This window comes from Pseudophryne corroboree, chromosome 3 (genome assembly GCF_028390025.1).
Source record: "Pseudophryne corroboree isolate aPseCor3 chromosome 3, aPseCor3.hap2, whole genome shotgun sequence".
In the NCBI taxonomy this organism is placed as follows: domain Eukaryota; kingdom Metazoa; phylum Chordata; class Amphibia; order Anura; family Myobatrachidae; genus Pseudophryne; species Pseudophryne corroboree.
In genome coordinates this window covers 166,420,398-166,564,576 of record NC_086446.1, presented here as the reverse complement: position 1 = coordinate 166,564,576, position 144,179 = coordinate 166,420,398, and the positions used below count along the sequence as shown (strand labels likewise).

Here is a 144,179-nt window from a genome sequence, read left to right as displayed (position 1 = left end):
CGGCAGCCGGCCGCCACCCCCTCGGGAGCTGAGGTGGCGAGTGAGTCAATGTCCCCTCTTGCAAGTGGGGGGACAGTGTGAAGCAGGCGGCCTTAGGGTAAGGAGCGCGGTCTCACTGGTACTGCGGTGCGGCGCTGGGAGGGGCGCCCTGGGCCAGCGCCGAACCCTACACTGTCCACTGCAAGTCTGTCGGGGTCTGCGGGTCCAGACTAGCGCAACTCCTCCGGCCAGTATAATCTATCAGTAAGCGGGAAGACAGCGCCATTGAGGGGGCGGAGCGTTCAGCGCCATTTTCTCCTGCCTGCACTTACTCCAAGTGGAACCAGGTCCCTCCAGAGCAATCTCCAGCTGTCTGTACGGTACCAAGGGGGTTGTAGAAGGGGGGGGGGGGGGGGCTGTGTACAGGCTGTGTCACCTACAGTTGTGCTCATAAGTTTACATACCCTAGCAGAATATGTGATTTTCTGGCCATTTGTCAGAGAATATGAATGATAACTCACAAACTTTTCTTTCACTCATGGTTAGTGGTTGGGTGAAGCCATTTATTGTCAAACAACTGTGTTTACTCTTTTTAAATCATAATGACAACAAAAACTACCCAAATGACCCTGATCAAAAGTTTACATACACCAGTTCTTAATACCGTGTATTGCCCCCTTTAACATCAATGACAGCTTGAAGTCTTTTGAGGTAGTTGTGGATCAGGCTTTTTTTTTTTCTCAGATGGTAAAGCTGCCCATTCTTCTTGGCAAAAAGCCTGCAGTTCCTGTAAATTCTTGGGCTGTCTTGCATGAACTGCACGTTTGAGATCTCCCCAGAGTGGCTCAATGATATTGAGGTCAGGAGATGGCCACTCCAGAACCTTCACTTTATTCTGCTGTAGCCAATGACAGGTCGACTTGGCCTTGTGTTTTGGATCATTGTCATGTTGGAACGTCCAAGTACGTCCCATGCGCAGCTTCCGGGCTGATGAGTGCAAATTTTCCTCCAGTATTTTCTGATAACATGCTGCATTCATCTTGCCATCAATTTTGACCAAGTTTCCAGTGCCTTTGTAGCTCACACATACTCAAAACATCAGCGATCTACCTCCTTGTTTCATAGTAGGAATGGTGTACCTTTCATCATAGGCCTTGTTGACTCCTCTCCAAATGTAACGTTTATGGTTGTGGCCAAAAAGTTAAATTTTGGTCTCATCACTCCAAATGACTTTGTTCCAGAAGTTTTGAGGCTTGTCTCTGTGCTGTTTGAAGTATTGTAAGCGGGATGCTTTGTGGCATTTGCAGCCCATTTTTCTTCAAATGCCTCCTTATTGTGCATCTTGAAACAACCACACCACCTTTTTTCAGAGAGTCCTATATTTCAGCTGAAGTTATTTGTGGATTTTTCTTTGCATCCCGAACAATTTTCCTGGCAGTTGTGGCTGAAATTTTTGTTGGTCTACCTGACCGTGATTTGATTTCCACAGAATCCCTCATTTTCCACTTCTTAATTAGAGTTTGAACACTGCTGATTTGCATTCTCAATTGCTTGGATATCTTTTTATATCCCTTTCCTGTTTTATACAGTTCAATTACCTTTTCCCGAAGATCCTTTGACAATTCTTTTGCTTTCCCCATGACTCAGAATCCAGACACGTCAGTGCAGCACTGGATGAAAGATGTAAGGGTCTTTCAGGAGTCCAGAAACTCACTGACCTTTTATACACACACACTGAATACAAGCAAACAGATCACAGGTGAGGGCTGGTTACCTTTAGTAGCCATTCAAACCCGTTTGTGTCAACTTGTGTGCATGTTATCAGGCCAAAATCTCCAGGGTATGTAAACTTTTGATCAGGGTCATTTGGGTAGTTTCTGTTGTCATTATGATTTAAAAAGAGTAAACACAGTTGTTTGACAATAAATGGCATCACCCAACCACTAACCATGAGTGAAAGAAAAGTTTGTGAGTTATCATTCATATTCTCTGACAAATGGCCAGAAAATCACAAAATCTGCTAGGGTATGTAAACTTATGAGCACAACTGTATTAAGGGATACAGCCAGCGCTGGAAAGGGACTCCCTATATCTTTGATAGCGCTGTGTGTGGGTTGACTCCAATCTCTGTGTCTCTCTGCCATTCCTGGGGGGAAACGCTGTCTTCATAATACCCTGTGTTTGTGGGGTGTTTGAGTGTGTGTGCAACATGTCTAGGGACACTGTTTCATATGCTGCAGAGGATTTGTCTTCCCAGGAAGACTCCATTCCATGTAATCAGGATTGCACTGTTTTAGCACAGATCCCAGCTAGAGAGCCAGAATGGTTAATCTCTCTGAGGGGGGCTATTTCTCAGATTTCTGATAGAGTTGCTAGGACTGAGCATGCCACTCAAGTCCTTCAGTCATCTATGGTTGTATGGTCTGATACTGCCTCCTCGGGGTCCCCTGCGGTACATTCTCACAAACGTGCACTTGCAATTATGCAGGATGACACAGACACCGACTCTGACGCTGCAGATGGTGATGTGTCAAGGGGGACAGCTTCACTGGCCAAGGGGGTGCAGTTGATGATTGAGGCTGTTAGGGATGTTTTACACATTTCGGACACAGCTCCGGAACAGGTGGAGGAGGCCTTCTTCACAGATCATAAGACACCCCCCCCCCCCCCCCCCCCCTCACTTTCCCGGCATCCAAAGAATTGAATGCTATCTTTGAAAGGCATGGGAAACTCCGGAAGAGAAATTCCAGATTCCCAAGAGGGTCTTGGTGGCTTTTCCCTTCCCAGAGCAAGATAGGAAGAGATGGGAGTCCCCTCCGATAGTCGACGCCTCTGTCTCCAGGCTGTCCAACTCCAAACAGGTGGTATTACCGGTCCCGGGATCTACCGCATTAAAGTACCCGGCAGATAGCAAGGTGGATGCTACGCTGAAATCCATTTACACGGCTTCAGGGGCTATATTGTGGCCTACTATAGCCTGTGCTTGGATTGCTAAAGCTATTGCCCGGTGGTCAATCACTCTGCAGGAGGAATCGACTACGCTGGACAAAGGTGACGTTGATTTATTTTTACGTAATATTCAGGATTCTGCAGGGTTCCTGGTGGATTCCATGAAGGACCTGGATTCCATGGCTGTGGGGATCTCCTCCATGTCTGTCTCAGCTCGCAGGGGTCTCTGGCTGCGCAACTGGTCTGCGGATGCGGAATCCAGGTAGTGTGTTGAAGGCCTACCATACAAAGGTCAGGCTCTCTTTGGGGAGGCGCTGGATGCGTGGATTGCCACGGCTACCGCGGGTTTGTCTCCTTTTCTACCCTCATCTTCACCGGCTACAAAGAAGCCCTTTTCATCTACCACGTCACAGTCCTTTCGGCCCACGAGGCCTAGAAAGAATAAGCCTTCGAACACCTTCTTCAGAGGTGGTCGTGCCAAAGGAAAGAAACCCGCTCCCGCAGGTTTCCAGACCCAGAAGCCTGCTTCTGATACCCCTAAGTCCTCCGCATGACGGTGGACAGCTAGGCCTGGAGGAAGGTCAGGTGGGGGCAAGACTCCGGCAGTTCAGCCACGTCTGGGTGTCGTCGGGTCTGGACCCCTGGGTTTTGGATATAGTGTCCAGAGGGTATAGACTGGAGTTTCAAGATCCCCCGCCTCACCGTTTCTTCAAGTCAGGCTTGTCAGCGCTGCTGGCAGAAAGGACAATTCTTCTGGAGGCCATCAGAAAATTGGTGGTGTCAGAGGTCATTGTTCCGGTCCCACTTCAGCAGCGGAACAAGGGTTATTATTCGATCCTTTTTGTGGTACCGAAACCGGATGGTTCAGTACGGCCTATTCTAAACTTAAAATCTTTGAACCCTTATCTCAAGGAGTTTAAATTCAAGATGGAATCTCTGAGCGCTGTCATCTCAGGACTGTCGGAGGGGGAGTTCTTGGTGTCCCTGGACATCAAGGATGCTTACCTCCACATTCCCATTTGGGCGCCGCATCAAGCATATCTCAGGTTTGCGCTGATGGACGATCACTATCAGTTCCAAGCGCTGCCGTTTGGCCTCTCCACAGCACCGAGGATCTTCACCAAGGTAATGGCGGAGTTGATGGTTCTCCTCCGCAAACGGGGTGAACATAATTCCATATCTGGACGATCTCCTGATCAAGGCATCTTCCAGGGAGAGGTTGTTGCATTCCATCGCGCTCACGACATGGCTTCTCAGGAGGCATGGTTGGATCCTAAACCTTCTAAAGTCTCATCTGGAGCCGACAAGGCGGCTGTCTTTCCTGGGAATGATCCTCAACACGGAAGTGCAGAGGGTATTTCTCCCGGTGGAGAAAGCGTTGGTGATTCAAGCAATGGTCCGGGAGGTCCTAAAGCCTACCCGGGTATCGGTTCATCAATGCATACGCTTTCTGTGGATGATGGTTGCTGCCTACGAGGCTCTGCAGTACGGCAGGTTTCATGCTCGACCCTTTCAGCTGAACCTATTGGACCAGTGGTCGGGCTCTCACCTACACATGCAGAAAAGGATACGCCTGTCTCCGAAAGCCAGGATTTCGCTCCTCTGGTGGCTGCATCTTCCGCACCTTCTGGAAGGGAGAAGGTTCGGAATTCAAGACTGTATCCTTTTAACCACAGATGCAAGTCTAAGAGGTTGGAGAGCAGTTGCTCTGGGGGAAAACTTTCAGGGACGATGGTCGGATCAAGAGTCACTTCTCCCAATAAACATCCTGGAACTCAGGGCCGTTTACAACACCCTTCTGCAAGCAGCACACCTTCTACAGGATCGGGCTGTTCAGGTGCAGTCGGACAATGGTGGTCATTCCGAGTTAGCTCGTTGCCGTTTTTCGCAACGCAGCGATTAGGTGGAAAATGCGCATGCGCATGGTACGCAGCGCGCATGCGCTAAGTAATTTAACACAAAACTTTGGAGATTTGTACAAGCTCGAGCGACGTTTTTTCAACGCTCGAGTGATCGTAGTGTGATTGACAGGAAGTGGGTGTTTCTGGGCGGCAACTTGGCGTTATCAGGGAGTGTGCTAAAAAACGCAGGCGTGCCAGGTAAAACGCAGGAGTGGCTGGAGAAACGGGGGAGTGGCTGGCCAAACGCAGGGTGTGATGTCAAACCAGGAACTAAACGGACTGAGGTGATCGCAGTCTAGGAGTAGGTCTGGAGCTACTCAGAAACTGCAAGGAATTATTTAGTAGCAGTTCTGCTAATCTTTCATTCGCTATTCTGCTAAGCTAAGATACACTCCCAGAGGGCGGTGTCCTAGCGTTTGCAATGCTGCTAAAAGCAGCTAGCGAGCGATCAACTCGGAATGAGGGCCAATTTGACCACGGTGGCCTACATAAACCGACAAGGTGGAACGAAGAGCAGGGCTGCCATGTCAGAGGTGTCAAAAATCCTCATCTGGGCAGAAAGGCACGCGGTGGCGATGTCGGCAATCTTCATTCCGGGCGTAGACAACTGGGAAGCAGACTTCCTCAGCAGACACGATCTCCAGCCAGGGGAATGGGGCCTCCATCTGGAGGTGTTCGAGGAGGTAACCGGTTGGTGGGGGGCTCCCCACATAGACATGATGGCCTCACGCCTCAACAAGAAGCTACGGAGGTACTGTTCCAGGTGAGGAGACCCACAGGCAGTGGTGGTGGACGCACTGGTAACACCGTGGGTGTTCAAGTCAGTGTATGTGTTCCCTCCACTTCCTCTGATACCAAAGGTATCAGCTCGTAAGAAGAACAAAGGTTCTGGCAATCCTCATTGCTCCGGACTGGCCAAGGAGGGCTTGGTACGCGGATCTGCTGGATCTTCTGCTGGAAGATCCACGGCCTTTACCTCTTCGGGAGGATCTGCTTCTGCAGGGGCCATTCGCTTATCAAGACTTACCGCGGCTACGTTTGATGGCATGGCGGTTGACCACCAGATCTTAGCTCGGAAATGTATCCCAAGTAAGGTCATTCCTACCCTGATACAGGCCAGGAAGGGGGTAATGTCTAAACATTACCATCGCATTTGGAAGAAATATGTTTCTTGGTGTGAGGCCAAGAAGTTTCCGGCGGTGGAGTTTCAACTTGGACGTTTTCTCCTTTTCCTGCAAGCAGGGGTAGATATGGGACTGAGACTGGGCTCCATCAAGGTCCAGATCTCTGCTTTGTCCATCTTCTTCCAGAAACAATTGGCTGTTCTTCCTGAGGTTCAGACCTTTTTGAAAGGGGTTCTGCACATTCAGCCTCCCTTTGTGGCACCTCCATGGGATCTTGATGTGGTGTTGCAGTTCCTGCAGTCTGCTTGGTTTGAGCCTCTACAGGAGGCTGATCTCAAGTTTCTCACGTGGAAGGCGGTCACCTTGTTGGCCTTGGCTTCTACGCGACGCGTGTCGGAATTGGGGGCTTTATCTTGTAAAAGCCCCTATCTGATCTTCCATGAAGACAGGGTGGAGCTTAGGACTCGTCCACAGTTCCTACCTAAGGTTTTGTCTGCTTTCCACATCAACCAACCTATTGTGTGCCAGTGGCTACTGACTCCTCAGTTACTTCAAAGGCCTTGGACGTAGTGAGGACTTTGAAGATTTACGTGAAGAGGACGGCTCGTCATAGGAAAAGTGATTCTCTGTTTGTCCTCTATGATCCAAAGAAAATTGGATGTCCTGCTTCTAAGCAGTCGATTTCCCGCTGGATTAGGTTCACTATCCAGCATGCTTATTCCACGGCAGGATTGCCGTGTCCGAAATCTGTAAAGGCCCACTCTACTTGTAAAGTGGGCTCTTCCTGGGCGGCTGCCCAGGGTGTCTTGGCGGTACAACTCTGCCGAGCAGCTACTTGGTCTGGGTCGAACACGTTTGCCAAGTTTTACAAGTTCGATACTTTGGCCTCTGATGACCTCAAGTTTGGTCAAGCAGTGTTGCAGGAGCCTCCGCGCTCACCCTCCCGTACTGGGAGCTTTGGTACATCCCCATGGTACTAATATGGACCCCAGCATCCTCTAGGACATAAGAGAAAATAGGATTTCGGTTACCTACTGGTAAATCCTTTTCTTGTAGTCCGTAGAGGATGCACTTCGTTTTCCTGCATTGGTTTTATGGTTCAGTGTTACCTGGTTCCTAGGTAAGTTCTGCGTTATTTACTGTTTCAGCTGTTGCTGAAGTTGTTCCGGCATGTTAGCCGGATTTGCCTGTTGTGTGAGCTGGTATGAATCTCGCCACTATCTGTGTAATTCCTTCTCTCGTAGTATGTCGTCTCCTCGGGCACAGTTTCTAGACTGAGTCTGGTAGGAGGGGCATGGAGGGAGGAGCAGCCTACACTATTAAACTCTTAAAGTGCCAATGACTCCTGGTGGACCCGTCTATACCCCATGGTACTAATATGGACCCCCAGCATCCTCTACGGACTACGTGAAAAGGATTTACCGGTAGGTAACCAAAATCCTATTTCTCTGACGTCCTAGTGGATGCTGGGAACTCCGTAAGGACCATGGGGAATAGACGGGCTCCGCAGGAGACTGGGCACTCTAAAAGAAAGATTAGGTACTATCTGGTGTGCACTGGCTCCTCCCACCATGACCCTCCTCCAGACCTCAGTTAGATTTCTGTGCCCGGCTGAGCTGGATGCACACTAGGGGCTCTCCTGAGCTCCTAGAAAGAAAGTTTATTTTAGGTTTTTTATTTTACAGTGAGACCTGCTGGCAACAGGCTCACTGCATCGAGGGACTAAGGGGAGAAGAAGCGAACCTACCTGCTTGCAGCTAGCTTGGGCTTCTTAGGCTACTGGACACCATTAGCTCCAGAGGGATCGACCGCATGGAACTGGCCTTGGTGTTCGTTCCCGGAGCCGCGCCGCCGTCCCCCTTACAGAGCCAGAAGCAAGAAGAGGTCCGGAAAATCGGCGGCAGAAGACTTCGGTCTTCACCAAGGTAGCGCACAGCACTGCAGCTGTGCGCCATTGCTCCTCATACACACTTCACACTCCGGTCACTGAGGGTGCAGGGCGCTGGGGGGGGCGCCCTGAGGGCAATATAAGACACCTTGGCTGGCAAATCTACATCATATATAGTCCTAGAGGCTATATAGATGTAAAATTACCCCTGCCAGTATTCCAGAAAAAGCGGGAGAAAGTCAGTTGAAAAAGGGGCGGGGCTTCTCCCTCAGCACACTGGCGCCATTTTCTCTTCACAGTGCAGCTGGAAGACAGCTCCCCAGGCTCTCCCCTGTAGTTTTCAGGCTCAAAGGGTTAAAAAGAGAGGGGGGGCACAAAATTTAGGCGCAATATTGTATATACAAGCAGCTATTGGGAAAAATTCACTCAATATAGTGTTAATCCCAAAATTATATAGCGCTCTGGTGTGTGCTGGCATACTCTCTCTCTGTCTCCCCAAAGGGCTGTGTGGGGTCCTGTCCTCAGTCAGAGCATTCCCTGTGTGTGTGTGCGTTGTGTCGGTACGGCTGTGTCGACACGTTTGATGAGGAGGCTTATGTGATGGCAGAGCAGATGCCGATAAATGTGATGTCGCCCCCTGTGGGGCCGACACCAGAGTGGATGGATAGGTGGAAGGTATAAACCGACAGTGTCAACTCCTTACATAAAAGGCTGGATGACGTAACAGCTATGGGACAGCCGGCTTCATAGCCCGCGCCTGCCCAGGCGTCTCAAAGGCCATCAGGGGCTCAAAAACGCCCGCTCCCTCAGATGGCAGACACAGATGTCGACACGGAGTCTGACTCCAGTGTCGACGAGGTTAAGACATATACACAATCCATTAGGAACATCCGTTACATGATCCCGGCAATAAAAAATGTGTTACACATTTCTGACATTAACCCAAGTACCACTAAAAAAGGGTTTTATGTTTGGGGAGAAAAAGCAGGCAGTGTTTTGTTCCCCCATCAAATGAGTGAATGAAGTGTGAAAAAGCGTGGGTTCCCCCGATAAGAAACTGGTAATTTCTAAAAAGTTACTGATGGCGTACCCTTTCCCGCCAGAGGATAAGTTACGCTGGGAGATATCCCCTAGGGTGGATAAGGCGCTCACACGTTTGTCAAAAAAGGTGGCACTGCCGTCTTAGGATACGGCCACTTTGAAGGTACCTGCTGATAAAAAGCAGGAGGCTATCCTGAAGTCTGTATTTACACACTCAGGTACTAGACTGAGACCTGCAGATAGTGCTGCTGCAGCGTGGTCTGTAACCCTGTCAAACAGGGATACTATTTTGCGAACATAAGACGTCGTCTTATATATGAGGGATGCACAGAGGGATATTTTGCCGGCTGGCATCCAGAATTAATGCAATGTCCATTCTGTCAGGAGGGTATTAGAGACCCGACACTGGACAGGTGATGCTGACTTTAAAAGGCACATAGAGCCTTATAATGGTGAGGAATTGTTTGGGGATGGTCTCTGGGACCTCGTATCCACAGCAACAGCTGGGAAGAAATTTTTTTACCTCAGGTTTCCTCACAGCCTACGAAAGCACTGTATTATCAGGTACAGTCCTTTCGGCTTCAGAAAAGCAAGCGGGTCAAAGGCGCTTCCTTTCTGCACAGAGACGAGGGAAGAGGGAAAAAGCTGCACCAGTCAGCCAGTTCCCAGAATCAAAATTCTTCCCCCGCTTCCTCTGAGTCCACCGCATGAAGCGGGGGCTCCACAGGCGTAGCCAGGTACGGTGGGGGGCCGCCTCAAAAATTTCAGCGATCAGTGGGCTCGCTCACAGGTGGATCCCTGGATCCTTCAAGTAGTTTCTCAGGGGTACAAGCTGGAATTCGAGGCGTCTCCCCCCCGCCATTTCCTCAAATCTGCCTTGCCGACAACTCCCTCAGGCAGGGAGGCTGTGCTAGAGGCAATTCACAAGCTGTATTCCCAGCAGGTGATAGTCAAGGTGCCCCTACTTCAACAAGGACGGGGTTACTATTCCACACTGTTTGTGGTACCGAAACCGGACGGTTCGGTGAGACCCATATTAAATTTGAAATCCTTGAACACATACATAAAAAAAATTCAAGTTCAAGATGGAATCGCTCAGGGCGGTTATTGCAAGCCTGGACGAGGGGGATTACATGGTATCCCTGGACATCAAGGATGCTTACCTACATGTCCCCATTTACCATCCTCACCAGGAGTACCTCAGATTTGTGGTACAGGATTGCCATTACCAATTCCAAACACTGCCGTTTGGACTGTCCACGGCACCGAGGGTCTTTACCAAGGTAATGGCAGAAATGATGATACTCCTTCGAAAAAAGGGAGTTTTAATTATCCCGTACTTGGACGATCTCCTTATAAAGGCGAGGTCCAAGGAGCAGTTGTTGGTCGGAGTAGCACTATCTCGGGAAGTGCTACAACAGCACGGATGGATTCTATACATTCCAAAGTCACAGCTGGTTCCTACCACACGCCTACTGTTCCTGGGGATGGTTCTGGACACAGAACAGAAAAAAGTGTTTCTCCCGCAGGAGAAAGCCAAGGAGCTGTCATCTCTAGTCAGAGACCTCCTGAAACCAAAACAGGTATCGGTGCATCACTGCACACGAGTCCTGGGAAAAATAGTAGCTTCTTACGAAGCAAAATTCCATTCGGCAGGTTCCATGCAAGAACCTTTCAGTGGGACCTCTTGGACAAGTGGTCGGGATCGCATCTTCAGATGCATCGGCTGATAACCCTGTCTCCAAGGACCAGGGTATCTCTACTGTGGTGGCTGCAGAGTGCTCATCTTCAAGAGGGCCGCAGATTCGGCATACAGGACTGGGTCTTGGTAACCACGGATGCCAGCCTTCGAGGCTGGGGGGCATTCACACAGGGAAGAAATTTCCAAGGACTTTGGTCAAGTCAGGAGTCGTCCCTACACATAAATATTCTGGAACTGAGGGCCATTTACAATGCCCTAAGTCTGGCAAGGCCTCTGCTTCAAAACCAGCCGGTACTGATCCAATCAGACAACATCACGGCAGTCGCCCATGTAAACCGACAGGGCGGCACAAGAAGCAGGATGGCGATGGCAGAAGCCACAAGGATTCTCCGATGGGCGGAAAATCACGTCTTAGCACTGTCAGCAGTGTTCATTCCGGGAGTGGACAACTGGGAAGCAGACTTCCTCAGCAGACACGACCTACACCCGGGAGAGTGGGGACTTCATCCAGAAGTCTTCCAACTGTTGGTAAACCGTTGGGAAAGGCCACAGGTGGACATGATGGCGTCCCGCCTAAACAAAAAACTAGATATTGCGCCAGGTCAAGGGACCCTCAGGCAATAGCTGTGGACGCTCTAGTGACACCGTGGGTGTACCAGTCGGTTTATGTATTCCCTCCTCTGCCTCTCATACCAAAGGTACTGAGAATAATAAGAAAACGAGGAGTAAGAACGATACTCGTGGTTCCGGATGGGCCAAGAAGAGCTTGGTACCCAGAACTTCAAGAAATTATATCAGAGGACCCATGGCCTCTACCGCTCAGACAGGATCTGCTACAGCAGGGGCCCTGTCTGTTCCAAGACTTACCGTGGCTGCGTTTGACGGCATGGCGGTTGAATTCCGGATCCTAAAGGAAAAGGGCATTCCAGAAGAAGTCATTCCTACGCTGATAAAAGCCAGGAAAGAAGTAACCGCAAACCATTATCACCGTATTTGGCGAAAATATGTTGCGTGGTGTGAGGCCAGGAAGGCCCCAACAGAGGAATTTCAGCTGGGTCGTTTTCTGCACTTCCTACAGTCAGGGGTGACTATGGGCCTAAAATTGGGTTCCATTAAGGTCCAGATTTCGGCTCTGTCGATTTTCTTCCAGAAAGAACTGGCTTCACTGCCTGGAGTTCAGACATTTGTAAAGGGAGTGCTACATATTCAGCCCCCTTTTGTGCCTCCTGTGGCACCTTGGGATCTCAACGTGGTGTTGAGTTTCTTAAAATCACATTGGTTTGAGCCACTTAAAACTGTGGATTTGAAATATCTCACGTGGAAAGTGGTCATGTTATTGGCCTTGGCTTCGGCCAGGCGTGTGTCAGAATTGGCGGCTTTGTCATGTAAAAGCCCTTATCTGATTTTCCATATGGATAGGGCAGAATTGAGGACCCGTCCCCAGTTTCTCCCTAAGGTGGTATCAGCTTTTCACTTGAACCAACCTATTGTAGTGCCTGCGGCTACTAGGGACTTGGAAGATTCCAAGTTACTGGACGTAGTCAGGGCCTTAAAAATTTATATTTCCAGGACGGCTGGAGTCAGGAAAACTGACTCGCTTTTTATCCTGTAGGCACCCAACAAAATAGGTGCTCCTGCTTCTAAGCAGACTATTGCTCGCTGAATTTGTAGCCCAATTCAGCTGGAGCATTCTGCGGCTGGATTGCCGCATCCTAAATCAGTAAAAGCCCATTCCACGAGGAAAGTGGGCTCATCTTGGGCGGCTGCCCGAGGAGTCTCGGCTTTACAATTTTGCCGAGCTGCAACTTGGTCAGGGGCAAACACGTTTGCTAAATTCTACAAAATTGATACCCTGGCTGAGGAGGACCTTGAGTTCTCTCATTCGGTGCTGCAGAGTCATCCGCACTCTCCCGCCCGTTTGGGAGCTTTGGTATAATCCCCATGGTCCTTACGGAGTTCCCAGCATCCACTAGGATGTCAGAGAAAATAAGATTTTACTCACCGGTAAATCTATTTCTCGTAGTCCGTAGTGGATGCTGGGCGCCCATCCCAAGTGCGGATTGTCTGCAATACTTGTATGTAGTTATTGCCTAACTAAGGGTTATTGTTGAGCCATCTGTTGAGAGGCTCAGTAATATTTCATACTGTTAACTGGGTGTAGTATCACGAGTTATACGGTGTGATTGGTGTGGCTGGTATGAGTCTTACCCGGGATTCAAAATCCTTCCTTATTGTGTCAGCTCTTCCGGGCACAGTATCCTAACTGAGGTCTGGAGGAGGGTCATGGTGGGAGGAGCCAGAGCACACCAGATAGTACCTAATCTTTCTTTTACAGTGCCCAGTCTCCTGCGGAGCCCGTCTATTCCCCATGGTCCTTACGGAGTTCCCAGCATCCACTACGGACTACGAGAAATAGATTTACCGGTGAGTAAAATCTTATTTTTTCACTAAACATACAAATCAGATGGCTTTGTAAAGTGAGGGTTCTTTTGGGTCTTTAAAATAGTATGATTCTAAACCATGCATAGGAAATAATGGTAATCACCTGAAATTAGTAAAATAAATAATCATAACCAAGTTGCAGTTATCATAAGTACGGGATAATTGTGACACCCTGCTTGCGCAAGAGCACCATCATTTCCTCCATTACCTTGGTGAAAATCCTCGGGGCCATGGAAAGCCCAAACGGCAACAGCTGAAATTGGTAATGAAAATCCTGTACCGCAAATCTCAGGTACGCCTGATGAGGTGGATATATGGGAATATGAAGGTATGCATCCTTTATGTCCAGGGATACCATAAAATCCCCCCCTTCCAGGCTGGCGATGACCGCTCTGAGCGATTCCATTTTGAACTTGAACCGTTTTAAGTATAGGTTCAGGGATTTTAAAATCAATATGGGTCTGACCGAACCGTCCGGTTTCGGAACTACAAACAGGGTGGTGTAGTATCCCTTCCCTCTCTGAAGTAGGGGAACTTCGACCACCACTTGTTGAAGACACAATTTGTGAATAGCATTTAACACTATCTCCCTTTCTAGGGGAGAAGTCGGTAGAGCCGATTTGAAAAACCGGCGAGGAGGCACCTCTTCGAATTCCAGCTTGTATCCCTGAGAAACAATTTCTATTGCCCAGGGATCCACCTGTGAGTGAACCCAGATGTGGCTGAAAAGTCGAAGACGTGCCCCCACTGGGCTGGACTCCCTCAGCGGAGCCCCAGCGTCATGCGGTGGATTTTGCAGAGGCCGGGGAGGATTTCTGTTCCTGTGAACTAGCTGTGCTCTACAGCTTTTTACCTCTGCCCTTACCTCTGGCAAGAAAGGACGATCCACGCACTCTTTTGCTTTTATTTGAACGAAAGGACTGCATTTGATAATGTGGCGCTTTCTTAGGTTGTGAGGGAACATAAGGCAAAAAATTAGATTTACCTGCCGTAGCTGTGGAGACCAGGTCCGAGAGACCTTCCCCAAACAATTCCTCACCCTTGTAAGGTAAAACCTCCATATGTCTTTTTGAGTCGGCATCACCTGTCCACTGCCGGGTCCAGAGGACTCGTCTAGCAGAGATTGACATAGCATTTATTCTGGAACCCAGTAAACTAATGTCTCTTGGAGCATCCCTCATATATAAGACAGCATCCTTTATATGGCCTAGGGTCAATAAAATTGTATCCTTATCTAGGGTCTCAATCTCCGCCGATAAGGAATCTGTCCATGCTGCTACCGCGCTACAAACCCAGGCCGACGCAATTGCCGGTCTGAGTAATGTACCAGAATGTGTGTAAATGGATTTCAAGGTAATCTCCTGCTTGCGGTCAGCAGGATCCTTGAGGGTAGCCGTATCTTGTGATGGCAGCGCTATCTTTTTTGACAAGCGTGTCAACGCTTTGTCCACCTTAGGGGAGGATTCCCACCGTATCCTGTCCATTGGCGGGAAAGGATACGCCATAAGAATCCTTTTGGGAATCTGCAGTTTGGGCACCATTACACACATGCTACGCTGACTCTGGGACTGGTGGGCAATGCCTCCTCTGTAATACCGCCTGCTTCATCAGTGCTGTGCATTTACAGGACACTTAAGTATTCTACATGTCATCTAGACAGTGTTACATACCTCCCAACTTTTGGGTGTAAGCAGGCGGGACTCTTGCGCGGCAAAGCCGCGTGCCGACCCGAAAAGGGGCATGGCCTCACTTGTGATGGGCGTGGCCTCGCCAAATGGCCCTTTTTTGCCTTTTGGGGGCGTTCCCAGTGCTCCCCGAGCAGCTGGGCAGCCCCCGCTCCCCTCCTAGCTCTGAATACATGCCGTGCGCGTGTGCACAGCATGTATTCAGTGATCACCGGCTGCTTTGCAGAGCAGAGCAGCGGGTGATCAATGCCTCCCCCCAACTGCCCCCCCACCCGCGGGACACTGCTGCCCGCTGGTGGGACAGCGGGACAGGGTCCGAATATCGGGACTGTCCCGCTGAAAGCGGGACAGTTGGGAGGTATGGTGTTAGTTAAGAACAAGTGCATACATTCAGTCTTAGTTAAGAACAAGTGCATACATACAGGGTTATATGGTACAAGTACCCTGTGATATACATCCAGTCTTTACTGTGCATTGTTCTATCTATCTATCTATCTATCTATCTATCTATCTATCTATCTATCTATCTATCTATCTATCTATCTATCTATCTATCTATCTCTACATAGCTTTACTCAGTGGTATAGTTACTTATTATTGCTGGTCCAGTGCAGTTTTATTGTTGGTAATAATCTCTACATTGTATATGTGACTGAGTGTGTGCCAATGGCTGCTGTGTGGTTTCTATTTAGTTTATCTCACACATATGGCTATCCCTATATTCTGTACCCTGAGGGGGCTCCGTGCATCAGGGTTATTAGATAATATAGGTATTTCACAGGATATACGTATTTTGTATTTTTCTCTGTGTTTTTCAGTCACATTTTACCTCAGAAATCCTCTGTTTGTGCTTTGCCTTGCAGTCACAGCATAGGGTTACGCTTACATATCATGTCTGCTACACAGGTTGGTAAATCCATGGCTGATCCTGCACCATGCAGTGTTGATGCCACGGATTTCTCGGAGGAAAACGTAGCAACTGAGGGTTCAGGTACTGGGGGTTCTATACCCCATGGTCAGTCTGCAGCAACGGGGGCAAATCAAGACCCACCTTAGGCTGTTTTCTCTAATTTACTGACTACGCTAGTAATTAGACTTGCGCCCCCTGTGGGCAGGGCCGGTGCAAGGTTTCTCGGCACCCTAGGCAAAATTTCTGCCTATACCCCCCCCCCCCCCCCAGTCCTCCCGACCCTCCCCTTCCCCTGTTGCTTGGACAGTGGAGTGATCACGTTATCTAGAGGCTGTGTTAACAGTATGTTGATCCTCCTCAAGCAGCCAAATAACAGCAATAGAAAACCTGACAAATATTATATTAAATGCACACAAGTTAAAAAGCATCCAGCCCCACATCCATATATAGTATAATACCACAGTCTGTAGTTTTATACAGTATTATAGATAGGCATCAGGGTTGTAACTAGAACTTTGTGGCAGTGACGTGCGGTGAGGTCATTGGCTATATATATATATATATATATATATATATGTGTGTTCATTCTAGCACCCTGCACCTTTCAAATACTGTGCAGTTCCTCTTTCCTGCCTGGGGTGTCGCTCTCTGCTGTGGTGCTTCTCCGCACACTCTGATCTGTTACTCAGTGCTGTGATACAGACCTGTGTGTGCTGAGAAACACCAGAGCAGAGAGTGACACCCCAGGCAGGAAAGGGGAACTGCATGGATTTTGAAAGGTGCAGGGTGCTAGAATGAATACTATATATATATATATATACACACACATACATATACAGTGGTCGAAGTAGACATTTTGAAGTGGGGGTATGGAAAAGTGAAGGTTGCAATTATGCGCGCGCCTCCGGGAGAGGGGGTGTGGCCACTCAAATGGGGGCGTGTCCTTCAGTGTATTAGGACCCCTTATACTATCTAGAAATTCTTATACTATCTAGAAATTCACATTACAGCACACGGAATGAGCCGAAATTCACACTACAGCACATGGTATGAGCCAAAATTCACACTACAGCACATGGTATGAGCCAAAATTCATATTTTACCACACAGTATGAGCCGAAATTCACATTACAGCACACCGTATGAGCCGAAATTCATATTACAGCACACCGTATGAGCCGAAATTCACATTACAGCACACCGTATGATCCGAAATTCATATTTTACCACACAGTATGAGCCGAAATTCACATTACAGCACACGGTATGAGCCGAAATTCACATTACAGCACACGGTATGAGCCGAAATTCACATTATAGCACACGGTATGAGCCGAAATTCACATTACAGCACACGGTATGAGCCGAAATTCACATTACAGCACACAGTATGAGCCAAAATTCATATTTTACTACACAGTATGAGCCGAAATTCACATTACAGCACACGGTATGAGCCGAAATTCACGTTACAGAACACGCTATGACCCAAAATTTCAGATTTTACCACACTGTATGAGCCGAAATTCACATTATAGCACACGGTATGACCCGAAATTCACATTACAGCATACTATATGAGCCAAAATTCTGATTTTACCATATGGTATGAGACGAAATTCACATTATAGCAAACGGTATGACCCACAATTCAGGGACAGGGAGAGAGAGTGACAGCAAGGACTTAGAGAGTGACAGCAGGGACTGAGAGCGTGACAGCAGGGACATAGGGTAACATTACCTGATATGTGCAGCGGAGGTGCGGAAGGGACTGTGGTTGTTGGTGGCGTATGAGCCCATGGTCTGCGGGGGATGCAGCGGTACTAAGCTGTCCTTCTTCGCTGCGGCGTTGATGTCCCTCTGACCACCGCCAGTTGTGGTCTGCGGTGGTCAGCTTTCAATGGCGGTGCAGCGTGCAGAAGTGAGCGCTGGTCAGCGGTGGGAGGCGGGCAGCTGTGATATAAATATATAATTTTTTTACATTTATTTTATTTATTTTTCCCTGTCCCTGCGTCCAAGTGATCTGGGGGTGTGCTGCAGTCCAAGTGATCTTGCCCAGATCACTTGGACTGCAGCTCACCCCCAGATCACTTGGACTGCAGCTCACCCCCAGATCACAAGGCGGGGAGCTGCAGTCCAAGTGATCTGGGGGTGAGCTGCCCAGACACTTGCCACCAAGCACAACTCCCCCACCCCTCGCCTTAGTGGTCCTGGTTCCTCAGTCCCGGAGGAAGCAGATGCTGCCGGAGATGCTGAGGGCACGGAAATAGAGGTAACAGCGCTGCCTGTTGTCTCCGGAGCTGCCGCTGCTGTAGGCAACTCCAACATCGGGAGGTGCGGGGCGGCAGGGAGGGAGGGGATAGGGAGACGTGGAGTGGGAGGGAGGGGATAGGGAGACGCAGGGCGGCAGGGAGGGAGGGGATAGGGAGACGTGGGGTGGGAGGGAGGGGATAGGGAGACGCGGGGTGGAAGGGAGGGGATAGGGAGATGCGGGGTGGGAGGGAGGAGATAGGGAGGCGCGGGGCGGCAGGGAGGGAGGGAGGGGATAGCGAGACGTGGGGCGGCAGGGAGGGGATAGTGAGACGCGGGGTGCGAGGGAGGGGATAGGGAGACGCGGGGCGGCAGGGAGTGAGGGGATAGGGAGGCGCGGGGCAGCAGGGAGGGAGGCGCGGGGAGGGAGGGGATAGCAAGACGCGGGGCGGCAGTGAGGGGACAGTGAGACGCGGGTGGGAGGGAGAGGATAGGGAGACGCGGGGCGGCAGGGAGTGAGGGGATAGGGAGACGTGGGGTGGAAGGGAGGGGATAGGGAGATGCGGCGTGGGAGGGAGGAGATAGGGAGGCGCGGGGCGGCAGGGAGGGAGGGGATAGCGAGACGCGGGGCGGCAGTGAGGGGATAGTGAGACGCGGGTGGGAGGGAGAGGATAGGGAGACGCGGGGCGGCAGGGAGGGAGGGGATAGGGAGACGTGGGGTGGGAGGGAGGGGATAGGGAGACGCTGGGTGGAAGGGAGGGGATAGGGAGATGCGGGGTGGGAGGGAGGAGATAGGGAGGCGGGGGGCGGCAGGGAGGGAGGGGATAGCGAGACGCGGGGCGGCAGTGAGGGGATAGTGAGACGCGGGGTGGGAGGGAGGGGATAGCGAGACGCGGGGCGGCAGTGAGGGGATAGTGAGACGCGGGTGGGAGGGAGAGGATAGGGAGACGCGGGGCGGCAGGGAGGGAGGGGATAGGGAGACGTGGGGTGGGAGGGAGGGGATAGGGAGACGCGGGGTGGAAGGGAGGGGATAGGGAGATGCGGGGTGGGAGGGAGGAGATAGGGAGGCGCGGGGCGGCAGGGAGGGAGGGGATAGCGAGACGCGGGGCGGCAGTTAGGGGATAGTGAGACGCTGGGTGGGAGAGAGAGGATAGGGAGACGCGGGGCGGCAGGGAGGGGATAGTGAGACGCGGGGTGGGAGGGAGGGGATAGGGAGACGTGGGGTGGGAGGGAGGGGATAGCGAGACGCGGGGCGGCAGTGAGGGGATAGTGAGACGCGGGTGGGAGGGAGAGGATAGGGAGACGCGGGGCGGCAGGGAGGGAGGGGATAGGGAGACATGGGGTGGGAGGGAGGGGATAGGGAGACGTAGGGTGGGAGGGAGGGGATAGCGAGACGCGGGGCGGCAGTGAGGGGATAGTGAGACGCAGGTGGGAGGGAGAGGATAGGGAGACGCGGGGCGGCAGGGAGGGAGGGGATAGGGAGACGTGGGGTGGGAGGGAGGGGATAGGGAGACGCGGGGTGGAAGGGAGGGGATAGGGAGATGCGGGGTGGGAGGGAGGAGATAGGGAGGCGCGGGGCGGCAGGGAGGGAGGGGATAGCGAGACGCGGGGCGGCAGTGAGGGGATAGTGAGACGCGGGGTGGGAGGGAGGGGATAGGGAGACGTGGGGTGGGAGGGAGGGGATAGCGAGACGCGGGGCGGCAGTTAAGGGATAGTGAGACGCGGGTGGGAGGGAGAGGATAGGGAGACGCGGGGCGGCAGGGAGGGAGGGGATAGGGAGACGTGGGGTGGGAGGGAGGGGATAGGGAGACGCGGGGTGGAAGGGAGGGGATAGGGAGATGCGGGGTGGGAGGGAGGAGATAGGGAGGCGCGGGGCGGCAGGGAGGGAGGGGATAGCGAGACGCGGGGCGGCAGTGAGGGGATAGTGAGACGCTGGGTGGGAGAGAGAGGATAGGGAGACGCGGGGCGGCAGGGAGGGGATAGGGAGGCGCGGGGCGGCGGGGAGGGAGGGGATAGAGAGACTTCTCTTGTCTTTCAGATGTTCCAATTAAATATATTTTACACAAAAAAAAAATATATTTTGATAAGTAAGCCCAGACCAGGGGCGGCCGCGGCGAGGGTCTAGCCTGCCACAGCCGTCAGTCACCTCACCTACGCCAGTGTGATTTCCCTGCGGCTGCTCCATGTCTCTAACAGAAATAGACGGAGCCGCGCGTATGAGAGAGCAGGTCAGGAGATGGGCGCCACACAAGCGCTGACGTTCGTGCTGACGGCGCCTAGCAGGATGCGTGTTAGGCTGTCAGTGTGGGCGGCGCCCGTCTCCTGACCTGCTCTCTCATACGCGCGGCTCCGTCTATTTCTGTTAGAGACATGGAGCAGCCGCAGGCCCGCAGGGAAAGCAATACACTGGGCCGGTGAGGTGACTGACGGCTGTGGCAGGCTAGACCCTCGCCGCGGCCGCCCCTGGTCTGGGCTTACTTATCAAAATATATTTTTTTTTTTGTAAAATATATTTAATTGGAGCCTGCCGCCCTCCAGTGGCCAGCGCCCATAGGCAGCTGCCTAAAGCTGCCTAATGGTAGCGCCGGCCCTGCCTGTGGGACCTGCTGTGCCATTACAGTCACATATTGTCCGTACAGTTAATCCGCCATGGGCAGATACTCTGTTCTCTCGGTTACAGCAATTACATCAATCACTAAGCAAAATCCTGACTCTCGCTCGCCTAAGACCAAGGGGTCATCTAAATGTGCCATTACTTCCTCACAATCCACACATGTTTTGGATACCTCATCCGATGTAGATGGCTATTTCACTGATCCTTCAGACTCTGATGCAGATGCTTCTGATGGGGAATTTCTGACACAGGTGGATGTTCCTGACCGCTTGGAGGCTATCAGGCTGATAGTTCAAATCATGATGATGAAGAGCTTCCAGCTACCTCTGCGAAACCAGATAAGTTTAAACGTCAGAAGGTTACTAAGTTGGTTTTACCTCATTCTGACCACTTGGTTGATATTAGTCAAGAATCCTGGGAAAACCGGGTAAGAAGTTTTCCTTGTCTATGATGATGCTAGCTCGTTATCCCCTCGCTGTAGAGTTAAGTAACAATTGGGAAACACCGCTGCATGTGGACTCATAAGTAGCAAGTCTGGTGGTCTTATCTGCTCTGCCTGTCACTACTGTCACCTCCCTGAGGGGACCGACGGATAAGCGGTCCGCCGGATCCTCTGGTTGCGGTCCTGGTCTGTAGATCTGGACTCTAGAAAGGCCTTGGAGGTGATCCCTTTTGAGGGAAACATACTTTTGGGGAAGAGCTCAACAAGATCATTGCTAACTTAGCATCTGCTAAGACTGCATGTCTGCCTGGTACTACTTCTTCGGCTCCGAAGGCTAAGAGTACTTCCTTTCGACCTCCAGGTTAGGCAAAGGGTCAGGTGTACCCGATACAGACTCGCACTTCCAAATCCACTAAGCCCAAACCTAAACGTGCCTGGGCTGCCCATCAGCCTGCTTCCAAAACAGAGTTGAAGACAACTTCAGACGCCTGGGTACAGGAAGCCGTCACTCACGTATACGCCATATCCTTCAAGAAACGTCCCCCTCATCACTTTTACCTGAGAGACATCCCTTCAGATCAGGTAAAGGCAAAGATTCTTCGTTCTGTGATTTAGTCCCTCCTGGACACAGGAGTGGTAGTGCCGGTGCCTCTGGCTCAGAGAGGCAGGAGGTACTATTCAACGCTGTACCTAGTCCCGAAACCGAATGCTTCCTCTCAGCCCATTTTCAACCTCAAGTCTTTGAACAACTTTGTAAGGGTCTCCAAGTTTTGTATGGAAACCCTTCGCTCAATTGTCCTGGCTTTGGGGCCAGGGGACTATATGGTATCCCTGGACATAAAGGATGCTTACCTACATATACCTATTGCTGTGTCGCATCAGCTATACCTGCGGATTGCTATTGGCAACCTCCATTATCAATTCCGGGCCTTACCCATTGGACTGACTACGGCCCCGCGAATCTTCACCAAGGTAATGGCGGTGATGATGGCCCTGGTCCGCCGTCAGGGTATCAGGGTCCTACGGTATCTGGACGTCTTGCTGATCCTGGCGAATTCCCCAGAAGTTCTCTGCAAGCCCACGGGTGGCTTATCAACTGGAAGAAGTCATCCCTGGTCCCTGCTCAGACCATGGTGCATCTGGGAGCGTTGTTGGACACACACACAACCAACGGTTGTTCTTGTCTCAGGAGAAAGTCTTGAAACTTCAGGTCAGGATGCGATGCTTCCTCTCTCGCCCGCAAGTGTCGATACACTCAGCGATGCAAGTACTAGGCCTCTGTGAATTTCCAATTATTTTACATAAACATTTCAAATGCCAGCGTTATTATATACTGCAGGCGCAAGGCGCATCTTAATACCATATACGATAAAAGTGCACTGAACGTCGCAGCCCTATGTCCATTAAGAGAAAGCAAGCAGTCCCACACATGGTATACTGAAGTCCAAGGCTCAGAGATATATACAAAACAGAATAACCTCCAAGCGCTAAATTATCAAATATTGCACTTAACATAATTGTTCAACCTTATATTTAAAGTAGTGATTTATTTAAAATTATACTATATATATATATATATATATATATATATATATATATATATATGCACAAAAATTCATTTATTGCATAAAATACACAAGTTTCATAAATAATTTGTTTAAAAGGGAAAATAATTCATAGATTTGAAATATAAGAAAAAAGTGAGTCCTAATACCGGTATACTACATGTAAACAAGACAACATATAACATATATTTATAGGTGAAACGCCTTGGCGAATTATTCACCTAAAAAAGGCAGCAGCTTTTTTGATGACAAGTGATTTTATCCCTTATATGATGTAAATTATCGTCATTAGGTCTTGAAGTGTCTTTTTAGAAATTGAACAATAAGGTTGAACAATTATTTTAAGTGCAATATTTGATAATGTAGCGCTTGGAGGTTATTCTGTTTTGTTTATTGCATTGTCATTGGGAAACGTGGATTCCCTTCTTTATACCCCCCTAGCAGCTTGGATATCAGATAGCGTTAAGCGCAGTCCTTTGTTTTGTTTGCTCAGAGATATATATCTATATATTTGATATTAAAAGGGTATGCATACAAAATAACATATGTACAGTAAAGCATTAAGTATAACATGTATAAATATGGTTACAGAGTTACAGTTATAAAAGAAGCAGTTGCAGTTACATAAGAATCAGTTACAGCCAATATACATACGTCACCCCATGCTCAGTGAACAGTTGTCTCCATTTTAGAATCTGCACCAACAGAGCTTCCTGGGTGAAGGGAAATACCTATATACTGTGTATTGGGGGAGGTACATGTCTAGGGCTGAGTCTTCTGCTATTGATCCAGGGGAGGGAGGTCTCTCATGCATGATGTGTTATTGGTCAGTTCATATGCAAGCAACGTCCAGTTTCAAGATGCAGTTATAGGGGTTAGCCACTGGTTTTCTGCACACATGCTTTAATTGTTCTAATAAGAGTGACTTTAGATTTCATACATTTAATCATAACTAATCGTTGCAATGTGCTACAATTTACCCATAGCTATCAAATTAATCCACACATTCTCCTGATAATTTTGACACTAAGCATGATATGATTAACTTGTTCCATTCCAATAATACATCTATATCTGATGTTACACTCTATTATATAAATACATTATAATGTCTGCTGCGTGTCATGTTTTGTCTATGTGTAATTTATGTGTTGTATGAAATATGTGTTGAATATATCTTTGTGGCTTGTCTGTGTGAACGCGTATGCTACCGTATATCCTGTGCACGCTGCGTGTATGAACACGAACAGAGACCTCTCTGTTTGGAGTTAATATGTTTTGTGTATGTTTTATTGTTGACTTCGACTGTCCACCCTCTGACAGTAAACAATAACTCATAACTGTCACACTAAACATAATTACAAAAAATATTTCAAACAATATTTGGTGACCTAGACACACGTATGTATTAATTTCGTAAATCAGACATTGACTGTAGTTGTGGAAGACAGGGAGGAGAACGGGATATCCTCTATATGCGCTCGGCAGTCATGGGACCACTGGTTGGGTGTAGGACGACATTTAACCTATAGAGTATGCTGGGACAGTGCTATAGCCTATGATGTCTGATCTGAACGAACGTTGCATACATACATGTACCTACGTCTTTGTACACTGATGTTTGGATTCGATAGCGGTTTTGTTGGGTAAAGGGAGAAAGCACAAACAAATCGTGAAAGAGACATAGACATTATGGTAAGAACTTACCGTTGATAACGTGATTTCTCTTATGTCCACAGGTATCCACAGGATAACATTGGGATATGCTGGAGCGACAGCGGAAATGGCACCAAACGGTCATGAGCTTTCTGGCCTCCCAGGATGCATCGGGGCTTCACCATATAATCCCGCCCACTGACTCAGTCAAATCAGTTCTTTCCACAGCGATTAGGCAGGAGCATCAGGTAGAAACCTATTTAGGCGATAAGAACACACATGCACGCCCTTCCATACAAGAGGTAAGAGGTTTAGTGATTGTCAAGATCCTCAAATCAGATGCGTCAGGGTGGGACCCCTGTGGATACCTGTGGACATAAGAGAAATCACGTTATCATGGTAAGTTCTTACCATAACGTCTATTTCTCCGGCTGGGTCCACAGGTTATCCACAGGATAACATTGGGATTCCCAAAGCCAGTTTTAGTGGTGGGGACGCTCCTGATTACACAGGAGGCCCGAAGTCTGCATCATGAGAGGCAAAAGTATCCAAGGCATAATGTCTGATGAATGTTTTTATGGAAGACCATGTGGCTGCCTTACAAATCTGTTCTGCTGAAGCACCCTGTTGTGCTGCCCATGAAGGACCTACCTTACGTGTAGAGTGAGCAGAGACATTAGCCGGAGTATGGAGATCTGCATGAGAATAAGCTTCTGATATTACCATTCGGAGCCATCTTGCCAGCGTCTGTCTACTAGCAGGCCATCCTCTTCTATGAAATCCGTAAAGGATGAAGAGAGAGTTTTTCTGATGGCACTAGTACGATCTATGTAGATTTTTAATGCTTGGACTACGTCCAGCGATGCTTCTCCCGCAGAAAGTCCCGATACCTGAAAAGCTGGGTCTACAATCTCTTCGTTAAGGTGAAACTTTGAAACCACCTTCGGAAGATAACCAGATCTAGTTTTATCTGGAAAAAAACTTAGGAAAGGAGACTTACACGACAGCGTTCCTAAATCTGATACTCTTCTAGCTGAGGCCATTGCCAGTAGAAAGAGTACTTTAGCCATTAACCATTTAAGATCTGCTCTCTTAAGTGGTTCAAACGGGGGTCCCTAAAGAAATCTAAGAACTAGGTTCAAATCCCAGGGAGCTGCAGGTGGAACAAATGGAGGTTGAATGTGTACAACTCCCTGAAAGAAAGTACGCACATCCTGTAAATCAGCAATCTTTCGCTGAAACCATACAGTTAACGCTGATACTTGAACTCTCAAGGAAGCTACTTTCAAACCTTTATCCAATCCTGCTTGAAGGAAATCCAAAATCCTGGATACTTTAAAAGATCTTGGATTCAAACTTTTTTCACTACACCAAAGACAGACGATCCAGATGGCTGTAACAAGGACCCTGCATTAGCAGATCTGGACGTTGAGGGAGCAGTATCGGTGCTTCCACGGGCATTCTCAGTAGATCTGTGTACCAATGCCTTCTGGGCCAAGCTGGAGCTATTAGAATTATTGCTCCCTTTGCTTGCTTTATTTTTCTCACTACTCTGGGTAGCAGAGATATTGGAGGGAACAGATATGCCAGATGAAATTTCCATTTTACTGACAGTGCGTCTACAAGGACCGCTCCGGGATCTTTTGTTCTTGATCCGTACCTCGGAACTTTGTTGTTTAGACGAGATGCTATGAGATCTATCTCCGGTAGACCCCATCTGTTCACTATTGTCTGAAACACTTCTGAGTGTAATGCCCATTCGGTTTCCTGAATGGTGTGTCGACTGAAAAAATCTGCTTCCCAGTTCAGTACACCTGGGACAAATACTGCTGACAATGCTGGAAGATGGAGCTCTGCCCATCGTAGTATGGGAGTTACTTCCTCCATCAATCTTTTGCTGTGAGTTCCTCCCTGATGATTGAGGTACGCTACTGCTGTTGCATTGTCTGAGCGAATCTGGACCGGTCTTCCTTGCAGACTCTCCTTTGCCTGAACTAGTGCCATATAAATGGCAGGCGACTTTCCCTTATGGACCATTTTCCCCGGAACCAAAGGCTTTTGAGTACCGCTCCCCAGCCTTGAAGACTGGCATCTGTTGTCGGGACTTGCCATTCTTTTATCCAAAAGGGTCTCCCCTTGTTCAAATGGTCTGTCTGTAGCCACCACGCTAGAGACCTGTTTACATTTACTGGAAACTTTATCATCTGCTTTTTTATTGTCTGATGATTTCCGTTCCATTTGGTCAGAATAAGGTGCTGTAATGGTCTGGAGTGGAATTGCGCATATTCTACCATGTTGAAGGTTGATACCATCAGACCCAACAGTCACATTGCTGCATGGACTGACATTGTCTGAGTGTGCAACGCTTCCTGAGTCATGACCTGTACTTTGACTATCTTTTTCTCTGGTAAGAAAACTTTCTGTAGACCTGAATCCAATATGGCTCCCAAATGAACCATCCGCTGTGACGGATTCAGAGACGACTTTTCCCAATTTATGAGCCACCCATTTCTCTGTAAACAAACTACTGTCTGTTGAAGATGGCTCAAAAGTAACTCCTGCGAATGTGCTAGGATTAACAGGTCGTCGAGGTATGGAAATATTCTTATCCCCTGCTTGCGGAGATGAGCTGCCATAACCACCATAATTTTGGTAAACACCCTGGGTGCTGTTGCTAGCCCGAAGGGCAAGGCTTGGAACTGAAAATGTTCCTGGAGGATGGCAAACCTGAGGTAACACTGATGCAACTGTGCTATAGGCACATGTAGGTAAGCATCCTGTATATCCAGAGATACCATGTAATCTCCCGGTTCCATAGCCAACATTATGGAGCGTAATGTCTCCATATGGAACCTTGGAATCCAAATGTATTTGTTTAACATTTTGACATTGAGAATTGGTCGAAATGACCCATTTGGCTTCTGAATCAAAAATAAGTTGGAGTAAAACCCCTGTCCCCTTTGTGATGGAGGTACTGGGACAATCACACCTGACTGCAGTAATTTTTGGACTGATTCTTGCAGGGCATTGGCCTTCGACTCTATACAAGATGGGCTGGTGCAAAAAAATCTTTGAGGAGGTTGCCTCCTGAATGGGAACCCATACCTGTGAGATACCACCTTCTGCACCCAAGCATCTGTTGTCGACTGTTGCCATATGTGTGCAAAATGAAGGAGTCGGCCCCCAACCCTGGAGTCCTCCAGGCAGAGGACCATCTCTTCAGGCTGATGGTTTCTGTTCAGGCTTGGAAGCTGGCTTTCTACTAGCCCATTGCTTCTTACCCCTGGCTGATCTATTGAACTGGGGTTGCTTAGCCTCCTCTTTAGCTTTCGCTGTGCCTTGCCATCGAAATGGCCGAAACTTTGAACCCTAAGTCTTAGGGTTATAACTAGCCGGAAATCTGACCTTCTTCGATCCAGCTTCCGATTCTAGAATATCAGATAATTGTTTTCCAAACAATATATTACCCATGAAAGGTAATGCTTCCAATTCTTTCTTGGATTCAGCATCTGCTTTCAAGGTACGTAGCCAAACTGCTCTACGAGCAGCTACTGTCAAGGCTGATGCTTTAGAAGCAATGGTACCCATATCAATTGCTGCTTCTTCCAAATATTGGGCAGCTTGTCTTAAACGGCTCAAATTATACTCTTGCTCCCTATTAGGAGGAGAGAGGCCATTCTCTAGTTCCTCTAACCATTCGCATGCCTTTGCTATCCAGGCCGAAGCCATAGCAGGTCTTACCACTGCTCCTGAGAGAGAAAATATATTTTTCAAGAAACTATCTACCCTTCTGTCTGTGACATCATTTAGTGAGGTAGATGACAGTGGTAAAGCAGATTTATGCACAAGTCGCAGTACATGTGCATCTACTTTCAGAGGAACTTCTCTTTTCGAACAATCCGCAGCTGGAAATGGATAATAAGAATCCCACTTTTTCGGGATCTTATACTTCTTACTGGGCGTCGCCTAGGATTCATCCATCATTTGCAGAGCCGGCCTTAGGCATAGGCAAACTAGGCAAATGCCTATGGCATTTGGTATGCTTAGGGGCACCAGCAGCTTCTGCTGATTAAAAAGATATGCGGCATGCCTATATTCTGTGTGTAATCCTGGAAATCACTATAATGTAGCATTTCGTATACAGATACAGCCGCAGTCGCACACAGAATATAGGTATGCTGCATATCATTTTAATCAGCAGAAACTGCTTATGCATCATAGCCACATAGTAATGCAAATAAGATGCATTTTCATAAACAAAAGGTGCCCGATGTTAGCAGAGCTGCCAGCTGACTCATGCCAGGCTTCTCTTGCAGAACTAGTGGCGGTGCTAGGGGGCACCAGCCAAAATTTTGCCTAAGGCATCATATTGGTTAGGGCCGGCTCTGATCATTTCCGTCAGATCCTCTGACGCTGGGAATTCAGTCTTAACTGTCTTTGTTCGTTTAAACACAGGTGCTTTAGATTTTGACACTGTTTTGGTTGACTCCTCCAAAGAGAGAACAGCCTTCATAGCATCAATAAGTTCAGCTACATCCTCTGAACTAAAACTCTGCAACTGATCATCATACGGAGTATTTGAATATACTGTATCATCATCTGTTGTATCATCTTGTGTAGTCTGCCACATAGACGCATCTGTCTTAGTCTTACCTGTCTCTTGGTTACTTGTAGGAGCTACTGGAACCAAACCGTAAGAAGGGAGCTGCATGTATGGGTTAATAGTGTAACCTATCCCGAAACGCGTCAGGCTGCTCCTCCTTGATCTAAGGGACTTTGTGGATTTTCATAGTGGCCACCCACTGGACGAACCTGGATAAATCTGGTCCAAGAAACAGAGGTTAGAGAGACTCCATTAAATGCGTTGCAATCCTGTGCCACTTCGGTGTTACATCGGATGAAGAGGGTCTTCGCTAAATAGGATTCTTCCCTTCACAATTACCTCAGGACCGGTAAATATTATTAATGTTTGGGACTCTTGCCACTGGTTTGTGACCACGAAAAACGTTTTATACTGGACTTTAATCCACAGAACTGCATAAAAAGTCCCTGATATATGATCTAAAAAGGAAGACGATATCATAAAGTTGCACGGTATTATCAAAGCTTGTTGCTGGTTGTATGAATAACAATGTTTTTAACAGGTTGTATACAGTAAAAGTTTGAAAGTCAGCTACATTCTTTATTTTTTTATTATTGATCTTAATAAATAGTATTTTTAGATTACCTTGATACAGTATCGTTTATACAAATCACTATTGTAAGCGCTGTAACCTCGTTGTTTTTGTGCTGCCGGAGTTAACCTGTCCGCTATTGAAGACAAAGTCTTTGCGAACATACTCCATGGTGGTTCTGCTGGTTGTTGAACCAATTCCTGTTTTTTACTTTGCTGAAAAGCAAAACAGTTCGCACACAACCCCTCATAAGTGACCAACTGGCCTATACCGATTAACCCTGTTTTACAAGATAAACATGTTAGAGATGTAGGAGTGCCTGATAAATTCTCCTCGTCACTTTGCCACTCACAGACATTGGTAATATTCTGTTAATGACTACACAATTTGTGACTGAAAATCACCTATATATATATATATATATATATATATATATATATATATATATAAGTGAGATCAATCTGACCACAACCGTGCACTTGAATTGAGGTTCAGAACAGGACTGATGACATAAAAAAGTCAGCACACATACTAGCAGTCAGTCACATGTTAAAGCATTAAACATTGTCATATGAGAATACAACCACCATAACAACTTACAAGTAAGTAGGAAAATTGTATTTCTGTTTTTAACTGTTTTTTTTTCAAACATAACATGCAGAAACAACAGTAATATACAGGTCTCATATGCAATATGTATTAAAATTAACAATTCCAAATTAACAGTTCATACTAACAAGTAGAGAGAATTTTTAGTACTGTATACCCTTCCTCCATAGAGCGGGATACAGGGAGACTCACCACACTTCCATATCCAACAACAACGCTCTCAAGACTCTGAGTGGATTCAGACGCTACTGGTGTACACTGCCATTCTGATAACTGATGCAAGACACGGACGCTCACTAACGGACACGGACGCTCAGTGAAATGCCACGTGTATGCAGACGCTAAGGCCTGCGACTCGGTCCGGCACTCTCTAGTGTACACAACCGCGGCATCTAAGCTGCGACCGAGTACCCTCGTGGTAGCGTCTGAGACGGAAGTGAGGTCATTCAGTTCATGGACGGGAGATGCGCGGAAACTCATCATGAACTTGGGGGAGGGGCGGCCAGGAGAGCGTCTAATTCCCCCCGTTGACTTACACTTTAAGGATCGCGGCCTCACCCTAGTCCTGGCGCCTATGATCCCTAGAGCGTAGCGCTGTCGCACCTGAGAGTGTTCGGCGCATCAATACACTGTTTGTAGTCTCCACCAATACAGTGTAGCTGTGTCCGGACCCCCCTAGTAAGAGGAAATCCATAGACTTACCTTCCCCCCATGCTTTGGCCACAGCCTGGTTACGTCTGCTGGACCTGCTAGAACATCCGGCACAGATGCCCATCGAGACAGCACTGTACCGTGAAGGTAAGCGTTGTTGCGACCCGGTGGGAGCGACTCTTTCTAGTATTCGTTTAAGACGCTGTTAAGAAAAGTCGCTCAAAGAAACATAGTAAAACTATAAAAATAACATAATAAAAGTTTCAGGCTGCTTTATTAACAGCAGCCCTGTGACCATGGTCCGGCTCCTGCCGCACCAAACAAAAAACTGATTTGACTGAGTCAGTTGACGGGATTATATGGTGAAGCCCCGATGCATCCTGGGAGGCCAGAAAGCTTGTGACCGTTTGGTGCCATTTCCGCTGTCGCTCCGGCATATCCCAATGTTATCTTGTGGATAACATGTGGACCCAGCCAGAGAAATATAAAATTTTCATGGTATATATTCCTATCACTCCCTGAACATTATTTCCATTCCTGGATCGTATGCTAGGTCTGTTTCATCCTTGAACAAGGGTTATTATTTCAGGTAGTGTCCTTCCTAGATAACATAAACCTTCGGAGTTTGGGGAGAGCAACTCATAAACTTTTCTTCCACATATATTAATGAGCTCTTTATCTGCTATGTGTGAATAGGCCATTGTCTGATTGTTCCTGATTACCTCCCAATTTCCTGGTTTCCTGAAATTGGTGAGATTTAAACATACCAGGGATTTATCTATGGTACTGGTGGAATTTAAGATTAGGGGGTCTAGTTATATTATATTCCTTGTCCACCGGTCCCCCCCCCCTTCTTTCCGTGTCATTCAAGTACCTCAGGTAACTCTACCTGCATTATTTTGTCTTAGAGGTACCTGTGAGCACATCCAACATTCCGTTTGGTTTAAGACCTTACCCACTAGTGAGTGGTAATCACTCAAGGGATGTCTGTCAAATGCTGCCTTATTGCTAGACTGACATCTCTGGATGCACTCATCTTCAATTATAGGGTCACAGTAACTACAAAATACAGTATTCATCAGACAATAGCCTATCACGTTACCTTCGAACTCCATAACTACTAGACCTTTGATTTTCTCTGGCTTTAAACAAAGTGATAGGCTGATCCTGGGATCCTATAAAGACATCACTCCTTTCTCCAGAACCAGTTCCAGTCCCACACTCAACTCCTCATGAAACCTCACGAAAATAGAATGTCCTGAAAAAAATGTTTGTCAACGGGAAAAAGAAAGAACAAAACAAATCTTGCTTATAGAAAATCCATTACTATGACTGGTCTTTTTGTAATCCTTTAGTATGCTCAGGTAGTGTTCAACAGTGCCGCCTCTCAGTTTTCACGGAACAGATCCTTGAGTGATATTTCTGCGATTTCACTCCCTTTACGAGTTCCTTCCGGACTACCGACTTTCCTGTGATGGGACTCGTGGACTCAAGTCTCTCTCTCGGCTACTTTCACTGGAATCGTGCTGTCAACAAAACTTGGTACGGTCCTTCCCACCTGTCTATTAGGCAACCTGAGCGTAAGAATAATCACACAGTCTCTTGGATTACAATCAAGACATTTAGTAGTTGGCATATCAGGAATCAACAGTTTCAAGTTCTTTTGTTAAGTTCTCAAATGCTGGCTCATCTCGATAAAGTGCTGTACTGTCACCTCATTGGTGTATTTCTGATCATGGTGTGGATCAATCATGACATGAGGTTGTCTTCCAAAAAAAAAAAAATGTTCCAAAGAGGGTGATTCGTTAAGTGGGGATCTGGGAGTGGTTCCGATGCTACATAACACTAGTGGCAGTGTGTCAGGAATCTGCATTTTCCATTGCATCACTGCTGTGGAACTACAGGTCCCAGCAGTTCCAGTTCTGTTCCAGTCTACAGTCTCCTGCAGCCCACAGCTCACCGTGCTCCACCTAACCAGTTCAGTTCTGTTCCAGTTCTGGTTTTCAGTCCTCTGCAGCCTGGAATGCTGCAGCCAACTCACAGCTGATCTGGACACCTAATCCAGCTAGTATCTCTGCCTGCAGTTTGTGTCCAATCACTGCTGGGCAGGAGGTATAACTTCCAGTTTGTGGCTCTCTCACATCGCCTTGGACAACACGTCACATCCCGTGAACAGACCGCTCCTGTTTGCAATCCTCTGTCTACAGAGATTTCCTTGTGTATTAGACCTGTGGAACAACAGGTCCCAGCTGTTCCAGTTCCCAGTTGTTCCTGTGTTCCCGTGGAACTACAAGTTCCAGCAACCACTCCAGCTCTCCTACTGCATCCAGTGGTTCCCTGTGTTCCAGTCTCCAGATCCCCTGTGTTCCTGGTTATCCTCCTGCATCTCTGTGGAACTACAAGTTCCAGCAACCACTCCAGCTCTCCTGCTGCATCCAGTGGTTCCCTGTGTTCCAGTCTCCAGATCCCCTGTGTTCCTGGTTATCCTCCTGCATCTCCGTGGAACTACAAGCATCAGCAATTCCTGCATTCATTTACAGGCTTCACACCAATCTCCAACACAGTGTGCTTCAGCCTCAGCTGTAGAGACTCCATCTCCAGGTGCAGCTCATCACCTCACCTGTGAATCAGCTTGCAAGCTGCCTGTGCTTTCCAATAGCACTGTGAACCCTGCATCAAGTCTTCTGCATCTGCTACCAGGTTTGCTACCATTATCATCACCTCTGCTGGCTCCACGTGTTTATCATCTCTGGTTCCCATACCAGCATATTGCCATAGACTCTCACTGTATTGCCATAGACTCTCACTGCATTGCCATAGACTCTCACTGTTTTGCCATAGACTCTCAGCTTCCACGCTGCATCATACCCATTGCATTTATTATTGTTTATTTCTCCAAGTATTCCTGCTGCCATATTGTTTTATCTTTCTGCTTAATAAACAACATTGCGCACATGCGCAGGAATCCAATCCAGTATCCTCACTTCTTCCATCCTACCTCCACTGACCCACTAGCGCCCCCTCCGGGGACACAAACCAGACCGAACCTGACAGTTTGTCCAAGGCCCATGGACTCGGATGGTGGTCAGAATGTGGGGTCAGGGGCCTTACAAAATCTGGTCTCCCGTTTGGATGGTCAAGAGGCTGCGCAGCAGCAGATGATCCTGTTTCTACAGGGAATGTCTATCCGTTTGGATACCTTGCAGCCATCCCTTCCAAGTTCTGTTGTTTCTCCAGTTCCTGTTCAAGTCACTCCTGCTCCAGTCATTTCAACTTTCCCTGCACATTCCGTTCCTGTGGATGGATATTGCTCAAGTCAGTCCTATGGCAGTCCCTTCACAGCTAACTCTCCTGAGAGAGCGACTTCCTCCTTTGAAAGCTTCAAGACTCCTTTGTTGTCTGCTGTGAACTCTGAACCAATAAGCACTCTTTATCATCTATTGGAACAACTTCAAAGTCTTCTAACAAAAATCATTCCAATGATGCCAGAAATCCTGGGTGGTGCTTTAAACGCAGTGAAGAGTACTGCTCAATGTATTGAGACTAGTGCGACCTCCGTGTCAAGCTTCCTACAAACTCAAGTCTCTCCTCCTATGCAGAGAGAGGGCAGATTCCAGAGCTACTCGCGCTCCAAACTCACGGAAGCTGAACGCCGCCATCGCAAGCAGCTTCATCTCTGCTTTTACTGTGGGAGTTCTAGTCATCTTATTAAGGACTGTTCCTTCCGCAACTCAAAAGTTGGTGACAGGTCTCAACATCACAGAGTTTTCACCTGCAAACCTTCCAACGTATCCTCTACAGTTTCAAGTTCCTTTACCCCGGACAGGAGTGTCCAAAAAGTATACGATTGGGGTCCTGTGACAAATAGACCCAATCCCAAGTTCAGAAATCAACAGAGACTATCTACGTTACCCATAACTAAAATAGTGTCTGTGCCTACAGCCCGAGAAGGGGCGTCTGTGCCTACAGCCCGAGAAGGGGCGTCTGTGCCTACAGCCCGAGAAGGGGCGTCTGTGCCTACAGCCCGAGAAGGGGCGTCTGTGCCTACAGCCCGAGAAGGGGCGTCTGTGCCTACAGCCCGAGAAGGGGCGTCCGTGCCTACAGCCCGAGAAGGGGCGTCCGTGCCTACAGCCCGAGAAGGGGCATCCATGTCTACAGCCCGAGAAGGGGCATCCGTGTCTACAGCCCCAGGTGGGGCATCTGATGTTGTGACCCCAGTAGGGGTATCTGATGTTCAGGTTCCAGAAGTGGCATCCGGGCATGCAACTCAAAGAAGTGTGTCTGATCTATTAACCCCAGGAGGGGTCTTTAGAGTTTCAGCCTCAAGTGAGGAATCCAGGGCCAAGATCCCAGGAGGAATTCTTAAAGTCACAGATACAGACATGAACTTTTGTTTGCCAACTTCAGAGAGTGCTACCAGCTCAGTACCACTCCAAAAGGGATCATCAGAACATCCGGATTCTGTCTATACAGAGTCAAGTGTCAATGGACCTAGCCCGGTTCCAGCCGTCGGTCCAAAGTCTCCACTGGTTCCAGCCAGCCTGAGTGGCTCCAATGATGGGCTACCTCCTTCGGTTCCAGCCGATTCCAGAATCCTCGGATCAAATCCGGTCCTATCCGTCAGTCCGAGGACTCCACCGGTTCCTGCCGATTCAAGCTCTTCCGGACCCAATCCGGTCCCATCCGTCTGTCCGGATCAGCCTCCTCTGGTTCCAGCCAGCCCGAGTAGCTCTGTTTCCAATGCTGAGCTACCTCCTTCGGTTCCAGCCGATTCCAGCATCCTCGGATCAAATCCGGTCCTATCCGTCAGTCCGAGGACTCCTTCGGTTCCAGCCGATTCCAGTCTCTTTGTATCAAATCCGGTCCTATCCGTCAGTCCGAAGACTCCTGCGGTTCCAGCCGGTTCAAGCTTATCTGGACCCAATCCGGTCCCATCCGTCTGTCCAGATCAGCCTCTTACAGCTCAAGTCAATTCAAGTAGTCCTGGACAAATCCCTGTTCCATCCGTTTGTCCAAAGTTGTCGTCGGTTCCTGCCGATTCCAGTTCCTCTGAACCCGGTGTGGTTCTCTCCAGTGTTTCAAGTAAGCAACTCCTGTCGCTATGTCCAGAGTCTACAGTTCTTGCAGATATTGCAGTTGCCTCAACCCAGATGGAGGCTCTACGCATCTCACCCCAAGATGAAGCTTCTAGCATTCTGTCAACCTCAGCAAAGAATTCCCGTCAGTCAATCCAGGAGATGACGTCCTCTCTCCACCCTCGAGCATTTCAAGTTGATTCTATTCCTGCTTCTGAATGCTTATTCCAGTCCTCTACTCTCAAGTGTCCGACATGGTCTTCCGAGACTTCAACTGACATTCAGCCTTCCAAGTGTCCACCAGATACAAAAGCTCCAGTCTACTTTGATGGTGACTATGCTCAGTTTCGTGCAGTGGCGAGCCAATACCTCGCTTTTACTGAGTCGGAACCTTCAGTGACTATTTCTCCAGCCAATGCAATCAGATACTTCCTCCTGTTCTTCAAAGGTAGAGCACTGGACTGGGCGAATCCTCTCATTGAATCTAAAGATCCGCTACTGAGTGATCTTCCCGCTTTCTGCGAAGCCGTAAAACAGGAGTTTGCTCCAAAGTTTATGCATTCAGAGTCATCTGGGCATTCTGGCCAATTTGTCTACAGTTTGTCTACTGCAAAATCCTCTCCAACATCTCTGTCTGTGCAAGATCAGGATACATTAGACCAAGCTATTAAAGATTTCCAAGCTGTAAAGTCAAGACAAGGTTCTCAGACTTCAGATTTGAAAGTTGCATATACTCCCGTGTCTCCATCCTACAGCAACACTTCTGAAAGTATTGACTCTCCGGATTCAACATCTGATCAGTCTTCCAGTTTTCAGTTTTTCGACTCAACTCCTTCCAAACATGAACAGGTTCTGTTGAATCAATGTATCAGAGATTTCAAGAATTACAGGAATTGGAGAGCTCCAGAACCAGTTCAAAGTCTACCATCTGTTGACGTAAGTGTTGGCTATGCTGCCGTTACCCCTAGTCCTGGTGTCTCATATAGCTTCAAATTCACTGGTCCACAGATTGTCTCAGATTCTGTTGTTCCTAAACAAAAGGCTCCCATGACCACACTAGACCTGGACTCTGAAAGTAAGTTTGTTGATAAAGACTCAAGTTACATTATGGGAGGTTCTATCCTTCCTAGCTATGCCTTTTCCCAGGAAGTAAATTCTGTCTTAAATGACCCTGAATGGTCTACTTGTTCTGACGAGGAAAATCTGTCTTCTGAAGATGAAAGTTGGGAAGACTTTTGAGGACCTCTGCTTTTGTGTTTTCCTAAGTTCTTTTTCAAGGTTCCTCCAAGTTCCAGCGTGGGTGTTCGGTGCCCACCCATAAAAGGGGGGGTACTGTCAGGAATCTGCATTTTCCATTGCATCACTGCTGTGGAACTACAGGTCCCAGCAGTTCCAGTTCTGTTCCAGTCTACAGTCTCCTGCAGCCCACAGCTCACCGTGCTCCACCTAACCAGTTCAGTTCTGTTCCAGTTCTGGTTTTCAGTCCTCTGCAGCCTGGAATGCTGCAGCCAACTCACAGCTGATCTGGACACCTAATCCAGCTAGTATCTCTGCCTGCAGTTTGTGTCCAATCACTGCTGGGCAGGAGGTATAACTTCCAGTTTGTGGCTCTCTCACATCGCCTTGGACAACACGTCACATCCCGTGAACAGACCGCTCCTGTTTGCAATCCTCTGTCTACAGAGATTTCCTTGTGTATTAGACCTGTGGAACAACAGGTCCCAGCTGTTCCAGTTCCCAGTTGTTCCTGTGTTCCCGTGGAACTACAAGTTCCAGCAACCCCTCCAGCTCTCCTGCGACATTCCGTGTGCAAGTTCCTGTGTTCCTGTGGAACTACAAGTTCCAGCAACCACTCCAGCTCTCCTACTGCATCCAGTGGTTCCCTGTGTTCCAGTCTCCAGATCCCCTGTGTTCCTGGTTATCCTCCTGCATCTCTGTGGAACTACAAGTTCCAGCAACCACTCCAGCTCTCCTGCTGCATCCAGTGGTTCCCTGTGTTCCAGTCTCCAGATCCCCTGTGTTCCTGGTTATCCTCCTGCATCTCCGTGGAACTACAAGCATCAGCAATTCCTGCATTCATTTACAGGCTTCACACCAATCTCCAACACAGTGTGCTTCAGCCTCAGCTGTAGAGACTCCATCTCCAGGTGCAGCTCATCACCTCACCTGTGAATCAGCTTGCAAGCTGCCTGTGCTTTCCAATAGCACTGTGAACCCTGCATCAAGTCTTCTGCATCTGCTACCAGGTTTGCTACCATTATCATCACCTCTGCTGGCTCCACGTGTTTATCATCTCTGGTTCCCATACCAGCATATTGCCATAGACTCTCACTGTATTGCCATAGACTCTCACTGCATTGCCATAGACTCTCACTGTTTTGCCATAGACTCTCAGCTTCCACGCTGCATCATACCCATTGCATTTATTATTGTTTATTTCTCCAAGTATTCCTGCTGCCATATTGTTTTATCTTTCTGCTTAATAAACAACATTGCGCACATGCGCAGGAATCCAATCCAGTATCCTCACTTCTTCCATCCTACCTCCACTGACCCACTAGCGCCCCCTCCGGGGACACAAACCAGACCGAACCTGACACAGTGTCTATGACCACAATAGTCCAGTTTCAGCTATCACTTTGTTTCTACTCCTAAGGATACCATATCTACACACAAATTTTCTGCACAATTTTCTTTGCGGTAAACACAGCAGTATTTGTGGCGGCAGGAAATGCCTCTACAAGGTTTGAGAAAACATCAGTGTACACCAATACATATTTTAAATTCCTACAGGGTGTTAACTGTACAAAGTCGATTTGTATTACCTGAAAAGGTCCGTCTGCAGGAGGAGTATGGGATGGCTCTGTTGGTACTACCTTACCAAATGTTCTTCCTCGTGCAAGTAAGACAGGTCATTGCTTTGCTGCTTGCCTGAGAAGAGAACCCTGGTGCACGCCAGTATGCTCTTACCAATTTGCACAAACCTTCCTTACCCTAGGTGAGTCAGACCATGTGCCGCCTCACCTAGGCCTGGGAGATACGTCCTGGGAGCCACTGGCTTACCTTGTCCACCTTTTCAGAGTCCTGAGGACTCCTGACCATACCCCTTCGCCTTTCAGACCTCTTTTTCCTGTAGGGAACACAAATTTGCATCTCAATTTAATTGTGTGTTTGCAATGTAGAGTAAAAACATCTCTAGAGGAGAAAAAAAATATCAGGTCGGCATTCACCAACGGGCTGTCACTTATGTCTGGTCTCGTAGTAAAGGTCTGATTAAGATATTCCATACCATCATGCATATCAGTGTCTATACAAAATTTCCCTTCACCAGTATTCTCATCCTCCACCCTTTGTGCATTACAAGGCACACTGCAGTAATATTCTGATGCCATCGTGCTGATGAGACATACCGGGTTCGGGCAGAACTTTGAAGGACCAATACGGCATGTGTATGAACTGTCAAATCATGTACCAGTACTACGTCCTAGGTATTTGACCCTTGTCCTACACAATTGCAGTTTATCCCTTGAGACCTTGTGTCCTGTCTGGAAGAGATGAAACAGAAACTTTCGTATCTGCCAGGGACGACTCAAATGAATCAGCGCATAACAACAAGTCCTCAACATATTGTATCAGCACCGACCCATTCTCAGGCTGAAAGGACTGTAAACAGTCATGTAGGGCTTGGGAGAAAATACTCAGACTGTCACTTGAAACCTTGGCTTTGTGAACACACAGATGAAGAGGAAACTGTGAAGAAAACAGAATAGAGGTTGGTGACAGTAAAGTTTGTAGAGGTGGAGAGGATTTTATTAAAATGACAGCTAGATTGGGCACTACGGGGAATTGATTCTTAAATACTTGGTTTACCCCCCTTAAATCTTGTGCTTGCTGTATCACTACTCGGACTACCTCAGCCATCAATCCAGTGTCCTGTCCATCCTAAGTTCATAGGGAACCTGGTATCTGCGAGATAATTTCCTCTACCTGTGATGGACATGAATCTAGTGGAATGCAACATTAGTCTTTGAGGAGTATCTAACGTACCTTGTACTTCCTGAACCGGTGTACAATATATGTATTCCACATTTCAATTTACATAACAAAATCTCTGTCAATTAAGTTAGTCAGGGGCCACTGCTGCTAGGAAAAAAAGAAAAGGGTTTAGCATCATAGAGGCCCAATCGTAACTTCAGCAGGTTTTGTCAAAGGGTAATGTTGCACTTCTCTCGTTACTCTCATTTGCCGAATTAGTGTTTACCTGTGATCTTTCTTACTATATATGTACTTGAATGGCTCCATACTTACTAGTTCCACTGGTCTCAGCCACTTCCCCTGCAGGCTCTAGCTCCTCTTTAACCAGTTGGATATTACTCCTCTGAGTGCATGAGAAATGGTTGAAACTAGTGATGTGCATTGGAAATTTTTTGGGTTTTGTGTTTTGGTTTTGGATTCTGTTCCGCTGCCGTATTTCGGATTCAGACGCGTTTTGGCAAAACCTCCCTGAAATTTTTTTGTCGGATTCGGGTGTGTTTTGGATTCTGGTGTTTTTTTACAAAAAACCCTCAAAAACAGCTTAAATCGTAGAATTTGGGGGTCATTTTGATCCCATAGTATTATTAACCTCAATAACCATAATTTCCACTTCTTTCCAGTCTATTCTGAACACCTCACACCTCACAATATTATTTTAGTCCTAAAATTTGCACCAAGATCGCTGGATGACTAAGCTAAGTGACCCAAGTGGCCGACACAAACACCTGGCCCATCTAGGAGTGGCACTGCAGTGTCAGACAGGATGGCCGATTTAAAAAATAGTCCCCAAACAGCACACGATGCAAAGAAAAAAAGAGGTGCACCAAGGTCGCTGGATGGCTAAGCTAAGTGACCCAAGTGGCCGACACAAACACCTGGCCCATCTAGGAGTGGCACTGCAGTTTTCTAGCGAGAGGATGAGTGCTTCCATCCTCATGTGAATCTGAACCACTAGCCATGAACATAGGCCAGGGCCTCAGCCGTTCCTTGCCACTCCGTGTCATAAATGGCATATTGGCAAGTTTACGCTTCTCATCAGACGCTTTTAATTTTGATGTTTGGGTCATTTTACTGAACTTTTGTAGTATACTTGACGACACAGAGGTAGAGCAATGGACTACTGTACCGTACTGCTATATATATACTGGTGGTCAGCAAAATTCTGCACTGTCCTCCTACTATATACTGCGCACAACTAAAATGCAGCACAGGTATGGATGCATAGTATACTTGATGACACAGAGGTAGAGCAGTGGACTACTGTACCGTACTGCTATATATATACTGGTGGTCAGCAAAATTCTGCACTGTCCTCCTACTATATACTGCGCACAACTAAAATGCAGCACAGGTATGGATGCATAGTATACTTGACGACACAGAGGTAGAGCAGTGGACTACTGTACCGAACTGCTATATATATACTGGTGGTCTGCAAAATTCTGCACTGTCCTCCTACTATATACTGCGCACAACTACAATGCAGCACAGGTATGGATGCATAGTATACTTGACGACACAGAGGTAGAGCAGTGGACTACTGTACCGTACTGCTATATATATACTGGTGGTCAGCAAAATTCTGCACTGTCCTCCTACTATATACTGCGCACAACTAAAATGCAGCACAGGTATGGATGCATAGTATACTTGACGACACAGAGGTAGAGCAGTGGACTACTGTACCATACTGCTATATATATACTGGTGGTCTGCAAAATTCTGCACTGTCCTCCTACTATATACTGCGCACAACTAAAATGCAGCACAGGTATGGATGCATAGTATACTTGACGACACAGAGGTAGAGCAGTGGACTACTGTACCGTACTGCTATATATATACTGGTGGTCAGCAAAATTCTGCACTGTCCTCCTACTATATACTGCGCACAACTAAAATGCAGCACAGGTATGGATGCATAGTATACTTGACGACACAGAGGTAGAGCAGTGGACTACTGTACCGTACTGCTATATATATACTGGTGGTCAGCAAAATTCTGAACTGTCCTCCTACTATATACTGTGCACAACTAAAATGCAGCACAGGTATGGATGCATAGTATACTTGACGACACAGAGGTAGAGCAGTGGACTACTGTACCGTACTGCTATATATATACTGGTGGTCAGCAAAATTCTGAACTGTCCTCCTACTATATACTGCGCACAACTAAAATGCAGCACAGGTATGGATGCATTGTATACTTGACGACACAGAGGTAGAGCAATGGACTACTGTACCGTACTGCTATATATATACTGGTGGTCAGCAAAATTCTGCACTGTCCTCCTACTATATACTGCGCACAACTAAAATGCAGCACAGGTATGGATGCATAGTATACTTGACGACACAGAGGTAGAGCAGTGGACTACTGTACCGTACTGCTATATATATACTGGTGGTCAGCAAAATTCTGCACTGTCCTCCTACTATATACTGCGCACAACTAAAATGCAGCACAGGTATGGATGCATAGTATACTTGACGACACAGAGGTAGAGCAGTGGACTACTGTACCGTACTGCTATATATATATACTGGTGGTCTGCAAAATTCTGCACTGTCCTCCTACTATATACTGCGCACAACTAAAATGCAGCACAGGTATGGATGCATAGTATACTTGACGACACAGAGGTAGAGCAGTGGACTACTGTACCGTACTGCTATATATATACTGGTGGTCAGCAAAATTCTGCACTGTCCTCCTACTATATACTGCGCACAACTAAAATGCAGCACAGGTATGGATGCATAGTATACTTGACGACACAGAGGTAGAGCAGTGGACTACTGTACCGTACTGCTATATATATACTGGTGGTCTGCAAAATTCTGCACTGTCCTCCTACTATATACTGCACACAACTAAAATGCAGCACAGGTATGGATGCATAGTATACTTGACGACACAGAGGTAGAGCAGTGGACTACTGTACCGTACTGCTATATATATACTGGTGGTCAGCAAAATTCTGCACTGTCCTCCTACTATATACTGCGCACAACTAAAATGCAGCACAGGTATGGATGCATAGTATACTTGACAACACAGAGGTAGAGCAGTGGACTACTGTACCGTACTGCTATATATATACTGGTGGTCAGCAAAATTCTGAACTGTCCTACTACTATATACTGTGCACAACTAAAATGCAGCACAGGTATGGATGCATAGTATACTTGACGACACAGAGGTAGAGCAGTGGACTACTGTACCGTACTGCTATATATATACTGGTGGTCAGCAAAATTCTGCACTGTCCTCCTACTATATACTGCGCACAACTAAAATGCAGCACAGGTATGGATGCATAGTATACTTGACGACACAGAGGTAGAGCAGTGGACTACTGTACCGTACTGCTATATATATACTGGTGGTCAGCAAAATTCTGAACTGTCCTCCTACTATATACTGCGCACAACTAAAATGCAGCACAGGTATGGATGCATAGTATACTTGACGACACAGAGGTAGAGCAATGGACTACTGTACCGTACTGCTATATATATACTGGTGGTCAGCAAAATTCTGAACTGTCCTCCTACTATATACTGCGCACAACTAAAATGCAGCACAGGTATGGATGCATAGTATACTTGACGACACAGAGGTAGAGCAGTGGACTACTGTACCGTACTGCTATATATATACTGGTGGTCAGCAAAATTCTGAACTGTCCTCCTACTATATACTGCGCACAACTAAAATGCAGCACACGTATGGATGCATAGTATACTTGACGACACAGAGGTAGAGCAGTGGACTACTGTACCGTACTGCTATATATATACTGGTGGTCACAGCAGAATTCTGCACTGTCCTCCTACTATATACTACAATGCAGCACAGATATGGAGCGTTTTTCAGGCAGAGAACGTAGATATTTTCAGCACACTGAGCACAGATATTTGCAAGCACACTGAGCACAGATATTTGCAGCACACTGAGCACAGATATTTGCAGCACACTAAACACAGAAACTGAGAGAACGCAGCCACGTCCTCTCGCTATCATCTCCAAAGCACGAGTGAAAATGGCGGCAATGCGCGGCTCCTTACATAGAATACGAATCTCGCGAGAATACGACAGTGGGATGATGACGTTCGGGCGCGCTCGGGTTAACCGAGCAAGGCGGGAAGATCCGAGGCTGCCTCGGAACCGTGTAAAATGGGTGAAGTTCGGGGGGTTCGGATCCCGAGGAACCGAACCCGCTCATCGCTAGTTGAAACCAGAGTCTGGTCACCTTCTCCTCCTAAATAAAACTGTGACATTCATTAGTACATATATAGGTTACATTCATAATTTTCATTTTTTTTTTATTATTTTCTATAGTTTGTATACTGGCTGTAACTGCTTCCACATCTACATATGGTGGTGTACTTGCTTTCTCTTTTTACTTACTCACTTCTCCCCATTGTTTCTATGAGTTAAAACAGATATTATGTTTTCGTTCTTGTCTTGTATGAGTTTGGTTTAACATACTACCTGTAATTTCACTGGAAATTATGCCCTATCATCAACAATCATTCGTACCCATTCATCACAAAAAGCCTCTGTGTATGGACCATATTTGCTACACATAATGTAACCAGCGGACCCTTTCGGCCCCTGTCCTTCAGCTTGGCCCTGGCTCCTGAACGCCTCTCGCGTGCACATTTGGCTCCCATTGTGGACTTTCTAAGCACAAACACCAAATAGCCAACACGAGACGACGGTGAAAAGTCCTCCGAGCCCTTTTCACCCGCTCCTGCTCCGCTAGACAGTACCACGGCCCACTCCTGTAGTGATTTCCCGCGTACCCAGCGAGGACCGTACCAGACCCCTCAGCACTGGAAGTATGAAGTATTAACAGCAGTAAATCAATACCCCACCTTTTTCAGTGAAGGTTGAAAGCCTGATCTTTTTGGTTTCTATCCACTGGAATTTTCTTGGGTGAGAAACAACTTATGGATCACCCTATCCAATGAATGTCCACCTAGGAATATTTCCTGAGAGAGTCAGCGAAAATTCCTTCTCTTTACACAAATCATGTCTGCGTATGCTAACACAGCGCGTATGATGACGCAATTGCACGAAATGACGCAAATGGTATCACGTTGCGCCGCGTATCACATACACACACATGCGGCCCAATCGCATGGCTTATAGATACTTGTTATCTATACGCCCTATGATCACGGGAGTCGAATTCACAAGCTGCGCTCCACAGCCAGAGTGTAACACCAAAATCATGCTCCTCCGCACGTTTTACTTTTAAAACACACACACACTACGTGCCTTAATACCAATACGTGAGATCGCTAGCCTCCACGCCACTAAGCCTCTGCTTACTCAGTGTCTCCTCGACGAGATCCCATTTTTGTCCTGGGGTTCAATGCACTCACACTTACTTTTCAACAACCAACACTTTTAGATTTTCTGTACAGAAAAAAAGTAATTTACCAGTGATTGATAACATCCCCATAGAGGTATTACACTTCAATTCAATATGGCTATTGACCATCATTTAAATGCTTTGATTAAGATCAGATAGCTATCTAGCAGAACATACACTGATATAAATATACATATATCCATATAATAATAAATATACATATATCCATATAATAATAGTAATATGACATATATATATATATATATATATATATATATATATGTCAGAGTCGGTTTAGTTTGTGTCCCCGGAGGGGGCGCTAGTGGGTCAGTGGAGGTAGGTGGAATGAAGTGAGGAGGCAGTACTGGGTTTCTGCGCATGTGCACAATGTAGATTTATTAATAACAGAAAAGTCCAGATAATAATGCAGCAGAAAGTAAACAAACGAATGCAATGGAAATGACAATGATAACGGCAATGGTAATGGCAATGGAATAGTATGGTTTGAAACTGAAAGTCTATGGCAAAGTTTGTAATGCAGAAATGGAACCAGAGTAATTAAAACGTGAGCCAGCAGAGGTGGAATAATGGTAGCAAACCTGGTAGCAATGCAGGAGACTAGATGGTAATGTTCACTGTGCTGTTGGAAGTGCACAATCAGCATGCAGGCTGAATCACAGGTGAGATGACGGAATGCACCTGGAGAGGGAGTCTCTACTGCTGTAGGCTGGAGCACACTGCAGGTGTAGAAGGTGTGAAGCCAGAAAGGTATTGCTGGTGCTGGTACTTGTAGTTCCACGGAAGTAATAGGTACTGAAGAATATCCAGGAACACGGAGGATCAGGAGAATATCCAGGAACACGGAGGAACAGGAGAACAGGTCCAGACACACGGGTCGCAGGAGTGACACAAAGTTCAGGACAACCTCTGACTCACCCTGCAGCTCCTGATATACCCCCTGACCGGCAGGTATTGGCTGGAGTGAGACGAGGAGGTGCGGCCAAGCTCCGGATTGGCTGCCGCAGTTACACTGGGGAAAACTGTCATGGCGGCGCCCATGACGCGGCCCGGCTGGGACGCGGCGCGCCTACACGCCCGTTGACTCCAGGGGCGCTCCCAGGCCTGAGATGGTATCCACGAGCAGGGCGACAGGTGACAGCAACATGCAGTGACCCCGGACGGAGTCCGCTCCGGCGGACGGACATAACAGCGGTAAGTCGATTCCTGACAATATATATACACACACATTATTTCACTCTTATGAAACCCCCACACAGCACATGTATTTATACACACATACTGAATGAATGTATTTTCCACAGAGCCTCTAATTTGCATCTCAACAGATGTTCGCATGCTTGCTGTTCCAGAGTGGTTGAACAGGTTCATTAACATTTCAATTGCCTACCTTGTAGCAAGCAGAGGGGTCATTTTACACACTCAGTATTCTTCCAAGTCTAAAACAAATCATGGAATAAACTATCATCTGTGTGTAATTTTTACATCAAGCTAAGTATTTATCTCACTATTACTCTCACTAGATCTAATTGAAACACTATAATTGACTATGGCATAGGTTAGTTAAATTCATTGGTAGCTTTTAAATGGTGTTGGATTTGTACATATATATTGTTTATTTGTGACAAAGGTATGTTATGCACACCAGTGCCTGCAGGAAAGTACTGGTGTCAGAACTGTTATGCACTCCAGTGTCTGCAGGAATGTACTGGTGTTTGAACTGTTATGCAAAACAGATGGACTCACAGACAAACTGGGGGATATGACATAACGTACACAGAAGGTGATAGGGTAACAAAATACACACAAAGTGAACAGAGAAGCCCAGAGGCTAAGGAACTGGGTATCTCCCTTGTATTAGAACTGCTCAGATGGAAAAGCAAGATGTTGTGTTTTAATACGTAGAGAACCCGAAATGCTGTTGCTAAGGGCAACAGCAAAACCCTAAAGGGTTACCAACGGGTGTGGCAGTAAACTCCTTGGTCAGAGATGGAATGATAGACACAAGGAGAATCTCCACAATCCTAATTCTCACTTGCAGTGCACAGGTTTTAGCTTACTGCCACTAAACTGACCCCTGACACCTAGCACAGTGAGACAGGATTAGACAGGCAAGTCTTAGAATACAGCCGCAAATTTGCTAAGTTCACAGAGTAGTAACAGAACCCCAGCAAGCTAAACGACTGACTCCAGTCTTACTGCTAGGTCTGGATTGGCAGAGTGTAATACCAAATCCCCAGGCCTATTTGCAGTAAGCAACAAACAAATACAAAGCTACACAGTACTGGCTAACTTTCATGAACTGACTAACCAACAAAGATTCAGCAGCATCTGCTTACCATGAAAAGAGGCCTTATAAAGCAGGTGCTGTCCACGCCCCACTCAGACCTCACAGACTGTGAGCACAAAAACCAGCACCGGATCCCCTGCCGTGCACAGAGCCTATAACCACTGCACAGCAAAAGACCCGAACCGGAGTATCAGCTGCGCTCAGGTTACTCCACTAGCACTTGTCTCCCGGTTGCCATGACGACGTGGCAGCACAGGGCAGGAGACCCTAACAGTACCCCCCCTCTGACGAGGGGTCAAAGAACCCCTACCACCGGGTTTATTGGGGAACTGCGAGAAGAAAGAGCGTATCAGTCTGGGGGCATGAAGATCACAACTGCGCACCCACGACCGCTCCTCCGGGCCATACCCCTTCCAGTGCACCAAAAATGACAGCCGACCCCGAACCACCTTGGAGTCAAGAATCCTTTCAACAACAAACTCCCTCTGGCCACGTATCAGAAGAGGGGAAGGTCTTCCACTGGAAGAAGGATTACTAATCGCCCGTTTTAAAAGGGAACAATGAAATGTTTTATTGATACCCAAAGAACGGGGCAGATCTAACTGAAATGCCACCGGATTGATAACCCTGGTGATCTTATAAGGGCCGATGAACCGGGGCCCTAACTTATGAGATGGCTGTCTCAACTTCAAATTCTTGGTAGACAACCAGACGAAGTCTCCTAATTTGAAGCTGCAGGGTCTTTTCCGCTTATCAAAAATCCTTTTGGTCACTAATGACACAGACACAAGGGCTTTCTTCACTTTCCGCCAAATACCTCTAAGGACCGAAACCACAGAGGAACCACCAGGCGTGGAGTCCAGGGGGTCAAAAGAATTGGCCTTAGGATGATGCCCATACACACAAAGGAAGGGAGAGATCCCTGTAGCAGAGTGAGCCGCGTTGTTATAGGCAAACTCCGCCATGGACAGATGAGCAACCCAGTCAGTCTGACACTTGGAGACATAACACCTGAGGAACTGCTCCAAGGACTGGTTCACCCTTTCAGTCTGCCCATTAGACTGCGGATGGTAGCCTGACGACAAGCTGACAGAAATCTGGAGATCGGAACAAAATGCCCTCCAGAATTTGGCCACAAACTGGGATCCGCGGTCAGAGACCACATCAAGTGGCAACCCGTGGAGACGCACAACATGCAGCATAAATAATTCAGACAGGCGTCTGGCTGATGGCAGCCCAACCAGTGGAACGAAGTGCGCCATCTTCGAAAACCTGTCAACGACAACCCAGATGGCTGTCATCCCCGAGGATTTGGGCAAGTCCACCACAAAATCCATTGAAATGTGGGTCCATGGCTTAGATGGGATAGAGAGTGGATGTAATGGGCCAACAGGAACCCCTCTAGGAGTCTTATTTCGGGCACAGATGTCACATGCCCGAACCCACTGATCCACATCCTTAGCCACCGAGGGCCACCACACCGCCCTAGATAGCAACTCCCGAGTTCTGGCAATACCCGGGTGACCTGCCGACTTCTTGGCATGGAATTCCAGGAACACTCGCTGTCTTAACCTAGGAGGCACAAACAAAAGACCTACCGGAAGGTCTGGAGGAGCCTGCTCCTGTGCTCTAAGGACTAATGATAAGAGGTCCTGGGTAATGCCCACTTTAATACATGATGGGGAAACAATGGGCAACGGCTCCTCGGTGGTCTCCTGGATTGGAGCAAAACTCCGCGAGAGCGCATCAGCCTTGATGTTTTTTGACCCAGGGCGATATGTTATCAAAAAATTAAAGCGAGCAAAAAACAAAGCCCATCGTGCCTGCCTGGCATTGAGACGCTTCGCTGACTCTAAATATGCCAGATTCTTATGGTCAGTGAGAATTGAGACCACAAACTTAGCCCCCTCAAGCCAGTGTCTCCACTCCTCGAGTGCATCCTTAATAGCCAACAATTCCCGGTTACCCACGTCATAATTCATTTCGGCAGGCGAAAATTTACGGGAAAAGTAAGCACAGGGATGAAGGCGATTATCAGACACTCCCATCTGAGAAAGCACTGCCCCAATACCCATCTCAGAGGCATCCACCTCCACCACAAAAGGACGCTCTGGATCTGGGTGTCGCAGCACCTTGGCCGAAACAAATGCCCTTTTGAGACGGGCAAAAGCCGCTTTAGCCTCACAAGACCAGTGAGCAACATCCGCCCCTTTCTTAGTGAGTGCCACCAAGGGCGCCACTATAGACGAAAATCCAGCGATAAATCGTCTATAAAAATTCGCAAAGCCCAGGAAACGCTGAAGCGCCTTCAAACTAGTGGGCTGCACCCAATCCAGGACTGCCTGTACCTTGGAACCCTCCATTTGGAAACCTTCTGGGGAGATAATATATCCTAGAAATGCGATTTGCTGAACTTCAAATTCGCACTTCTCCAGCTTCGCCCCAAGCCGGTGGTCTCTGAGTTTCTGGAGGACTAAGCGTACATGCTTCTGATGTTCCTCCAGGGAATGGGAGAAGATTAGGATGTCATCTAAGTATACAACTAAGAATCTATCCAAATATTCCCTGAGCACATCATTCATGAAATCCTGGAAGACTGCCGGGGCATTACAGAGCCCAAAAGGCATCACCAAATATTCATAATGCCCTGAGTGGGTATTAAAGGCAGTCTTCCATTCATCCCCCTCTCTTATTCGGATTAGATTGTACGCACCGCGTAGGTCAATCTTAGAAAAAATGGTGGCAGTACGAAGCTGGTCAAACAAGACCGAAATGAGAGGCAGTGGGTATGAGTTTTTAATCGTGATACGGTTCAATTCCCTGAAGTCGATGCAGGGTCGCAACGAACCGTCCTTTTTACCCACGAAGAAGAACCCCGACCCAACTGGAGACTGTGAAGGTCTGATAAATCCCTTAGCCAAGTTCTCCTGAATGTACTCTGCCATAGCCTGAGTCTCAGGACGAGACAGGGAGTACAACCTGCTCTTGGGAAGCTTAGCATTTGGCAACAAATCAATGGCACAGTCATAGGGGCGATGGGGAGGTAGTACCTCTGCAACTTTTTTGGAGAACACGTCCGCAAAATCTGCATAACACCCTGGCAATCCTGGCAAACTTAGCTGCGAGAGCCTGACTGGAAGGCTCAAGCAACTCCTGAAACAATCAGTACCCCAACTAAGAATCTCCCCAGAGACCCAGTCAAATTGAGGATTGTGGGCCCTTAACCAGGGTAACCCCAACACCAATGGGGCAAAAGTACAGACAGTCACATAAAAGGACAATTTTTCAGAGTGTGTGGCTCCAATAAACAAAGAAATCTGGCTAGTGCAAGAGGTAATTTTACCTTGGGATAATGGTTCCCCGTTTAACCCACAAATCTCAATTTCCGATGCCAAGGGTACTAAGGGAACAGAGTGTTTCAGGGCGAATTGGCGGTCCATAAAAACCCCGTCGGCCCCACTGTCCACAAAGGCCTCAGTCTTGACAGTTTGACCGAGGATCTTCAAGGTCACCGGAATGATAAAAGTCTTCTTGGGAAATTCTGACTTCTGGCCTGACAGGATATTTCCCATCACCCTCAGGCCCTGAAGTTTTCCGGCTTTTCTGGGCATGATACTACCACATGACCTTTATTCCCACAGTACAAACACAACCCCTGCTGTCTCCTCCGCGTCTTCTCACGCGAGGAGAGGCGGGTAGCCCCAATCTGCATAGGCTCCTCAGAAAATTCCTCAGAGTCTGAGGTTCCCTTGGGAAGGAAGGAAATCTCAGTCTCCCTTTCAAGCCTACGCTCTCTCAGCCGTCTATCCACCCGGATGGATAACTGCATGAGCTGATCCAAGCTATCAGGCAAGGGATATTGTACCAGTTGGTCCTTTATCTGGTTAGAAAGACCTCTTCGGTACTGGTGTCTCAGGGCTGGGTCATTCCACTGGGTATCATGGGCCAACCTCCGAAACTCCGTACAGTAAACCTCAACTGGCCTTCGCCCTTGCTTAAGGATCGAAATCTGAGCCTCGGCTGAGGCCGTCTTGTCAGGGTCATCATACAACATGCCCAGTGCCGTAAAAAAAGCATCAACACTTTTAAGCGACGGACAGTCAGGCTGCAACCCATATGCCCAGACCTGTGGGTCTCCTTGTAGCAAGGAAATCACTATGCCCACCCGCTGAATCTCCGACCCAGAAGACTGAGGCCTAAGCCGGAAGTATAGCTTGCAGCTCTCCTTGAAACAAAAGAACTGCGAGCGATCTCCAGAAAAACGATCCGGGAGATTTACTTTCGGCTCCTTAACCCCTGCAGGTGCTGCTGCTGCGGGAGCTCCGCCAGCAGCCTTGGAGGTGTGCATTTTAATGGACAAATCATTAAATTGTCGAGTCAGGACCTGCACCTGATCGACCACCTGTTGCAACGTATTTTGAGGGGTATGCTCCATATTCCCACAAAATTTCAACAGGAGTATTAGGCTGCTGAATATGTTATGCACACCAGTGCCTGCAGGAAAGTACTGGTGTCAGAACTGTTATGCACTCCAGTGTCTGCAGGAATGTACTGGTGTTTGAACTGTTATGCAAAACAGATGGACTCACAGACAAACTGGGGGATATGACATAACGTACACAGAAGGTGATAGGGTAACAAAATACACACAAAGTGAACAGAGAAGCCCAGAGGCTAAGGAACTGGGTATCTCCCTTGTATTAGAACTGCTCAGATGGAAAAGCAAGATGTTGTGTTTTAATACGTAGAGAACCCGAAATGCTGTTGCTAAGGGCAACAGCAAAACCCTAAAGGGTTACCAACGGGTGTGGCAGTAAACTCCTTGGTCAGAGATGGAATGATAGACACAAGGAGAATCTCCACAATCCTAATTCTCACTTGCAGTGCACAGGTTTTAGCTTACTGCCACTAAACTGACCCCTGACACCTAGCACAGTGAGACAGGATTAGACAGGCAAGTCTTAGAATACAGCCGCAAACTTGCTAAGTTCACAGAGTAGTAACAGAACCCCAGCAAGCTAAACGACTGACTCCAGTCTTACTGCTAGGTCTGGATTGGCAGAGTGTAATACCAAATCCCCAGGCCTATTTGCAGTAAGCAACAAACAAATACAAAGCTACACAGTACTGGCTAACTTTCATGAACTGACTAACCAACAAAGATTCAGCAGCATCTGCTTACCATGAAAAGAGGCCTTATAAAGCAGGTGCTGTCCACGCCCCACTCAGACCTCACAGACTGTGAGCACAAAAACCAGCACCGGATCCCCTGCCGTGCACAGAGCCTATAACCACTGCACAGCAAAAGACCCGAACCGGAGTATCAGCTGCGCTCAGGTTACTCCACTAGCACTTGTCTCCCGGTTGCCATGACGACGTGGCAGCACAGGGCAGGAGACCCTAACAAGGTAACATATAGCTAACAGCTGACTTTCAGTTTGTTAAGCAAAGTGGATAGTGCCCTTATGTTATGTGCCTTTTAATACCAATGCAGACTGTACCTTACACTAGACCCAAAATGGCCACTGCTCCTCCCCCTCCCAAGCCATGTACTTGGACAAAATGGTGTCCACACCATGTGGCCAGAATACAAACACTATATCCTTTGTCACAAATAAATCACAAATTATACAAGCACCGGAAGTTGCCCTAATAGACAATTCCCACTGCATGCTAACAAAAACGCTACTTTTTCAGCACAAACAAAGCTTTGCTACTTCAGGCCTATGTTAGCAGTATGCGAATAGGACGCAGCATGCTAACACAGCTATGCACCAACCTTTAAATGCGCTTTAAATTTACTTACCAGATAAACAATACAATCTGAATCAAACACAATATGACTTATTGAACCTCGTTTAGCAACAATAAAAAGTACGCTGTAGCATTTCTAATATTGTGCGTTTTTGTCACAGTCACAGGCAACAAAGAAATCTATTTTCCCTTTATTCATATCAGCGCCTTACGGATAACACAAAAAAACATATGCGGTTCAGCAGCATCTAGATGCGTCCATCCTTAGCTGGTAGACCACAGCACGTCTGTACAGCGCATCATTGAGTACGAGCCCCCAACTGTGAATTTCCAATTATTTTAAATAAACATTTCAAATGCCAGCATTAATATATACTGCAGACGCAAGGCGCATCTTATTACCATATACAATAAAAGTGCACTGAACGTCGCAGCCCTATGTCCCTTAAGAGATAGCAAGCAGTCCCACACATGGTATACTGAGGTCCAACACTCAGATATATATATATATATATATATATATATAGATATTAAAAGGGTATGCATACAAAATAACACGTACAGTATATCATTAAGTATAACATGTATAAATATGGTTACAGAGTTACAGTTATAAAAGAAGCAGTTGCAGTTACATAAGAATCAGTTACAGCCAATATACATACGTCACCCCATGCTCAGTGAACAGTCGTCTCCATTTTAGAATCTGCACCAACAGAGCTTCCTGGGTGAGGGGAAATACCTATATACTGTGTATTGGGGGAGGTACATGTCTAGGGCTGAGTCTTCTGCTATTGGTCCAGGGGAGGGAGGTCTCTCATGCATGATGTGTTATTGGTCAGTTCATATGCAAGCAACGTCCAGTATCAAGATGCAGTTATAGGGGTAAGCCACTGGTTTTCTGCACACATGCTGTCTTTGTTCTAATAAGAGTGACTTTAGATTTCATACATTTAATCATAACTAATCGTTGCAATGTGCTACAATTTACCCATAGCTATCAAATTAATCCACACATTCTCCCGATCATTTTGCAACTAAGCATGATATGATTAACTTGTTCCATTCCAGTAATACATATATATCTGAAGTTACACTCTATTATATAAATACATTATAATGTCTGGTGCTTGTCATGTTTTGTCTATGTGTAATTTATGTGTTGTATGAAATATGTGTTGAATATATCTTTGTGGCTTGTCTGTGTGAATGTGTATGCTACCATATATCCTGTGCACGCTGCGTGTATGCGCACGAACAGAGACCTCTCTGGAGTTAATATGTTGTGTGTATGTAATATTTTTGACTTCGACACCTCATGGTGTCGGTTTTCGACATGGTAAAGTACGCTCAATTTCATTTCCACCATCTGCAGAAGCTGATTCTTGCCAAGTGGGACGGCCTGCCTCACCGGATCAGATCTCACATGATCTCCTTGTCTCCGGAGGTTCGCCAGTCACTGAGCTGGTGGCTACAGGACCAAACATTGTGCAGGGATCGTCCCTTCAGGATCTCCAACTGGGTCCTCCTGACGGCGGATGCCAGTCTGAGGGGTTGGGACGCGGTGTTGGAGCAACACTCTCTTCAGGGTCTGTGGACCAGGGAGGAGTCTCTCCTCCCGATAAACATTCTGGAATTGCGGGCAGTGTTCCATGCTCTATAACTGGCCTAGCATCTGGTACAGAACAGGCCTGTTCATGTACAGTCGGACAATGCCACCACGGTAGCGTACATAAATCATCAAGGTGGCACTGGAAGCCGCATGGCAATGATGGAAGTGTCAAAGATTCTTCAATGGGTGGAGCGCCATCTGCCAGTCATATCGGCAGTGTTCATTCCGGGGGTCCTCAACTTGGAAGCGGACTTCCTCAGTAGTCAGGATGTACACGCCAGAGAGTGAAGCCTTCATCCCGAAGTATTTCAACTCCTAGTGGACAAGTGTGGTCTACAAGATGTAGACCTGATTGCGTCTCGACACAATCACAAGGTTCTGGTCTTCAGAGCAAGAGCAAGGGATACTCAAGCGGAGTTCGTGGACGCACTGGCAATTCCATGGAACTTTTAGCTGCCGTACGTGTTCCCTCTGGTGTCACTCGTGCCCAGAGTAATGAGGAAGTTCAAGCAAGAAGGAGGAATCCTACTTCTGATAGCTCAGGCTTGGCCCAGACAGCATTGGTTCTCAGACCTACAAGGTCTCCCGCTGGAGCGTTCTCTTCAGCTTCTACAACAACCAGACCTACTCGTTCAGGGCCCTTGTGTCTAACAGGATCTGGCCCAGCTGGCTTTGATGACGTGGCTCTTGAAGCTTGCATACTGAGGGCCAAAGGATTTTCTGAGGCGGTCATTCAAACTGTGTTGAAGGCCCGTAAACCTGCTTCAGCTCGGATTTACCATAGGGTCTGGAATTCTTACTTTGCTTGGTGCGCATCTAACAATCATGTTGTTTACAAGTTTAGTACGGCCTAATTTTTGGCCTTCCTACAACAGGGCCTGGACTTGGGCCTTCGGCTGGCCTCCCTCAAGTTTCATATTTCTGCCTTGTCTGTATGGTTTTAGAGAAAAATTGCGACTCTGCCTAATGTTCATACATTCACTCAGGGTGTTTTACGGATTATGTCCCACCTGTAGCTCCTTGGGATTTGTCGGTGGTTCTAGAGGCCTTGCAAGAGTCTCCGTTTGAACCTCTTGAATCTGCGGACCTTAAGTGCCTTTCTGTTTAGGTCTTGTTTCTGCTGGCTATTGCCTCTGCTGTACGGGTATCATATTTGGGTGCCTTGTCTTGTAGGTCCCCCTATCTGATTTTCACCATAACCTGGCGGTTCTTAGACCGCACCCTGGTTATCTACCTAAGTTGGTGTCTTTCCGCCTTAACCAGGAGATTGTGGTTCTGACTTTTGTCTCTCCTGAATTGTCTTCCAAAGATAGGTCTTTGGATGTGGTACGGGCTCTCCATATATATGTGAAGAGGACAGCCTTCGTTAGGAACTCTGATTCTCTCTTTGTACTGTTTGGTTTTCACAATCGTGGCTGGCCTGCTAACAAGCAGACCTTGGCCAGATGGATTAGAATGGTGATTGCACATGCTTATGTACAGGCTGGCCTTCCAGCTCCTGCTACCATCAAAGCCCATGCTACTCGGTCTGTTGGACCTTCTTTGGGGGCCCGCCGTGGTGCGACCCTTGAACAATTGTGCAAGGCGGCTACGTGGTCCTCAGTAAACACGTTCATAGGGTTCTTCTGCCTCCCAGGATGCTACCTTTGGACGCCGGGTTCTTGTGCCCGCTATAGTGCACCCCTCCCATGAGGAACTGCTTTAGGACATCCCCGATGTACACTGGGTTCCACAGGGCGCCCACCCTGACGCACTTAGCTTCTTTGGGTTTGTATGGCATGATACCTTCTCCTGTCGTGAGAATGTGGTGTAATTGGCTACTAACGGTTGTCGTCTCTTTTACCTGCTACTGCACTGGACTGGTTAACACAACTGAGCTCCTGTGCACGGAAGCTGGGTTATAGAAGAGGCGGCACTGAGCATCTTGGGAACAGTCAAAGCTTTTAGCCTGTTGGTGCCTCGGATCAAGATCCTACTATACACCCTGATGTTATTCACTGTGGAACCCAGTGTACCTCGCAGAAAGAGATTTAACAAAGGTAAGTTCTTACCATTAATCTCCTTTTGTTAATCAGCACCAGTCACTGAACAATATATATTACATACACACGTATATATTATACATATATATGTGTATGTAGACACAGTCCGGCACTCAACTGCACTAATTACTGTAGATGTTGCAGCGAAACTCAGAGACTTTTGCAGAAATTAAGTATATTGAGAAAAACTCACAACACAGGCTAATTCAGACCTGATCGCTGCTGTGCGTGTTCGCACAGCAGCGATCAGGTCTGAACTGTGCTGGCGCATGGCAGACAGCCGACGCCTGTCTTAGCCCTGTGATCGCCTCTGCCTGATTGACAGGCAGAAGGCGGTCACTGGGCGGGAGGGGGAACCCCGGCGGAGTTTGGATGCCGTTTAGGGGGCGCAGTACAGGCAATGCAGGCGTGCCCGGACCGCTGGAGAGGGCGAGCCACAGTGGCTGCGTTACATCACACACAGCTGCTGCGACCTGGGCAGTGACGAGTATCTCCCTGCCAGGGACAGCCGCATGCAGCCAGGGATGCTGTTTTCTAAGTCAGTGAGGCTGCTATCTGCAGTACATGCACTAGGTGGGGGAGCATACTGCTCACCACAAGTGACATTACTAGCAGCATGTAAGCAACACAACCCAGAGGACAGTCTCTTTGCCTCTCCTGGGTCCTACCCGCGATGTTCCCATCTGCCAGTAAGTTCTGGAGGTCAGAGGAAGAGATACCCAGCGTCTCTACATCTTCCCAGCGACCAACAGCAGGAATCAAAAGAAGTAGTGTCTCTGGAGCAGCATGCTGGCAGGCAGGGAGGAAGGACATTTCAGGCGGGATTGGATGGGGAGACACTGTCGGCGGCTATTGGAAGAGGAAACGTTGGTGGCAGCAACTAGATGGAGACACAGGCACTGAGGAGTTGGCTGAGGCGCACAGGTCAGTGAGAGAGAGTGCGTCCTGCGGGACCCACTCATTTGAAAAAATTGTGTCTCTCGATGCCCGCAGCATGTAAAAACGCGCTATAGCACGTATTTTGCCAGCACTGGCTTTTGTTACTTGAGGATCTCAAGGAACATTTCAATGAAAGCCTGATCAAAATCAGTTCAGTAGTTCTCGGGTTTATCGCGAACATACATACAAACAATTATATTAGTAATTTAGATATATAATTAGCCTTTATATGGCACCACAAGGGTTCCGCGGTGACTTACAAAAAATACATAAGCATAAACAGTGCAAACAAACCAGGAGGGGAAATAAATGGAAAGTCTTAGGGGCATATTCAATAAACCCTGAGGCTAGTTTCCACGCCGGCCCAATACAATTAGTGGTGATTCTCTATGCTGTGCTTTTCATCGCAGCTCTTGAGGTTAAAAAGGTGAAAAAAAGGCACAAGTGGGTGTTCACATTCAGGGTAAACCCATTGATGCTGTACGGCCAACTGAAAGATATTGTGTGTGACCCATTGCAGTGTAAGGTAGGATGGAACGAGATGATGTTCATTACATTGCTTAGTGTGTACCGGCAATCTGGCATAGTGTAGGACGAAGGGAAATCGGCCGGATCATCAACCCGATTGCCGTACATCCTAGTGTTACTCAGCCTTACAGTACAAAACATTGCAGAACATGGGATACAACATAAGTATTGCATATATAAAAAAACTAGCTGGATACCCATGCTTCGCTACAGAATTTCAAGTGTAATCACAAAGATTTTATTGTACGGGAATCTGTAGTCTCTGTATATGTAAGGTTTTCAGGGATAGGCTGACTCCATTCCGAACGGCCAAAGGTCTCCTCTGTGAGGGGGGAATTCCCAATAATCATCCCACCAATTTTATCCCCTTTGTGGGTGGAATTTTAAAATATCCCTTCTTAGTTGGTGCCTATGTCACAAAAGCAAGCCACTGCCCAAATGTTAAGTTCCTAGTCCTTATGGTTCAGGAGATTTTGTGATGAGTCAGCGGTATTTGCCTTTTATGTATAGGACCAATATCAGAGTAATTGATCAAGTCTTTAATATTAGAAATATATTTAGTAGCAAAATAATTGGCAGTTGGTACCTACCACATGGTTATTTTGAATTAAGTGGTTTGTGTATCTTTTTGGCCTTTAGACGTCAACAAGATATCTCTATCCAACTGGAGACATTGCTGTATGGCCTCATCTATTTCTTTCAGATTGTATCCTTGATAAGTAAAATTGTTGCCCATGGACTGCAGTGCTTCAGGTTCAGACTGAGGTTTTTCTTACTACACGTACTAATTATGAAAAGAGTAACCGTTTCTTCAAGGGTAATAAACGAAAGTAACAAAGTGTTTCTGCCAATTGGTTTTAAAAAAAAATATTTGTCACAAATTTTCCATTGCGGATGGAAATTAACACATCCCAAAAATTACTCATATGGGTACTACGTGAAAACATAATTTTGATGGTGCTGGGAACAGAAATTAACGTATGCATGAAGTCAGTGAGCCAGCCCACACCATGGAAAGGTTGTTCATAAAGCACACACTATACCTAGAAAAAAATCATATTAGACATAATGTGAGTTCTTACTTATACAGTATATACATTATGTAATATTAGAAATTGTTGCTTTAAGTGTTAAAACAGTGTACATGCCTTTTACAAACATTTAAAAATGTCAGTGGATATGACGACTGCATGTGTTTGGTTTCTTAGACTTTGGCATTAATATCAGGCTTAATGTGCGACATTAGAGCATATTGAGCACCTTTTAACACTGATTCAATAATGGCAGGTAATAGAGCTTCTTGACAAGTTTAGAGAAAATTGACAACCGCACCAGCAGTACTGTAAATGCAGATTTAAAAAATAATAATTTTACACACTAATATATTCAAAATATGAATGAAAACAAATGGAACATGCAAAAAATACAGAGATTAAGAAGCTCCATTTCTTAAGTACAATCAGTATACTAAAGTTATGTTTTAAATGCATTAAATTATGTCCTCCGTATTCTTTACTATCAATCAATAATAGTGATCTTTATATTCCGTGTTGATTTTATCATACAGGTACACCACCGATAATCTGGCACTCTTGGTTCCAGCATTTTGCCGGATTATCCATTTTGCTGGATTATCAGTGGTGCATAAAGCGACATTCCGACAGCTAAGCCTCCCACCACTCACCACCTAATCCTAAACCTCCCACAACATGACTCTCTCCCACAGCCTAACCAAGCCCAACCGCAGCCTTACTCCCCCTGCAGCACCCAGATCTGTCAAAATCTAACTACCCTGCAACCTGAGCCCTTCCGTAGCATAACTCTGTCGGCCATTTCAGTGTCGACCTTTGACCCTGTTGACCTTTTAATTATGTCGACCTTGTGCATGTCAACCATTTGATGTCGGCCTAGACAGTTTTGATCTTTTGACTGTCGACCTATTATACCATAGCTCACTTACAGTACTGCCGGACTCGCAGATTTTTGTTCACAGCTCCACTGGGCTGCGTACAAAAGACCACATTTCTGGGATGATATTGGACATGAGGAGGGGGGGGGGGGGCAAGTTGTGGGATCATTTTCACACTGTTTTAATGGCAACTTACCCCACTCGCTCCTAATTCAATTGACCCCAAAGAGCTAAATAAGTTCCAATAAATATTTTAAATAATTATTTAATTTATCTAATTTTTGTAGACAGCATACAAACTATATATGGGTTGTCTTATTGTATAAAGCTAATATAAATATATTATATGAATAAACTACACATTGGGGTCGATTCAGACCTGATCGTTTTCGCACAGCGGGCAATCAGGTCTCAAATGCACATGCGCATGCACTGCAATGCACAGGCGCGACGGTCCGCAGCGCCGGACAGGAACGGGATGGTGCGAAAATTCCCATTGCACCGGCGAATGCAAGGAGACTGACAGGAAGAGGGAATTTGTGGGTGGCAACTGACCGCTTTTGAGGAGTGTCCATAAAAACACAGGAGGGACCAGGCATTTGGAGGGAGAATTCCTGATGTCAGCACTGGCCCCGATCATCGCAGCGGCTGAGTGTCACACTTGGCTGGATTTGAGGATCCGGCAGCTGAGACTTGCCCAAGGAAGTAGTTGTCTGTGGATGAAGAAGACGTGGAGGCTGGATATAGTTCCTTCTCATGGAACAGGGCTCAATGGAGAATGTAGGCGGAATTATGAGTCAGAGGGTATTAGTTCTTGTGAAAGAGACTGAGGGAAAGAACTGTGGCTTGTGAGCGTTGACTTATAGACGAGGACTGAAGACGAAGAACTGCGGACTGTGGCTTGAAAAGACGAGGCTGTGAATAATGAACTGCGGACTGTGAATGGTGGTTTAAAGACGTGGCTGGAGACAAATAACTGCGGACTGTGGCTTGAAAGAGGAGACTGTAGATAATGGACTGTGGTTCAAAGACGTGGCTGAAGACAAAGAACTGCAGACTGTGGCTTGAAAGACGAGACTGTAGATAATGAACTGTAGACTGTGGACGGTGGTTCAAAGACGTGGCTGAAGGCAAAGAACTGCGGACTGTGGCTTGAAAGACGAGACTGTAGATAATGAACTGTGGACTGTGGCTTGAAAGACAAAGCAGAAAGCCCGAGACCGTCCGTGCCCAAAGGGTTTTACTGGACCGGGGTTTCCAGGAGCGCTTCCACAGGCAGCAGTAGGTTAGGAACAGCAGGGCTGCAGAAACAACTGAGAACCGGCTAAGCAGGGTTAGGAGTAACCAGAATACGACAAGAATCCTGGGAGAACAGGGCTAAAGCACCTATAACAGAGTTGTAACTTGAAGCACTGGCCTCCCTGTCATAAACCAGCCCCCTTTTATAAGGAGAACTCTCCCTGGATTGGCTGGAAGAAACAGGAAGCCAAAACTATGCCTCAAACTTGGTCTCCAACATGGCGGCGCCCAGTAATGCAGACCTTTCTGCATAGCCACACAGCTCACTGCCCCTGGTCTCCTAGCAACCGCCCCGGCAAGAGAGACCCGCTGCAGCGGCGTCCCGCCGCCACAAGCGAACCCCCTCACCGCCGCTACTGCTGCCCACAAGCCACCTGTGAAGCCAGCCCCACGGCCCCAGCTTGCCGGTAAGACCCCGGATGCTGACAGTACCCCCCCTTTGCGGGTGGACTCCGGACACCTATATGGTTTAGCTGGAAACTTGGCATGAAATGTCCGAAGAAGTCTTGGAGCATGGACATCTTCTGCCCCTACCCAAGACCTTTACTCAGGTTCATATCCTTTCCAATCAACAAGGTACTGGAGGCGACCATATCGTCTGCGGGAGTCGAGGATCTTGTGAATCTCTAATTCGTCTCCTTGTGCTGATTGGATCTTGGGAGATTTAGGCAGAGCAGCTCTGAATCGATTAAGTACCAACGGTTTTAAAAGAGAAATATGAAATGCATTAGGGATTCTTAAATGCGGAGGCAACTTCACCTTGTAAGCCACAGGATTTAATACTTTTTCGATTGGGTAGGGCCCAATAAATCTGGGAGCAAACTTTTTAGTGGGTACTTTCAACCTTAGGTTACATGTGGAAACCCAAACCCGATCTCCCACCTTAAGGCTTGGTGCAGCTTTTCGCTTCAGATCCGTATAGGTCTTATACCTCTTAGATGTTTTGAGCAAGGCCTCGTGAACTCCAAGTCTTGGTAAATTGTCGAATTGCTGATTCTGCGGCAGGAACCTCGAGCATAGGTAGAAGTTGGAAGTCAGGAACTTTCAGATGATAACCATAATTTATGAAAAATGGAGAAGATTTTGTAGCAGAATGATAGAGATTGTTATGGGCAAATTCTGCAAATGGGAGAAAGTCCAGTCAGTCATCCTGAGAGGAGGACATGAATAAACGTAGAAATGTCTCCAGGTCCTGGTTCACTCTCTCTGTTTGACCATCTGTTTGGGGATGATATCCTGAGGAGAAATTCAATTTCACGCCGAGAGCAGAACATAGGGATCTCCAAAACTTGGCCACAAACTGAGGACCTCTATCAGATACGATCTCATGCGGTAGACCATGGAGTCGGAAGATCTCTGCTATGAACAATTTTGCCAACTGGGATGCTGATGGAAGACTAGCCAGGGGAACGAAGTGTGCCATTTTAGAGAACCGGTCAGCTATGACCCACACGGTATTTCGTCCGCCAGACGCAACTAAATCGGTAATAAAGTCCATAGAGATATGTGTCCATGGTCTTTGCGGCACAGGTAACGGATGGAGTAACCCGGCTGGAGAACTTCTGGGACTTTTATGTTGGGCACACTTCGGACAAGCAGCCACGAATTCTTGAACATCAGTCCTGAGGTGAGGCCACCAGTAGGAGCGCTGAATGAACTTGAACGTGTTATGACCACCCGCATGACCCATGAAGGAGGAGGAGTGAGCCCATGTAAGAAGTTTCTTGCGTAGATTTTAGTGCTACGAATATTTTTCCAGGAGGAGGAAGTGGAGAAGTATTAGTTGCTGAGAAAGAGGTGGACTCCAAGATAAACTGTTCCTTTGACCGATCAGAGGGTTCTTCAGAACTTAGGGAACGGGATAATGCATCTGCCTTTTTGTTGAGGGAACCTGGTCGGTAACTAAGTTTATAGTTAAAATGGGTAAAGAAGAGGGCCCATCTTGCTTGGCGGGGTTTAGACATCGGGCTGATTGTAGATATAGAAGGTTCTTGTGATCCGTGATTCCTGATATTGGATGCTGGGCTCCCTCCAACAGATACCTCTACTCCTCAAAGGCTAGCTTAATTGCCAGTAGTTCTTGTTCTCCAATAGCGTAATTCTGTTCAGCGGGAGAAAATTTTCATGAAAAGAACGCACAGGGTTGGACTTTCTTGTCTTCGAAGAGCTGAGATAATACTGTTCCTACTCCTACGGTGGAGGCATCAACCTCAACCAGGAACGGTCGATTGAGATCAGGTTGTCGCAGGACAGGGGCGGTCATGAAGGCTTCCTTTAAAGAAGAAAAGACTTCTAAAGCCTCCGGGGACCACTTGGCAGGATCTGCTCCTTTTCTGGTTAATGCGGTAATGGGAGCTGTGACAGAGGAGTCATTTTTAACAAATCTCCGATAGAAGTTGGCGAATCCCAGAAAACGTTGGACCCCCTTAAGGGTAGCAGGAAGTGACCAATCCTGGATTGCCTGGACTTTAGCGGGATCCATCTGTAACTTCTGCCCCGAGATGATATAACCGAGAAATGGAACTGAGGATACTTTGAAGGTACATTTCTCTAGTTTGCAGAACAACTGATTCCTTCTGAAACTGGTTAACACTTCTTTGACCTGTTCTCGATGGGTCTTCAGATCCTTGGAAAAGATGAGGATGTCATCCAAATACACCTCCAAGCAAACATAAAGAAGATCTCTAAAAATTTTGTTAACGAATTCCTGAAAGATAGCTGGGGCATTACACAGGCCGAAGGGCATTACCAGGTATTCGTAATGCCCATCTCTGGTATTAAACGCTGTCTTCCACTCGTCTCCTGGACGGATACGTATTAGGTTGTAGGCCCCTCGTAAGTCCAACTTGGAAAAAACCGTAGCCCCCTCAACTCGATCAAATAGTTCTGGAATCATGGGCAACGGATACCGGTTCTTAATAGTTATTTCGTTTTGACAAAGAAAAATCCTGCCCCAGCCGGAGAGGTGGAGGCCTGGATGAAGCCTTTATCCAAATTCTCCCGGATATATTCCAACATTGCTTGTGTCTCAGGGAGCGAGTGAAGGTAAGTTCGACCCCGGGGAGGAGTTTTGCCTGGTACCAGATCAATGGGACAGTCCCAAGTGCGATGTGGGGGCAAAGTGTCTGCTCCATGTTTGTTGAAGACATCTTGGAAGGCCTGGTATTCTGCAGGAAGACTAGAGGGGCTGAAAGAACAGGGGGATCTTACTGTGAGCAAACAACTCCGAAAGCAGTTTCTTCCCCAAGAGAGAACATCCATAGTTTGCCAGTCTATGTGGGGATTGTGTTTAGTCAACCACGGGAATCCTAGAATCAGTTCGTGAGAGGTTTTAGGAATTACAAGGAAAGAGATGTTTTCTGAATGAAGAACTCCGACCTTCATCTTAAGCGGAATAGTATGGAAAGATATAATTCCCTCGGGAATATTACTTCCATCCACTGCAGTGATAGAAACGGTACGATCCAAACGGACCGTTTGAATTCCGGATCGTCTAACCAGAGCAGAGGTAATGACATTTTCGGCGGCTCCGGAATCAAGTAGCGCAGGGATGAGAAGAGTGGAAGAAGGGAGCTCCAGATGGGTTAACAAAACAGACTCTTTCTTGGCAGGTATTTCTGAGGATTCTCCTAACTTAACCTCTCCAGCACAAGTTAGGAGCGGGCATTTCCCGGACGCTGATTACAGGATCTAACAAAATGAGCGGATGCACCACAATACATGCATAAATTCCCTTGTCGTCGCCTCTGGCGTTCTTCGTTGGAGAGATGGGAACAAATGATCTGCATGGGTTCTTCAGTAGTCGGGGATGGCTGTCTCGGGGATGGGACGACTCGGGCTTGGGTCGATCTGAACGTGATCTCTCCAGACAACGTTCTCTGTACCTTAGGTCTAATTTATTACACAAGGAGATTAACTTGTCTAATTTGTCTGGTACATCCTGCGTTGCTAGATCATCCTTGATCTTCTCGGAGAGGCCATTCCAGAAGGCCGCAATGAGAGCCTCTTCATTCCAGTTTAATTCTGAGGAGAGGGTCCGGAACTGGACTACGTACTGGCTAACCGTACGTGTGCCCTGACGTAGGCACATGATCTCCAAAGAAGCAGCAGAGGTTCTGCCCGGTTCGTCGAAAATTCTTCGAAAAGTGGCCACGAAGTCTGAATAGTTAGAAGGACGGGATCCGCTCTTTCCCACAAAGGTGAAGCCCATTCCAATGCTTGCCAGAGAGCAAAGAAATTATGTAGGCTATTTTGGTTTGTGCTGAAGGGAAGTTGGCCGACTGGATTTTAAACTGAATTTCGCACTGGTTAAGAAACCCGCGACATAGTTTTGGATTCCCATCGAACTTACTAGGTGATGGCAGATGCAAGCGTGGAAGTGGGACTGGCGCAGGGGAAGGTGGAGCTGGAGACACTATTGCGGGAGCAGCCGTAACAACTTGAGCCGTCACAGCAACAGAGAGAGTCGAGGCGGTCAGACATATTTTGCATAAACTGCACAATTTGAGATTGTGTGGCCTCCTGCTTACTCAAACGGGACCAAATATCTGCGGTAGAATCACCTCCTGAGGCCTGATCACCCGTCGGATCCATGGGGCCAGTGCTTACTGTCACACTCGGCTGGATTTGAGGATCCGGCAGCTGAGACTTGCCCAAGGAAGTAGTTGTCTGCGGATGAAGAAGACGTGGAGGCTGGATATAGCTCCTTCTCATAGAACAGGGCTCAATGGAGAATGTAGACAGAATTATGAGTCAGTGGGTATTAGTTCTTGTGAAAGAGACTGAGGGAAAGAACTGTGGCTTGTGAGCGTTGACTTAAAGACGAGGACTGAAGACGAAGAACTGCGGACTGTGGCTTGAAAAGACGAGGCTGTGAATAATGAACTGCGGACTGTGAATGGTGGTTTAAAGACGTGGCTGGAGACAAATAACTGCGGACTGTGGCTTGAAAGAGGAGACTGTAGATAATGGACTGTGGTTCAAAGACGTGGCTGAAGACAAAGAACTGCAGACTGTGGCTTGAAAGACGAGACTGTAGATAATGAACTGTGGACTGTGGACGGTGGTTCAAAGACGTGGCTGAAGACAAAGAACTGCGGACTGTGGCTTGAAAGACGAGACTGTAGATAATGAACTGTGGACTGTGGCTTGAAAGACAAAGCAGAAAGCCCGAGACCGTCCGTGCCCAAAGGGTCTTACTGGACCGGGGTTTCCAGGAGCGCTTCCACAGGCAGCAGTAGGTTAGGAACAGCAGGGCTGCAGAAACAACTGAGAACCGGCTAAGCAGGGTTAGGAGTAACCAGAATACGACAAGAATCCTGGGAGAACAGGGCTAAAGCACCTATAACAGAGTTGTAACTTGAAGCACTGGCCTCCCTGTCATAAACCAGCCCCCTTTTATAAGGAGAACTCTCCCTGGATTGGCTGGAAGAAACAGGCAGCCAAAACTATGCCTCAGACTTGGTCTCCAACATGGCAGCACCCAGTAATGCAGACCTTTCTGCATAGCCACACAGCTCACTGCCCCATGTCTCCTAGCAACCGCCCCGGCAAGAGAGACCCGCTGCAGCGGCGTCCCGCCGCCACAAGCGAACCCCCTCACCGCCGCTACTGCTGCCCACGGACCCGGCGCGGCAGCCCTCCTCCGCCGCTGCCCACAAGCCGCCTGTGAAGCCAGCCCCACGGCCCCAGTGTGCCGGTAAGACCCCGGACGCTGACAGTACCCCCCAAACTTCTGTTAGTGCAGCTCTCCTGCACATGCGATCACACCCTTGCACAGCGAATTCCCCCTCCCACTGTAAGCGGCAACTACCTGATCACAGGGATAACAAAAACGCACCCTAGCGATCAGGTCTGAATTACCCCCATTGAGAGGTTCTCTAAGTAATTGAAATTGCTATTGTATTGTGGCAATAGGAACCAAGGGTATTTAGCTGATAAACCCAGGTAAGTCATACATTTGAAGGATAGAAAATGTGTCTTAACTGCAATGCACCTCTCCCCTGCATTCTGCTGCAGCTGAAAGCTTATAATAAGGTGAATTATAAATGCTATATATAGTATTTTGAATGAATTAGAAGGATTGAATGAACAGCTGTAGATTGTTAATCACTAAGGGTATAAATATCCGGTCAGCTCACTTGCCCAAACCACCTTTGCTAAAGCTGCAGTGCCTGCAGTGAAACGCATCAGGAGGCTACCTGGGTCAACATTTACCAATTCATCACTGCCTATGCATATCAGGACCAATACTGGACTTTGACATCAGCAGAAAAATTGAGGTGACTTATATGATCTGGAGCACCACCAACTCTCTACATACAAGGAGGACACCGCGATATAATGAGGACCCCAAACCTGGCTGGTTTTGAGTAAATACAAGAGAAACTCTCAAGGGACTACACCTCTAGCGGCCCTGGTAAAGTTTATTGGTGAGACTGCGCCGTCAGTCTATCTCCATTTGTTCCACCCATCTGCAATCCAGTTTATTCTAAACAGGAACGGATCACATTGATATAGGCAGCTGTAATTGTGACCCTTATTTTTTATCTTCATTCTTATGAATTTAGAATGTGTTTTTAATGTGGTTTAATTTTATACCTTATTAAATGTGAAGTATTTTTATCACTCAATCCTTCTTATTTTATTAATCTAGTATCACGTTAGCGCTGCTATTGTTTTTTTCTGGAACACTCACCGCACCTGGTCTTGGTGGCATGTCACGCGGCGGTCATGGGCCCGGAGCTGCGGTGCCCACCTCGGACGTAAGTGGATCAGGGCTATTAGCCCCGCAGTGCTCACTGGCATCTAAGGCTTTGTGTGGACCGTTGAAGACATTTCTGATGTGTTTTACACTTGTGGCCAGTATAATCTTGTGAGGGATCACGCGCCATTGCAAGGGGCGGGGCTTCCTGGAGCGAGACCAGCGGCAGTAAGGCGCCATTTCCTACTGCTGCTGATCATCAAGGCTGCATGCACGCTGCTCCTCCAGGACCCATGCTGTTACAGATGGTTTAAACAGGTACCTGGGGGTCATAGTAGGGAGCACGCCAGCGGTAGCATATTGCATACACTTATTCTCACACATTGTGCTGCTGTGCTCTGTGTGCTGGGTCCACTCCTCAGTGTCACTCCAAGGGCTCTCTAGGGTCTGTGTGGGGTGTTGGACAACGGGGCTGCGCTGTGGTTTTCCTGCATAATGTCTGTGGACTTGGTTATGTGTGCTACTTGTAATTCTACCCCGTCTTCAGCGGGGCCACTCATGTGTGAGCAATGTTCCTTAGCTCCTCATTGGCCCAGCTCACAGGCACCTGAATGGTTAGATAGCTTTAAGAGCATGATTCAAAATGTACATTCTGAACTAGCTGCAGCTAAAAGAGAAAGACAGGTGTTGAAACACTCCATTGATTGTGTGACTAAGGCAGCAGATTCCAGGAAGGCTTCTAAGCCCCCTCTAGTGGCTTCCCATAAACGCTCACTGCCACAGGTTTTCCAGTCTGATTCTGATCAACCAGATGTGGATGATGATGATGATGATACGGACGAGGACAGCTCTCTGTACCCTGGGGTGGAGGCTCTCATTTTTGCTGTAAGGGAGGTCCTCCACATATCGGATCAGGAGGCGGAACCAGATGAGTAGTTATACTTTAATGTTAGACCCAGGAGTTCAGCTACCTTTCCGGTGTCTATCTACGATAAGCACATATGCATAAATAGGCTAATGCACAGGATACAGAGAGAAATAGGCGGTCAGGGGACATTGAGCTCATTTAACTCTGTCACAGCAAATAGCGGGGCAACTACAAATGAAGAATCTAGTTCGGTATTATATGTAGACCATTTGGACCATTTCATGAGAATAGAGGAAGAAGAGGGCAAGTATCTGGCTTCAGCTGTTTCATAAACAAAATGCCTATGTGTCATGACTGTGGTTTTGTGGACCCGGTGTTAGTGAAGTCTGTGCGGGCGACTGGAGGACAATGTGAATACTATTACTGACCTGGTTTGGGAGTGTTGTGGACTCGGGGTTTCTTCCGGTGACCGGGAAGAGGAACCGCAGCTGAGATGACCGAATCTAGGTTTTCCTCATGCAGGATTTGGTCGGCAGACAGGAGGCACGTATGGATGCTGGAGGTCTCCTGAAAGACAGAACTTGAAAAGGTGCTGAGGAATGAATGAAGGAGTACCGGATGCTGGAGACACCAATTACGCTTGTGAGCACTGGGTGTTTGGAGATGCAGAAGTGCTAGGAGGCACTGAGGTGCTTGGAGGCACTGAAGTGCTTGTAGGTGCAGAAGTGCTTGGAGACACTGAGGTGCTTGGAGGCACTGAAGTGCTTGTAGGTGCAGAAGTGCTTGGAGGCACGGAGGTGCTTGGAGGCACGGAAGTGCTCGGAGGCACGGAGGTGCTCGGAGGCACGGAAGTGCTTGGAGGCACGGAAGTGCTCGGAGGCACGGAGATTCTTGGAGGCACGGAGATTCTTGGAGGCACTGAAGCCACAGGGATACGGGAGCTCTGGAGATCACAACTACAACAGCAGTAAAGATGAAAGCACGGCAGCTGTGGTTTTCAGTTAAGACTATGGAATACTGTACTGTGCCTTTAAGATGAACCACTGCAGCTGTGCCTTTACGTTGAGACTCATGGAAATAGTGAATATCAGTGGCAACACAAAAGTAAACCAAACTGGGAAACAAAGGAACAGAGTTTTCACAGGAACTAAATTACAAAGGTTACCTTTAGGGAGCTCAGCTTCAAAACTCACACAGAGCTGAGTGTGACACGAGGAACTGGCCCAGTTTCCAACTCAGTCTCCCAACTTATACTTCCTGGTCCTTGGTGATTGGTGAGCAGGATTAGGTGATGCAGAGAGTCTCAGGCTGGCAGAGGATTGGACAACTCTGGGTCAGGTGAACAGTCACTGTCATGTGAGTACTCTAGACTAGGCTGTGATGTAGAATGAGGCCTAGCAGGCCGAGAGAACACTGAAGCCTGAACTTCTGCAAAACATAAGATGCTGGCTTTTAGGCCTAAACTTCAGATTACTGATTTCAGCCTCACACAGGAGATCACCACAGGTGGAGCTAATTAACTATTACCTTTCAAGCAGAGAACTCAGGAAAACTCATAGTGCTGACAAGCTGTTTAACTCAGTGAGTAAAAAGACACAGGATCCAGGACAGATGGCACCAAATACGAGAACTACAGTCAGGATCGTGACAGTACCCCCCTCTTCAAGGGTGGACTCCGTACACCCAACTTTGGTCTTAGAGGAACTTGATGAATAACTTGTACACAAAGATTCAGAAAAGTGGAAACCAGAAGGTCCAGAAACAAAACTTAAGCTGAATTCTTCAAAAGTCTTCCTGATCTTCATCTTCTGAACAGGTAGACCATCCATCATTGACAAAACTGGAATTTCCTTCTTCTGAAAGGACTGAGGAATAAACTGTAGAAGGTTCCTTTCCTAGATTAGTAATACGAGAAGATTGTGCTTTTGAAGCTAGCACTCCACTGAGGCTTAAATTAAATCTTGTTCTATAACGAGGACTTTTCATACAGAGACCTGTAGAGTTTTTTGGTAATTCTGGAACCTCTTCATGCGTTAAAGCATAACAGGAATGAATGGGACCTCCCAGGAAAGGAGTAGCATCATAAACTTGATCAAATTCAGAGTCTGAGTCCAAGTCTATTGGAAGATACCAGTCGTCTTTGGGAGTAACTACATCCGTTTTGTAAGCTGCATTAACAAGTTCTGTACAACACAAGGAATTTGGAGTGGAATCAATGGAAACATAACCAATTCTTAAATCCACAGGCTGTTGTCTTTGTACTGTTTTCCAATTCTTGGCATCACTGAAATTCTTAAGGTATTGGTTCATCAAGGCATTATCTTGCTCAGAAAGCGATGGGTCAAAAAACGGAGCATTGGCTGAATGTTCTGAAGACTGAGTGGAGGATGAAATTGTACTCATGGAAACAGATGCCACTGAAACATTAGACTGAGGTACACATTCAGACATAAGGTCAATAGCCTTGGTATTTTTCTTGACTTTGGTGGCTACAGCAGAATTATTCTGACATTGATGAGAAGAGGTATTAGTTTTCCCTGCAGAAGCTGTGGACTCAATGCTGGAAGACGAGGAAACAGAATCAGAGACAGACTGAAGTCTAATTTTAGAACTAGATGGTGGAAGTCCTTTACTGTGACCAACTGTCAAAAGTTCTTTACTCGAGCCAATGCTTGGAATCGGTTTGAGTCCAGATGAGCTTGAACAGACTGAAACTGGAGAAATCTTTGGCTGGACGAGTAGGACTGGATTGGATCCGAGGATACTTGAATTAGCTGGAGCCAAAGGAGACTGACCAGGCTGGTCCTGGAGTATCGCTGGACCGGATGGAACCGGGATGGACTGACCAGGCGGAGCCTGGAATATTGCTGGACCGGCAGGAGCCCTTTCTTCACGGGGCTGGGCTGAGGCAAGAGCCCCCACTTCACGGGGCTGGGCTGAGGCAAGAGCCCCCACTTCACGGGGCTGGGCTGAGGCAAGAGCCCCCACTTCACGGGGCTGGGCTGAGGCAAGAGCCCCAACTTCACGGGGCTGGGCTGAGGCAAGAGCCCCCACTTCACGGGGCTGGGCAGCACTCTGTAGACTCTCTGGCTGGGCAGCGCTCTGTAGACTCTCTGGCTGGGCAGCGCTCTGAAGACACTCTGGCTGGGCAGCGCTCTGAAGACTCTCTGGCTGGGCAGCGCTCTGAAGACTCCCTGGGGCTGGATCCTCTGAAGAACCCCCTCCTGGGGCTGGACACTCTGAAGAACCCCCTCCTGGGGCTGGACACTCTGAAGAACCCCCTCCTGGGGCTGGACACTCTGAAGAACCCCCTCCTGGGGCTGGACACTCTGAAGAATCCCCTCCTGGGGCTGGACACTCTGAAGAACGCCCTCCTGGGGCTGTAGACACGGATGCCCCTCCTTGGGCTGTAGACACGGACGCCCCTCCTTGGGCTGTAGACACGGACGCCCCTCCTTGGGCTGTAGACACGGACGCCACTCCTTGGGCTGTAGACATGGACGCCCCTCCTTGGGCTGGACGCTCTGAAGACCCCCCTCCTGGGGCTGGACGCTCTGAACCCCTCACTGGGGCTGAAGACACGGATGCCCCTCCTTGGGCTGTAGACACGGACGCCACTCCTTGGGCTGTAGACACGGACTCCTCTGTGACTCTAAATGGCTTGAACATTCTTCTCTGGACACCCAACTTGGGATAAGGTCTTTTAATCACCGGACCCCAGTCATAAATTTGAGTCTCTTTCAGAGTATCCTTCTTGATACCCCCGTCAGCAGTAGCAGGATCGGCTACTGTGAACGACTTGTAGACATGAGCACCATGATACTGAGATTGGTCACCATTCCCTGGCTTGCGAAGAATGCAGTCTTTAACAAAATGACCGGAATTTCCACAGTAAAGACAGAGGTGTAGCTCCCTACGCCGCTGACGTTCAGCTTCAGAGAGCTTGGGCCGTGGATAGCTCTGATGAACAACTTTTCCTTGCACAGAGAAAGAGACTTTTTTAACTGGATGGGACAAAACAGGTTCAACAACGTTGGTAGTATTCCTGAAGAGATCAGGCATCACAGAAAGAATACTAGACAAAAGTTCTTGTAACTGTAATAACATCTGGTAGAAAACCTGCAGTTGGTCAGGAGTCTTAGTGCAGAAGGTCTGAGAATCTCTGGAGAACGAATTCCGCTGCAGACACTGTGCCAATTGATGCTGAGTCGACTCCAAACCCTCCAAGCGTCCTGCAATATTGCTTAGGAGGTCCTGCGTCAGACAAACACTTTCGGCCGGGTCCATGTGGCCAGTTCCTACTGTCATGACTGTGGTTTTGTGGACCCGGTGTTAGTGAAGTCTGTGCGGGCGACTGGAGGACAATGTGAATACTATTACTGACCTGGTTTGGGAGTGTTGTGGACTCGGGGTTTTTTCCGGTGACCGGGAAGAGGAACCGCAGCTGAGATGACCGAATCTAGGTTTTCCTCATGCAGGATTTGGTCGGCAGACAGGAGGCACGTATGGATGCTGGAGGTCTCCTGAAAGACAGAACTTGAAAAGGTGCTGAGGAATGAATGAAGGAGTACCGGATGCTGGAGACACCAATTACGTTTGTGAGCACTGGGTGTTTGGAGGTGCAGAAGTGCTAGGAGGCACTGAGGTGCTTTGAGGCACTGAAGTGCTTGTAGGTGCAGAAGTGCTTGGAGACACTGAGGTGCTTGGAGGCACTGAGGTGCTTGGAGGCACTGAGGTGCTTGGAGGTGCAGAAGTGCTTGGAGGTGCAGAAGTGCTTGGAGACACTGAGGTGCTTGGAGGCACTGAGGTGCTTGGAGGTGCAGAAGTGCTTGGAGGCACGGAGGTGCTTGGAGGCACGGAAGTGCTTGGAGGCATGGAAGTGCTCGGAGGCACGGAGATTCTTGGAGGCACGGAGATTCTTGGAGGCACTGAAGCCACAGGGATACGGGAGCTCTGGAGATCACAACTACAACAGCAGTAAAGATGAAAGCACGGCAGCTGTGGTTTTCAGTTAAGACTATGGAATACTGTACTGTGCCTTTAAGATGAACCACTGCAGCTGTGCCTTTACGTTGAGACTCATGGAATAGTGAATATCAGTGGCAACACAAAAGTAAACCAAACTGGGAAACAAAGGAACAGAGTTTTCACAGGAACTAAATTACAAAGGTTACCTTTAGGGAGCTCAGCTTCAAAACTCACACAGAGCTGAGTGTGACACGAGGAACTGGCCCAGTTTCCAACTCAGTCTCCCAACTTATACTTCCAGGTCCTTGGTGATTGGTGAGCAGGATTAGGTGATGCAGAGAGTCTCAGGCTGGCAGAGGATTGGACAACTCTGGGTCAGGTGAACAGTCACTGTCATGTGAGTACTCTAGACTAGGCTGTGATGTAGAATGAGGCCTAGCAGGCCGAGAGAACACTGAAGCCTGAACTTCTACAAAACATAAGATGCTGGCTTTTAGGCCTAAACTTCAGATTACTGATTTCAGCCTCACACAGGAGATCACCACAGGTGGAGCTAATTAACTATTACCTTTCAGGCAGAGAACTCAGGAAAACTCATAGTGCTGACAAGCTGTTTAACTCAGTGAGTAAAAAGACACAGGATCCAGGACAGATGGCAGGGGTAAGTCACCAAATACGAGAACTACAGTCAGGATCGTGACACTATGGACTTTTTGTTGTATAACTACCAGGGACGGGACATTATCTGTTTTCCATAATTGAGCTATAGCAGCTTTAGTGGCAACTAAGATCTGGCCCAAGACGTATCTGTCGCCTGGAGGGAGGTGGTCTGTATGAAGGTGGAAGAGCGCTAAAGCGGGGTCCATAGGGATAGAGTAGCCTAAAACCGTATTAATCAGTTGGAACACATCACTCCGTAGGCAGTTGAGTAAAGGGCATTTCCAGAAGACATGAAGATGTCTCTTGTATATCCGCAGTTTCTCCAGCAGAATTTGGATTGTGAGGGCCAGATTCTGTGTTGCTTTTCTGGGGTAAAGTAAGCCCTCTGTATGAGCTTAAAGAGCATTTCAGAGTGGTTTATGCATTTTGAAATTGTGAAACAGGATCTAAATATTTCGTCCCAGTCCTCATTCGAGAGGGCTCTGTTTAAGTCCCTCTCCCATAGAGTCTGGGCCCTCAATTTGGTATGTGTGGAGTTTGCTAATTGGAGTTTATACCACCAGGAGATCCCGCCCCTATACCTCGGTGACATCAAATGGAGCTTAATATATGCTGGGAGAGAGGGTCTAGAGCCATCAAACTTAGGGAAGGAGTGTATCCAACTCCTCAGCTGTAGGTATTTAAAAAAATCTTGAGACCGTATGCCATATAGCTCCTGTAATCGGGAGAAGGGAGCCTGCCACATACAAGTCACTTAGGGAGGAGAGGCCTTTCCTCCTCCAGTCCCTGAGGTCTATATTAAAAATCATGGTAGAGAAGGAGTCTAGCGATAGAAGGGAGCATGGCAAAGTAATCTCATCTGAAGACAATACCAACTTGTGCCACGCACCCAGAGTAGTTTCAACTGACTTACAGGACCTTCCCTAGGCTTTCGCAGCGGGAGGAGGCATCCACAAGAGATCAGGGAGCGCAACCGGGTGCATGCAAGAGGCCTCCACCATCACCCATGATTTCGGATGATTATTGGCATCACCCTTAAACCTGATTAAATCAAGTTGACACAACAAATGACTCCAGAGACTGATTTTGGCGAGAGTGCACCTTCCATCTTGGTGGTTGTTGCGATATATTAGTGGAAAAAGGGGGGAACATTAGGAGCACCCGCATATATATAACTGTGAACTGATGAGAGTGCAGGACAATCTGCGAATATTTCGGTTTGAACTGCTTTTTTAAGCTGTTCCTACTTCCTGACACCCATCCCGTTTACTGGATCACACTTTTTCATCTGTTTCCACCATTTCCAACCAGGAATTAATTTTTTCATGTTATGTTTGTTTAATGTTTTGTAACATTTCTGTATATTAGGATTTGTTTACCTCTTCATTGAGGCAGTGTTATGACGCAGAGTGGGGTTTACTTATTGGATGATGGGTTGTTGGCCTAAGCAGAAACCGGTATTGTCTCCTTTACGGATGAAGATACCGAGAAATTACTGTTTGATAAGCTTGAATTTGAAGCCTTACCGGCTGAAACTTCTGTGGATTTGTTTTATAAAGTTTTGAAGCACAAGCAGAGAAAGGTTGATTTAACCTTACACGTCCAATTCCTTTCGGAATATCTTAGACGAAAACAAATCCCCAGTGGCTTTCGCATTTCTAATGTTCCTACTTTGGGTCGAAATAACCCGGTCTTCTGCAGCCGGTGGTGTGGAGTATTAAACAAGTGTTCGCTTGACCTCATGACCCTTGTGGTCGAGGAAGTTGGCACAGAATTGAAAAAACTATCAATTGAAGTTGACACCTCCATTAAATCACACAGCACCGTCCTGCAGCATGACAAGACCCAAAATTGGATAGAGAGATTACAGTCCCAAATGGACAACTATAAACGTGATTTAATTTCTTTTAAACGTAAAAAATTGTCCACTGTTACCAGCGACTACCAAAACCATACAGTATACCGCTGGTTACTCTGGAATAATTCTATCGTACGCCAAAATAGTCAATATGTAAGACGTAGGGCACAACCTTTTTCTCATGACTTTGTTTCTTCAGCCTCTACCTCTGATACTGAGTTTTATGATGGTACCAGTGACTCCACCCGTTTTTTAGAACAAGGGGGCGAGACGTCCTCCACCCGTTCCCGGGTACTAAGAAGCGGCACTGACCGCACACGAGGCAAGGGGGGTACCAGGAAAAGAGGGAGGAGGAGACGCCAGTAAACAATGTCTTTAATCTATCCAGCATTGAGTTAAACAAAGCTGAAACTAAACTCCTGGCACGGGGTTTATCATTTGTCCCTACGTGTAGACCTAATTCGTTCAAACGATCTATTGACCAATATAAATTTGGACGTTCCCTCGGTCTGCGTGAATTTTTTGCTAACAAACCCACTGATAAAGTGACGTCAGAATTTCGGCCTAAATCTACATTTGACCCCCCCATCCTCCAACCCTAGCATCAAAACTTTCTTACGGCTAGTACAAAGGGATTCTGAGATCCCGCCTTCTAAAAAAATGTTTGACAATCTGTCTCCCGCAGAAAGGAAGGCATTAAAAACTTTAAGAGAATCCTCCCACATAGTGATCCGCCCTGCTGATAAGGGCGGCGCTATAGTTGTCAAGAATTGGACTGATTATGACACAGAGATCAACCGGCAATTGTCCGATGCTACAACATATCGTAGGTTGACTGTTAACCCGATACCCAAGATCAAATCTAAGATCGATCAGAGTCTTAAGTTTGGTTTCGAGCAGGGATTTATTAGTGAAGATCTTCTGCAATTTCTAACTGTCAACTCACCTAAGTGCCCCATTCTGTACACACTGCCCAAGATTCACAAAGCCCTTGTATGTCCTCCAGGCAGACCTATAATTGCTGCAGAAGGTTCTCTTCTACAGCCTATCGCAATCTTTGTTAATAGTATCCTTCAGCCTTTAGTCTTAAAAACTGAACGCTACCTAAGGGACACTGGGGACTTTTTGTCTCACCTCTGGAAAGTAGATAAGCTCAGTGATCACACTCTATTGGTTACAATGGATGTGTGTTCGTTATACATGGTTATACCCCACCAGCAGGGTTTAGAGGTGATACGGGCATTTCTCTCCAGTTCTCCCTGTAAAGACTACCCTCCTGAGTTTGTGTTGGAATTGACCTCATTGGTCCTGACTTGCAATCATTTCAAGTACAAAAATGACTACTTTTTACAACTCGCTGGTACAGCGATGGGGTCAAATTTGGCCCCGTCCTGTGCGAACATATTTATGACTCACTACGAGAATACACACCTGTTGCCGAAATACGGGCATAACATTTCATTCTTTAAACGATTCATAGATGACATTTTCCTGCTCTGGGAGGGCACTGAACTTGAATTCACTGATATGGTGGGTCAGCTTAACTCACTAGAAAGTCCCATCAGATTTACTTATTCTGTGTCAGCCACTACTATCAATTTTTTGGATGTGAGTATCAGTAAAACGGGGAACCGTTTAGACACTACCTTGTTCCGCAAAGTGACGGACCGTAATTTGAATTTACATGCGAGTAGTCACCATACTCCTGCCCTTAAAGGATTACCGATATGTCAATATCTCAGAGCAATGAGGATCAATTCCATTCCAACACTTCCAGACCAACAATGTTCTGAAATAACTTTTCCTGGAACGAGGGTACTCCAAAGCGGTGCTCACACGGTGTTTAAAAAAAGCAAATAGTATTTTTAATGGATAGCAGGCCAAAAATACCACCTGTGAGAAACGTATGATTTTCTCCACCCAATTCGATGGCACTTCTGATGTAACCAGAAAAGCACTCCGGAGGCATTGGCCCATATAACCTGCCCTTTACTAGGGTCCCAGCACCAGTGGTGGCGTATAAATGGGGCGCTAATCTAAAACAACTCCTGATGAGGCCAACTTTATTCCCCGAACAAAAAAAGTCTAATATCCACTTGATGCAGGCCAAACCTGGCAGTTTTTCCTGTGGGGGATGTACTACTTGTAGATTAATGATTACTGGCCCCTTTTTTCACCATCCCCATACAGGGAAAAGGATTCCCATTAAGTTCCATCTCCATTGTCGTTTGGATCATGTAATTTATCTTTTAAAATGTCCATGTGGACTCTATTATGTTTGACTGACGACACGTACATTCCGTGATCGAATGGCCAACCACAGGTCGTCCATCCACACGGCCTTACTTTCTGGCCTCTCAGACAAACCGGTGGCACGACATTTTGTGTCGGCTAGACATCAAGTAGCCGCTCTGAAATGCCAGCTTATTGACTGGGTCCCTCCACCTCCATCTGGTGGAGATCGCACATTACTCCTTAAGCATAGGGAAAGTTTCTGGATACATAAACTCAATACGGTAGCGCCTAGGGGCCTCAATGAGGCCAATCCGCCTAATATTTTTCTTTAAGGGCACACATCGATGTTTGGGACAGGTTCACAGTGTTTTTCAATTGTTTGTGAAGGTACCTCATAAACGATACACCCGAAGCTCTCTATAATACTTGAGTGCATGTACTCTGTGCCCATTTTTGAGGTCTAGTGCCCCGGATTATTGCATTCTCTAATTCCGTACACTGATGTAGTGCCTCATATCAGTTATCCGTTCCCTGTTATTTGTTTTGTATTTGTATGTTTGTTTCCTCCACTCCCGGAGCCATCCCAGGTCCTTGACAGAATGTGAGGAGGGCGATTGGCCTAATATCCCTCCTGCCTATATATTAGACTTATTGTTGTTTTAATAGTACTAATCATATATGTATTAATATCTACATTTATATTTAATAATATTTATTTTTATACCCGATTGCTTGTGTATCTAGATTGATTATGTATTAGGCTGGAGAGGCTTTTGGTCGTATCACCCTCCTAGGCAGTATTTTTTCCATACACTGTTTCACAGTATACATTCGTTTTACACAGGGATTCCCTCAGTGATTGACAGCCCTATAGACCTGTTGTCTGTTTATTGAGCTATGATGTTACTTCCGGCACGGCGGGATTATATGGCATGTACTAGTGCTATTATTATACTACTATAGGTACATCCTGTGGGCTTCCCGCACTTTGATTCCCCTTTAGGTATTTCATTCCCTCTCCTGATATGTTTATTTTCTCACTGGTTGTTCATCAGCGGTTGAGCTGCTCGGCGGAGCCCGGGTAGCGTCACTTCCGGTTGTTGGAACGCACGCACTTCCGGTCCGTGGAACGCGGAAGCCGCGGACACGGCGTCCGTCCTGTGTGAAGTGTTATGTACCGTATTAATTGCTATAAAGTTCCCTGTTCAGCTTGTGGGTATGCCCTGATGAGCATACAGTTTTCTGTGATACTCAGGGTTGGATATCTCCCCGGTGGGTTGATTTATTAGCTTTTTGTGTCTGGTGTGCCACGCTAATTGGCACTTCCTGTCTAGGCTTCTTAAATAGTCCCCAGCTCTGAGAGCTCAATATGCAGCTATCTTTGGACTTTTGGCATCTGATAGGTGAGTATTCCAGCAGTGTTTACCCCTGCTGTTTCCTCCGGTGCTTTTTCCTTTAGCCAGCCTGTAAACATACTTTTTGTCTTGTAGCCACCGATGCAATGTTGAACCTGCTGATTTAGTTATTGCTGCGATATGTTATCTCCATGATTACCAGGTATGATACTGATTGACTAATATTGCTGTTTTTTTGTCACAGTTTTTATGGCTATTTTTCTGATAGGCTATCTGCATTATCTCCACTTTTAGTGGTTCCTGCCTTAGGAGTAACAACAACCCTGATTCAGGGTTGTGTTCAGGTAATTAGCCCCACTACCAACATTGGTATATTTGTTTGTCTTTGAGGTGAGAGGCGAGGTGGAGGTTTCCCTGATTACACTAGTATGTGTATTCTATGTATAACTAGTGTTATAGCATTTTATTTTTGTATTGTTCAGCCACTTCCGTCTGTCACAAGGGTCTAGGAGGCACTGGTGGTGATTGTGTAGGTGATTTGGTTCATTATGTTATATTGATTTTAATTGTTTTCAATGTTTATCATTTAGATGTTGTGAAGTGCCTATCTTGATAAAGGTCCATACATGGACCAAAACGTCGATGATTATTGGCATCACCCTTGAACCTGATTAAACCAAGTTGACACAACAAATGACTCCAGAGACTGAATTTGGCGAGAGTGCACCTTCCATCTTGGTGGCTGTTGCAATATATTAGTGGCCATAATACCATATATGGTCATTAGGAGCACCTGCATATATATAACTGTGAACTGATGAGAGTGCAGGACAATCTGCAAATAAAAAAAAAAAAAAATATATATATATATATATATATATATAATATGTGTAAAAAGTACAACAATATACAAAGAAGAGCTACAACTAATAATACATAGGTTTGATCGCGGGCGCTCCTGGATCCAGGACTCAGTCAGTTTTAGCAGGATGACCTTCAGAGAATAGAGACTGAGCCTGGTCAGGAGGCCTCTAAAGTAAATACTGTTGATGCGTTGGACCACAACATAACATTTAACTACTGGTGTCGCATTCCATTCTCGTTTTGGGTAAAGTGTATTCAGCCACACGTGACGCTATATTGTGCGCATAACGTGTCAGCGGGTATATGCAATGTATATACACAGTATAGCGGTTATATGCATACGATTAGCGTCCGCAGCGGCTCGAACCACAGTGTGCGTATGTATTGCATTTCTTTGTAAGTTAAGCAAACTTCACAGTTGTCTACCTATCTGCCGTCGGCTGCGCCACCTCCTAGATGTTCTTACACAGGACCCTCCTTGCAGTCCTTTCGTGTGGAAAGGTTCAGAAGGAGGGGCCGAGGGGTCTACACCACTTCCAGAGGAGCTCGTGGTAAGTCCCGTAAACCTGCACCTGCCATCTCCCTGGACCAGACCACCGGATCCCCTGCCGCTAAGCCTTCCGCGTGACGGTTGGCCCCAGCAGCATGGTGACTTTCAGGTAGGTGCTCACCTTCAACACTTCGCCCACGTGTGAGCGGAGTCCTGCCGGGATCCTTGGGTGAGGGACCTCGTTTCCCACGGATACCGGCTGGAATTTCAAACACTCCCTCCTCTCAGGTTTTTCAAGTCGGGCTTACCAGCTTTACCCACAGCAAAAGTTATCTTAAAAGGGGCTATTCAAAAACTTTTGCAGACAGCGGTGGTAGTTCCTGTACCTCCTCCGTTACGCAACAGGGGTTTTCACTCCAGTCATTTTGTCGTTCCCAAGCCAGACGGTTCGGTGCGCCCCATCTTGAATCTGAAGTCTCTCAACCGGTTTCTGCAGTTCAAAATGGAGTCTCTGAGGGCGGTGGTATCCGGTCTGGAGGAGGGGGAGTTCCTGGTGTCTCTGGATGTCAAGGATGCTTACCTACACATTCCCATGTGGCCCCCTCATCAGTCTTACCTCAGGTCAGGTTCGCCATCTTGGATGACCATTTCCAGTTTCAAGCCTTACCCTTTGGATTATCCACATCTCTGAGGGTCTTACCAAGGTCATGGCGGAGATGATACAGCAGCTGCGCATGATGGGTGTGAACATAGGGGGTCATTCCGAGTTGATCGCTCGCTAGTAGTTTTTAGCAGCCGTGCAAACGTTATGCCGCCGCCCACTGGGAGTGTATTTTAGCTTAGCAGAAGTGTGAGTGAATGTATTGCAGAGTGCATGCAAAAAAAATGTGTGTAGTTTCAGAGTAGCTCAAAACCTACTCAGTGCTTGTGATCACTTCAGCCTATTTAGTTCCGGATTTGACGTCACATACCCGCCCAGCGTTCGCCCAGCCATGCCTGCGTTTTTTCTGGCACGCCTGCGTTTTCCCAAACACTCCCTTAAAATGGTCAGTTGCCACCCAGAAACGCCCACTTTATGTCAATCACTCTGCGACAACCAGTGTGACTGAAATGCATCGCTAGACCCTGTGCAAAACTACATAATTTGTTGTGCCCGTATGTTGCGCGTTCACATGGCGCCGCATACGCATGCGCAGAACTGCCATTTTTTAGCCTGATCGCTGCGCTGCAAACAAATGCAGCTAGCGATCAACTCGGAATGACCCCCGTAGTCCCTTATTTGGATGATCGCCTAATAAAGGCTTTGTCCGGGGAGCGTCTACTGCACAGCATGGATCTGACTGCTCGCCTACTCACGGATCATGGGTGGATCCTAAATTTTCAGAAATCTCACCTGGAACCGACCCAACGTCTTTAGTTCCTGGGAATGATACTGGATACGGTATCTCAAAAGGTGTTTCTCCCGATGGACAAGGCCTTGACTATCCAGGCTATGGTCCACTCGGTACTTAGTCCTCGCAGGGTGTCTATACATCTTTGCATCAAATTACTGGGCAAGATGGTGGCTGCTTACGAGGGAATCCAATACGGCAGGTTTCATACCCGACCGTTTCAGCTGGATTTGCTGGATAAATGGTTGGGGTCTCACCTGCATATGCATCAGGAAGTGACCCTATCTCCGAAAGCCCGGATTTCTCTATTATGGTGGCTTCAAATTCCTCACCTGGTAGTGAGCAGAAGTTTCAAATATCCGGATGCCAGCCTCCGGGGATGGGGAGCGGTGACCCAAGGGGCCCAGTTCCAAGGGTTATGGTCAGTTCAGCAATCAGCTTTACCGATAAACATCCTGGAACTCAGGGCAGTTTACAATGCTCTTGGAGCCTCCCATCTCCTGAAGGGTCAGGCGATCCAAGTTCAATCGGACAACGCTACGGTGGTGGCGTACATAAACCGACAAGGGGGAACAAGAAGCAGAGCGGTGATGCGAGAGGTGTCAAAAATCCTCCTCTGGGCGGAGGCCAATGCAAGGGCCATCTCAACCATATTCATTCCAGGAGTGGACAACTGGGAAGCAGGCTTCCTCAGCAGGCACTACCTCCATCCGGGGGAATGGGGCCTACATCCCCAGGTGTTTCAACAGTTAATTCACCAGTGGGGCTGTCCGCAGATAGATCTGGTCGCTTCTCATCTCAACAAAAAGCTCTGCCGTTACTGTTCCAGGATGAGGGATCCAAAGGCTGTAGCAGTGGACGCGCTGACGACACTGTGGACATACCAGTTTGTGTACCTGTTCCCTCCTCTACCGCTGATCCCAAGGGTGCTAAAAATGTTAAGAAGGTAAAGCATTCTGGCAATTCTAATTGCCCTGGATTGGCCTCGACGGGCGTGGTACTTGGATCTCCTGGCCATGGCTCTGGAGGATCCCTGGCCTCTGCCACTCCAAGACGATCTTCTTCAGCAAGGGTCGTTCGTCTATCCAGACTTACAGCAGATACATTTGAGTTGAGAGGGAGATTCTAGCACAAATGGGTCTTCCCTCCTGGGTTATTTCCACCATGGTCCAGGCCAGTTACGTCGAAACATTATCATTGTATCTGGAAAAAGTATGTTTCCTGATGTGAAAGTAGGAAGGTTTCTCTCGTGGAATTTAGAATTGGTCGTTTTCTACTTTTCCTGCAAGTGGGAGTGGATATGTGCCTATGTTTAGGCTCCATCAAAGTCCAGGTTTCGGCGCTCTCTATTTTCTTCCAGAAACAACTTGCCATGTTGCCTGAAGTACAGACTTTCCAGAAGGGTGTTCTGCATATGTTGCCGCCCTTTGGACCTCCTATGGTTCCATGGGACCTCCAATGTGGTTCTGTCCTTTCTCCAATCGGTTTGGTTTGAAACCTTACATAGGGTGGCGTTAAAATTTCTCACCTGGAAGACGGTGATGTTATTGGCTTTGGCATCTGCCAGATGTGTCTCTAAATAAGGGGCCTTATCCTGTAAGAGCCCTTATTTGATTTTTTTTATGCAGACAGGGTGAAACTTAGGACCCGTCTTTGCCAAAAGTGGTGTCAGCTTTTCATGTGAATCAGCCTATTGTGGTTCCGATGTTGTCTGACGCTTCCTTTGGTCCAGAATCCTTGGATGTGGTCAGGGCTCTGAAGATTTATGTCAAAAGGACGGCCCGTCATCGGAAATCTGACTCACTGTTTGTCCTTTATGATGCCTCCAAGATTGGTCAGCCAGCTTCTAAGCAATCTATTGCTCGTTGGCTCCGATTGACCATTCAACAGGTCTATGTTTCGGTGGCTCTGCCTTTGCCAAAGTCTATTCAGGCCCACTCGACGTGGGTTCTTCCTGGGCGGCTGCCCGGGGTGTATCGGCCCTACAGTTCTGCCGAGCTACGACTTGGTCTGGTTCAAACACGTTTATTAAGTTCTATCAGTTCGACACCTTGACCAAGGATGACCTTCAGTTTGGTCAGGCGGTTTTACAGGGGTCTCAGCACTCCCCATGGTACAAGACCCCAGTATCCACTAGGACGTAAGAGAAAATAGGAATTTGATACCTACCGGTAATTCATTTTCTCCTAGTCCATAGTGGATACTGGGTGCCCGCCTCAGTGCTTCGTTCCTGTTTACCTGTATAAGTATTTGGTTGGACCAGTGTTGTGGTCCCGTTATGTTGTTGGGATAGCCATGCTATCTGGGTTAGGTTGGTGTTGCTACCCTCTGTTCTGGTTAGCGCCCTCCTTACGTTCATGGTTGTGTGTTGGCTTGTTGCCTCAACGCAGTTGTATTCTTCTCTCATGGTATGTCCGTCTCCTCAGGCACAGTTTTCCTAGACTGAGTCTGGCAGGAGGGGCATAGAGGGGAGGAGCTAGCACACACATACACAACCTAAAAGTTTTAAAGTGCCAGGCTTCAGTGGACTCAATCTATACCCCATGGTACTAAAGTACAAGACCCCAGTATCCACTATGGACTAGGAGAAAAGGAATTACCGTTAGCTATCAAATTCCTATTTCTGCTGCGGGGTACACTGTGCTACACAAGGAATAACATCGGGGTGTAGAGTAGGATCTTTCTCCGAGGCTACAACAGCCTCAAAGCTTTCACCTTCTTCCCAAGATGCATAGCGCCGCCCCCTATATCACCCCGCCTCCGTGCACTGGAGCTCAGTTTCGTTAACCAGCCCAATGCAGTAGCAGGTACTAGAGACGACAATCGCTTATAGCCAATTACACCACACACTCACCGCAGAAGGGGGTGTCAGCGGCTAATTCCACACCAACCCAAAGAAGCTAAGTGCATCAGGGTGGGTGCCTTGTGGAGCCCAGTGTACCTCGCAGAAAGAGATTTAACAACGGTAAGTTCTTACCATAAATCTCGTTTTCTGCTGCGGGTTACACTGGGCTAGCCATCATGACCGCCATTACTTTGGTGAAAACTCGGGAAGCCGTTGTCAAAGCAAAGGGTAATGCCCAAAATTGGTAATGAAGGTTGCCCACTGCAAACATCAGGTACTGCTGATGAGACACTGCAATAGGAATATGCAGGTAGGCATCCTGTATGTCCAGGCAGACCATATAGTCCCCAGGCTCCAAGGTCAGAACAATAGAGCGCAGAGTTACCATACGAAACTTGGAGACCCGCACATACTTGTTCAAGGACTTCAGCTTGAGAATGTGCCACGAGGACCCGTTCGATTTTGGGACTAGAAACAGCTGTGAATAGTACCCCTTGCCTCTCTGAGTCAGAGGCACCTGTAATACCACTCCTGTTGTCGGCCCCCCACCCTTGGATCCCCCAGAGGGAGGCCCGCCCCGTCATGCGACAGGCTTGTCAGTTTTGGAAGCAGGCTGACGGGCAGCCCAGGCCCGCTTCCGTCTGGGCTTTGCAGGTCTGGAAGCACGAGTTTGCTTTGGGTACGCCTGACCTTTTGCTTTACCTGGAGGATGAAAGGGCCGAGGGAAAGTACATTTAGCCTTCACCGTGGTAGGAGCCGTACTAGGTAGGCAGGCTGTTTTAGCAGTAGCCAGATCAGCCACAATCTTATTGAGGTCTTCTTCAAAGAGAATGTCTCCTTTGAAAGGATGTACCTCCAGGGTTTTCTTGGAATCCATATCCACCGACCAGGATCTCAACCAAAGGATATGTCTGGCTAAGACTGACGTAGCAGCAGCCTTAGCTGCCTGCACCCCAGCATTGGAGGCCACCTCCTTAAGGTACAGAGAAGCCATGGCAATATATGAGAGACATTGTCGAGCATGCTCAGATGCCTTGAAAGGCAGCTCTGCCTCTAGCTCCTGAGCCCACGCCTCAACAGCTTCAGCAGCCCAAGTTGCTGCAAGGGTTGGGCTATGCACAGCCCCCATTAGGGTGTAAATCGCTTTCAAACAACCCTCCACACGTCTATCCGTCGGTTCCTTCAGAGAGGTGGCGGTAGTTACTGGCAGAGCAGAGGAAACTACCATGCGTGCCACATGAGAATCTACAGACAGAGGAATTTACCAATTTTTACATAGCTCCGCAGAGAGAGGATAGCGAGCCAACAGTCTCTTATGCGGTGTAAATTTAGTTCCCTGATTTTCCCAGGATTCCTGACGTATGTCAGCCAGGTGTTGAGAATGAGGTAAAACTTGTTTAACTACCTTCTTACGTTTAAATCTGTCTGGATTTTTAGAGACAGCCTCAGGCTCATCAGAGACCTGAAGAATGAGCCTGATAGCCTCAATCAAATCAGGGACATCCACCATTGACTTCCCTTCCCCATCAGAAGCATCTGAGTCAGTGACTGTGGGGTCAGTATATGCACCATCCTCCTCAGAGGATGTGTCCGGAATAGCAGTGGATTGTGAGGAAGTAGCGGCCCGTTTAGAAGACGTCTTAGGTGGGCGAGAGTGAGATTTAGATTGTCATTGATCGGTTCAAGTGCTGTAACTGAGTTCAGAATTGATCCGCCCATGGCGGATTAACTGCAGGGACCATAAACTGGTGCCCCCTGTGGGACCACCTGTGCCAATGCATCAGTTTAGTTACTAGTGTATTTAACAGCATGGAAAAGGTAGCCCAAAGTGGGTCATTTGTTGCCCCCGGTGCTACAGACCCACTGGGGGGGGGGTAAGGAACCCCCTGAACTCTCTGCTGCTATATTTTCCTCCAAAATGTCTGCAGCATCACCACCACACAATGTGGGAGAAGCCTCAGCTCCATTGCTTCGTGTAGCTGACATAATAATAAGCACAATATCAGGCAACCTGGTACAATCTTTAGCAGCGATATACCTACCAAGAACTCTCAGTGTAGTGTGACTTTCCTGGCAGCACAAACCGGGAATCCAAGATATATATATATATATATATATATATATATATATATATATATATATATATATATATATATATATATATATATATATATATATAATCACAAAGAAAAATACACAGCAAGTATATCTTGTGAAATACCTATATTATTTAGAAACCTGACACACTTAGCCCCCTCAGGTTACAGAATACAGGAGTAGCAAGCTGAGTGAAATACCCGATATGGCAGCCACGCAGCAGCTACATGCACACACACATATATAGTCACAAGCTTACCATGCAGAAATTATACAACCATAAAACTGCACTGGAATAGCAATACAAAGTAATAGTATAGCTATATTTGTAAACAGTAGATATAACAAAACACAGTAGGTACTGGATGTATATCACAGGGTGTTTGTACCATACAGCCCTGAATGTATGCACTCTTTCTTAAGTATTCTACCTGTCAAGGGACAGTGTTAGTTAAGTGTCCTGTAAAATGCACAGCGCTGGTGAGCAGGCGGCTTTACAGAGGAGGATTTGCCCCAGCAGTCCCAGGAACAGCGCAGCTCCGTGTAATGGCAGCTGACAGGGAGTGAGGGAGAGATATGCAGCTCCAGGGCGGGAACATTTACCCAAATGGTGCCCTGGCGCTGGGGGAGGGGCTACAGGTTAGGCCTTATCCCCCTACTGGCTTCCCCACCGGGCGTTGCGGGCTTGTTAAAAACGGGTTTTTATAAGAGAAAAACCCTCACCTGTGTCCCGGTGACTAGTGAAGCGGCTGCCCTCTACAGTGTCCACGCGGCCCGCCTCCCACGGCCGCGCCGGATTGGGGTTAACAGCGGGCCAAAGAGACCACTTACCTCTCCTTGTACCTGCGGCCACTCGATCCCGTAGGTCAGCAGCGAGTGTGTGTGACTAACAGAAGGACACCGGAGCCTCCACTGTAGTTACCTGGCAACCAGGGCGTGGGAGTATACAGCACCGCTGGGGAAGTGATGGAGCTGCAGCAAAGGATGTCTTATCTGACATACATAAAAGCTGCAGCCCTTGAAGTCTTCAAAATTTCTTCTTTTCTTCTGAAATAATCTATAATATGGGCTGCAATAGCAGCCCTCCTGTTGATTGCCTGATTACTGCATGGCACCAGCTTACAAACTGAGCTCCTGTGCACCACCGTGGTGCGGCCCTTGAACAATTGTGCAAGGCGGCTACGTGGTCCTCAGAGAACACATTCATAAGGTTCTATGCCCTTCGATACTTCCGCCTCCCAGGATGCTTCCTTTGGATGCCGGGTTCTTGTGCCCGCTACAGTGCGTCCCCTCCCATATGGAACTGCTTTAGGACATCCCCGATGTTATTCCTTGTGGAGCCCAGTGTACCCCGCAGCAGAAAACGAGATTTATGGAAAGAACAGAATCTCTCTTTCTGCGAGGTACACTGGGCTCCACAAGGCACCCACCCAGCTTCTTTGGGTTGGTGTGGAATTAGCCGCTGACACCCTCTTCTGCGGTGAGTGTGTGGTGTAATTGGCTATGAGCGATTGTCGTCTCTAGTACCTGCTACTGCATTGGGCTGGTTAACGAAACTGAGCTCCAGTGCACGGAGGCGGGGTGATATAGGAGGCGGCGCTATGCATCTTGGGAAGAAGATCAAAGCTTTGAGCCTGTTGGTGCCTCGGATCAAGATCCTTCTCTACACCACAATGTTATTCCTTGTGGAGCCCAGTGTACCTCGCAGAAAGAGATTTAACAACGGTAAGTTCTTACCATAAATCTCGTTTTTTATCAGAGTAGATAATCATTTAAAGGAGCACTGTCAGGAGAAGGAATCAGCTTCAGGAGGACTTAATTCTAGATGTTTAGTGTTCATTCTAGCACCCTGCACCTAATTAGTGAGGAGGGCATATTTTAATTTTGAAGTGTAAAATTTCCGACGTGATGTATCGCTACAGTAGCTGTAGCGATACATCACATGTTAAATTTTGACCTTCAAAATTAAAATACCAAACCAAAATATGTACAAGGTAAATTGCGCTTCACAAAGGCACACACCTAAAATAGGCTCTACAAGCTGCTCTCCGGATGTGGGCGGGCTGCCCCAATAGACCAATGAAAAAGAAAAGATGGGAGCGCTGAGAGAGTCTATTATAATTTCTATTATTAATATAAAACAATGATCTTAGTACTAAAAATGTGAAATTCACATATTTTAATAACCTAAATAAAATATACAATAAAACAAGCTGCTGGCAACAATGTAATGCAAATTGGAATACAATTACAAACTAGAACATAGCCACAATTTCAATATCCACTAAGGGGGTAATTCCAAGTTGATCGCAGCAGGATTTTTGTTAGCAATTGGGCAAAACCATGTGCACTGCAGGGGAGGCAGATATAACATGTACAGAAAGAGTTAGATTTGGGTGGGTTATTTTGTTTCTGTGCAGGGTAAATACTGGCTGCTTTATGTTTACACTGCAATTTATATTGCAGATTGAACACACCCCACCCAAATCTAACTCTCTCTGCACATGTTAAATCTGCCTCCCCTGCAGTGCACATGGTTTTGCCCAACTGCTAAAAAATTTCCTGCTGCAATCAACTTGGAATTACCCCCTAAGTGTATTAATCCCCTAAAGAATTACCACATGCTTTGTGGAACTAATAAGTGGAAATTAAAGAAAAAAAAAATCAATATTAATTTTTATTATTTTGTAGTTGAACAAAAGTAAATGGGAATGGGGTACAGAATAGAAAAAAAAAGGGGGGGGGGACGGGTTGGGGGGTACACAAACAATTCGACATGCACATTATTATGTGAAGAATAATAAGAGAATCCCCTAACAATGGGCCCATGTGGAGCTGAATTCATCCAACAACAGCTGCATATCAGTTTGTTAAACTAAGTTTCTCTGCGTCTCGTATCACACCTGGCGGGCGGCTATGCCAATAGGTGGTCCATGAAAGCCAGCGAAGAAGAGGACAAGATGTAGTGGAGGCATAAGCAACCCCTGCGGTTTCAAATTCACAATGAGACTGTATAGCCTTTTCTATCACAGTTATATGGGGGACCACGGGGGAGCGCCACTGACGGGCGATTAGAAGTTTGGTGGTGATAAGTATGTGACCCAAGATATATCGATCGCCCGGCGACAAGTCGCCATAATAGAGGTGGAGAAGAGCTAGTCGTGGGTGTGGAGTTAGATGGTGGCCCAATACCAAACTTATAAGGTGAAAAACAGAGTTCCAAAGCTGGGCAATCATTGGGCACTCCCAAAAAACATGTAATAAGGTGCCAACATTACCATAATTGCGCCAACATAGATTAGGCATGGAAGGTTGTATCGCATGCAAGCGGGAAGAGGTGAAATACAAACGATGGATGAGTTTATAAAATAATTCCACATGTGAAATACATTTAGATATTTTAAAGCATGTTTGGAAGATCGTCTCCCATTCCTCCTCCGAGACAGAGCATTGAAGATCCGTCTCCCATTTCGATTGAAATGGGGCTTTCTGAAGCGGTTGAGGGTTGATAATATAATTATACCATTTAGTGATGCCTCCCCTGCCCTCCCCAGTATCAAGGAAATTCCGAACAAGCTTAGGCAAAGGGGATATGGTATGGGGGGAGCAGGAATTCCCGTGAAGCTAAATTGCAAATATTTATAAAATTCCCTACGCGGCAATGACATTTTTTTCTTGTATCTGAGCAAAAGAAAGCAGGGTGTTGTCTACCATTACATCGTGGAGGGACAAGATTCCCCTGGATATCCAGACATCGAATCTCAGATCAGGAATCAGGGAGGCTATACCAGTCAGTGAGAGGGCCGAGGAGGGGAGGATTATACCTGTCCCTCTAAGCGCTACTTCCTGCCAGGCCTTCCGAGTAGACTGGACGGTGAGCGATCTCGAGGTTAATATTTTACCCTCATTTTTCGGGAGCAGCAATATATCTGACAGGGGGAGTGGGGAAACAAGCCCCTGTTCAAGGTGAACCCATGGTTTATGTGTAGAGTGTGAGTACCAGGCACCTATTTGTGCAAGTCGGCACGCTAATTGATAGGCATGTATATCTGGATAGGCCAGGCCCCCCTCACGTTTGGGTCTGATCATCATTTTCCTGGCTAGTCTCGGTTTCCTACCTTTCCATACATAGGAGCTAAATATAGCATTAAATTTGGATAGGAGATAGGTAGGAGAATGGGGATGGCCCGAAATAGATACATAAGCCTGGGGAGAACTGTCATCTTCAGTGCGGCTATTCATCCTAACCATGATACATGTTGCATCATCCAATCGGAGACCAAATTGGTAAATTTACGCAATAGTGGGGGATAGTTTGCAGAGATCAGATCATCTATCTTCTGGGTGATATGAATCCCCAGATATTTGAGGCTTCTGTCCTGCCAAGAATACGTATAAGCAGCTTTCAACGCGGATAAAAGGGGAGGTGGAAAGTTAATAGGAAGCGCTTCCGTTTTGGCATTATTGAGTTTATAATAGGATACTGCAGAATAGTCGGTCAAGAGTGTGTGTGTAAAGCTCGCAGAGAGTTAGTAGGATCAGTAAGTGTTAAGAGGACATCGTCCACGAAGAGACATATCTTATGTGATTGTCCTAAATAGTCCACGCCTTTAATTAGGGCTGTTGATCTGATTTTTTTCAGCTAGAGGCTCTATCGCAAGAGCGAACACGAGCGGGGACAGGGGGCACCCTTGGCGTGTACCATTTGTGATCCAAAAGGAAGGAGAAAGGAGTCCATTCACACACACTCTTGCCGAGGGATTAGAGTATAAGGCTAAAATGGAGGTGAGTACTCTGCCATCAAGGCCAAACTTACGTAGCACAGCTTGAAGATATCCCCAGTGGAGGTGATCAAACGCCTTCTCCGCGTCCAGCGAAAGCAATAGTAAGGGATCGTCTGAAGCGGTGAAGGCGTCCATCACATTTATTACTCGTCTAGTGTTATCGGGGGATTGTCTACCGGGGACAAATCCCACCTGATCACGATGGACGAGAGAGGGAAGAAGAGGGTTGAGTCTGTTGGCCACTAGTTTTGCATAAATTTTGAGGTAAGTATTTAGTAGTGCAATGTGGCGATAGTTAGGCATCATAGCGGGGTTCTTCCCTGGCTTGGGAAAGGCAACTACCCAAGCCTCCAACATTTCTACCGGAAAGCTCCCGACAGATGAAGCATGATTATAGACTGAGTCTAGAATCGGGGTGAGGGAGCTTTTGAAGCATTTATAGAATTTATTAATGAACCCGTCAGGGCCTGGCACTTTATCAACGGGAGTGAGTCAATCACTTGATCAATTTCCGTACGGGACCAGGGCTGGTTTAGAGTCTGTAGGGAGTCGGGGTCAAGTGAGGGGAAATGTATGCCTTTCAAAAAGGCCGCAATAGTAGCTGGTGTGGGTTGTGGGATAGATGAGTCTTCTTTCAAGTTGTAGAGGGTGGAATAGTAGGCGGCAAAGGCGGCAGCAATTGCAGACGGGTCTGTTATTTTAATGTTATTTAAATCGATAGTCAATTTTGTCACGTCTAGCAAACTTTGGGGATCCGGCAGTTGAGACTTGCCCAAGGAGGTAGCAGGCTGGGAAAGAACAAAATGAGGGGGTTGTATATAGTTCCTTTGCATGGGATACGGAGCAATGAAGGATGTAGGTGGAGTTTGAGAGTCAATGGAAAGTATTTATTATGTACAGAGCAGAGGTAGAAAACTGAGGTTGATGAACGGTGACTTGAGAACGTGGTCGTAGACAAAGAACTGTGGGTGAGAGTAAAACGAGGCTGAAGACAAGAACCGTGGACTGCGACTTATGAGATGAAACTGCGGTAGAGGAGCTGAGAACTGTGCACGGTAGTTTGGGTCGTGACTGTAGACTGTGGCTTGAAAGATGAAGCTGGAGATAACGAGCTGAGGACTGTGAATGGTGGTTCGAGGACTTGGCTGGAAGCAAGAATCTGCGGACTGTGGCTTGGAGGACGAGGCAAGAGACTCGGGGTCGTCCGTGCCCAAAGGGTCTTACTGAACCGGGTTTTCCAAGAGCGTCTCCATGGGCAGCAGCAGGCTAGGAACGGGAAAACTGCAGCAGCAACTGAGAACTGGCAAAGCAGGGTTAGAAGCACCAGAATACAGCAGGAATCCTGGGAGCACAGGCTAAAGCACCTACAACAGGGTTGTAACTTGAAGCACTGGCATCCCTGTCCTAAACCAGCCCCTTTTATAGGAAGAAGTCTTCCTGGATTGGCTGGAAAACTAGGAACAGGAATTATGTCAGAAACTTGGTCTTCAACATGGCGGCGCCCAGTAATGCAGACCTTTTCTGACAACATGCTGCTCACTGCCCCTGGTCTCCTAGGCAATGGCTTAGCGAGAGCGAGCTGCTGCAGCGGGACCCCCTCAACGCCATTACCGCTGCGTGTACCCTTGAAACCAGCGCCGCAGCCCTCCACCGCCGCTGCCCGGCCGCCCGTGAAGCCCGCCCCGCGGCCCCAGCGTTCCGGTAAGACCCCGGACGCTGACAGTACCCCCCCCTTTGCGGGTGGACTCCGGACACCTATAAGGTTTAGCTGGAAATTTGGCATGAAATGTCCGAAGAAGTCTTGGGGCATGGACGTCCTCTGCCTCTACTCAGGACCTTTCCTCAGGTCCATATCCCTTCCAATCAACTAGGTACTGGAGGCGACCATATCGTTTGCGGGAGTCGAGGATCTTATGAATCTCAAATTCGTCTCCTTGTGTTGACTGGATCTTGAGTGATTTAGGTAGAGCAGCTCTGAATCGATTGAGTACCAACGGTTTTAAGAGAGAAATATGAAAAGCATTAGGGATTCTTAAATGTGGAGGTAACTTCACCTTGTAAGCCACAGGATTCAAAACTCTTTCGATTGGGTAGGGCCCAATAAACCTGGGAGCAAACTTCTTAGTAGGAACCTTCAATCTTAGGTTACGTGTGGAAACCCAAACCCGATCTCCCACTTTAAGACTTGGTACCGCTTTTCGCTTTAGATCTGCGTAGGTCTTATACTTCTTGGATGTCTTGAGCAAGGCCTTGTGAATTTGTTTCCAGGTTTCAGTAAATTGTCTGAGTGTTGACTCTGCGGCAGGAACCTCGAGTGTAGGCAGAAGATGGAAGTCAGGAACTTTCGGATGATAACCATAATTAATGAAAAATGGAGAAGATTTTTGTGGCAGAGTGATAAAGATTGTTATGGGCAAATTCTGCAAATGGGAGGAAGTCGAGCCTGAGAAGTTCGATAGACTTCTTGGAAAAACAGCCACTAACCCCTATTGCACACTGTAACTGAAGCCGCTGTGGCTGCTGTAATAAATACTCTGTCCCCAGTTAGCGTACACACGCCGGAATAGTAGTGCAGCTTACACAAATAATATAGTTGTAAAAGGGGTTTACAATAAGTTAAAATATAATGGTACAACACAATACAATTCAATCACAGAGAGAGAGTCACACCCAATGATACGTACGCATTGTTCGCCTGCGCAACCCGGATCCGGTCCTCTAGTCGATCTGGCAAGCTGACCTATGAGTCTTTTAAAAAGCAGAGAGAGAGAGAGCGACCGGCCCAGGTGCAAGGTTTATATACCCTTGCCCAAAATACAATACAATGGGGTTGTATGCTCTCCACTGATTGGTTGGAGGGATGGTCGTTTACAGTACAGGAGAGGTCATTGGTCGGTTTGAAGAGATGGGCGATGCCTTGATCCAGGGGTGTGTAGCTCTGGATTCCAGCCGCATACCAAGTACATAATAAACACAAATATACCTTTAATCTGCCTTTGCGAATAACTATTCGCAACGACATGCGATCTTCTCCAAACCAACACCGTATTATTACTCATAATTATCTGAACACGTAGATACCATGCATGATGCTCTGATCAGTTGCTGTCCCCTCGTATACTGTAAAGGTGTATAATTCCCTTGTTGTGCCTTGCAAATAAGTAAAAGTTGCATGAGGGGAAAGGGCAGACTATGTGCAATGTGTGCACCAAGTTTGGGAAACATGCAATGTGTGACAGATATTTCCATGTTCATTAGATTACCCTGTCATGCTATCTTCAAGCAACATGATCCTACACCTGAAATGACCAACCATTCTCAAGATACACACAAAAATAAATATATATATATATACACAAGTGTTACTGCAGGCTGCCTGTAGTTAATAATTTGTAACCACAAGCTTGTGTGTATCTATTTGGGATATTTGTCTCCCATTGTTCTGGTTTCCATTAAACAATGACAGTTTGGTTTGTGTGTATCTTTCTTCACAGACCAGGGGGTCTGTTCAAACATTGGAATACCAAGACATTGTGTTAGAAAGATGTGCATGTTTGGTTAGATTAGTGTGTGTGTGTGTGAACAGTGACTCGACACAGACTGTGGCATGTACTGCATTAATTTCCATTGCAAGTAAGAATCTTTCTGTAATTGCTCATACCACGCCCGTACGTGCACTCCCGTGGGAGGCGATTGTACGCAATTTGCGAGTATGCTGCACGCACGCCAGACTAAGTACATATATGGATTCCATCTGTGTGGTGTTTGCATGTGGTGTGTGTATTGCAATATTTTCCGACTTCGACAGTCCACCCTTTGGCAGTCAACAATAACTGCCACTAATATTAATAACAGAAGGAAAAAAATTAAAAATATTTACATGCTATACATTACAATGGGCAAGTATGTACCTTGGAAGAGGGAGAAAAGGTCATAGGTGAGAAATGGATGGCCTAGTGTGATAGGAAAATGTGTATGTATGAGTAACTGCCTGAGGGGGATGTATCATCGTGCAACACTAGCTTCTAGGCTTTGCGAAGTATTCATTATATTCCTTCTCATCCCGTATTAAGGGTCTGTACATGGTCAAACAAACTCCACCGAGCTATATGATAAATGGGGAGCACATTTATCTGATGATACATCGTGGGGATCCATATGTGTGAGCCATTATGTGTCCCTATTATCTAATGACTATGTGTGTTTCACTAACCTAGCCCTACAGAGATGAACAGAAGACATGTAACGGTACATACAACAATAAAATGACATTTTTGGTGATTGATGAGTTGGGTTCCGGTTTGTGGATTTCCTTTTTCTGATGCTAGCTTTGGTGAAAGTGATACGCTGATCCTGGGGTCCTACCAACCCATAATCTCCATCAGAACTCACTCCAGATCCTTGCTCCACCTCTCTGGGACCCTCACAAAAACAAGTTGTCCTTATTAAAACCAAAGTCTCTAACAGAACCCGAAACGCAGTCTCTTGTAACCGATCCATTTCGTTAGGGGAAAGGATGAAAATAAGAAGGAGAAAAGAAAGGAAAAATGCAGGGGGAGGTAAAAAGAAAATGGTACGACAACCGTTCTAACTCTCATTACTCTCCGTGCTCAGATGCCTTTCAACAGTCCTGCCTCTCAATTTTCCCGGAACAAGCACTCTAGTGATACGAGGTTCTCTTCCACCTGCTCTTTGTCACAAGTCTTCTCCGGGTCAGCGACCTTCTTGCAATGGGACGAGTGGACCCAAGTCTCTCTCTCGGCAACCTTCAATGCTGTTGTGCTGGTTAACAAAACGTAGTCCCACTGCACAAAAGTGGAAGCAAGGAAGAGGCAAACAACTACAGACCAGTGAGTCTTACATCAGTAGCAGGGAAATTGATGGAAACACTCTTAAAAGAAAGAGTTGTAGATTATCTCAAATCCGGCAATTTACTGGATCCCAAACAGCATGGATTCACTGGGGGGAGATCATGACAAACAAATCTTATTGACTTTTTTGATTGTGTGACTAAAGTGATGGATAAAGGTGGAGCCATGGATATAGCTTATCTAGACTTTAGTAAGGCTTTTGACACAGTTCCACATCGCAGACTGCTAAATAAACTTGAAAGTTTGGGATTGGATATTAGGATTATTGAATGGATAAGATCTTGGTTGAAGGATAGAAAACAGAGAGTTGTGGTAAATGGAGTACATTCACAGGAGGGAAATGTTACCAGTGGAGTACCCCAGGGATCTGTACTTGGACCAGTGATTTTTAATATCTTTATTGGTGACATTGCAAATGGCATTAAAGGGAAAGCATGCCTTTTTGCAGATGACACAAAGGTATGCAACAGGGTAGACACACCAGGTGGGGTAAAACAAATGATTGAGGATCTAGGTAGACTAGAGGAGTGGTCAAGAGTCTGCAAATTACAGTTTAATGCCAAAAAATGCAAAATCGTGCACTTGGGTCTCAAAAATCCTAAAGCTAAATACAGTATTAATGGCACTATACTGGAAACTACTGAGGAGGAAAGGGATCTAGGAGTCACTATTTCAGATGACTTAAAGGCAGGTAAGCAATGAGGAAGGCTAGTCAGATGCTTGGCTGCATTGGGAGAGGAATCAGCAGCAGAAAGAAAGAAGTAATAATGCCACTGTATAGGTCATTGGTACGGCCTCATCTAGAATACTGTATTCAGTTCTGGAGGCCATATCTTCAAAAGGATATTAATACATTAGAAACTGTACAAAGGAGGGCAACTAAAATGGTGCATGGCCTACATCACAAAACATACCCAGAAAGACTAAGAAATCTCAATATGTATAGTTTGGAGCAGAGAAGGGAAAGGGGGGACATGATAGAAACTTTCAAATATATCAAGGGTTTTAACAAAGTCCAGGAGGGAAACATTCTCCAAATGAAGAGAAGCAATAGGACACGAGGACATGCACTGAGACTGGAGGGGGGGAGGTTCAGGGGGAATTTGCGGAAAAATTATTTCACAGAAAGGGTAGTGGACAAGTGGAATAGCCTCCCATCAGAGGTGGTAGAGGCTAAGACAATAGAGCAATTTAAACATGCATGGGATAGACATAAGGATATCCTTACAAAGAAATAAGGATCAAATAAGGTTAGAGATAAAAATAATCTAAAAAAAAAAAAAAGGGGGCAGACTAGATGGGCCAAGTGGTTCTTATCTGCCGACAAATTCTATGTTTCTATGTTTCTTCCCACCTGTCTATGAGGCAACCTGAGCGTAAGAAATTTCGAATCATCACATAATCCCCAGGTTCAATGTCATGACAATTACTGTTTGGTAGGTCAGGAATCACCAGCTTTAGATTTCTTTGTTGATTTCTGAGCTGCTGGCTCATCCTAACCAAATATTGCACAGTCACTTCGTTATTCCATTTCAAATCATCCTGGGGGTCAATCATTACGTGAGGTTGTCGCCCAAAAAGAACTTCAAAGGCTGATAGGTTAAGTGGTGACCTGGGAGTGGTTCTGATGCTGTACAACACTAGTGGCAATGCCTCTGGCCACAACAATCCAGTTTCAACCATCACTTTGCTAAGCTTGTTCTTAATAGTGCTATTCATTCTCTCCACCTTTGAGCTCGCCTGTGGCCGGTACGGAGTATGTCGCTTGCTATTAATACCCATCAGTTTGCACATGACCTGAAAGACTTCACCTGTAAAATGGGTACCCCTTTCACTTTCAATTATTCTAGGGATACCATATCTACACACAAATTCCTGCACAATTTTCTTTGCAGTGAACGTAGCAGTATTTGTGGCAGCGGGGAATGCTTCTACCCAATTTGAAAAGACATCTGTACACACTAGGACATATTTTAGATTCCTACAGGGTGGTAACTGTATGAAGTCTATTTGTATTACCTGGAAGGGTCCGTCCTTAGGAGGGATATGGGATGGTTCCGTCGGTATTGTCTTCCCAACATTCTTTCTCATGCAGGCGATACAAGCCATTGCCCTCCTACCTGCATGAGATGAGAACCCCGGTGCACTCCAGTATGCCCTGATCAGTTTGCACATACCTTCCTTGCCCAAGTGGGTCAGGCCGTGAGCTGCTTCCGCTAGGGCTGGAAGATATGCCTTGGGGGCCACTGGCTTACCGTGCCCATCTGTCCAGAGGCCCGAAGACTCTCTTCCATATCCCTTCGCCTTCCAGACGGACTTCTCCTGCAGGGAACACAAATCTTGCATTTCAATGAGTTGTTGTGTGCTTATTGTGTTAAATGTCATCAGTGGTGTGATGTTGGTTAGTGTGGCTGAACTTGCTGCTGCCTTAGCAGCTTCGTCTGCCCGGCTGTTACCAAGTGACAATGGGTCTTGACTGTAAGTGTGGGCTTTGCACTTGATAACAGCCACTCTGTCGGGGTCTTGTATTGCTGATAGCAATCTTTTGATGTGGGTCGCATGCGCCACGGGTGTGCCAGCTGCTGTCATGAAATTTCTGAGGCGCCATAGGGCCCCGAAATCGTGTACCACTCCAAAGGAATACCTAGAATCTGTGTATATATTAGCTGACTTACCCTTGGCCAATTCACACGCTCTGGTTAGGGCGACCAGCTCAGCAACTTGTGCTGAGTGCGGTGGGCCCAGGGGCTCAGCTTCTATGATACTTCTGTCGTCTACAACTGCGTACCCAGTGCACAGGTCTCCCATGTCCGTCTGTCTGTGGCAACTACCGTCAGTGTAGAAGGTAAAATCTACGTTTTCCAGTGGGTTGTCACTAATGTCAGGTCTCGCAGTGAAAGTCTGGTTCAGATATTCCATACAATCATGCGTATCAGTGTATGCACTAAATCCTCCTTCACCATCATTCTCATCCTCCACCCTTTGTGCCTGTCCAGGCACACTTGGCAGATAAATTGCAGGATTTAGTGCGCTGCATCTCTTTATAGTGATGTTTACAGAGGCCATTAGTGCTAATTCCCACTTTGTAAATCGTGCCGATGAGACATGTCTGGTTTGGGCAGAGTTCAGTAAGGCTGATACTGCATGAGGTGTATGGATGGTCAGGTTGTGTCCTAACACTACGTCTTCGCTCTTACTCACTAGCAAAGCTATCGCTGCAACACTTCGCAAGCATGTGGGGAGAGACCGTGCTACAGTGTCCAATTGTGCACTGTAGTATGCTACTGGTCTGCTGGCATCACCATGTTTCTGTGTTAAAACACCTGCCGCACACCCAGCACTCTCTGTACCGTACAATTCAAAGGGTTTCCCATAATCTGGCATACCTAATGCAGGTGCCTGTGATAGGCACTGTTTGAGTCTCTCAAATGCCAGTTTGGACTCATCTGTGTGCGAAATCCGATCTGGTTTGTTTGAAGAGACCATCTCTTGCAAAGGTAAAGCCAGTATGGAGAACCCTGGGATCCAGTTTCGGCAGTACACACACATTCCTAGGAAAGGTGCGGATTTGTTGCTGGGTTTGTGGCAGAGTCATGTTGCGAATCGCTTCTATCCTATCAGCAGTGAGGTGTCGTTGTCCTTGTGTCAAGCAATGCCCCAAATACCTCACCCTTTTACTGCACAACTGTAATTTTATCCTTTGAAACCTTGTGTCCTGTCTGGGAGAGGTGAAGCAGCAGCTGCTTTGTATCTGCCAAGGACGTTTGAAATGAGTCAGAGCACAACAATAAATCATCAACATACTGTATTAGCACTGAGCCATTTTCAGGTTGAAAGGATTGCAAGCAGTCATGCAGTGCTTGGGAGAAGATACTTGGGCTGTCAATGAAGTCTTGGGGGAGACGAGTCCAGGTGTACTGTACTCCCCTGTAAGAGAAGGCGAAAAGGTACTGACTGTCAGGGTGGAGAGGGACAGAAAAGAAGGCAGAACAGAGATCAATGACAGTGAAGTATGAAGAGGTTGCAGGGATCTGCATCAAGATGACAGCTGGATTGGGCACTACGGGGAATTGACTCTCAACTATTTTGTTCACCCCTCTTAAATCCTGCACTAGCCGGTAACCCCTCCCCCCACTCTTTTTCACAGGGAAGATGGGACTATTGGCAGTGCTGGACGTCCTGACTAGGATGCCCTGTTGTAGCAAGCGCTCTATATTACACTCCTAATTCTACCTCTGGCTTCAGAGGATACTGAGGGATTTTTGGAGCTATCCTACCATCTTTTACTTGTACTACTACTGGGGCTACATTCGCCATCAATCCAGTGTCTTGTCCATCTTTGGTCCAAAGGGAACCCGGTATTTGGGAGATCATTTCCTCTACCTTTGATGGACACTTGTCTATAACAGCAGAGTGCGACATTAGCCTTTGAGGGGTGTCTAATATATCTTGCACTTCCTGAACGTGATTCTCGGGTATATCCAAGAAGACACCCTCAGGAGTACAATATATGACACATCGCATTTTACACAATAAATCTCTGCCGAGCAGATTAGTCGGAGCCGATGCAGCCAGCAGAAAAGAGTGTTTGGTCTGCAGGGGCCCTATCGTAATCTCTGCCGGTCTACTCAAAGGGTAGTGTTGCACCGTTCCTGTTACTCCCATAGCCGAAATGGTTTTGCCCGTGGTCAGTAAATTGGTTGGAGCTTTGAGTACAGATCTGGCCGCCCCTGTATCTACAAGAAATGGTTGTAGTGTTCCTGCTACTTTGACCAAGACCTCAGGTTCATTCCCAGGGCCAGCGATCAGCTTCACAGGCTGCAGACTACAGGTGTGGCCTAACCTCTATTGGGGCCGTCGACCCACCCTTTGGGCGTTGGCGGCTATGATATGTGAGGGGTATAACGGTAAGTCTTCGGGGGCTCGCCAGTCCTCCCGTGGTGGATACCTCCTTGTTTCCCCTCTATGCAGCTCGTACTCTCTCCTGTATGATCCCTGATCTCCTCTATGTGTATAATTACTTTGCTCGTGTTCTTGTCTAGGGGGTCTGAATTTTTGTGTGCTGTTACAATTGCTGGCATAATGCCCTTCCCTTTTACACAGATAACAAACTCTTGGCTTTTTCCATGTGTCAGGGGCCTGGGGTTTTGGTTGAGTTGGTGCTCCTTCCAGTGCTTGGATGCTCATAACCATCAACCGCTCCCCTTGTGCCTCCCTGGTTTTCTGGATATTACGGTTGTGCTCCAGTGCTGATTCCCTAAGTGCAGTCACCGTAATACCCCTCCAGTTTGGCATAGAAGTTTGCACCCTGGTTTTCAGTGCCTCCTTCAATCCCTCCATTAATACAGAGACAGCTACTTCCCTGTGGTTGACATTGTCTCTAATATCCTCAACCCCAGTGAATTTAGCCATTTCCATTAAAGCTCTGTGGAAATATTCGGATGCCAGTTCATTCTCTTTCTGTCTTATGGAAAAAATCTTATTCCATCTAACTACGGCTGGGAAATACAAACCTAGTTGTATATTGATTTGCCTGACATTCTCCTGATTGTAAGCATCAGTGAGTGGCACTTCTGCATCTAGGTTGCAGTCTGTAATAAATTTTGGGATGTCAATGTTAGAGGGGAGACTCGCTCGCAACACCGTCCGCCAATCTTTGTTTGTTGGTTCTTGGGAAAGTCCTAAATCTTTTATATATTTCTGGCATCCAACTAAATCCTTTCTGGGGTCAGGGAATTCTGCCATAATTGACCTCCGCTCCATACAGGACCAGGGACAGTACATTGCAATGTTCCTGATTGGGGTCACCCCCTGAGTGTCAGTTCTCCCGTTAGGGACTGCAATCACCCTAACTGGATGCAACTCAACCACATCTTTCTTGTTTGTCTCTACAATACGGGGAGTCACTGTTTCTGCATAATGGACGGTACCGTACTTACCAGACGCCACGATCTCATCTGCCCCCTCACTGGCTGATATGGCCACTGCCCTTGGTGGTTGGGCAATGCCCACCCTTGTGTCGTGTATGGTGGCAGCCAGGGCAAGGGCTGAGATCATGCTAGGCTCATCCTCTACGTTGCTGTAATCTTGGGGAGAAGGTAAAACAGGGTACAAGGTACAAGCGTTAGTTTTAATACATTCGCTGCGCATTTCCCTGACCTCTACCTTTGCATCATTGGTGGTGACACTCTTCTCTCCATCAACATATGGTGGTGGTGGTGCTGTCGCATTCACGCTTCTGCCTGGTTTGAAACTTGCTGTGCGAGCAAGCTCCCTTTGCACATCCCCCTCTTGTTGCCACAAGTTTAAACAATCTGTATGCCTTACCCTTTGCTTTCTGGATTTGAGCAGACATATTCTAATCCTTACATTGTGTAGTACCTCTGGATCAAAACTACCTATCCCAGGAAATGATGCATTATCCCCCACAGTCATTCGTGTCCATTCATCACAAAAGGTCTCAGTGTGAAGACCATACTAACCCCACATTACCAACCGAGCAGACTCCCTGGGTCTCAATTCTGCTGTCTGAACCCTGACTGAGGAACGTCCCTGTGTTGTGCACTTGGCTCCCATTGTAGACCCTTTTAACACGGGAAAACTTCCTAAAATGCTCCAAACACAGTAGTCTAACGGTGGAAGTCCTCAAAGTTCTTCCACTAACTTCTTCTGCTCCGAGGAGTACCACGGATCCGCCCTGTTTAGCAGATACGTGTAGCCAGTGCAGGCCCTACTTCGGCCTATATCCCCTGGGCCTTTAGGAGTAACTTACCGTACCCAGTGAATATCTGCCTTAAAGACAATTTTTACACAAATCACGCTTGCATGTGCTTTACACAATGCGTATGATGACGAGGTTTACGCACAAATATGCAAAACTTCGTATCACGTTGCGCCACGTATCGCTTACACAACCGTGCGGTCCAATCGTACAGCTTATAGACACTTGCTATCTATAAGTTGTAGGATCACTGGAGTCTTCACACTGTGCTCCAAAACAGCCGGAGTGTAATACCAAGAAAAAAAACCTTTAAAACAACAACTTCACAAAGCTTTATCACACTCCGTTGCACGTGTTCACCTAGACCGTGCTCACCAAGTTCACTGAGTTTCACCGAGTTCACCAAGTCCACCAAGCGGGGTTCAATACATTCACACCTTTTTCAGCCCACACTAGCACTCTATAGTTTTCTGATCAGAAAAATATCCTTCCCTGTTAACTGATAGCTTTCCCCAGAGGAAACACACTTTATCAATGTTATTCTAATCTGTGTTTGAAACCGGATAGTTATGTGCTATTTGTAGATAAACATCTACTACTCCGCTTTAAATATAACTATTGTGTGGTTTGTCCTTGGCGTTAGCGATCTTACGCAACTTGCGTAATTACGCAACCGCACGTGCCTTTTCACGCTTGTGCGTGCTCACGTACTTTGTCCGGGCCACGTGTACAAAAGTGCGCCCGCACTAAAACAAATCACACAGTATAAATGTGAGCGATATAAACTATTGTCGCTCACGAACACACCCCACAATTGCTCTGTTTTAACCTAAAATACTAGGCCAGAGCTGCATTTTGTGTTCTTACAACTATATCATTAACACAGTTACTTCAAAATGTATATAGCAACACAGATGTATCCGGTTTCACACAAACCTATAAATGACCGTTATAACCTATGGCAACAATATGTGGGATGGATGCAAAGTATGGGTACGCTGTGTGCGCCTTTATGCAAAATTACATGTGCAAAAGAAAAACAAAAAGAAAAAAAACAAAAAAACGTTTAAATGGCTTTTTTTCCTTTGTCCTTGCGGTTCACGCCGGCATCCCTAACCAATGCAGTACAGGCGCGGTTCAGCAGCACAAGATAGCTCAACACAATATAATAATGCTAAATCCACCCTTGCTGCTGGCAAGCGCCTGTACTGTTGTGCAAAAGCCAGGTATGAGACGAGCCGGACGATGTCCCCAATTGAGAAGTTCGATAGACTTCTTGGAAAAACAGCCACTAACCCCTATTGCACACTGTAACTGAAGCTGCTGCGGCTGCTGTAATAAATACTCTGTCCCCAGTTAGTGTACACACGCCGGAATAGCCGTGCAGCTTACACTCAGTGCATACACACAGAACGACACGCTGAGAGCACGAGGCAGCTCTAGGTGTGGCAATTATACTATACAAACGCTCAACAGAGACTGAATGCGACACCAGTATTTGATTGTATGTTGTGGTCCAAAGCAGCAACAAGTAATAATATATTTGTAAAAGGGGTTTACAATAAGTTAAAATATAATGGTACAACACAATACAATTCAATCACAGAGAGAGAGTCACACCCAATGATACGTACGCTTTGTTCGCCTGCGCAACCCGGATCCGGTCCTCTAGTCGATCTGGCAAGATGACCTATGAGTCTTTTAAAAAGCAGAGAGAGAGAGCGACCGGCCCAGGTGCAAGGTTTATATACCCTTGCCCAAAATACAATACAATGGGGTTGTATGCTCTCCACTGATTGGTTGGAGGGATGGTCGTTTACAGTACAGGAGAGGTCATTGGTCGGTTTGAAGAGATGGGCGATTCCTTGATCCAGGGGTGTGTAGCTCTGGATTCCAGCCGCATACCAAGTACATAATAAACACAAATATACCTTTAATCTGCCTTTGCGAATAACTATTCGCAATGACATGCGATCTTCTCCAAACCAACACCGGATTATTACTCATAATTATCCGAACACGTAGATACCATGCATGATGCTCTGATCAGTTACTGTCCCCTCGTATACTGTAAAGGTGTATAATTCCCTTGTTGTGCCTTGCAAATAAGTAAAAGTTGCATGAGGGGAAAGGGCAGACTATGTGCAATGTGTGCACCAAGTTTGGGAAACATGCAATGTGTGACAGATATTTCCATGTTCATTAGATTACCCTGTCATGCTATCTTCAAGCAACATGATCCTACACATGAAATGACCAACCATTCTCAAGATACACACAAAAATAAATAAATATATATCTATCTATATATATATATATATATATATATATATAAGTGTTACTGCAGGCTGCCTGTAGTTAATAATTTGTAACCACAAGCTTGTGTGTATCTATTTGGGATATTTGTCTCCCATTGTTCTGGTTTCCATTAAACAATGACAGTTTGGTTTGTGTGTATCTTTCTTCACAGACCAGGGGGTCTGTTCAAACATTGGAATACCAAGACATAGTGTTAGAAAGATGTGCATGTTTGGTTAGATTAGTGTGTGTGTGAACAGTGACTCGACACAGACTGTGGCATGTATTGCATTAATTTCCATTGCAAGTAAGAATCTTTCTGTAATTGCTCATACCACGCCCGTACGCGCACTCCCATGGGAGGCGATTGTACGCAATTTGCGAGTATGCTGCACGCACGCCAGACTAAGTACATATATGGATGCCATCTGTGTGGTGTTTGCATGTGGTGTGTGTATTGCAATATTTTCCGACTTCGACAAGCCAGTCGTCCTGAGAGGAGGACATGAATAAACGCAGAAATGTCTCCAGGTCCTGGTTCACTCTTTCTGTTTGACCATCCGTTTGAGGATGATATCCTGAGGAGAAATTCAATTTCACGCCAAGAGCAGAACATAGGGATCTCCAAAACTTGGCCACAAACTGGGGACCTCTATCAGATACGATTTCCTGCGGTAATCCATGGAGTCGAAAAATCTCTGCTATGAATAATTTTGCCAGCTGGGATGCTGATGGAAGACTGGCCAGGGGAACAAAGTGTGCCATTTTAGAAAATCGATCAACTATGACCCATACGGTGTTCCGTCCGCCAGACACAGGCAAATCAGTAATAAAGTCCATAGAAATATGTGTCCATGGTCTTTGCGGCACAGGTAGCGGATGAAGTAACCCGGCTGGAGGACCTTTAGGACTTTTATGCTGAGCACACTTTGGACAGGCAGCCACGAATTCCTGTACATCAGTCCTGAGATGAGGCCACCAGTAGGAGCGCTGAATGAATTTGAGCGTTTTATGACCACCCGCATGGCCCATGAAGGAGGAGGAGTGAGCCCATGTAAGCAGTCTCTTGCGAAGATTTGGAGCAACGAAGATCTTTCCTGGAGGAGGAAGTGGAGAGGTATTGGTTGCTGAAAAAGAGGTGGAGTCTAAGATGTATTGTTCTTTTGAACGGTCAGAGGGTTCTTCAGAACTCAAGGAACGAGATAATGCATCTGCCTTTTTGTTGAGGGACCCTGGGTGGTAACTAAGTTTAAAGTTGAAACGGGTAAAGAAGAGTGCCCATCTTGCTTGACGTGGATTCAGACATCGGGCTGACTGTAGATACAGACGGTTCTTATGATCCGTGGTTACCGAGATTGGATGCTGAGCTCCCTCCAACAAATACCTCCACTCCTCAAAGGCTAACTTAATTGCTAGTAATTCTTGTTCCCCAATAGCGTAATTCTGCTCAGCGGGGGAGAATCTTCGCGAGAAGAACGCACAAGGATGGACTTTCTTGTCCTCGAAGAGCTGAGATAAAACTGCTCCCACTCCTACCGTAGAGGCATCGACTTCCACCAGGAATGGACGACTGAGATCAGGTTGTCGAAGAACAGGAGCGGTCATGAAGGCCTTCTTTAACGATGAAAAGGCTTCTAAAGCCTCTGGAGACCATTTGGCTGGACCGGCTCCTTTCTTGGTTAATGCTGTTATGGGGGCTATGACAGAGGAATAATTCTGAATGAATCTTCGGTAGGTTAGCGAACCCCAGGAAACGTTGAACTCCCTTAAGGGAAGCTGGAAGCGACCAATCCTGAATCGCTTGGACTTTACCGGGATCCATCTGCAATTTCTGCCCTGAAAGGATGTAACCGAGGAATGGAATCGTGGGTACTTCGAATGTGCACTTCTCGAGCTTACAAAATAGTTGATTCCTCCGTAAACGAGTTAGAACTTCTTTGACTTGTTCTCGATGGGTCTTCAGATCCCTAGAAAAAATGAGGATGTCCTCCAAGTAAACCACCAAGCAGTCATAGAGGAGATCTCTGAAGATTTCATTAACGAATTCTTGAAAGACGGCTGGGGCGTTACATAGGCCGAAAGGCATTACCAGATATTCGTAGTGGCCGTCGCGGGTATTAAAAGCCGTCTTCCATTCGTCACCTGGGCGAATACGTATAAGGTTGTAGGCTCCCCGTAAGTCCAGCTTAGTGAATACAGTAGCTCCTTTAACACGGTCGAACAGTTCTGGAATTAGAGGTAATGGATATCTGTTCTTAATTGTAATGTCATTGAGACCTCTATAGTTAATACAGGGCCGCAGACCCCCATCCTTCTTTTTGACAAAGAAAAACCCCGCCCCAGCCGGAGAGGTGGATGACCTAATGAACCCTTTTTCCAAGTTCTCCCGGATATACTCCGACATGGCCTGAGACTCAGGGAGTGAGAGCGGGTAAATTCGACCTCGGGGAGGAGTCTTGCCGGGTACCAGATCAATGGGACAATCCCAAGTGCGATGCGGAGGCAAGGTGTCCGCCCCATGCTTACTAAAAACATCTTGGAAGGCCTGGTATTCTGCAGGGAGGCTGGAATGACTAGAAGAGCAGAGAGGTCTTACAGAGGGCAAACAGTTCTGGAAGCAGTTTCGTCCCCAGGAAAGAACATCCATGGTTTGCCAATCTATGTGGGGATTGTGTCTACTTAACCATGGAAATCCTAGGATCAGTTCATGAGAGGCTTTGGGAATTACTAGGAAAGAGATGTTTTCCGAATGAAGAGCTCCAACCTTCATCTTAGGGAATTGTACGAAGAGTGATAATTCCCTCAGGAATATGACTTCCTTCTACAGCAGTAATTGAGATGGTACGATCCAAACGGACCGTTTGTATCCCAGATCGTTTGACCAGAGCTGATGTAATAAAACTTTCGGCGGCTCCGGAGTCGAATAGTGCAGGGATGAGAAGAGAGGAAGAAGGAAGCTCCAGGTGGGTTAACAAGACTGACTCTTTCTTGGCAAGTAATTCTGAGAATTCTCCTAGCTTGACCTCTCCGGCACAAGCTAGGAGCGGGCATTTCCCGGACGTTGGCTACAAGATTTAACAAAATGATCAGATGCACCACAGTACAGGCATAAGTTCTCTTGTCGCCGTCTCTGACGTTCCTCGTTGGAAAGACGGGAGCGATTGATCTGCATGGGTTCCTCAGTAGTTGGAGTTGATGGTGTTGGTGGAGGAACGACTCGAGGCCTGGGACGATCTGACCGTGATTTCTCCATACAGCGTTCTCTGTATCTTAAGTCTAATTTATGGCACAGGGAAATTAACTTACCCAACTTATCAGGTACGTCCTGAGTCGCGAGGTCATCTTTGATCTTCTCGGAGAGACCGCTCCAGAAAGCTGCGATAAGAGCCTCCTCATTCCAGTTCAGTTCAGAGGAGAGAGTACGAAACTGGATCACGTACTGACTGACCGTACGTACGTACGTACGTACGTACGTACGTACGTACGTACGCGTGCCCTGACGCAGGCGCAGGATCTCCAATAAGGCAGCAGAAGTCCTGCCCGGTTCGTCGAAGATTCTTCGAAAGGCGGCTACAAACTCCGAGTAGTTAGGATTGGATCCGACCTCTCCCACAATGGTGACACCCATTCCAACGCTTGCCCAGTAAGTAAAGAAATTATATAGGCTACCTTGGTTCGTGCTGATGGGAAACTGGCCGACTGTAGTTCGAACTGGATTTCACACTGGTTAAGAAACCCACGGCATTGCTTTGAATTCCCATCGAATTTACTGGGAGATGGCAAATGCAACCGTGGAAGTGGGCCTGGCACAGGAGCAAGCGGAACCGGAGGTGCTAATGTGGGAGCAGCTGTAGGAACTTGAGGAGCCGTCATGGCAACACAGAGAGAATCGAGACGTTCGGACATACTCTGCATGAACTGCACAATTTGAGATTGTGTGGCCTCCTGCTTACTTAAGCGAGACCAGATATCTGCGGTTGAATCTCCTCCTGAGGCCTGATCACCCGTCGAATCCATTGGGCCAGTGCTTACTGTCACGTTTAGCAAAGTTTGGGGATCCGGCAGTTGAGACTTGCCCAAGGAGGTAGCAGGCTGGGGAAGAACAAAATGAGGGGGTTGGATATAGTTCCTTTGCATGGGATACAGAGCAATGAAGGATGTAGGCGGAGTTTGAGAGTCAATGGAAAGTATTTATTATGTACAGAGCAGAGGTAGAAAACTGAGGTTGATGAACGGTGACTTGAGAACGTGGTCGTAGACAAAGAACTGTGGGTGAGAGTAAAACGAGGCTGAAGACAAGAACCGTGGACTGCGACTTATGAGATGAAACTGCGGTAGAGGAGTTGAGAACTGTGGACGGTAGTTTGGGTCGTGACTGGAGACTGAGAACTGTAGACTGTGGCTTGAAAGATGAAGCTGGAGATAACGAGCTGAGGACTGTGAATGGTGGTTCGAGGACTTGGCTGGAAGCAAGAATCTGCGGACTGTGGCTTGGAGGACGAGGCAAGAGACCCGGGGTTGTCCGTGCCCAAAGGGTCTTACTGAACCGGGTTTTCCAAGAGTGTCTCCACGGGCAGCAGCAGGCTAGGAACGGGAAAACTGCAGCAGCAACTGAGAACTGGCAAAGCAGGGTTAGAAGTACCAGAATACAGCAGGAATCCTAGGAGCACAGGCTAAAGCACCTACAACAGGGTTGTAACTTGAAGCACTGGCATCCCTGTCCTAAACCAGCCCCCTTTTATAGGAAGAAGTCTCCCTGGATTGGCTGGAAAACTAGGAACAGGAATTATGTCAGAAACTTGGTCTCCAACATGGCGGCGCCCAGTAATGCAGACCTTTTCTGACAACATGCTGCTCACTGCCCCTGGTCTCCTAGGCAACGGCTTAGCGAGAGCGAGCTGCTGCAACGGCGTCCCGCTGCCACGAGCGAACCCCCTCAACGCCATTACCGCTGCCTGTACCCTTGAACCCAGCGCCGCAGCCCTCCACCGCCGCTGCCCGGCCGCCCGTGAAGCCCGCCCCGCGGCCCCAGCGTTCCGGTAAGACCCCGGACGCTGACAAATTTCACCCTCTCCTTAGCGGTCTTCCCCTTCAGCTCTCGGGCAAGCATTCTACCAGCCCTATCCCCTGCATATAAAACTTTTGTCACAATCGGAAAAGATTTTTGTGGACTTCAGTTAGGGCCAATGTATTAATCTCATCCCTGATACGGATTAGATCACGATATATTTTCTTATTTCATGGGTTCGACTTAAGTTGGCTTTCTACATGCTTAAGGCGGGTTTCGAGTTCTATCTGTTGTTCACGGGAAGTTCTACGAATATAAGTAGCAGCTTGTATTGCCGTTCCTCTAACTACCGCTTTGAGGGCACACCAGTGTGTAAATATGGACGTGTCAGCTGGGATATTAAGTCTCGATGTATAGGGAGAGGGCCTATGTTATAGAGCGTTTAGCTTCTGCATTCGTGAGGAGATAGTCTCCAAGACGCCATAGGGTAGGAGAAGTCCTATTACGTCGAAGATTCCAATGGACAGAGAGGGCAGAATGGTCAGACCACGATACTGGCAGGATAGAAGCCTTCGATACCTGTTGAAGGGTCCATTTATCTGATATTGCTAGGTCGATCCTAGAGAAAGAACCATGTACCGTGGAGAAAAACGAGTAGTCCCTACAGGCCGGATTTTTGGCCCTCCAGACATCCTAGAGATCATACTCGTGTAAAATATTCCGGAAGGAGTGGGAATTATCTCGGAGCGGGCTTGCACTGGAGACAGAGGATCTATCCACCGTGGGGTCAGGGGCAACGTTAAAATACCCCAACAATAACAACGCACCCGAACGGTGCATCTGGAGGGTCTTAAAGAATTTCCTAAAGAAGGGTATTTGTTTGGTGTTAGGTGCGTACAGCGTAGCTAAAGTGACTGGAGGACAAACCAATTTACCTGTCAGGATGAGGTATCTACCTTCCTGATCTGAAATTTGATGTTTTAGAGAAAAATCGCATGTATTAGAAAATAACAAGGCCACCCCCGCTTTTTTTCTTTGGGCCGTTGGACATATAGCAGGTGGGGAATTTTTTGTTCATAAGGGAAGGTGCTGATAAAGACATGAAGTGAGTCTCCTGTATAGCCACTATGTGTGCTTTACATTTCGCAAAATGGTTTAGGGCCAGACGACGCTTGTTGGGTGAATTCAGACCTTTCACGTTCAATGAGAGAACTTTAACCATTAGGCATCTTAGGTAACAGTGCTATATACAATATACAGGCATGAACTGTATAACGAGCTAAACAAGAATACATGTGTACCAAAACTTGTAAAGACAGGGAGAAGGGGAGAAATAGTAAAAGTAGAAAACATAGTAGGCACCACATGGATGCCAAACAAGGTCGCCTAAATAGGCAACACATGGGGCCGAGGCAAGGGGAGATACCCTCCCTCACTCCTATAGCAATCAGCATATGACAGCAATATCAGAAAAACATAGAATAAATGCAAATTCAAATTCGCGGGCAATGCATGGAGTCATCACAAGGGTAGGCGAGCCCCACTCGCTCCCCCAGGACGCTGGGATCGCGCGTGAGAAGCGCCCACGACCAACAACGGTAATAATGGTAGAAGAGATGAAGACAAAAATATATGGACCAAGCTATCATGGGTGAGAGAATAAAACATTTTTTTTTACGAGTCATGTTTAACGGCAGGATACACACCCGCGGCCCACCCCTCGAAGGGGGGGAACCGAGAGCGCAGGCCATCCACCGGTAATAGGGTGCACCATATATAGAAAGGGAGCGTGGGAATGGAAAATAGCAAGAACAACCTGGAGGAGGTTGAAAGTAGAAGATGAGAGGCATACATGAGTAAGTAAGATCACGGAAAAGTTAATACAGTGGCCCTCATTCCGAGTTGATCGCTCGCAAGGCGAATTTAGCAGAGTTGCTCAGGCTAAGCCTACGCCTACTGGGAGTGTATCTTAGCTTCTTAAAATTGCGACCGATGTATTCGCAATATTGCGATTACAAACTACTTAGCAGTTTCAGAGTAGCTTCAGACTTACTCGGCATCTGCGATCAGTTCAGTGCTTGTCGTTCCTGGTTTGACGTCATAAACACACCCAGCGTTCGCCCAGACACTCCCCCATTTCTCCGGCCACTCCTGCGTTTTTTCCGGAAACGGTAGCGTTTTTATCCACACGCCCCGAAAACGCAGTGTTTCCGCCCAGTAACACCCATTTCCTGTCAATCACACTACGATCGCCGGAGCGAAGAAAAAGCCGTGAGTAAAAATACTATCTTCATTGTAAAATTACTTGGCGCAGTCGCAGTGCGATTATTGCGCATGCGTACTAAGCGGAATTTCACTGCGATGCGATGAAAATTACCGAGCGAACGACTCGGAATGAGGGCCAGTGTGCACATCCCTAACAAATCTTATAACGCACATATATATGCGGGAATACTTTGCTCAGTAACTACCAAAGGCATTGACCGGGAGAACAGAATAAAGACCTACAACAATGCAGGAATGGGCAAAGAAATCAAGTCCAGCAACAACATACGACCTGGTTGTAGCAGCAGTACTTCAGGAGGAGCTGCGGGCAATTGACCATTCTTGAGCCAATTTGAGGGTCTTAGGAGCCTTTGCGGGTGTATCCTCCAATTTCCAAGAGTCCAAAAGTTCCAAGCCAGCCTCCGGCGTAGTTATCACATTTGTAGCGCCGTTCCTTCTAACAAGTAATTTGGTCGGGAATCCCCAGCGATAGGGAATATCAGCTCTCCTCAATGCCGCTGTCACCGGATAGAATGAGCATCGCATAGCTAGAGTAGCCGCTGAGAGGTCCCCGTATACTTGTAAATCCCCCAAGGTGGAGGCCTGTAGATCCGGTCGCATAGCTGCCCGTAGAATTTGTTCTTTAATGTGGAAATAGTGCATCCTCATCAAAGTGTCTCTCGGAGCGTCCTTTGGGGCATTTTTTGCCTTCTGGAGCCGGTGGATGCGGGCAATGAGGAAATCATCGATGGAGTTGGTAGGGAGGAGGTTCATGAAGAGATCCGTCTCGAATTGTTTGAGGTCCGAGTTGGAGACCGTTTCTGGGATGCCGCGGAGCTTTATGTTGTTACGGCGTGACCTATCCTCAAGGTCACAGGTTTTCCGTCGTAGGTCCGCGACCTCAGACTGTAGCTCTTCAAGTTGAGTAATCACCTCATTGTGGGACCTCACAACCTCCTCACACTTATTCTCGAGATGATCCGTGTGCTGGCCTATGGCAACGATGGTTTGTTGGCAGCACTGCAGCGCCGTCTTAACTTCCATCGTGATATCATCCTTGAAAGTAGCCAGAAGCTGCCGCATAGAGCTAAGCGTGAGAGGTGCATCGTCATCTAGTTGTGAGAGTTTGGTCGGACCCACACGGGGAATCGCAGACGCGTCATCACGCTCCGGGAAGTGCTTGGAATGGGAATCTGATATGGGAGACCCTTTCAGACCCTGGGATGCGGGAGTTTGTTTGAAGAAAGCAACCGGGCGAACCGGGGTCTGGTCTTTCTGGCATTTAGGCGGCATAATACCGGAGGGTGGATCCCACTAAAGCAGGCGTGAACGAGACAAATTGGATACAGGAGGACGGACAAAATTATACCGGCTTGACAGTTGCTAGGATTCGTATCACAGCATCAGGAGCAAGGGAGAGGTCAAAACATCACGGTGTTGTTTACATCACCTCTGCCCGTAGGGGGGAGGACCTCCCTGCGTCCCCTACCACCTAGGTGCACTGTTGGAAAGATCAGATATAGGCACAGGGTGGATATAAGCATCTATGGTTTCCTCATAGCGAAGTCTGAAAGTCCCCTTTAATATAGTATAACAACTACAACGAGGTGAGAGAATAGAAGGGGTGTCTCAGGAGCAGAGAGTATCCTGTAGTAGAGTGGGGTATGCTGGTAGAAAGCTAAGCCTGGAAAGCAGGGGCCAAAGATGCACTTTAAAACTGCAGTTCTCTATACATGCAATTTGCCAGTTTGCAAGATGGCGCCGCCAGGCTCCCGTCCTGTGCCTTAGTAGTGCAGGTACCTGAGCTCCGGTCAGATGCATTGGTGGTAGTGGTGATTGTCCCCACAGCCCCGGTATCCCCCCGCACAGCAAGTCAGTGGAGACTGGAGGCAGAGGGCAGGCGGGCTGTCGTACAGGGCAGACAGATCTGAGGCAAGTGGGGGAGATTCAGGGGAGGCAGGAGCAGGGCCGCCGCCGTTCGCGGTCGCTATCAAGGCCCCGCCGCATCCCTTCCGGCCCGGGGCAGCGCCCGGTGCGAGTCCCCGGCTCCAACCAGGCAGGTAGGCCGCAACCCGCACAGGGGGTACCCGCCGGCTCCGCAAACCCACCTACCTAGTGCAGGGGAGCCTCAGCAGCCGACTGGTGGGTCTTAGTGAACAGGTGAAAAGGCTGAAGTGGGTTAAATAGCAAGTCCCATGCAAGAGCTCGGGCCCAGCACAGCTATCACCTCACACAGCTAAGCCACGCCCATGCAGGTCCACTTATTAATGCAGCCACTGAGCAGCACTGGGAATACATTTATTTCCCCCTTTTTTATATATATATATATATATATATATTTCCCTCCTTTCTCCCCCTCTATTTCCTCCTCCTAGCCCCCTCAACCCCAACAGGTAAGGTATCCAGAGAACAGAGGCACAAGGACGTGAGGTGGGGACTTCCACGGGCCGCCGCTGCCGTGAAGAGTACCTTTAACAGGCAGAGGCTGAGCAGTGTATTCGTAGCGCCGGAAGCGCGGTCCCGCGTGATCTCCCTGCAGTGGCCGCCGGGACCCGCTCCACAGACCGCCAGTGATTGCACGGGGGGAGCTCAGAAGTGTGTGCCACAGGTACCGAGGTGGATGCAGCGGCTCTGTCTGGTCTCGGGCGGCACCGGCGGTATCGCGTCCCACGGAGCTTCCCGGCGGGGAAGAAGAGGAAATGGAGGCCGCGGCTTTGGTCTCTGGCGTAGGCCCCAACCTGCAGAGGTCTAGATTTCGTCCCCAGCTCCACAGCCAAACACCCAGGCACCCGAAGACACAGGGAGGATGATGTGTGTAAAAAAGCTGGAAATAAATTCTTGCTTCAGCCGTGCGTCCACAGGCTGAAGTGCATGATATAGACACTATGCAGGATAAATGTGAGATGGTTCAATAGCAATAAGGAATTACTATTATTGTAATTGGTGAAGTCTCTTTCCTCTCATGAAAGATGGAACACCCTCTCTGGCGTTTCATCAGAAGGAAGTGAATGCATTCACTTCCTTCTGATGAAACGGCCAGACAGAGAGGCCAAGAAACGCGTTAAGACGTTTCCATTGAAAGATTCACCAGCTACATTCACTATTTGTTGCAACATTTCATCTTCAATTCATTTTCATCAAAGGCAATCCGTTTCTCCATCTACCACAATTTGCTGCCTTAATCACTGTATTTCCATCATCCTTCTCCACCACAAAGGGCGTTCCATCAGCGGCACGGCTGGCTGTACACTCACTGCATTGAGCCGCTGCACACCCGGCTCAATACAGTTATATCACCAGCAGGACGTATAATCGCTTATTGGAGAGTAACCACTGGAGGCGCTATAGTCATCGGCCTTGCAGTTACTGTTTTATCCTCATGCTACCTAAAAGATCATGTCAGTCATCAGTGCCGGCGGCATAACTTTTGCAATCGAGCCACTGCACACCCGGTTCTATCCAACCACTATTTACCATCAGTGGGAACCAGTTCTTTCATGAGTTTGTAATTGTATTCCAATTTGCATTGCATTGTTGCCAGCAGCTTGTTTTATTGTATCTTTTATTTAGGTTATTAAAATATGTGAATTTAAAATTTTTAGTACTAAGATCATTGTTTTATATTAATAATTATAATAGACTCTCTCAGCGCTCCCATCTTTTCTTTTTTTTTAATTAAAATATGACCTCACTGATTAGGTGCAGGGTGCTAGAATAAACAGTATGGGGGGAATGTAATAGGGTGTGAGAATCAGAAAGTGAGAGATTTTGGGTGATTTCTCCTTTTTTTTTTTTTTTTTTTAAGTAGCAATCATTTACATGGCAAAATCAACCTGGTTTTGCCATGTAATTGATTGCCACTAACAAAAAACAGGCGAAATCGCCCAAAATCTCTCACTTTCTGATTCTCACACCCTATTACATTCCCCACTAGAAGCTGGTTATTTATACATCTCCAGAATTAAAGGCTATGGAAGAAAAACCTGGAAAAAGGTTTCATTAAGCCTTCAAACTCATTGCTGGAGTCAGAATATTTTTTGTTTAAAAAATAGATGTGGGAGACTTTGTCCCTGTGTTGATTATAGATGGCTTAACAAGCAGTATGTTTATACTGACACCATCAAAATACTCTCTTAACCTTGTCATACTGACATGCCAATATGCCACTGCTGATTACTGACGTAAAAATAGATTTTGCCTTATTGCTGACCCCAGCAGTTTCCCCCCCCTGTATTAAGGGCCTAATTCAGAGATGTACGCAAACACGTAACTCTCCAATGGTTGTCGATCTGCACTTGCACAGGTCTGTGATGACGGTGGGTGTGGTTCATAGGGTAGACCACACTTAGGTTGACAGTGTTTAAGTCGACCACTATTGGTCGACAGTAACTAAGTCGACACCCAAAATAGGTCAACATGAACAAGGTCGACATGAGGTTTTTTTGTGTTGTTTTCTTGGTAAAGTGACTGGGAACCTCAATTAGTGCACCATGTCCCCTCACATGACTCGCTTCGCTCGCCATGCTTCGGGCAAGGTTACCGTTCCCAAGTGTAGTCCATGTGGATAATAAAGTATGAAAAAGTAAAAAAAAATGAAAAATATTGTGAAAATCTCATGTCGACCTAATGCATGTTGACCAATAGTGGTCGACCTAATGACTGTCGACCTAAGTGTGGTCGACCTAGAGACCGGATACCGATGACGGTCACATTGCCCCTTAAGTCACAGTAGCAATTTGAGTGCGGGGAAGGTGTAGTGTTTTCTCTGGGCATGCTGACACCAGTGGTTGTGTCCTTGTATGCAGCTTCACTGGCTTCAACAGCGTGAATTCCCTGTTATCCTGAGTAACCTGATGATCCATTGCTGCATCTTCGGACGCAACAGCACATCACAGTATCTGGCAGGAGGTACCTATTTACACAAGAATCCTCCTGGATGGTCATTCCGAGTTGTTCGCTCGGTATTTTTCTTCGCATCGCAGCGATTTTCCGCTAACTGTGCATGCGCAATGTTCGCACTGCGACTGCGCCAAGTAAATTTGCTATGCAGTTAGGTATTTTACTCACGGCATTACAAGGTTTTTTCTTCGTTCTGGTGATCGTAGTGTGATTGACAGGAAGTGGGTGTTTCTGGGCGGAAACAGGCCGTTTTATGGGAGTGTGTGAAAAAACGCAACCATTTCTGGGAAAAACGCGGGAGTGGCTGGAGAAACGGAGGAGTGTCTGGGCGAACGCTGGGTGTGTTTATGACGTCAAACCAGGAACGACAAGCACTGAACTGATCGCAGATGCCGAGTAAGTTTGAAGCTACTCAGAAACTGCTAAGAAGTGTCTTTTCGCAATATTGCGAATCTTTCGTTCGCAATTTTGATAAGCTAAGATTCACTCCCAGTAGGCGGCGGCTTAGCGTGTGCAAAGCTGCTAAAAGCAGCTTGCGAGCGAACAACTCGGAATGACCCCCCTGATCCATTAGCATATTTAAACACAGCTACTGTGTGCAAAGATGCAGTGGCTGTAGCTATTGCATCCATCTCTGAAACAGGCCCTAAGTTCATTAGGTATTTCAAGATACACTATATGGACAAAAGTATTTGAACTTCTGACCATTACACCAACATCTGACTGCCAGAGAAGCGTGATTCGTCACTCCACTGAGCATATTTCCACTGCTCTACAGTCCAGTGTCGGTGTGCTTTACACCACTCCATCAGACGCTTGGCATTGGAGTTGGTGGTTTGAGGTTTGCCAGCAGCTGGAAACCCATTTCACTAAACTCCCGCCACACAGTTTTTGTGCTTAAATTAATGCCAAAGTTTGGAACTCTTCGGCTATGGAATCAGCAGAGCATTGGCAACTGTTACGCGCCATGGTGGTCATTCCGAGTTCGCTCGCTAGCAGTTTTTAGCAGCCATGCAAACGCATTGTCGCCGCCCAATGGAGAGTGTATTTTCACTTTGCAGAAGTGCGAACGTCTGTGCAGCAGAGCGACTGCAAAAACATTTTGTGAAAAACAAGACCAGCCCTGTACTTACTCTTCGTGTGCGTTGATTCTAACGTTGGAGGGTTGGCTTTTGACGTCACACACCCGTCCAGCGTTCGGCCAGCCACGCCTGCGTTTTCTCTGGCACACCTGCATTTTTCTAAGCACTCCCTGAAAACGGTCAGTTGACACCCAGAAACGCCCCCTTCCTGTCAATCTTCTTGCGACTGCCAGTGCGAATGAAAACGTCGCTAGAACCTGTGCAAAAGCACAAAGGACTTTGTACCCGTACGTCGCGCGTGCCCATTGCGGTCCCTACGCATGCGCAGAAATGCCGAATTTTAGCCTGATCGCTGCGCTGCGAACAACAGCAGCTAGCGATCAACTTGGAATGAAGCCACATGCGCCTTAGCAGTCTGACCCCGCTCTGTCATTTGACGTGGTCTTCCGCTTTGTGTCTGACTTGCTGTTGTTCCTAAACGCTTCCACTTTCTAATAATATCACTTACAGTTCTGTGGAAAATACAGCAGGGATGAAATTTCACGACTAGTCTTATTGCAGAGGTGGCATCATATCACAGTACCACGCTTAAAGTTACGGAGCTCCTCAAAGCGAGCCATTTTGTATCACAAATGTTTGCAAATGGAGACTGCATGGCTAGGTGCATGATTTTATATACCTGTGGCAACGGGTCTGATTGAAACGCCTGAATTCAATAATTAACAAGTGTGGCCAAATACTTTTCTCTTACGTCCTAGATGATGCTGGGGTCCACATTAGTGCCATGGGGTATAGACGGGTCCTCCAGGAGCCATTGGCACGCACTTTAAGAGTTTGAGAGTGTGGGCTGGCTCCTCCTTCTATGCCCCAACTACCACACTCAGTTTAGAAAATGTGCCCGGAAGAGCCGGTCACCGCTAGTGGAGCTCTACAGAGCTTTTCTAGAAAAGTTTAACTTAGAGTTTTTTATTTTACAGGGAAGCTGCTGGCAGCAGCCTCCCTGCAGCGAGGGACTAAGGTGGGGAGCAGTGTCCGCCCTGCGGGGTCTGAGCCACTGTCTCCGCTGACTGGACACTGAGCTCCAGAGGGGTCTGATCGTTCTCCGCCACAGGGGACCGCTCGTCCCAGCAGCATGCCGCCAACCCCTTACAGAGCTGAAGAAGTGGGGAGTGAGACACCGACCCCCCTAGCAAGCGGGGGGCCGGTGTGAAGATGGCGGCAGTGGGGAGGGAGCACAGTATTGACTGCTCTCCTGATAAGGTTCAGCAGCACATGGTGCGGCGCTGTGAGGGGAGCCCTGGGCCAGCGCATAGCCGCCACACTGGTCCAGTAGCCTGTCGGGGTCCTCGGATCTCAGACAGCACTAATTTCTCAGGCCAGTATAATCCATGAAGAGCGGGAAGACAGTGCCATTAAGGGGACAGAGCTTCTCAGAGCGGACCCAGCAGCGTTTCAGCGCCATTTTCCTGCCTGCACAGCGCTGAGAGGAACAGGTCTCTCCACAGCAACTCCAGCTATTTGTACACGGTACCAGGGGGTTGTAGAAGGGAGGTGCAGGTTCCCAGGAACAAAAGCCTGCTTTAGGTACGCCAAAGTCCTCCGCATGACGGTGGACCGTGCGGCCTGGAGGTGGGGCCAGTGGGAGCGAGACTCAGACACTTCGGTCACGTCTGGGTATCGTCCGGCCTGGATCCCTGGGTGATAGATATTGTATCCCAGGGATACAGGCTGGAATTTCAAAGTCTCCCTCCTCATCGTTTTTTCAAATCAGGCTTACCAACTCTGTTGGCAGACAGCACTGTACTACAAGACGCTGTCCAAAAACTGGTGGAGGCACAGGTCATTGTGCCAGTACCACCTCACATGCAGAACAAGGGTTATTATTCAAATCTTTTCGTGGTACCGAAACTGGATGGTTCGGTCAGGCCCATTCTGAACCTAAAATCATTGAACCCCTTTCTAAAGGAGTTCAAGTTCAAAATGGAGTCTCTCAGGGCGGTGATATCAGGTCTGGAAGAGTGGGAATTCCTGGTATCACTGGATATCAAGGATGCATACCTATACATTCTGATCTGGCTGCCGCATCAGGCTTATCTCCGTTTCGCATTGCTGGACTGTCATTTCCAGGTCCTGCCATTCGGCCTCTCCACAGCACCGAGGGTGTTTACCAAGGTGATGGCAGAAATGATGGTTCTCCTCCGCAAACAGGGTGTGAACATCATTCCATATCTGGACGATCTGCTGATAAAGGCATCGTCCAAGGAGAAGCTGCTGCAGTCCATTGTTCTCACAACACGCCTCCCCAAGAGTCATGGTTGGATTCTGTACCTTCCAAAGTCACATTTGGAACCAACCCAGAGGTTGTCCTTTCTGGGAATGACCCTGGATACGGAAGTGCAGAAGGTGTTTCTTCCACAGGAAAAGGCTTTGGTGATACAAGCTATGGTCCGGGATGTCATGAAGCCAGCCCGGGTGTCAGTTCATCAATGCATTCGCCTATTGGGAAAGATGGTGGCCTCTTATGAGGCTCTCCAGTACGGGAGGTTCTACTCTCGGACCTTCCAACTTGATCTCCTGGACAAGTGGCCAGGATCTCATCTCCACATGCATCAGAGAATTCGTCTGTCGCCAAAGGCCAGGATTTCACTCCTCTGGTGGCTCCAATTGCCTCACCTTCTGGATGGCCGCAGGTTCGGGATTCAGGAATGGATCCTTCTAACCACGGATGCGAGCCTTCAGGGATGGGGAGCATTCATTCAAGGAGTAACCTTCCAAGGACAGTGGTCAAGCCTGGAAGCCGGCCTGCCCATCAGCATCTTGGAACGAAGAGCTGTCTACTACGGTCTTCTTCAGATGGCCCCTCTTCTAAGAAATAGGGCCATTCAAGTGCAAATGTAACAACAGTGGCTTAGATAAGCCGACAAGGTGGAACGAAGAGCAGGGCGGCAGTGTCAGAGGTGACAAGAATACTCCTCTGGACAGAAAAGCACGCGTTGGCGCTATCAGCCATCTTCATTCCGGGAATAGACAACTGGGAGGCAGACTTCCTCAGCAGAAACGATCTCCATCTAGGGGAGTGGGGTCTCCATCCGGAGGTGTTCAAGGAAATAACAGGTCTTTGGGGATTACCCCAAATAGACATGATGGCCTCTCGTCTCAACAAGAAGCTTCACCGTTATTGTTCCAGGTCGAGGGACCCACAGGCAGTGGCAGTGGACACCCTATTGTCTCCGTGGATGTTCCAGTCAGTGTACGTGTTTCCACCACTCCCACTCATCCCAAGAATCCTAAAGCTCATAAGGAGAACATGGGTTCAAGCAATCCTCATTGCCCCAGACTGGCCAAGAAGGGCTTGGTACGCGGACCTTCTGAATCTACTGCAAGAAGATCCGAGGCCTCTTCCTCTACGGGAGAACCTGCTACAGCAGGGACCATTCGCCTATCAAGACTTACCGCGACTACGTTTGACAGCATGGAAGTTGAGCGCCCGATACTTGTTCGGAAGGGAATTACGAAGAAGGTCATTCCTACCCTGATAGAGGCTAGGAAAGGGGTAATGTCTAAACATTACCATCGTATTTGGTAGAAATATGTCTCTTGGTGTGAATCCAAGAAGTTTCCTACGGTGGAGTTTCAACTCGGATGTTTTCTCCTCTTCCTGCAAGCAGGTGTGGATATGGGCCTGAGATTAGGATCTGTGAAGGTCCAGATTTCAGCCCTATCCATTTTCTTTCAGAAACAATTGGCTGCCCTATCTGAGGTTCAGACTTTTTTGAAGGGAGTTCTGCACATCCAACCTCCCCTTTGTACCGCCTACGGCACCTTGGGACCTTAACGTGGTGTTGCAGTTCCTCCAGTCAGATTGGTTTGAGCCTCTATAGGAGGTTGAGGTCAAATTTCTTACATGGAAGGCGGTCACGTTGTTGGCCTCCGCTTCTGCTAGACGCGTGTCCGAGTTGGGGGCTTTATCCTGTAAAAGCCCTTACTTGATCTTCCACGAAGATAGAGCTGAGCTCCGGACACATCAGCAGTTTCTTCCGAAGGTTGTGTCGGCATTTCATATCAACCAATCTATTGTGGTGCCAGTGGCTACTGACTCCTCAATTACATCAAAGTCCTTGGATGTTGTAAGGGCTCTGAAGATATATGTGAAGAGAACTACTCATCACAGAAAGTTGGACTCTCTGTCCTGTATGATCCCAAGAAAATTGGGTATCCTGCTTCTAAGCAGATTATTTCTCATTGGATTAGGTTCACTATCCAGCACGCTTATTCTACGGCAGAACCTTCTACTCATAAGGTGGGGTCTTCCTGGGCGGCTACCTGGGGTGTCTCGGCAGTGCAACTTTGCCGAGTTGCAACTTGGTCTGGGTCGAACACGTTTGCAAAGTTTTACAAGTTCGATACTTTGGCCTCTGATGATCTGAAGTTCAGTCAATCAGTTCTGCAGGAGCCTCCGCGCTCTCCCTCCTGTTCTGGGAGCTTTGGTACATCCCCATGGTACTAATGTGGACCCCAGCATCCTCTAGGACGTAAGAGAAAATAGGATTTTGGTTACCAACCGGTAAATCCTTTTCTCGTAGTCCATAGAGGATGCTGGGCGCCCGCCCAGTGCTTCGTTTTCCTGCAAATGTTATTTGGTTCAGTACAACTTCATTTTAGTTGAGTACTGCATTGTTACTTGGAAAGTAATGTTTCAGCGCTTGCTGAGTGTTCAAGCTACGTTGGCTTGACGTGCCTTGTATGTGTGAGCTGGTATGAATCTCGCCACTATCTGTGTATAATCCTTCTCTCGAAGATGTCCATCTCTTTGGGCACAGTTTCTAGACTGAGTCTGGTAGGAGGGGCATAGAGGGAGGAGCCAGCCCACATTCTCAAACTCTTAAAGTGCCAATGGCTCCTGGTGGACCCGTCTATACCCCATGGTACCAATGTGGAACCCAGCATCCTCTACGGACTACGAGAAAAGGAAATCCTATTTTGTCCATATAGTGTAGGTAATTGTGTGATTTGCCATATATATGTTTCTGTTTAAGCTGCAAGCTACATAAATCTACCCACACCTCTTTTCCATAGTTTCCTTTCTCCTCCTTCAAGGTTTTCCCTATTTCAATTATACCGCTATTAGATCGCTAAAGTGGGTCGCACCCGGGACTTGTACACTGGTCTTTCTCAGGTGCGACTGGCTGGAGACCCCTTTCACACTGGCGGCACCAACCTGGCAAATTCCCGGGTTGGTGACCTGTGCGATGAGATGTGCAGAGTCGGTGCCTGGTGATCAGATCATCTCCAATCGCCGCCTGTCCCTGTAGCACCGCATCTCCCTATAGTATAAACGGGTCCCGGGTTGCATCGACTCGGCAACCCATTCACATTGCACCTGACCCAGTAATAACCCAGGAATAACCCAGCTTTATTCCAGGGTTGAAATATCGGGATAGGCGAAATGGGAATTTGGGACATATCCCTTTTACACCGCATGTCGACCCGCCAATATACAGGTTATTTGGTGTGACATGGGTATTATTTACATTCATTTTTATGTTTTCTTGTCCATTCTTGCTCTTATATTTACAGTTGCGGTACTTGGAGACCTTGATCCCCCAATCATGGTTGTTTAACTCTGTGAGGCACCACACTAGAATACATACAATATACCGGCTGTCGGGATAATGGCTGTCAGTATTCCGACAGCGGCATCCCGGCAACGAGCGCAGCGAGTCCCCTCCTGTGCTCGCTGCTTCACCATGCATTGGGACCGGTGGTGAGACAGGTTATATTCCCACTCAGGTGGTGGCGTGGACCCACCACCCGAGTGGGAATACGGGGCTGCGGTTGGGGTTCTGACCGCCAGCATGTAGCCAACTGTCAGGATTCCGGCGTCGGGATACTGAACGCCGGGATCCCGACCGGCGGTATATTAGCCGCATACCACCACACCATACCTTATAGTATAAAAATCTTTGTATGTGTTTATATTTCTTCGACCATTTGACCTGTTTGTACAGTTTTCTTATACTTCTAATAAAAATAAATAAGAGAGATTGTTGAAATAGCATATTTATTCCTATCTGAGATGTGCTTGCAATTTGATGTGAATCCACAATGGTGATAAATGGAAAACCGTTGGCATTAACACTCCATTATGACATTATGGATATCTAGTCATGCATAATGCATCTGCCATGTTTCAAAATCGTATTAATGATGTTCTCAGAGACTTCCTCTGGAGATTTTCTTTTTTGTATATGTGGACAATGGGGCTGATTCAGGTTGAATCGTGAGAAGTTCAGATTATTTCTAATAAATATTTAAAATTCCAGCGTTAATACGCAAGGTGCATCTTATTACCATATACGATAAAAGTGCGCTGTACGTCGCAAACACTACATACCTTAAGCGAAAACAAGTACACGCACACATTGTCTGAGTTCCAACGCTCATTAATGTATATATTTGATATTAAAAAGGTATGTATACAATACATCACATGTACAGTATATATATATATATATATATATATATATATATGGTTACAGATTTACAATTACACAAGAAGCAGATAGTTACAAAAGAATCCATTACAGCCAGCATACGTTACCATTTCCCTCAATGCACACTCCGCTCCATCTCACTCTTTCTCTCCCTCTCAGCAAGCAAAAACTACCAGCAGCAGAAAAACAGAACTTCTTGTGACTCGAATCACCTATATACTGTGTATTTTGGGGGAGTACATGTCTTCTGTTATTGGTCCAGGGGAGGGAACTTTCTCATTCATGATGTGTCATTGGTCAGTTTATATGCAAGCAACGTCCAGCCTTGAAGATGCAGGAATGGCTTTTGTTCTCATTTGAATTGTAGCTTCATATACATACATTCAATCATAACTAATCGTTGCAATGTGCTACAACCTAATCACAGGTATCAAATTAACACACCCATTCCCCTGATTATTTTGACACCAAGCATGACATGTTTATCTTGTTCCGTTCCATTAATACATATACATGATGTTATACTCCATTATATAATTTAAAACATTATAATGTCTAGAGCTTGACATGTTTAATTTATGTGTGGTATGAAATATGTGTTGAATATATCCTTGTGTCTTGTCTGTGTGAATGCGTATGCTACTATATATCGCTGTGCATGCTGCGTGTATTCGCACGCACAGCGACTCATCAGCGTGGAGTTTACATGTGCTGTGTGTGTAATTTTTTTTTACTTCGACAATCGCAATAAGCAATCCAACTGCAAAAATTACAAAAAGGATGCAGGCACATGCACAGCACCCATCCTGCGCATGCCCGCAGAAAATGCAAATCAATCAGGCAAAGGCATTCATGGGGCGGGGGGGGGTGGGGTGGGGTGGCAATGCTCCTTTTCCTAGGCGGAGATGGAGCATTGTAGAGGCAGGGAAACGAGGGTGGCGTCATCCAAACAAGAGGCATGGCGTAGGCATGATCACGGTGGCTGCGTGACATCACACACAGCCGCCGTGATCAGAAAGTTGGTGGTGGGCCTCCTATGTGCGCAGTCAAGCTTTGCCGGCAGGAGGCAACCCTAATTTCTGCAATCAAGCAGAAAATGCGGTGCGATCGCAATTTCTGCTTGGTCAAGGGGGAGGGGGTGACTGTTAGCATGCTGGGCGGCCTTGCCCTGCGATGGGCGGCTCCCAGCATGCGATCACAAGGATTGCAAATTCTGCTACTTAGCAGAATTTGCAATCCTTACTGAATTAGGCCCAATATCTTGATTTAAATTTCAGATGTGGAACAATAACAGAAACATGCCTGTCAGGGACATCAAAGAGAAAACCACCTGTTTGCCAAATTTGAAGTTATTTTAAGGTAAACTATGGGGTCACACCACCACAAAAACCTAGGTTATTGCCAGGTTAACCTGGGTCGCGGCTCGGTGTGAAAGGGTTAACCCGGGTCCAGTGACTGGGAATCCAGCCCAGGTAGCTATCAAATTTGGTATGGGAAGGACCCGGGTTACATGGGCAGTGTGAACAAGTAACCCAGCTCATCCGACCCAGGTCCGTTCACTGCATAAAGACACATTCCAGGCTCTTGGAGATGATGTAATCTCCAAGCGCCTGCAGAGAGAGAGCCCCAATTTCTGAAGCGGGGTACACTAGGATTCCACAGGGAATTACATTGGGGTGTAGAGTTGGATCTTGATCCGAGCCACCAACAGACTAAAAGCTTTGACTGTTCCCAGGATGCACAGCGCCGCTTCCTCTATATCCCCGCCTCCAGGCACTAGAGCCCAGTTTGTAAGTTGGTGCCTGCAGTGCAGGCAGCTAACAGGGAGGGCTGCACTAGGCAGCCCTGAAAAGAGCTTTTTGAAGAAAGACTTCAAGGGCCGCAGCACAGGCACTTAGAAGTGCTATATGTCAGTCTGCTATATCGTGCTGCGGCTCCCTCACCTCCCCCAGTGGCGCTGTATACTCCCACACCCTGGTTGCCGGATACTTACAGCGGAGGGCTTCGGTCTCATCAGGCACGCACTCGCCACTGCTCTCCTGGATCGCGTGGCCGCATCTACAGGGAGCAGGTAAGAGGATCCCCCAGGTGGGACCCGCTGAAATCGCGATCCGGTGCGGCCTCTAGGAGATGAACAACGCGCGCTGTCGTGGACACTGTGGCCGTACAGGGACCCCACTAGACCACCAGGGCAAAAGGCACAGGTCGGATTTATTAAAATCCGTTTCAAATAGGCCCCGCAGTACCCGGTGGTGAAGTCCAGAAAAGGGATAAGGCTCTGACCTGTAGTCCCTGCCCTAGGCCCCATTTACTGCAAATGTTCCCACCCTGGAGCTGCATATCTCTCTCTCCCTCTCTCCCTGTCAGCGTTTGGGCACCATTACACACAAGCTGAGCTGATTCTGGGACTGCTGGGCGATGTCTTCACTGTAAAGCCGCCTGCATCATCAGTGCTGTGCATTTACAGGACACTTAAGTATTCTACATGTCATTTAGACAGTGTTAGTTAAGAAAAAGTGCATAACTTCAGGGTTATTTAGTACAAGTACCCTGTGATATACATCCAGTTTTTACTGTGCATTGTTATATCTGTATATGTATACATAGCTTTACTTAGTAGTCCAGTTACTTAGTATTGCTAGTTCAGTGCAGTTTTATCATACCTCCCAACTGTCCCGATTTTTGTGGGACAGCCCCATTTTTTGGGGACTGTCCCGCTGTCCCACCCGCGGGCAGCAGTGTCCCGCGGTGGGGGCAGTTGGGAGGCTCTGTCTCTCGCTGCTATGCTTAGCATGCGCACAGGGTCTTTTCACTTGAGTCAGAGGGGTCATGCCAGCAGCTCACAGAGGGCTGGGCATGCCCCCTCTGTGACGAAAACGGGCACGCAAAGGCACGCCCCCTTTTCATATGCCACACCCCTTTTCGGGAGCGCACGCGGCTTCACCGCGCGTGTGTCCCTCTTCCAGTGAGGACAAAGTTGGGAGGTATGGTTTTATTGTTTGTAATAATTTCTAAATTGTACATGTGACTGTGTGTGCCAATAGCTGCTGTGTGGTCTATATTGTAACCATGTAACCATATATATATATTGTACATTGTGATATATTGAATACATATCCTTTTAATAACAACAAATATATACATCAATGAGCTTTGGAACTCAGATAATGTGTGGGTGTATTGTGTGTGTGTATATATATATATATATATATATATTAGAGCGGGCATTTTAAATATTTGTTAGAAAGCAATTAGACTCTTACAGATGGGGGCTCGTCCGGGATATCACGTTCTTAATGATGCACTGTACATTACAAACGCGACGCTGTGGTCGACCAGCTAACGGTGGACGCATCATGATGCCGACAAATCACATCCATGTGTTCTGTTGTGTTATTAGTAAGGCGCTGATATGAAATTCAAGGGACAGTGTGTTTCTCATAATATTTAAGATGCTAAAGCGTATTTTTATTGTTGCAAAACAAAGTTCAAATAAGTCATATTGTGTTTGATTCAGATTGGATTGTTTATCCGTTAAGTAGCTTTAAAATACAATTAAAAATTGCAGCCTAGCCATGATATAGCTGTGTTAGCATGCTGAGAAAATGTGTATATTTTTAAACTCAGGCCTAAAGTAACATTGGTGCCTGTATGGAGTGTGATTTCTTTGTGACAGAGGAGCCATATGGCGTGTCCACCATCTTGTGTAAACCTCATGGATGTGGAAGGGGGAGGAGCAGTGGCCATTTTAGAAAGGTCACTTTCTAAATAGCTGATTTTCAGTCTGCTCAGAACAATCAGTTTCCTTTGTCACAAAGTTTCCACATATCTACAAATTCAGCACCATTTATGAGTTACCAATGAATTTATTTAACCCATGCCATAATCAATTACAAATAGTTTCAATTGGGCCTAGTGAGAGTAAATGGTGAAGTCAGTGAATGTTTTCTTTTTCTCTTCTTGTCTGTGTGTAATAACCTTACATCAAGTGGGGGGTTGCACACAGATAGAAAAAGGAAAAAAAGAGTTTAGTTTTTTTTTTCTTTTCTTCCAAGACTTGTGGAGTATAGCCATTGAAATGCAAATTAACTTGTGTGACTACTTTTTTTAGTATAGGCAAGGCATATATCTTTGATATGCAAATTAGAGGCCCTGAGAGAAACTAGTCATTCAGTGTGCCCACAAATACATATGAAGGGGTTTCATAGAAGTGCAGTATATAGTGTGTGTATGTATGTGTATATATATATATATATATATATATATATATAATATTATTATAATTATGTGTATATTTATATCAGAGTATGTTCTGCAAGATAGCTATCCAATCTGAATCATAGCATTTAAATCATAGGTTATTGCAGTCATTATAGATCTGTGTGAAATCGGATACATTTGTTTGCTATATAGATAAATTTGAAATAAGTGTATTAAGGGAGTAATTATAAAGACACAAAACGCAGTTCTGGCCTAGTCATAAAGGTTTATACAGAACAAGTGTGGGTTGTGTTTGTGAGTGATAATAGTTTGTATTGCTCACATTTATAGAGATTGTGTGGTTTGTTTTATTGTGGACGCACTTTTATTATTTATTACCAGCTATTTATATAGCGCACACATATTCCGCAGCGCTTTACAGAGAATATTCGGTCATTCACATCAGTCCCTGCCCCAGTGGAGCTTACAATCTATATTCCCTATCACATGTACACGCACACACATTCATGCTAGGGTTAATTTTGTTGGGAGCCAATTAACCTACCAGTATATTTTTGGATTGTGGGAGGAAACCGGAGTACCCGGAGGAAACCCACGCAAGTACGGGGAGAATATACAAACTCCCCACAGTTAGGGCCATGGTGGGAATTGAACCCATGACCTCAGTGCTGTGAGGCAGTAATGCTAACCATTACACCATCCGCACTTTTGTACACGTGGTATGGACAAAGCACAGGGTCGCACACGCGGCGTAAAAGGCACGCACGGTCGCGTGTTTACGCAAGGTTGCGTAGGATTGCGGGCGCAAAGTACAAATCACACGATAGTTGTTCAATTAGGATAGTATACATTTAATACACTAGCACATAACTATCCAATTTCAAAAGCAGATTAGTGTAAGACTTTGTTTAGATGGTACTGCCTTTGGGTTAAAACCATCAATCGGAGGGAGTGGAAATTTTCTGTACAGAAAAGAAAAACAAGGTGTATTTGAGTGAGTGAAAGCTGAGTGTATTGAACCCCGGGAATTCGGGATCCCGTCAGTGACACCAAGTAAGTGGAGGCTTGGCGGCGTGAGGCGGCTGACTCACGTTAATCCAGATAGTGAAATACGCAAATCATGAGATTTGCAGAGGAGCGTAATAGGGAATTGTGCATTGTGTAGTATTGAAGTAAAGGTTTTTTGTTACGCTCCGGCTGAGGAGCGCAGCTTGTATATTCGACTCCAGTGGTCGTAGAACGGATAGGTAACAAGTACCTATACGCTGTGCGATTGGACCGCGCGTTTGTGGGTGCGATACGTGACGCAACTTGATACCCTTGTGCGCACTTTTTGCGCAAAACCGCGGTATCATTAGCGCCGTGTAAAGCATACGCAAGCATGATTTGTGTATAAGTGTATAGGGAGTTTTTGCTGGTCTCTCTCAGGAAAATCTCCAACGGTAGATATTCACTGGAAAAGGTAAGTCACTCCTAAAACTTCCAGTGAACAGAAGCCAGTTAGGGCCCTAAGTTGGGTACATTGCCTTCCACTATCAACAGTGTATCGTAGTACTGGCCAATGTGGGCGAGAGCGGGTGAAGAGCGCTCGGAGAACTTTCACCGTCTGCTTGCATTGTGTATTTTGGTGGTGTTTGTGGGAAAAGACCCACAATGGGAGCCAGTTGCTCAAGTAAGAGACATATGGTAGCCAGGGTTCAGGCTGAAGAGCCGTGGCCCAAGGGGTCAGCAAGGTTTATTATGTGTGGCAAATATGGTCCACACGCAGACTCTTTGTTCTGAATGGGTATGTATGACTGCTGATGATAGGGCATCATTCCCTGGGGTTGGTGAGTTTGATCCTAAGGTATTGCAGGTGGTATGTCTAACCAAACTCATATAAGACAAGAACGGAAATATAAGAACTGTTTGAACTTGTAGCAACAATAAACAAGTAGGAAGAAAAAGAAAGCAAGTGCACCGCCATATGTAGATGTGGAAGCAGTTACGGCCAGCATACAAACTATAGAAAATAATAAAAATATGAAAAATATGACTGTAACCTATATATGTACTAATGAATGTTGAAGTTTTATTTAGGAGGAGAAGTCAACCTGATTGGTTTCAGCCATTTCTCATGCACTCAGAGGAGTATCCAACCGGTAAAAGAAGAGCAGTAGCCTGCGGGGGAAGTGGCTGAGACCAGTGGAACTGGTAAGTATGATATCATTCGTGTACATATATAGTAAAACCCAAAAATAAAATAAAAATCAAGAAAGTAACATCAGAAATGGAGAAAAACCTGTCCGCACATTAGTATTTGCCAGTAGGAAAGCGGACAGAGACCGGGTAACCCCCGGGTATTTATTTTAGTTACCATATAAGTATTCATTCCTAGTAATGCCCCTAGTCAAGATGAGCTCGGAAATGTTTGTTGGACCATGTACAGACCTTTAATACGGGATGAGAAGGATTGAATGAATACTTCGCATGACATAGAAGCTTGTTAAAAAAATGTTTTGTGTCTTTTGCAGTAATAGAAAACTCTCCATCTGAATAAGATCACTGGTAAACACTAATTCGGCAAATGGGAGGTGGCTGTCTCTATGCTAATGGACGGGCTCAATAAGGCATTGAGGGTCAGGGTGCAGACTTCTTTGCCAAATTGGAAAGGGGTCACAGTAGCTAATCTTAGAGAGTGCGCTATTGAACATAACAAGAATATTGCTAGGCGCAGAGAATAACAGGAGGAGAGGTTGAGGACGGTAAGTATACAGGCACATACAGGAAAGACCCATCAATCCAAACCCCAGATCCCTAATGGTAAGTCAAGGTCAATAATATGTTACACTTGTAGGAAGGAAGGGCATTTTGCCAGAGATTGTAGGAGTAGTAGGACACATAGTCAATATAGACCCCTAGACAGAAAACACAAGCCACATTATTAAACACATAGACGGGACCAAGGGACATATAGTAAGGAATCACAAGCCATATGGAAAACACAGATTCGGCTAATGGGAAGAACAAAATAAATGCAACATTACCCTTTGACAATACTTGCTGGGGTTAAGATGGGGCCTCTAAACTTTTGCTTCTTTTTCCTAGCAGAAATGGCCCCTGATTAACTTAACAGGAGCTTTGTTAGATATGATATACATATAATCTGCTACCGCTCAGGAAGTACAAAGTATGTTAGACACCCACGAAGACTAATGTTACATTTCACGGTTCTAGATTCATGTCCATCACAGGTAGAGAAAATTATCTCACAGATACCGGGTTCCCTATGAATTTAGGATGGACAGGACACTGGATTGATGGCTGGGATAGTCCCAATAGCGATACAACAAACACAGAATTTTTTAAAGGGGAGTAGACCAAGTAGATAATCACTTCCCCGTAGTGCCCAATCCAGTTGTCAAATTTTTATAAAATCTTCTGTACCCTACAAACTCATCTGTCACCAACCTTTATTCTGTTTCTCAACAGTTTCCTCTTAATCTTTTGCGTTCACACAGGGTGGTACAATACATGGACCCGATTACAGTTCAAACACTACATGCCTAATTGGTCCTTCAGAGTTCTGCCCGAACCCAGTACATCTCACCAGCACGATAACACCAGTATTACTGCAGTGTGCCTTGTCATGCACAAAGGGTGGAGGAAGGATGAGAATACTGGTGAAGGGAAATTTTGTATAGACACTGATATGCCTGTTGGTGAATGGCAAACCTGACATTTTCTTTTTCATTTTCTCCTTCTTTCTCTCCTTTAGAGATGTTTTTTTTTAAATTATGCTCATGATACTCTACATTGCAAACACACAACAGTTAAATTAAGATACAAATTTGTGTTCCCTACAGGAAAAGGAGGTCTGGAAGTCGAAGGGGTATGGTTAGGAGTCCCCAGGACTCTGGAGAGATGGACAAGGTAAGCCAGTGGCCCCCAGAGCATATCTCCCAAGCCTAGCTGAGGCGGCATATGGTCTGACTCACCTAGGGTAAGGAAGGTATGTGCAAGCTGGTAAGAGCCTACAGGAGTGCACCAGGGTACTCTTCTCATGCAGGTAAGAAAGCAATGACATGTCTTACTTGCTTGAGGAAGAATATTGGTAAGGCAATACTAACAGAGCCATCCCATATCCCTCCTGCAGATGAGCCTTTTCAGGTAATACAAATCGACTTCGTACAGTTAACACCCTTTAGGAATTATTGTTATGTATTGGTGTGCACTGATGTTTTCTCAAACTGGGTAGAGGCAATCCCTGCCGCCACGGATGCTGCTGTGTTTACCGCAAAGAAACATTGCACAGAAATTTGTGTGTAGATAATGGTACCCCTAGGAGTAGGAGTAAAGCTTGAAATTGGACTATTGTGATCATAGATACTGCCACTAGTATTATGTAGCATCGGAACCACTCCCAGATCTTCAGTTACCAAATCACCCTCTTCGAAATTTGTTTTTGTTTTTTGTGGGTTTTTTTGTTTTTGGAAGACAACCTTATGTCATGATTGATCCGCACAATGATCAGAAATACACCAATGAGGTGACAGTACAGTACCTTATCGAGATGAGCCAGCATTTGAGAACTTGACAAAAGAACTTGAAACTGTTGATTCCTGGTATGCCAAATACTGTCTTGATTGTGAACCAAGAGACTGTGGCCCTCATTCCGAGTTGATCGCTAAGATTCATCGCATCGCAAATGTACGAAAACTAAGTGTCTGCGCATGCGCAAAAGCGTAAATACGCATGCGCGAGTACATACGTACGACATTAGTGCAAAACTGCCAAATTTAAACCAACACGTAACTGGCAAACGAAAACGAGGCGTGGCGGAGGCGTGGCGGAGGCGAGACTTCGCAATGCTCCGACATGGGCGTGAAAGTGGGCGTACAGTGTGGGAGTATGCAACTCGCAATGGGCGTGTTTTTCGCAATTATACCTTGTCGCTGTTAAATCTAACATAGGAAACCGTAGCAACCTTCACGCAGCAGCCGAGTAGGTCTGCAGTTACTCTACATTTGCGAAGTACTGTTACCAAGTGTGTATGCAGTAATTAGCTGTTAATTGGAGAGCACATTCATCTGATGGCCAATTACTAGCTAATTACTGCACAGATGAAAGTTAGCAAATAGCAATTGTCTGAACCCACATTACATGTTTATTCTACTCACATATAAATCACACACACTGCCAAATAAGGTTGTTTGTAGTGTTATTGTTGGTGTGTAAACAAATTTTTTTTTTTTTAAATGTTTGTAAGAATAACAAATACAAACAAGTGAAATAAAAATTTAAATGTAAAGCTGCAACATTTTTGCTAAAGAAAACGACAACCAAATAATGCAGCATACTCTTTCATTTTGTCAGAAATGTAACATTAATTTTGGTTTATAATATTTGACAATGTTTTAAATGATGTCCTGTTGATCAATACATAAATCTAAAAAGTGTTGTGTCAGTTTACTTAATATGGACATTAAAGTGTGGTGCAAAGCATACCTGTATTTGTTGGATGATGCAATTTTGTTGGAGAAATTGCAGATTGGTCCACAAGTGTCTATATGCTGACCTAATTTTTCGGGAACTAACATTTACCTAATGCATTACCTTGAAGAAATAGCACAATTTTTAATTTTTTTTTTTTTTATTAATGTAGTAAGATTTCACAACATGAAAACAACATGGCTACACGTGAGTCTCACAGGCAGAGATGTACCAAGCAGCAAGCATATGGCACTGACACAAATGATAGAGCAGAACTTAGTACTCTGCAAAAATCAGCTTCTGACTAAATTATAATTTGTAATCATAAATAATACATATTACACACCCTGCCACACAAACATTTTGACACAACTGAGAAAGAATTAGGATCCACCACACAAACACAACAATACATAGCACACTAGTAAGAGAAAGATGGCTCAGGTGTTTATACCCAAAAACTCACAGGCTACAATACCTCCAAACATAAATAATACATTTCACTAAGAGGGAGTTATCCATTCTGGCCACACAAGCCAACTCCAAAATAACATAGAGGCAACATCAAAAACATGGGTGCTGGCCATCTGGAGAGACATCACTTTCTTTTTTTTCTCCCCGCCTGAGGCTGTTGTTCTTGGCTTGGTCTGCGGAGCGACCTTCGTTGGGCCTGCCCAGTGGCCTGTTCTTCCTGGGCAGGGGCAGGGGAGGGAGCCGATGTGGGTGGCTCTCTGCCACTGTGGGCAAGGGAGACAGCGATGGCCTGGAGCCCTTGCAAGATGTTATTTGCAAGGCTTTGGAATGAGGAGGCAAGTTGTTCTTGGCCCTGCCTGATCTCTGCCAGACCTTGGCAGAGTTGAGCAACACCTTGCTCAACACTGGTTCGGTGCTCAGTGAGCCGGACAGCTATCTGGCTTACCTCCCGGAGGATCCCGTCTTGAAACGCATTTAGGCTCTCACCATACCTAGCGATTTCAAGCAGGATCTCCGGGATAGCAGAGGGTTGGGTGGGGGGGCCAGTAGGAACCTGCAGAGGTGGGATTTGTGTCCCCACACTGCCAGACCCACTAGGTCCCTCCACCTCAGCCTCAGCCACATAACCCTCCTGTGACTCAAACTGATCATCCCCCTGTGCTGTGTTTAGTGGCAAGCAAATAGAAGAATGTGTGGGAAAAGAGTACAATAAAAAATTAGATTTAAGTTTATAAATACTGTTTAAATTGCAGACAAATACATGTGTAAACTTACCTGGCAAGTCATGTCCCGTCAGGATCTCAGGCAGGTCCGTGTCCATATTAGACACCCCTTGGCCCTCCTCATAACTGACACAGGCCATCGCCATCTCCTCCAAGTCTGTAAACTCCACAGCGACAGATGGTCCTCCCCCTGTAGCCCTTGAGGCATTCCACTCCGCAGACCTCTTTGCCTTCAGGCGGGATTTGAAGTCGACCCACCTACATATGTATTGTGAAAGAGGGGCAAAGTAGAGTATTATTATTTGTGTATGTAAATATCTAGGACACATGTTCTGCTTCTGTTTGCTATACATAACATCACATGTCACTACATTTTTAAGACAACTTAGCACCGAAAAAGGACTGGCAAGATGCACTTACCGTCGTCTAACTTCTTGCGAGGTTCTGACGACAGAGCCAACTTCATTCACAGAATGTGTGATGTCCCTCCAGATGCGATCTTTTGTAGCAGCACCCATGTTTTTGGGGCCTCTATGTACTTTGGACATGGCTTGCGTGACCAAGACACGCAACTCCCTCTTAGTGAATGCTGGCTGTCTTTTCTTACGTCTGGAGGTAGCCTGTGAGGTTTCTTCCTGCTGCTCCTCACCATCTTCCTCCTCACTAGCAGCTTCTGTCTGTTGTGTTTGTGTGGCTAATGCTGATTCCTCCTCAGTTTGTCCAGTATGTGTGTGTGTGGCAGGGTATCCCCACTCAATTGTTGGGGCTCAGAAGCAGACATTTGCAGAGTACTAGGTCCTGCCTCTTCACAATCCGCAGAGGCGTATTCCATCATCCGTTTCTGGCACTCTAGGCGTTTTTTCGCCAATGCCATCTGCTGCTCTGCAATGCGGGCCATCTCTGCTGCTATTTCCTCACGAGAAGCCATGTTTGCGATGACGTGTGTACGCCGAGGTGTGTGCTTATTTATACCTACGGGCGGGGCGTTCATTCACACAGGTGTACAGTGTTAATCTTGGTAATGATTGCACTGCTTATTTAAGGGCCTACTTTGCACGCTGTGAGTGTTGGTAGTTTGGAGTTTGTATTTGTCAGTTTGGAGTTTGTTGTGCTGTGCGTTGAGGTGCTATTGTGCTTTTCAGAGTGAGTAATTGTCAAGCATACATTTGTCCGTTTGTTCGCGTTTAGAATATAGACGGTATAGCATTTTTTTTGCGAAAATCCGTTTGTGAGTATTCGTGCATTCGTCTTGTTCCTAATGTTTTTTACAAATTATATTTTTGAAGATTATTTGTAATTATTTTTTACACATATATATTTGGTTTCTCCATTTTTTAAACTAAACCTGTGCTTCAGTGTTGCTGTTGTGTGGACTAATGTTACTATGTTGATCTTACTGTAATTGTTGTTCTCTTGTAGGTGTATTTTTCTGGGTGAAGTAACCCCTTTTTGTTGTTTTCAAGGAGTGTGATTTAGAACTCAAATTTGACAGTTGTTTTCTTTGGAGCAGGTAAGTGCCCTTGGCCTGTGTTGGTGCCTGTTTGTGTTAATGGTCTCTATGTTGTTTTTAATGTCATTTTTGGTCTCTTGTAGGTGTATTTTTCTGGGTGAAGTAACCCCTTTTTGTTGTTTTCAAGGAGTGTGATTTAGAACTCAAATTTGACTGTTGTTTTCTTTGGAGCAGGTAAGTGCCCTTGGCCTGTGTTGGTGCCTGTTTGTGTTTGTTCAAAGTGTTTTTCTTATGTTTGTCTGCCATCTTGATAAGAAATGTTAAATTTATTTCAAGGATTGTTGTGCAAAGTAGTGCTGTTCTTGCCTGTACTAGCTACTAAAGGGATAACTTTGGTTGTTGTGTTGTAATGTTTTTTTTGCCTATTTTGGTTAATTTTTTTTAAGGTGTTTGTGATGTGTTTGATGCTCTGAGTATATTGTTTGTTTATATTTATATTAAAATGTTTTTAAAATATGTAGCTTTCTAACTTTTAAATTTTTTATACCCTTTTTGGTAACATTTTCATTTTGATCCGGAATTGAACACAGAAAATATGTCTTATGCTCCTGCAGTAAGTTGACACTCCCTTTTTTTAAAAATGTTTTGTTGTATATTTTTTGAGGTTTGCTTTTGTCTTATTCAACATATCTGTTATATTTTTTTAAAGTGTGTGATGTCAGTGTTTATCGCAGCAGAAGCCCTACCTCCACAACCCACGGCAGCACTCCCACCCCAACCGCCAGCCCCACAACCACAACCGGCTCCTCATCAACCAAGGCAACGGAGGCGTGCTAGGCCACCAATTTTCCAACCCTGTGTCCTACTTTTTGGGATGCCAGATGATGTTGTTGTGCGTAGATACAGGCTGCCACCACATCTAATCCTAGACACTCTCTCCATAATAGAGAGTGATCTGGAGTCTTCAATTCGGTATCCTACAGCAATACCACCATTGACACAATTCCTTGCTGTGTTACATTTTTTGGCTACAGGCTCTTATCAGCATGTGGTTGGAGACCTGGCTGGCATGTCGCAGGGCCAGTTCAGTAAGGTCCTGCGGCGTGTCTGCCAGGCTTTCCTAAAGCGTGTGAAGCAATTTATTGCTATGCCTTTGGATGTTGGTGCCCTAGATGTGGTGAAGCGGCAATTTGAGGAAGGTGGTAGTCGCTTCCCACATGTTATTGGGGTTGTGGATGGCACACATGTAGCTATTCAGCCACCAAGACATAATGAAGAAATTTTTAGAAACAGGAAACTGTTTTATTCTCTGAATGTAATGGTTGTTTGTGGGCCATCCCTCCAGATCCTTTCCCTGAATGCAAAGTTTCCCGGAAACTCCCATGATGCGTATGTCATTAGACAATCAGGGATATGGCACAGATTAAGATCAAGTCAACGAGCAGACATGTGGTTATTGGGTGAGTTGGCCCACTATTTTTGGCCTGAAATTACTAATTTATAAAAAATATACTCTTTCTAATTTGTTATTCTCATCAAACAGGAGACCGTGGATATCCTTGCACCCCCTGGCTCATGACTCCTTACCGTAATCCCAGGCCAGGACCACAGACGGCATTTAACTCCGCGCTTACTGCCACTAGGCAGCTGGTGGAGCGCACAATTGGGGTCCTTAAAGGCCGGTTTCGTGTGCTCCACCGCACTGGTGGCGACATCATGTATTCGCCGGAGATGGCAAGTAAACTAGTGGTCCTGTGCGCTATACTACACAACATCGCGGTAAGGAGTAGCGTAGAGCTTCCTCAGACAGAGGAATTGCCTGATGAGGAGCCAGGGGTTGTCCGACACTTCGGTGGGGGGAGTGTTACACGGAGGGGGAGCGAAGTCAGGGCAAGCATTGTTGCAGAATATTTCAGGTATAGTTTTTTTTTATTATTTTTTTATTCTAACACAAAAAACACAGTATGCTTATGTTCATTTTTTAATGTTGTATTTTTTTAAGCTATTGTAAGGTCATTGTGTAATTATTTTGGTGTGTGTGTTTTTTTTTCGTTTTTATAAAAAAATATCCGTAAACAGGTTAAGCTTACAATGTGTTATTTGCAAATATAATAATGTTATGTTGCTAAATAGTGTCCTTATTTGTTTTCTTACCTAAAAACATGTTTTTTAAAACAAACACACAAACAAATGAAAATGAATGTTGACCACTTTGTGACTGTCCAGCTGAATGATCACACAAACTGTGGTGAGTACACAGATCTTTTTTGAAATTTAAACTAAACTGTGTGTGTGTCTGTGTCTGTGTGGTTTTTTTTTTTTTTTTTTTTATTCCTTCTGCGACTGCGTATTTCCGCTCGTGCGATTTAACACTCTGCTCTTCCCAGCATTGCAAAGATCAATAAAGTTATTAGAAATGACAGCATAGATTTTGGACCAATCACATGCTAACAGACACTATAAATATATGCCCAAATAAGGAAAACGCCATTGCCATGATGCGTGCGGCACCTTTCACCAGGCGGGAGCTCCGCGTCCTGGTTGCGGTGATGGACCGCCGCGTAGGCCGCGTTGGGCGCTTCATCCCAAATCGGGTTAAGCGCGAGGCCTACGCGGAGGTCCGCCACCTACTGCGGTCTCGCGTCCGCAGCAGGCGGACAATAATCCAGCTAGAGAGGAGATGGAGTGATCTCCGCAGGAGGACTCCAGAACTGTTGGCGGAGATCCGCCAGCAAATCAGGGAAATGCATGCACGCAGTAAGTTACATTACATAAGATTATTAGCATAAAATTTGCAAATTTACACTAAGTGGTAGGCTAATAGCAACACTGAGTGAACAAATTTAAAAAATAGGACAGTGTGTGTGGTTAGGGCAAACAGTACTGACTGTGTCAAAGTGTTACCAAACAAGTGCATGTTGTACAGAATGAATACCCAGGCAGGAAACTGTACACAAAAACTTGATCAGTGGTGTCTATATAATAAGGTGGCTTGAATAGTGATCTGGTGATGTTGCCTAGACCAATCAATATGACTCAATGGAATAGATTAAGGAATGAGCGTCCAAATATTTTTGATGAAACATTTTGGTTGGTGGGGCCAACATGAAGAGGATTGTAAAATGTGTTGTTTAAATCCAAAAACAAACAAACGATTTTTACATGGAACAGAACAGTGTAATTTACAAATGTTGAGTATGTTATTTAACATGCAAATAAAATTTACCAACAAATATCATTATAGGACGACCACAACGGCAAAGACAGCCAGTGAGCCCACATCAGGCAGCTTCTCAGCCCCCTTCCCCTTCTCACTCCCCCTCCACTTCCCAGTCCCCCTCCCCTTCTCACTCCCCCTCCACTTCCCAGTCCCCCTCCCCTTCTCACTCCCCCTCCACTTCCCAATCCCCCTCAGCTTCCCACTCCCCCTCAGCTTCCCAGTCCCCCTCAGCTTCCCAGGCACCCTCAGCTTCCCAGGCCCACTCCCCTTTCCACTCCCCTTCTCAGCCCACCTCTCATTCTCTTTCTGTGACCCCTTCTCCTCCTTCCCAGTCCCCTTCTCCTTCTACTTCCAACTCCCCTTCTCAGCCCCCCTCACCCTCTATTGGCCTAACATTCTCTCCGCCCCCCTCGCCCTCTCAATCAGACCCACCCTCAGAAATTAGTTTCCCAAACCCTCCTCCTTACCCCATCTCTCCTCCTTCCCGAAACCCTCCTCCTTCACCCATCCAGCCTCCTTCCCCCATCCCTCCTCCTTCACCAATCCCTCCTCCTTCCCCCATCCAGCTGCCTTCACCACCCACAGAATGGGCAGAAGAAGCCCCTGATGGGGTCAGTGATGACACTAATGTTGCTGAGGAAAGTAAGTGTTTTTACATTTCAGTTCAAAATATGACCTACTTACACTTACAATGTACAAACATGCACTGTTGTACTGTTTTAAATCAGCTAGCAAGGTACACATTTTCATTAATTATTGATGGTGTGCATGTTGCATTGATATTTTTTAGAGTATCATTATATGTAGTGTTTATGTGTGCAATGTGTTGTGTGTCCACTCTAGGTCGACACTAATTAGTTTGACAGGGTTGCCAGGACTACATAGTTTAATATGTGTTTATTTTTAACAAAAACATTTATAGCTGAGAGCAGTTTAGTATGTTGTTAGTCTTTAACACTTGTGCCTCTCTATTCATAATGTTTGCACTTTCAAAACACATGCTTCACTTTGTTAGCAAGCAGAACAACACAATGATTTGTGGTGTTAAAGTTACACTCACAAAATGCTAATTTGTAACAAACCTGTTTTTCCTTATTTTGGAAACTGGATTTACATGGATTGTGGGCATGCTAGGATATGTAGTCCTTCAGAAGATGTTGATATGCAGTGTGATCATGCAGGACCAAACCTCCTTAAATTTAATTCACTGTAGTCCAGATGTGAATGAATGGCAACATGGTGTTACATTTACTAAGATGGTAGTTATCTTTAACATGGGATGTTGACCATAGCAAGCAATAATATTATAAATTAAATTGTTATGCCCACTTTTACAAGATAACATGTTTAATTTGTTTGTTTGCTATGGTCTACTTCCCATCTTAAATTGAACTCCCGTAGTAGAAAATGGACAACATGGTGTGGTTCACTTTCTAGTTTAAAAAAAAAACATTGCTGAGCAGGATTGTGTATTATGCTACTGATTTATCCTTAAATCAGCCATGATGTAGTCACTTAGGCATTAAAGCAGGCCTGTCCAAACTGCGGCCCTCATGCTGGAGAAAAAATACACATCCCAGCATGCCCTGACACAGATTTTGCATTATCTGACCACAAAACTGGGAAAAGGCATGCTGGGAGATGTAGTTTCACAACAGCTGGAGGCCAGCAGTTTTGACATGCCTGCATTTAAGTGTGCTTTGTGCCTTTCTTGGATAATAAGTAATGTAATTCAGTTATTAATGTTTCTGTTGCTTCTTAATTTCAGATGTTGCAGTTGGAGATCCTACAAGTTTAGGAGGCATTATTGCCAGAATGCGACAACACCTGCATGGTGTTGTCATGTGTCTGGATGAATTGCAAAAATTTGCTTGATTTTGTTTGTTTGTAAAAAAAAATAATGTTTTTAAAAATAAAAAAAATAAAAAAAAAATGATTCAAGTTAACCGGGTGTTGTGCTTATTAATGCAAAAAAGGATCAGCAGAATGGCAGGCAGAAATAGTTTACATTAAACATTACTCACATGTAACGTAAGTTTAGAATTAAAAAATGAGTTAGGAGATTATTGTGTTAATAAACATGTAAACACCTTCATTCACAAACAACATCTTTTAAAAAAGATATACAAATTTTTAAAATATAATAGTTTAAAAAAAAAACACTTTTACATGTTGATGGACAATTATGGCAACAAAGTGTTAATCTGGTTTTTTGGCCTGACTTAATTGTTTCGGAACATTATCAATCATTACACTAATTGGATTCGTAATTGACAAGGGCTTGTGTACTTTAAAATGAAAGGGTAATTTCACTTAATCGCAAAATCAAAAAAAAAAGGCGTTTTACCTTAAAAGTGTGTAATTTGTAGGAAAAATGAGTAAATCTACTAA

At 46.6% G+C, this 144,179-nt stretch overlaps 1 protein-coding gene across 5 annotated transcripts; it reads left to right on the top strand.

The window, feature by feature from the left end:
• Positions 1-79,886: 79,886 nt before the first annotated feature.
• On the top strand, positions 79,887-143,734 carry LOC135055013 (putative nuclease HARBI1). Of its 5 annotated transcripts, XM_063958561.1 has the most exons (6): positions 79,887-80,168; positions 80,256-80,322; positions 80,415-80,464; positions 92,450-92,592; positions 141,813-142,430; positions 143,557-143,734. In XM_063958561.1, exons 2-5 carry the CDS (start codon positions 80,312-80,314, stop codon positions 141,840-141,842), a joined length of 234 nt encoding a protein of 77 aa, XP_063814631.1. In that variant the 5' UTR covers positions 79,887-80,168; positions 80,256-80,311; the 3' UTR covers positions 141,843-142,430; positions 143,557-143,734. The 5 variants fall into 5 exon arrangements, 3 of the variants coding, with proteins under 3 accessions (XP_063814631.1, XP_063814630.1, XP_063814629.1); XR_010243618.1 differs by lacking the exons at positions 141,813-142,430; positions 143,557-143,734 and adding an exon at positions 138,538-138,624 and having other exon boundaries at positions 79,889-80,168; XM_063958560.1 differs by lacking the exons at positions 141,813-142,430; positions 143,557-143,734 and adding an exon at positions 95,850-96,365 and having other exon boundaries at positions 79,893-80,168.
• The last annotated feature ends 445 nt before the right edge of the window (positions 143,735-144,179 follow it).

Excerpts from the sequence above, each read along its gene's own strand:
- LOC135055013 (XM_063958559.1), top strand. The coding sequence starts at position 139,209 with ATGTTTTGTTGTATATTTTTTGAGGTTTGCTTTTGTCTTATTCAACAT. Across the intron at positions 140,029-140,111 it reads AGCAGACATGTGGTTATTGG|GAGACCGTGGATATCCTTGC; the intron begins GTGAGTTGGCCC and ends CTCATCAAACAG.